General features: G+C 47.5%; 7 protein-coding genes across 16 annotated transcripts; 5 read left to right on the top strand and 2 right to left on the bottom strand.

Annotated features, from left to right (window-relative positions):
- Positions 1-731: 731 nt before the first annotated feature.
- LOC103054993 (dual specificity protein phosphatase 10-like) lies at positions 732-14,651 on the top strand. 5 transcript variants are annotated; one of them, XM_088137394.1, is made up of 5 exons: positions 732-919; positions 4,962-5,350; positions 5,523-9,082; positions 9,967-10,266; positions 11,786-14,651. In XM_088137394.1, the coding sequence occupies exons 3-5, from the start codon at positions 7,870-7,872 to the stop codon at positions 12,049-12,051; spliced, it is 1,779 nt and encodes a 592-aa protein (XP_087993520.1). In that variant the 5' UTR covers positions 732-919; positions 4,962-5,350; positions 5,523-7,869; the 3' UTR covers positions 12,052-14,651. The 5 variants fall into 5 exon arrangements, with proteins under 5 accessions (XP_087993520.1, XP_087993517.1, XP_087993518.1 ...); XM_088137391.1 differs by having other exon boundaries at positions 7,857-9,082; XM_088137392.1 differs by having other exon boundaries at positions 5,115-5,350; positions 7,857-9,082.
- A 953-nt stretch (positions 14,652-15,604) lies between these two features.
- SPINDOC (spindlin interactor and repressor of chromatin binding) lies at positions 15,605-28,961 on the bottom strand. Of its 2 annotated transcripts, none has more exons than XM_007438250.4 (9): positions 28,781-28,952; positions 27,453-27,519; positions 24,661-24,858; positions 23,204-23,488; positions 22,964-23,065; positions 22,130-22,222; positions 21,232-21,351; positions 20,345-20,395; positions 15,605-16,790 (listed from the first exon to the last, which is right to left on the bottom strand). In XM_007438250.4, exons 1-9 carry the CDS (start codon positions 28,841-28,843, stop codon positions 16,357-16,359), a joined length of 1,413 nt encoding a protein of 470 aa, XP_007438312.1. In that variant the 5' UTR covers positions 28,844-28,952; the 3' UTR covers positions 15,605-16,356. The 2 variants fall into 2 exon arrangements, with proteins under 2 accessions (XP_007438312.1, XP_087993523.1); XM_088137397.1 differs by lacking the exon at positions 15,605-16,790 and adding an exon at positions 16,797-17,522 and having other exon boundaries at positions 28,781-28,961.
- Positions 28,962-30,647: 1,686 nt separating this feature from the next.
- Positions 30,648-40,964, top strand: ZFTA (zinc finger translocation associated). Its single transcript, XM_088137390.1, has 5 exons — positions 30,648-30,830; positions 33,010-33,501; positions 34,706-35,098; positions 35,646-36,068; positions 37,510-40,964. The coding sequence occupies exons 1-5, from the start codon at positions 30,785-30,787 to the stop codon at positions 38,025-38,027; spliced, it is 1,872 nt and encodes a 623-aa protein (XP_087993516.1). The 5' UTR covers positions 30,648-30,784; the 3' UTR covers positions 38,028-40,964.
- Positions 40,965-41,929: 965 nt separating this feature from the next.
- Positions 41,930-76,567, bottom strand: RTN3 (reticulon 3). Of its 3 annotated transcripts, XM_025175867.2 has the most exons (9): positions 76,329-76,567; positions 65,296-65,346; positions 56,567-58,546; positions 49,541-49,748; positions 47,821-47,959; positions 46,351-46,420; positions 45,296-45,342; positions 44,678-44,736; positions 41,930-43,890 (listed from the first exon to the last, which is right to left on the bottom strand). In XM_025175867.2, the coding sequence occupies exons 1-9, from the start codon at positions 76,438-76,440 to the stop codon at positions 43,845-43,847; spliced, it is 2,712 nt and encodes a 903-aa protein (XP_025031635.2). In that variant the 5' UTR covers positions 76,441-76,567; the 3' UTR covers positions 41,930-43,844. The 3 variants fall into 3 exon arrangements, with proteins under 3 accessions (XP_025031635.2, XP_007442593.2, XP_007442594.2); XM_007442531.4 differs by lacking the exon at positions 56,567-58,546 and having other exon boundaries at positions 76,329-76,550; XM_007442532.4 differs by lacking the exons at positions 56,567-58,546; positions 65,296-65,346 and having other exon boundaries at positions 76,329-76,549.
- A 4,504-nt stretch (positions 76,568-81,071) lies between these two features.
- On the top strand, positions 81,072-103,740 carry ATL3 (atlastin GTPase 3). 2 transcript variants are annotated; one of them, XM_007442493.4, is made up of 13 exons: positions 81,072-81,177; positions 88,229-88,446; positions 89,735-89,875; positions 90,791-90,895; positions 92,012-92,062; positions 92,141-92,197; positions 93,133-93,225; positions 95,346-95,484; positions 97,140-97,267; positions 98,175-98,231; positions 99,225-99,296; positions 100,020-100,469; positions 101,272-103,740. In XM_007442493.4, the coding sequence occupies exons 2-13, from the start codon at positions 88,240-88,242 to the stop codon at positions 101,356-101,358; spliced, it is 1,587 nt and encodes a 528-aa protein (XP_007442555.1). In that variant the 5' UTR covers positions 81,072-81,177; positions 88,229-88,239; the 3' UTR covers positions 101,359-103,740. The 2 variants fall into 2 exon arrangements, with proteins under 2 accessions (XP_007442555.1, XP_087993524.1); XM_088137398.1 differs by lacking the exon at positions 81,072-81,177 and having other exon boundaries at positions 88,180-88,446.
- A 1,266-nt stretch (positions 103,741-105,006) lies between these two features.
- LOC103056998 (phospholipase A and acyltransferase 3-like) lies at positions 105,007-111,466 on the top strand. Its single transcript, XM_007442490.4, has 4 exons — positions 105,007-105,204; positions 108,286-108,388; positions 108,987-109,255; positions 110,292-111,466. Exons 1-4 carry the CDS (start codon positions 105,175-105,177, stop codon positions 110,358-110,360), a joined length of 471 nt encoding a protein of 156 aa, XP_007442552.2. The 5' UTR covers positions 105,007-105,174; the 3' UTR covers positions 110,361-111,466.
- A 725-nt stretch (positions 111,467-112,191) lies between these two features.
- LOC103057232 (phospholipase A and acyltransferase 3-like) lies at positions 112,192-126,794 on the top strand. Of its 2 annotated transcripts, XM_007442491.3 has the most exons (5): positions 112,192-112,323; positions 116,999-117,084; positions 120,794-120,896; positions 123,427-123,695; positions 125,135-126,794. In XM_007442491.3, the coding sequence occupies exons 2-5, from the start codon at positions 117,028-117,030 to the stop codon at positions 125,234-125,236; spliced, it is 531 nt and encodes a 176-aa protein (XP_007442553.1). In that variant the 5' UTR covers positions 112,192-112,323; positions 116,999-117,027; the 3' UTR covers positions 125,237-126,794. The 2 variants fall into 2 exon arrangements, with proteins under 2 accessions (XP_007442553.1, XP_007442554.1); XM_007442492.4 differs by lacking the exons at positions 112,192-112,323; positions 116,999-117,084 and adding an exon at positions 118,621-118,808.
- The last annotated feature ends 7,308 nt before the right edge of the window (positions 126,795-134,102 follow it).

Here is a 134,102-nt window from a genome sequence, read left to right on the forward strand (position 1 = left end):
TAAAGAGAATAAAATATTAATACCAAAATAGACAACTGTTGTTAAAAAAAAAAAAAAAGGACAAGTATGTGTCTGCTCGTCTGTCCCCCCTTTTGCACCATCGCGGTTGTTTATAATGATTATCTCTGATTATTATTATTCATTAATAATAATAATGAATAATAATAATCGCCGCCGAGCGGTATATGAAAAGACAGGGTTTATTTATTTATTTATTTATTTGTCGATCAAATTCATACGGCCGTCCATCTCGCACAAGGTGGCTCTGGGCGGCGTACAATCAAACACGATCAAATCTAAAAAAAAAAAATTAATGAGAACGAAATAGGATAAAAATAATAGGATAAAAACAAAAATAAAAATAAAAAGAACAACATTAATAGGGGGAAAAAAGCATTCGGTGAGCAAAGAGGCCGGGATAACGATCGTCCACAGCAGTTCACACTTTTATTCTGGAAAACACGCACGGCGCCCCCCCCCGCGCGCGGCCGCCCCCCACTCTTTCAAGGGGTCTCCCCGCTCCGCCCGCTTCGCCATGAATGGAACCACCTGCCGGGTCACGTGCCGCCCTCCTACGTCACCTTCCCCGGGAGAGCCGGGCCGGCTTTTGATTGGCGGCCGATGAGGTCACCCTGCAAGCCTCCCTCTGCTCCCCCCCCGCCCCGCTCTCCCCAGCCCGAGCCTCGCTCCCGCCCCGAGCAGGAAAAAAAAATCAAAACACAACCTCTAACAACAAGGAGGGGACGCCGGGGGGTGGCGGTGGAGGGGAGACGGGGGACCCTGGAGCCCCGCGGGGGAAAGAGCAAAGGGAGCGGCGCCCGGGTCTGGCCAGGGGTCCGGAGCCCCGGATTCAGGGACCGACCCTCCCGCCGTCCTCGCTCGCCTCCTTCACGGATTTCGGCTTGAGGATGTGATGAAGGTGAGTGCAAACACCTTCCGGGGGGGGGGAGGTTGTCGGAGGCAGGAAGATGCTGGCTTGCCCCCCACTTTGCCCATTGCAAGGGGGGCGACTCTGGAGGAGAAGCAAGCAAAGCTCTGGATTTGTATGTGGGGGGGTGTCTGTGTGCATGAGAGAAGCTGGAGGGGGGAGGCGCGACCGGGCGTCTAAGGGTGGAAAGTCCCCCCCTCCCACCGTGCACCCCTCGCAGGGACTGGTTTGGGGCTGAAAGAGAGCAGAAGAGGAACTGCATTTTAGCACGTTTTTCCCCCAAGGGTGGGGGGTGGAAGAGAAGCAAGGGGGCCTCTTGGCCCCATGGGGGGACGCGGAGGGGCTCTTTCAGGCTTGGAGAGCGCTGCCCCCCCCCCGCAGCCACAAAGGTACCTGGGCAGGGAAAGGTGGAGGGGGGGGACAGGAATTGTAGGGGGGACAGAGACCAGAGCTTGCATTCCCTAAGGTGGCAGCACAAGAGTGGGTGATTTGTGGTGGCTGGCGGTCGGGTGTTGTGACAGATCCGGGTGCGTGGGAGGCGCAGGGGGGAAAGGCTCCTGGTGATGCTCTGAGGAGGGGGGGATCTGTTTTGCCTTCTAGGTACCAGCCCGAGTTTAAAAAAAGGAGCCTTATGACTGCTGGTCATGACACGGGGAGTTATTTTTAAGCCAATGATGCTGGGGCGCTGAAAACCGGGCCTGGCGGGTTTGTGGCAAAGATGGGTGCCGAGAGGGCATACAAGGTGGGGTGTGTGTGCGTGTCAATTCACACGCAGCAGCAGCAGGGGTTTGGCGTACAAGAAAGACACCTGTCTGGGAGAGGGCGGTGGGCCACAGAAAGGGACGGAGTAGCTGGCTTCTTAAGTGTTTTCGGCAGAGGAATTTTAACCAGGTCTAGGGTGAGCCGTCTGCCCCCCGCCCCGAGTGCATGGTCTTTGATGAAAGGGCGAGATAGAAATCGGATAAATGAATGCAAGCATCTCTGTGAAAGGGGGATCCCCTTCCGGTGTTTTTTTTTTTTTAAAGGATGAAAGAAAATTACATAGTTGCCCAATATCTGTGGATTAGATTATGCGAGAGAGAGAGAGAGGTGTCTTGGGTGCGCGTAGGCACACTTGGGGCGTCGAATCCGTGCAAGCGGTGTTTTGGAACGGGAGAGACCAGCGGGGTCCGAGCGTAGCGAACAACGCGGGGGCGACAGGCAGCGTGTCCTTGTTTTCAGATTTATATGCCGCTTTTGCAGAACAAAACCTCCCTTAGTCTGGGTGAAGGAACTGAATTGAGAAAATTAAAAACAGCAGCAAAAAGTCACTCGCCGGGCACTCGTCTGTGGCACCCCCTGGCAAGCGGCGTTCTCTCCGCTTCCGTTTTTCCACCTGCAATATGGGCAGCCCGTTGTTGATGCCGACTTGCAGCGAAGTCTCCGGGGGTTTAGATCAGAGATTTTCAAAGCTCTGCCTGGAGATCCTGGGAGTTGAACTCGGGGCAAAGCGGGACCTCCTTCTCGTCTGCCAAGCCAGAGTGCTTCTCCAGACGTTTACTCCACCGCTGCTGGGTTGTGTTTCTCACATTTAGACGTGGGGCTATCCAAGCCCCTTTAGGTTAGATTCTAGCGTGCTTCGGCTAGAGGAACCTTGTTGATCGCTCTGCTCCTCGTGCAGCTTTTTAAAAAGAACGTGCAGCCCGTCATCGTGGCCCCTTCCAAAATGCCACATTTCCCCCAATGTCTTAAATCTGCCTCTTATACAATTCAAGGGGGCTAATATGGTATATCTTAACCTTTGGCTTAATATGGCTTTTTCTTAACCTTTTTAAGGCGCTTCTGAATGACACGTGCGCGATGACCTCATTGTACGCAGCTTCCTGAATCGAGTGTGCAATCCTGGCCTGCGTGTGATGACGTCATTGCAATGAGGGTCCTCGCTTTCGCACCATCGTGGTTTGTTACGGGGGCCGCTGCTCACTGAGTTGCAAAAGAGATGCAATCCGTTTGGCCTACCTTATAGAGTTGTTTTTGCTGGTTGGTGGGTTTAAATTTATTTAGCGCCCCCCCCCAATGTCCTATATATGACTTTGGGCGGCTTCCAAACCGTTCAAACAAATATAAAAACAACAGAACAGAACAAACAAAAGCAGGAAATGATTTCTCACCGCCAGGGATGAAATAGGAGTGGGAACGTTGTCTTCGGAGCCGGAATAATTCTCTGGTACTTCTCCACCCTGACTTGGATGACCGCGGATGGGCAATAGGAAGGTGGATCTCGCTCCGCGGGAACCGGTATTGAAGACTAATTCAAACAAATCATCTTCTCAAAGTTGATGGGGTAGGAGGAGTCGGGGTGCTTGTCTTCACACGTGGCTCTTTGGGCCCAGCGGAAGGGGCAAACCCCGCCCCGGGTGTGCCAGTGGTGGAAATCCAGCCCCTGCAGCTTAGTGGCCAACTACTGTACTGTACAACAGGGTTCCTCAACCTCGGCAACTTTAAGATGGGTGGACTTCAACTCCCAGAATTCCCCAGCCAGCCAGCCATGGCTGGCTGGGGAATTCTGGGAGTTGAAGTCCACCCATCTTAAAGTTGCTGAGGTTGAGGAACCCTGCTGTACAACGCCTGGTGTTTCCCAATCCGATCTGAGTCTCTGGAGTTTGCTCCTTAGAAATCAGCCCGGCGTTGCACTCGAGGGAAGGGGAATCCAGCAAGCAAACCTCTTCGAGTTCAAGCCAGGGACTTCACAAGGCGTACTGAGATGCAAGGAAGTTTGGCTGTCTTAAGCTATTTGGCTACTAGCTTAGGGCGGTAACTTGGCCCATCCGGGGTCCCTTACATCAGAGGAAACTGGGGAGGGGGCATCGACTTGGGACCCCCTTGGCAAATGGCAGGAAACACTGGGAATGTTAGTTCAGCAAACGTCTGGAGGGAGACGGGTCCCCGGATTCCATTTTTAAGTCTGGGGGGGCCCTTCAGATCTTTCTTCACCTTGGCCGGTCCCGCTGCCCGTCCCCTGCTCCTCGTCCACCCTGCTCCCGGCCGGAAAGCCGCCCAGTGTGTCTAGGGCCAAATGGTGAGCTCATGCTGGGGTGAAACTTAAGAAGGCAGATGCCCTCGTTGTGGTGCCAGGCTCTGAGCTCAGGTTGGTATTTTTAGAGGCTTTCTCCAACTTCTCTCGCTGAAAGGAACAGCAGCGCCTTGAGGGGACCCGGTAGGCTGCAGGCAGGTCAGAAAAGTGAGTGCCGGAGAGGGAAAGTGCCTGTAAATGTGCGCGTGTGAGAAGTAAAGCATTTCTTTAAAACTGTGTCATTTGGCAAGTCTGCGCTGATGTGGGCCTGAAAGCTTGTGCAGAGAAGGAGGACCTGTCTTGCTGTGGGGTGTGATTGCTAAGGTGGGGGCTGTGAACTGAGCCTGGAGCAAGAGTGGCTGTTTTTAGAATGCCCCACAACCCCCCTGCAAGGTAGGCTGTACAGAGTCAGGGCCGAGCTGGGGAGTGGGGTGGGATCAAAATCCCAGCTGAACTCGGGCGTTGATGGTGCAGAAGCAAAACATACGCGTGCAGGTCCTTGCAGGGATCCCCCACGAGAATTTGCACACCTGTGGCTATGTTAATAGCCAAGAGGTACGTGTCGGTTGTGTGCGTGTGAAAGAGAGACTTGGTGGGCCTTGGTCCCTAGTGCAAATGGGGGGGGGACACATAAATGCAGCGTGCCAAGGAATTTTATTGTGTATCTGAGTGTGCAACTGCTTCAGAGATGGTCGTGGATTACTTTCTTTTAACTGTGAATAATAATTGGGAAGTTGGTAGCCTTTCAGTTTGTTTCTCAAGCGAGGGAGATCTCTGCCCCCAAATCTGAATTACGATCTGAATTAGTGCGCGTCCGTGTGTTGCGGGGGAGACCGAATTGGAAGATCAGATGCTTGATTTCTTCACGGGAGGTCTGGAAGGGACGCTGACTGCCCCACCTCTCTGTAGAGCTCATCAGAGACGGGGAGCCAAGGGTGACAGATGGTTCAAATCTCAAGAAAGTTTTTTTTTTTTTTTAAGGACTGGTTTGAATTCTGCAAGGCGGACGTTTCCAGGATTTCTTGGAAATTTATGCTAGGAATAGACAAGGAATTTGGGAAAGCAGTTGGCACCTTAGGAAATGCAACATTCAGCTGCCCCCCAGCAGTTGTAAAGAACTCTCCTCTCTCCCAGCCTCAGCCTCCCTGTCACTGAAATGGACGTAACACTCTCCCAGCTTGATTGTAAACATGGGATCCTCGACCCAGGCATCCGGGACGTTGCTAGGAGTACCTGCGACACGTAATCCGATCCAAGGAAGCTAAACAGCTGGAAACTTTACAGGAAACCTTGCCAGAAAGCTGGGCCATAAAAAGAAGTGAACTTAAATGCATCAAAATGTTATTGGATGACAACTGCGTTGCTTTTGGGTGAGGGCATTTCGGATGGAAGCCAGCAGGGAGGCATAAGTGAATAAAAGGGCTGCAAGACTTCAGGGCTTGGGGGTTTTAAATAACAGGCAGGGGGTGTTTAACCAGGGATGTGGAGGGTGTGGATGACCCCCCCCCCCGCTCCTTTGTTTTTTCCCTCTTCTCTCTGCAGGGAAATGCAGATCCGGGGCTGCCCTTTTTCCTGAGGATGAACGGGCGCAGGGGTGCAGAGAAACGGTGGTGGAAAATAAGCACCGCGAGAGAGCTAAAATTGGGGACGGAGACAAAATCAGAAAGACCTTTGCTCGGAATCTGCCTGTATTTCTTTGTGCTGCGCAGAGTTAGGGGTGCAGGGGAGGGAGCCCCTTTGCCCCCCACCATCAAGCGCTTTTGCTCAGTTTGACCCAATTTCTAGCTAAGACGTGTCCGCTTCCCTTCAAATGTGCTTTCGGAAAGGTGGGGTTGGAGGAGGAAAAGGATGGGAATAAATCGTTCCTTTGCGCTGCGTGATCTGATGTCGCTCTTTAGAAAATATTATTCCCGCACCTGGCATGATCCGTTTGTTCCAGCAATGAAAGTTTAAAAGGGGAGTAGAGATATAAACGTGTGAAGGAGATTGAACAAAGGAAAAAAAAAAAAAAAGAGGATTCAGCTACAATCTACTTCTGTTGGTCTTAATTTTCCCCTCTGTAAAACAGGAACTAAAAAAACCTTTGTGGCTTTTTTAATGCAAGAGAGGGCAGAAAAGCGTTATTGTTAATTTTACTTGTTACCTCCCATTCTGCTTTCCTGCCAAACTTTTCTGCCCTCCCTGGAGCAAGAAAAAAAAAAATGACACGGTTAAAATTCTGGGCCCAAACAATTGTCCAAAGTAAGGAATGTAGTAACACGTTCAAGAGGGCGGGAGTCATTCTGCAATCCCACGTTAGCGCAGGCGAGGCACAGGGTTGGACCGATGGAGAGCCCGTCTGCTTAATTTTTTAAAAGCAAACTTCTAACCCTAAGAGCAGCAGAGAGCAAAGAATACAGCCTTCCCTGTTGCCGTCTCTGAAACTTGAGAAGTTCCTTATTGCTCCTAGAATCCAGAGATTCACTCATTTAAGGACAAAATGAATCGCGGGAGCCGGGATGGAGATAAGGAGAGAAGACGGTTAGCCGTATTAGATTCCTGCCTTTCCCACTGCAGAGGAAACCCGCGTCTTCCCTGCGGTTTAACGAGAAGGGCAAATCTATCAGGACTGAGGCCAGAAGTGGCCCCGTAAGTGGATCCAGAGCCAGAAGCTCGGTTTCCCGGGGAGACGGAGGGCTGTTTGGAGCAACGTGGAAAGGGAAGTCTCCGAAAAGGGAATGTAAACAGCTGCCTTTGACGATGGGTGTTGTAAACTCTCGGTGGCGATGGGGATGCGCTGATAAATAAATAAAGACCTGCCGCTGCGTCAGATGCCTTCTGGTATCTAGAAGTTTATATTGTTAGGATCAACAGCCTCCTTTCCCAGTTCTGTCTGGAATTGAAATAATGCCCAGTACGTAGGAATCTTCCGCCAAGACGGCGTTTTGTGCTAGCTGTGGTGACGCTTCGGCCTGGGTTTTCACAAGCCAATTGTTGTGTTATGCTTGTGAGGTTCCTGTGCTGCTTCAGGGCAGTGTACACGGCACCCCTTCTTCCGTTTTTTTTCCTACAGCAACAACAACCCTGCGAGGGCCCCAAGTCACCTGGGGAGCTTCAGTGGCGGAGGGGGGACGAGAACCCGGGTCTTTCTGCTCCTAATACAGAACCTTGCCCCCATTAGACCACCCTAGCTCTCGCTTAACCAATTCAGTTAGAAACTGGCTGCATTGGTGCAACAAGCCTGGTTACTTTTGACCTCAGTTCACTTTTCTGGGAACCCAGTTTGTTGATAATGAAGTCTGCTGTGTAAGCCCAGTTCCATAACCTGGTTAAACAAATGCAATTGAGGATGCTCCAGCCAGGAATTGAGGCTGCACTGGAGCAGTGTTTCTCAATTTCAGCAATACAGGTAGTCCTCACTTAACGACCATTTGTTTAGTGACTGGTACTGAAAAAAGTGGCTTATGACTGGTCCTTCCACTTACAACGGTTGCAGCATCCCAGGGTCACATGTTCGCCTTTAGTGACCTTCCCAGCCGCCTTCTGGCGAGCAAAATCATCAAGGGACCGCATGATTAGCTTAATGACCACCGCAAAAAATGTCATAAAATTGGGTGCAATCACGTGATGCCTTGCTTAATGACTGCACCACTTAATGATGAATTTTCTGGTCCCTATTGTGGTCATTAAGTGAGGATTGCCTGTATTAAGATCTGTGGACTTCAACTCATAGAATTCTAGGAGCATGCTGGCTTGGGAATTCTGGGAGTTGAAGTTCACAGATCTTGAAGTTGCTGAGTTTGAGAAACACTGCATCAGAGTACGCTAGCCATCTGGGCTGGGGTTGGGGAAGACCAGGTATTGTGGCACCCGTCTGACTTCTTCCCTTCTCCACAGCTCACCTTTCCCAATGCCACCCTCGCCACTGGAAGAGCGGATCGGCGTGCTGCAGAGACCCAAGACTTTGGCTCTCCGTTTCAGCCACAGCTTTGTCACCCACAGCAGTGGCGGGGAGAAGCCACTGTCCCCATCCGCGACCTGCCGAGTCGCCAGCCAGGGCCCCTGTGACGCGGCCCGCCGAAGCAGCGTCCTTCTCCCCGGCCACCCGCACGCCCTCGACCTCAAGCTGCGAGTGGGTGGGGGGCCACCAGGTCGAGGGTCGGAGCGCAGCTTTGCCTCACTGCCGGACCTCAAGCAGGCTGAGAAGAAAGGGGTGCTGACCCCCCAGCTGAAGGCACTCCTGCCCCAGGCCAAGCTCAAGAAGCGGTGTTTCAAGGAGAACTCCAAGCCGACGGGGGACGCTTCCCCCAGCTCCTCCTCGCTCTCCAGCCCCGCCCGCGCCATGCACCCCTTGAAGTGCGGCTGCTGGGGCTGCTGGCGGCTGATGCGCTGCGAGGAGGCCGGGGCCAAGTCCAGCCTGCGCTCCCTGGGCTGCTTCTCCAGCCGTTCCAGTTTGCGCTCCCTGGGCTGCCCCGGCTGCAGCCCGCAGTCCATGAAGAAGCCGGGCTGCTTCTCCTGCGCCCCGGTGGCCCTGCGCTCCCTGGCGTGCCTGACTTGCAACCTCTCGGTCAAGTCCGCCAGCTCCTCCTGCAGCTTCTGCAGCAGCGACCCCATCGTCGCCTACGACCCCCGGGTGGGCCCCTCGCCAGCTCCCAGCTGCTACGGCGGGGAAGACGAAGAGGAGGAGGACGATGACGACTACACTGTCCGCACCATCTGGCCTGACGAGCTGGCCAAGAAGATGAGCAAGGCCCACATGCAGCCGCCGCAGCAGGGCCAGCAGCAAACGTCCCCCTTGATCCTGGACTGCCGCAACCTGGTGGAATTCACCAAGACTCAGCTGCAGGGCGCCATGCGCTTTGGGGCACCCGATGCGCCAGGACGGCGGCGGTTCCAGCAAGGGAAACTGGCCGTGCTGGATTTCCTCTCCTCCCGGGGGACCTGCGACGGCCGGGACTCCTCGCTGCAGTGCCTCTGGTCCAAGGAGGGGAACGGCTGCGGGGGGGTCCTGGAAACTCCGCCGGCCAGTCCCCCCAAGCCCCCCAAAACCCAGCCTATGCAGAACCTGCACCTTGTCCTGGATCTGGTCCACAAAGATGAGCAAGAAGGGCCTGGTAAGAGAGGTAAGGAGGGATTTGCACTTCCCCAAGGAGGAGCCTAATTTAAACCAAGGTCCGGCCTAGGACGTGATAGTGGCCGTTGGCTTTGAGGAAGGCGGGCGGGAGGAAGACTTCCTGCAACAGGACACCGGGGCCGACAGACATGAATGCTAAATAGAGCATCTCCGTTCACGAGCAGTATACCTTAAAATGTAAGACACAGAGACTAAACAGCACGCTCCTTTTAAGATACCTCTCCCTGGCTACTGACAACAGAGAAGGGGTGTGCAGAAGGAGTCGCCTGAGGAAAAGCAGGCTACTCTTGTTTTCATGGGAGTGGAGTTGAGCCTCTTGCTCGCCCGCTAAAGCAGGGAGAAACAACGGAGTTCTTTCCAGATGTTGATGGGACACTCAGCCGTCACAGCCACATGCAAGGAATGCTGGGAGTTGTAGTTCAGCAAACATTCCCAGCCCCATTGCTTACCCCAAGCCTATTATGAAAAAACGTAAAACCTGGGGGTTGAGATTCCCTTCTCTTGGCTAGCTGAAGGAGTGGAGTGGCGAAGAAGAAGGGGCAGGCAAGGCAGCCAAGCTTTGTACCTCTCCTTCCCCCCAAACTACAGCTCCCAGCATTCCTTGCCCCCCCAGTCCCGACTGAGCCAGAATGAGCCTTGCCCGGCTCGTAGCATGACGTAATTGCCAGAGCTTCCTTTAGGCTGGTCTCCCATCCCCAGTCTGGAGGATCATTTCACCTAACAGATGTTGGAAAGCCGGGAGGGAAAAAGCAACTTCGGCGCCCGCCACGCTCCCTGTTTGCCCGTGCAGTGCTTTCTAGCTCCAAAGTCCCAAAGCTCCAACGAGCTGAATGCTCAAGGATGCAACTATCTTGGTTTGTGTTTCGGCCGCAGGCAGTCCGACTGGGTCAGACGTCCCGGAGATCTCGGACGACTTGGGCTCCCCGCTCACCCCCGACTTGGAGAACGCCGAGCTGAGCCCCATCCTCCCCTTCCTCTTTCTGGGCAACGAGAAGGATGCCCAGAATTTGGAAAAGATGCTTCACCTCAACGTGGGCCACGTCCTGAACGTCACCACCCACCTGCCGCTCTACCACGCCGACAGCGGGCGTCTCCGTTACAAGCGCCTGCCTGCCACCGACAGCAACCGCCAGGATCTGCGGCAATACTTCGAGGAGGCTTTTGAATTCATCGGTAGGAGCCTAATTTTCACTGGGGTTGGGGAGCAAACCAGGGCCGACAACAGACTGAAAATCCTCATGCCTGGGCAGACCCTCCCCACCCCTGTCTTTGCAAGAAAAATGCCAGGTCTCAGTGGGGCAGGGGTACAAAAGTTTGGGCACAAGAACAAAAATTGGGGGGAGTAATCCTTCCTTTTTAAGGCAGCCTGGGGCACAGGCTTTAGGAAATTCGGATTATTGGCTAAAGCAGTGTTTCCCAACCTCAGCGACTTTAAGATGGGTGGACTTCAACTCCCAGAATTCCCCCAGCCAGTATGCTGGCTGGGGGAATTCTGAGAGTTGAAGTCTACCCATCTTAAAGTCGCTGAGGTTGAGAAATAGCGGGCTAAAGGCTCAAATAATCTTTTGTTTGACTAGCAGCCCCTCTCTGGGGTTTCAGACAGAGCTTGGGTTCTTGCATGGTGCTAAACCATACTTTGTTTTAATTATGGTTTGTGGGACAAGCCACAATGGCTAGGATTGCACCATGCTAAGGCACAAGCCATAGTTTATAAATGGCTGAGTTCGCACAACACACTAGCCCAAACCAGACAATTTTAAGCCTGGTGGGATTCTGCTAGGCTGCCATCAAATTAAGCCACGAAGTCTCGACTATGTTACTATTGAGTGAATTTGCCCAGCGTGCTAAGCCATAAACCATGGTTTGCAAACCCCAAATGAGAAAATTGTCCACCCTAGCAAGTTCTGTGAGCAATTGATATGCTCGGCCGCTGAGCTAAGGTGGTTTCATCTTGAAGCCGGTTTGCAACGACACCGAGAACCACACAGGGCAACGGGAAAGCAATAATTTATGGGCCTAATCCAGCCTGGTTGAACAAAATGGCATTCCCGGTGCCTCCATCCTAGGACCACCAAAAAAACTCTAGAATAACTTTTCATTTCCTAAAATGTTGGAAGCAGAGACAGTGTACAACTTTGGGTTATGAAACATCAGTTCTCTTTCACCTTAGATCAGTGTTTCTCAACCTCTGCAACTTTAAGATGGGTGGACTTCAAATCCCAGAATGCTGGGCATGCTGGCTGGGGAATTCTGGGAGTTGAAGTCCACCCGTCTTAAAGCTGCAGGGGTTGAGAAACCCTGCCTTAGATGGACGAGAACACCCACGCACCCCGGGCTGGATTTATCTGGACGCCGAATAACCCAGCCTTGAAAATCCTCATCAGTTGATCACCTGCAGGTTTAAAAAAACCTGTCCCTGATTTCTTGAGGGCTCTGCCCGACTCGCCCTGCAGCCAGCCCTGAATTCATCCAAGCCGAACAGACAAGGAGCTGCTTACAAAACACTACTCCGAAAACCAGGAGGTGGATATTGAAGGCTTGCACAATACACTAAACTGAGCTAGAATAAGATAATCCAGAATGCTCTTGACCCTCAGCAATGGTCTTTGGCTAACCCTGGTTCTGTGGCAAGTTAGCCGGGATGTATCTCAGCCAGGGCCTCTGACGCTGCTGTTTCTCTCCCCAACCGCAGAGGAGGCTCACCAGAGTGGCAAGGGGGTGCTCATCCACTGCCAGGCTGGCGTCTCGCGCTCGGCCACCATCGTGATCGCCTACCTGATGAAACACACCCTGATGACCATGGGCGACGCCTACAAGTACGTCAAGGGCCGCCGGTCCGTCATTTCGCCCAACCTTAACTTCATGGGGCAGCTCTTGCAGTTTGAAACGGACCTCAACGCCGGCGTCACACCCCGCATCCTCACCCCCAAGCTGGCCGGCGTGGAGACCGAGGTGTGAACTGGATGGAGCGCCGGGGGATCTCCGTCAACTCTCAGGGCTGGGAAAGGGGGGTGTGTGCAATAAGGGGCTGGGGGGCGGGCAGCAGGAGGGCAGACCCCCCAGATGGCCAAAGCAGCAAGCTGACTAATGAATCCCGAACCTCACGGAAACCAACCCCGGGCAGATCCCGTGTCGGGCTGCCTTTGGTGTGGAAGCGCTTGACGCTACGTCTCCACACACAAACTGCCAAAGGCTGCCAACACTTGGTTTTGTGAATCTGGGTGGCACTGCCAACATTTAGCGGGTGCCGCGGTTTCAACTCCCACCTTGACTTTTCCAGGCGAGTCTACCTTGGCATCAGGGTGGGATGGGAATGGGGAGTGATTGGGGGGGAGGCTGTGGTGTGCCAGGTTAATTTATTGGGTGTGTGTGTGCACGTGTGTGTGTGTATAAATTGGGGGGGGTGCTGTCCCTTGCCACTGCCTTTTTTAAAGAAAAGCTCCGGTTTACTTCCTTTTTACTGTGGAGAGCAGTATATTGGAATCCCTCGTGCACTTGCCAACTGTCTGTGTTTGTGTGTCTGCAAGAGGCAGAAAGTGTTTGATGGGGAGGTGAAATGGGGTGGCTGGGGGTGGAACGCATTCCCAAAGCTGGGGACTGCAGACTTTCCTTCAGGGTAAAAAAAAAAAAAATCTTGCTGCAAACGGAAAGGTGGGGAGTGAGATTCATCCTCCTTCTCCCCCCACTTAATGGGGGCAACCAGGTCTCTCTCTCTCCCCTCCCCAGTTTTTCTGCTTGGGCTGTCTCTTTGAGGTGGGTTACTTCGTTTGCGTAGCGTCAGAACCGGTTGCAAAATGGTGATCCCGATTGAGCCGTAGCTGCAACCCACAACTTTTTAAAGTAGCTTTTCCTGGGCCGCTAGTGAAGGAACAGATGCAGCCTCTTTCAAGAGTTGCCCCCAGATTAGTTACGTTGCCCCCAGACGCAGACCCCAAACGGCCCCCACTGACTACATGGACTGAATCTTCAAAGGGTAAATAATGTGGGGGCTGGGAACAGGAGCCCCCCTCTCAGCCCAGATAAGGCAACCCACCTCCCCATCGTTGGCCAGGGATGTTTAACTTAGGGATGCTGGAAGCTTCCAGCTGGGTTGAGACTCCCATTCCCATCATCCACGACAGCCAAGGTTAACAGAGGCCCTATCTTATAGAGGCCTCTGCCTTCCCTGATTTATTTGGGGAAGGTGAAGCCGAGATGGTTTCTCCCTCCCCTCTGACTTGAGATGCAATATATACACACAGGCACATTTTTGCCGGAGGGTGCCTTTTCTGAAAAGCACCCGTGCCCCCCTGCCACAAGAGGGGGGAGTGCAAAGAGTTTGCCGTATGCCCTGTGGATTTCAATGGTCTTCCATGTCTCATTTCTCCCCCTTTGTTGACTGAAGCCCATCACCAGCAAGGACCTGCAAAGCGGGCGTAAAGAGGGAAAAAACATGGCTTTAAGAAATGGGTGGGTGGGGGGAACGCAGTGAGAAGTGGGCAGCAGGCAGGCCCTCCTTTTCCTCCAGTCATTGACCATGCCAAAAAAAAAACAAACCCAAGCCACACAACTGTGACAAAAATCTTCGTAGTTTCTGTGTTTGTCTCTCCCTGAAAAAGTTTCTTAGGTGATCAATATTTGCACCATTCCTCTGTTCCCTTTTGACTCTGAATACTGCCAGCAGCAAGATTTTACAGAATCAAGACCCTCTGAAATTCCTAGGGTGGGGTTATGGGGCAGAGGTTGGATTAGGAACAGGGAGACCCAGGTCAAATCCATCTTTGCTATGGAACCTTCCAGGAAGGATGGAGCCCAAAATATTTTTCAGCACATTGCAGGGTTGTTTGTTTAAAACAAATTTAAGGGGTTTGGCAAAGAAAGGGACATAAACTTAATACATTTGGCCAGGGGGATTGGCAATTTGGGGGGGTAAGCCCCAGTATTTCCCTCCAACGTTAACGGCAATGATGCGGTTCCAAGAAGCCGTGAATGTGCCCCAATGAAGCCGGGGCTGCGTTTCAAAAGCCTGGCCCTCCAGAACGCCATCCAAAACGACTGTCTCGAAGCCTCTTTTGCAAGCCAATTTATATCGTTTTGCTTTCCCTAAATATTTGGGGGTACCCAGAAGCCTTGTCGGGGTTTTAAAGGGGAGGACGTGGGAAACGGCGGCTAAATTTGGAAACGCAAATTCCGTTTCCGAAACTCAGAAAACAAACAAAAAACCCTTGAATGCACAGAATGCCCAATTCAAAATGACTGAAGCTTCTGGCTGATTTGTACACGCATGTGTGTATACACACCTGCCTCCGTAAACCTGCGCTCCCGGCTTTGCTTAAATTATCCCCGGACTGAGCAACTGTGCATCCTCGGCGCCCTTCCCACGTGGCAGCTGTGCTGGTGGCGAGTGCAAATTTCTCCTCCATTCTCTCTTTTTAGACTTTTGTACTTTCAATACTGCCTCCTGCCATTAGATTCCTCCTCCTGCCTGCTGTTTCTCTTTGGACCTTGCCTTTGTTATTTATTAGGCCCGGCTATAAAGGCCTCACTTAATTTATTAAATGTGATTTCTGCTTTTGTAATGAGACTCTCTTTGGAAGGGGGAGGGCTGGGGGGGGGTCTTTCCCTGAAAGGATCAGTTCAACTCTATTACCTCTATTAAAGCAGCTTTGGATAGGAAACTCCAGTGGGTCTGTTTCACAATGAATTCACCACCATTTAGAAATCCATCCCTGGCTTCCGTCACTTGCTTCAAGTAGGGAAGAGACGTCCAGCATTGGATAATGCTTTGGGGGGGGGGTCTCAGTTTGCCCTAGGGGAGGTGCCATCTCCAGCTCTAGAAAGAACGCATGGCAACGCAGACAGGAAAAAGTGCCTTGCAACATGCGTGCCGCATATGTGCTTCTGGGAACTGGTTGAGCTTTTCCACTAAAACATTTGCCGCTGTTCCTCTTTTGCCGGGGTCGGACCGGAGAAGCAAACGTCCTGCTGAATTCAAATCACGCGGAAGCATTTTTGATCCTCCACGATTGTCCTCCATCCCTAACTGGCCCCTTTTACCAGCGAGAGGCGCCAAGCGAAATTGCACGGCAATCCAAAACGAAAAAGTTTTCAGTGGTTTTATTGTAATTAGCAGCAGCATTAAGGATCCTTTCCCTGGAACAGAAAGGGAATAAATGCTTCTTTCTAAAACAGGGGCTACAGAGACTTGCTGCCCTCCTGCAAGGGGAGGCCTGCACCTGCTGAACTGCTGCCTGTCACCTGGATAATAAAGGCACACACAGAGGACACGGCTTCTTCGCACGCTGTTATCAAGCCAGGGTTTGCTTAGCTGAACATGCCATCGGGCAGACGCTAAACCACAACGCGAACGACAGGATAGCTCAGCGCAATGCGCGGATCCGGCCGCCCCTTCTCTGCTCAAGAACTCTAACGAAATGAAAGAGAAAAGCCTTTTCCTCCCGGCAGGAGTACGAACAAAGCAGTGATCAAACACAGAACGTACATAGACAGAAGGAGACCTAAAAAGCCACAGTGGATCGTAAAAATAATTTACTGCTCCCTTCGGGGCATGAATCCGCGTGAAGGCCCAGGCGGACGTTTCTATCCGCCGGTCGAACCAGGAAGCCAAAGCCCGGCGTCCCTTTAATTACAGCCGATGGACGCAGCAACTGCTACGAAGTGTCCTCCCCGTGGCAAAGGCAGTTCCAGCAATGAGGTGGCCAGTGTCTTCCTGCAACCTTTGTGGGGACAGAAGTAAAAAAAGGGGGGGGGGCAGGAAAAGGGCCGTCTGCAACTCAAAAAAGATTTTCCCCTGAGTTTTCTCTTTTTTTCTTAAGTCGTCCCTGATTAAGGGGAGGCGGCGGCAAACGCTCCCATCTCTCCTTGCAGATTTGGGTGCTTTCGCTCTCTGTTCTCATCATCGGCTGCGGGGTGGAGCTACACTGGTGAGAAAGGAGGCAGGGAATGGGATGGGCCAGAGAGAAGGCAGAGCTGTTTCTGCTTAGGACTGAAAATTAGCGAAACTGAAAAAACGAAACAAAAAATAAGCACGGTTAAGAGTCCTGCGGTTGAAGAACTGCGGCAGAGTGAGCCCAGGATCTGCTTATTTTCTCCAGCGAGGGAGGTCTGAGTGATGGCGTTGGGGCGGGGCTTCTGAGGAGGGGCGGAGCCTCCTTCCCTCAAGCTCCGCCCCTAGGCCTGGTCCAGAGTTCTGTCATCTTTTAACCCTTTCTCTGGGCTTCCTGCGACGGACGGAGTGGGGTTGGATGGAGAACCACCCACCCTTCACTTCCTCGAGACCTGGGTGGGCGGCTGGCCCCGGCTCTCCCAGACTTCGCGGATGGTGCGGCGGACTTCGCGAGGCATCTGGAGGGTCTCGGCGTGGCACTGGAGAATGTGCTGCTTGACGGTGGCCAGGCAGATGCGTCTCAGCGGGTACTCGCAAACCATGCACACCAGGTGGCCGGTGGCGGCATCGAAGTCCACCAGGAAGCGAGCGCGCCAGGTGGGGTTGAAGGCCTTGCCTAAGAGTGGGGCGGCCTCCTTGCCTGTGCGAGCTCCCCGTTTGCCCGCCCCCTGAGCTGCCCCACAGTCTTTGGGGCTGCTGCCGGTGGAGCTGCCCAGGGGGCAAGGGGGGGTGAGGGCGTCCTGGCTTGGGTGGAGGTGACCGGCAGCATCCCTGGAGTGAAGCCGCAGCAGAGACACGGAGCAGTCGCGATCTGGGAAAAGAGGCAGGCCGTGCGTAATCTTTCGGAATGGTTTATACAGTCCACCTTAAGCTCTCTGGGCAGAGAGACATGGATGCTACACTACATCACGTCTGCCGGGATGAGGTTTTACATGACTCCCACCCCCCACTTGGAAATGACTTTGTAGGTAGCCCTTGATTAATGTCCACTTGTTCAGTGACCGATTGAAGTTACTATGGCACTGAACAAGGAGACTTACGACGGGTCCTTGAAGTTGTGGCCATCGCAGCATCCCCAGAGCCATGTTGATCGCGATTCAGGTGCTCGGCAATCAGCACACATTTACAACGGTTGCAGCATCCCACGGTCATATGATTGCCATTTGCGACCTTCACAGCCGGCTTCCAGCAAGCAAAGTCAATGGGGAAGCCAGCAGGAAGTTGCAAGTCACGGTTGCATGACGTCGCGCTTAACAACCTGTGTTGATTCACTTAATGATTGCAGCCGGAACTGACGAACCGTGGTTGCAAGTTGGGTGCAGTCACATGATTTTTCACTTTATGACCGTGTCGCTTAGTGATGGAGTTGCTGGTCCCAATTGTAGTTGGTAAGCGAGGACTTCTATTGACCACCAGGAGATGGTATGTGACCAGTTTTGTCCCAGATAGTCCCACACTGCCTCCTGGTGGTCAGTGTAAGTAAGAACGTGCATAAGGAAGGGCAGCAGTCTCCAAGCCACGGATCTCAGCATTCCTAGCCAGCCTGGGTCATGGGTAAAGGGCAGATGAGTTCCTGGGGACTTGAAAACCACAGTGCTGGGACTCAAGAAACGCAGCCCCCAGAGTGGCACCAAAGTTACGGCCCCCCAAACGACTGGCCCTTCTTGTCTCTGCCATTCCCACCCTCTGCCCCCATTGACATCTCAACCAATCCAACCTTAGCTGGCCAAGCCATGAAAAGCAATGTTGTTTTCTCCACCTGCCTCTTCTGAACGTACTCTCCCCTCCCTGGATGTGAATGACTTAAACCCTTAATTAATTTAAAGTACTGACACACCTCTTGGTATGTTTAAAACTCCACGGGGGACAGAAAATCGTTCCCACAAATGTAGGCCATAATATGGTCTGCCTCATTTAAGACATGGCATGTGAAATCAGCCAACTGCTGCTAATTCAACAGGCTGGTTTTAAAGCAAACCTGGTTTGCTGTGGCATGCAAACCCAGTCTAGACCAGTGTTTCTCAACCTTAGCAACTTTAAGATGTGTGGACTTCAACTCCCAGAATTCCCTGAGAAACACTGGTCTAGATGAACACAGCATTTAGCAAAGAAAAGGCGTGCAATGGCCAATTTATCTAAAATGCTGGCAGCCCAAAACAGGGTTGTGGTTTGTTTGCTGGTGAGTAGAACCTCACCCGGGTTCATACCCCTGATATTAACCCTCCACCAGTCTCATTCTGAGCCTGGCCTACCTCGCAGGGAGTTTATGTGCATGCAGTGTATGCGAAGCAATCATAACCCTGTGCAACAAAGAATGGATGAAAAACGGAATAAAAAAATGAATTACGAGTAAAAGCATGTTAAGGCATTATGTTGGCCAAGTGTCTAGATGTCTCTGGCCTGCAACTCTCCACAGCTCAAGAACAGCCAAGGGAGAAAGGTGTTTTCATAACAGCTGGAAGGCTGCAGGTTTCTCAGGTCTCCTACAGAAAACGGCCTGCAATTTGTGATGCTTGCAAAGCTTCATTCTTGATTAAGGTATAGATTGCTGGATAAGCATGTGGCAGAGGAAAAATAAAAGTCAGCCACATCTTCTTGTACTGGGGGCAGGGGAAGGGGACCCCCCCCACATTTTCTAACAGTTTTCACTGCCAGTAGAACAAGCCTTTTGTAAGGCTAATAGCTCTTAATTGCCAATTCAAGGCTGAGCATCCCCAATATTTTGCATTTCAACAGAGAGCTAGCTCACAATTTTTTTTTCTTCCTAGTGGTTTTCCTGCAGGTGCAGGGTTCACTTTTTTGGGGGGGTTCAACTGAATGTTTGCTTCTTGGCTGCAACAGGAATTGACTGACCCTGAGAGGCTGAGCAAGAGGGATCGGCCCAAAGTCACCCAGCTGGCCTTCATGCCTAAGACAGGACTCGAACTCACCGTCTCCTGCTTTCTAGCCTCGTGCCTTCACCGCTAGACCAAACTGGCTAGCTCACAATATTGTTGGGAAAACAGCTCTCTCAACTCCTTATTCTAAAGATTGCTATTAAGATCAGAAGGGGAGAGGGAAAACAAGGGACCTTGTGAATAATAATTTAAGAATCCCCCATTCCCAGGAATTTGGCTTCACCTGGTTTCCTCCCTGTAGCAATTCTAAATCTCTGCAGGTGAACAAGCCAAATCCAGACCCATTTTAAAACTCAGTAACCCAGGCCAGATGGGCACCCATTTCATCTGTATTTTAGCTTTCTATTATTAATTTATTTGCCTTTCATTCTCCACTGAAGGAGCAAAAAAACAGTGGATCCACACCCCAACCGCCAAAAACCCGATTCAGCAACCTTTGGGCTGAAAGCATGATAGGGTGGTACATACAATGAATGCAGGGCGACCGTTTTTTTCTCACACACACAACTTAAGATCACCCACTGCAACGAAAGCCAAGGAGATTCAGGAGACAAAGGGATGTTTTTCTTCACCCAACCCAGAATTAAACTGGGGAGTCCCCCCCCATTAGATATGCACCACAGGCTGAAAGTTGGGGCCGGCCTATTTTTTTAATCTACTCATTTCGCACATTTCTGTACTGCTACACTCAAAGACTCTGACCAACGGCTGCTGTTCTTTACAGCCACAGACAGCCTCTGAAATCACACACGGTCTGCCTTGAAGAACAACAACAGGAGAGCAAAACACTTGACTTCTTTCCCATGTCTGCGAACTTCCCAACTTCCCAGATGGCCAAGGTTGGCCTCCATGAGACAGCGGGCTAGACTGGATGGGGAGTTCTGGCCGGATCCAGCTGCAGTGCTTTTTATGTTGGGCGCCTACAACTTTATTAGGCGCTGCTCGCATTTCCAAAATGACTTTCCTGCCCATAAAGACTGAACAAGCACAACAAGGTGCCAAGCAAAGTGGAGTCAAATGGTGATTCACCTCTCTTCCCAGTTGTGTACAATTATTACACTTATGCTAATTTTTGCTCACTAAACCAGAATTCTCTGCAAACTCTTCCAGTTCCTCTGCAATTCATTCTTCTAAAACAATGAGGACTAGCAACTTTTGTTTTTTCAAAGAAAGAGGAACAGCCACAAGTTCTTAATTAGTTTCAGGGCTAACCTTCAAGACCCACATGGACCGAGGCACAAAACAGGGATCGTCTTTCCTTGTAATGGAGAGGAACTTTATCCTATCTGGATTTTTTACTGGACTAAGTGACTGCTGGCATGGGGAACCCATTGCTGATGCCTTGCTGCCCAATGAAATGCAGCTTGAGCTGAAATATGGGACAGACAATCCCCCGCGCCCCATTTTGTGGCCGTCCTAACATCGAACCAATACCCACTATCTCAGAGGAACAAAAATCCATGCTTACCCACTGTTCGCTTCCTTGTATTTGGCTTAGCTCCAGAGCCCTGGGACGGTTCTACAACAGAAAGATATCGCGGCTGTTGCTGTAGGAGAGGCACAACCCAAATGCTCGGCTTCCTGTCCCCCCAAGAAGTTTTCTGCAGTTTTGGGGAACAAATATCAAGCCAAATGCCAAAAGGGTGCAGGCTCTTTGGGGACAGAGGATTATGCCAGGGCACAAACGGTACGTGTTTCTTTAAAGACTTGTGACAGAAGCGCAGCGGAACTAATGCTGCGGAAAGAATTCAGGAGGAGGGATGGAGGGGCAGCGAACCACAGCATGCACAAGAGTGAGAAATGAAGTAAGTGAAAGTGTGGCGGCCAGGAAGAAGCTCAGATTATATTTTGAGTTAGGGCAGCTTAAATGTGCCAACGGGGATGCGTTCCATGGCTAGGTTTACATGAACCTGGACTATGGATTCAACTGGGGCTTTGAATGAGGCCTTTACCTACAATAAATAGATTTATTTAATGAGTAACTAAGGAGGAAGAGGAAGATGATTTACTTTAATTCCACCATGGCTCTGACTGTTGATTGCTCCCAGAGGGCAGAGAGTATATGACTTAAAAAAAAAAACTTCTGCTCTCTGGCACAGAAACGGGAGGCGGGAACATTTCTTTTTTTTAACTTTTTTTAAAATATGGGATAGAAGAGGTTTGCCAGCCAGGGACTGCCAAGATACCGGCCCACCTGGAGGGGAACTGGCTGATTGAGTTTGGTTCTGTTAGAGCAGTCATAGTTAAAGGCCTCATTTGGGATTCGTGCCAAAGCTCACGCAGGGAGTTGTGTGAATATATTCAGAGCCTTAAGAAGCAGGATTTGTACCATTTTGCCCCAAAGTTTCTACCCACCTGGCTGAGAACGGCAGTACAGCTTTAAGGTGAATCCAGCTGGGAAGGAACCATCAGTGAAAATCCGGATTTCAGCAGGTGCCGAACCGGGGAGTCCACATTCTGAGAGCCATTCCTTTCCTAGAGAGCAAATCAATGGTGAAAAAGTAAACACTGTGACGGCTGATTCTCACAAACCCAGAACCAACCAAGTCTTAATATTGGAAGGGGCACTAATGGTGTCTAGCTCCTCTGGCGAAGGAGGAATCTAATCTGAGAAGACAGGATACAAATCTAATACATAAAATAAGCCTAATGACCTTTCCTGCTGCTCTTTCCCTGCAGAATACAATAAAAATTGTGATTTTATTCAAGTACTGATTACGTTTCCAAGCCATATATAAATCAACGAAGAACATTTTCACTGTTTCATCCAGAACCTTGATGACTAGACACATCAACAGGCAGGGAGTTCAAAAGGTGCAGAAAAATGGCTGTGATGCATACAAAGAGAGGAAGGGTACGTTCAGCGTGAAGTGCAACCAAGTTGTGCGATGGGCATACATTTTGTAAAGATCGCCAAAGCCTCTATTTTGCACAAGCTATTTTACAAAACATCTTTTGCTGAAAGTTAGAGAGAGATGCGAACCTCCATTTTTTGATCAAGTCAAACTTTTATCATCTCTATAGAATCAAACCCCCCAAGTTGGTCAGCTTTCAAGCTCCCATTTGGGCTAGGACCTTTAGAGTTTTGAAGGCTGGAGGAAGACCTTCTGAGTTTATTGAATGAATCAGCTTTTGCTTTAGCATTAACAGTGGCGCTCGGCACATTAAAGGGATGACAGACTGGAAGACAGGATTCAGAAGGGCAGATACCCCATGCGCCTAGAAAGCAAACGGTCAGGCAACCCTGTGCTACCTGCAGCCTCCATGGGCTCTCGGCTCCTCGAATCTTTGGCAGGCAGCCTCTGTCGAACTTGAGTTCGCTGTTCGGGTTCTAAGTGCAACCCTTCTGCCAAAAGAGAAAAGATCAGAAGACAGGGTGAGTTCAATTGTGGGTCTCGGACAGTGGTGCAGCTTTGTGGGGGCAGGGCCCCAATTTTGTTTCCTTTTACAACAAAGGAGAACAAAAGCTAAGGCATGGTTAGGAAGCAGCAGCATTTGCACAAAACGTTTATCGAGGTATTTCAGAGATTTTTGCATCTATGTCCGTGCCTCTTGCTAAGTCTGGTAAAGATCACAGTCACCCGAGTAAGTGTCTTGCACGAACCCAGCCAAAGCAGAGCACTGGGGAACTTGGCGCTCTCCAGTTGGTGAACTACAGCTCCCAGAAGCCCGCTGAGAGCGCGGCCTACAGCACAGGATGCTGGGAGATGTCACTGAGCAGCATTAGGAAGGCCCCATTGTTAATAGCTGCATAGAAAGGGGGCTTTCTTTACCTGCCTCCAGGGGCTAAGGCTACTCTTCCTCTCTCAGGGAGAGGAAACCTTTGGCAGCCAGTAGGCAGGGAGGAATTTTGAGAGCCTGTCATAAGCGTACTCACAAAATGGATTCCTGGGGCAGGGATCATGACCGCTGATGACAAGGCTGGGTGCAGCTGGTCTGAACACTTCCCCGGGGGCAGATGGGACAGTTTTGGGTGGCAAAGAACATCAGCAACGAGGAACTGGGTTTCCCACTGGGTTCAGCGAGGTTCTGGGTCTGAAAAGGACACTCTAGGCGGTGACTGCCGTCTCCGTGACCCAGCACTCACCGCAGCGCACTTTGACAGGCCCGCGCTTCCGGCTCACCGGCTGCTCCTCCGAATCAAGGAGGACTTCGATCTCCGCAGGCCGCTTGTTCTCGCTGGGACCGCCTGGGGTGGGAAGGGCCAGAAAGGGAATCAGAAGCTGCAACTGCAGGACCAGGTCACCCGTTTCAAAAACACACCTTTCGGGCAGTTCCGATCGGCCCAGGTAACGCGAGAATAGCAACGCAGCAGGGAGCCATTTACCTGCAGAGGAAGGGGGGGACTCCGCTTCGGGAAGGACTGCCCCTTCGCTCCAGCCCTCCAGGATGTTGCGCTTCTCTTCCAGGCTGAAGTCCAGTGAGTGAGCGTGTTGCTGCAAAATGTGCTCACGGGCTGCCACGGGGCCGGAGGCGGTCAAGATGCCACCGCACACCATACACACCAGCCGCCCGTGATCCGAACTCTCAGCTATCAAGTATTCTTGCTTCCAGGAGATTCCGGGCTCTTCCTGGCCAGCTGGGGTAGCAGACTCTGAAAGTGGGTGTTCCTCTGGGAGAAAATGGGGTTTTCGTGAAAAAGAAGTCTGATTCCATACCCAGAGAGAGTTTTACAACCCACATTCCTTCTCTAAGCATTAGAACAGTGTTTCTCAACCTTGGCAGGTTTCAGATAGGTGGACTTCAACTCCCAGAATTCCCTAGCCAGCTTTGCTGGCTGGGGAATTCTGGGAGTTGAAGTCCACCCACCTGAAACCTGGCAAGGCTGAGAAACACCGCATTAGAAGATACTCAGCTGTTTTAGAGATGGGACAGAGAATGTCTTATTCAACTCAGTTTTAATGCTTCAGGTGGCATGAAAGGTTAAGCTGGCAATGGGCAGCCTAGCATCCCAGAAATACTTGCCTTGTTTTTGAACCCTCTGGAGCGCTCTCTAAAAATGAAACTGGCGGCCTGGGTTTCAATTCTCAGACACAAACCCACTTAAAGTGTGGCGAAAGCTCTGAAGTAGTTATATCGCAACTTTGAAGCAAACCCAAAGAACCCCATACCCTATAAAACAGCACCCCCACCTGAGCCATCTGGGCAATGCCGCCTGCAGGCTGCCCATCTCAGGCTAAGTGTTTCAGGCTGCCCATTTCATATCCTGAATTTCCAGCCACCTTGCTTGCAGTATTGCTTTAGGATGTTGGTATCCTGTCCCAGGATCTGTTGTGATGTCAGGAACAGCCTGCTTGGAAGAACAAACCTGAGGTAGAATCTGGCTACTCCCAGCTTGGGATCCAACTTGGATCTGGTGAATCAACGTGGAAAAGCCAGCACACTTTCATCAAGGTTTGGGAGGGTGGGGGGAATGGAAAGATAGCGGTTGGGGCTGGGAGGCAAGCAAATTAGGTCTTCTTGCTGGAGCACACAAAACGGGAGCTGCTGATACACCTGTTCATTGAATTTAGTAGGCTTAATAAGAACATTTGATCCAACCCCTGTAAAAGTTTCTTCTTTCTAAAGATGGACAACACATCCTAGTGCTTTACAGCCTTGCTCTAATCCTAAACTTGTCTCTCATTCTGGATCACACAGCTCACTTCCAGGCTTAAAATCTTTGGTGCTTGTAAAATTATTTCCCATCACCTTGTCATGCCCAGGGCCCTGGGCACCCTTCTCCGTTGGGTTGTTCCCACTGCCTTTCCAAAGCCACCAATGCTTGTGGGAAACGTTTCCCACCTTTGTCCACAGGGTTTACGGGTGCTCCATCCTGCTTCACCGAGGGACAGACGAGGAGCCGAGAATCAGCAGCAGTTTTCTCCTTCTCCTTGAAGCGTGAGATGGCCGAAGAGACCTCGGTGTAGTCTGCCAGGGGGGTCTCTGCCTTCAGCGCCATGAGAGATTTGGAGGTAGCAGAGTGAACACCCCAAATCCCAGCTGTAGAAGAATCAGAAATATCACTCACCAAAGGAGAAAGGAAGTACTCCACAACTGCCAATTATTCTTTCCCTTACCGGGAAAATGGATAACACCATACAAACATCACAGCAGGGGCTGCATCTGGCTGATCCTAGCCAATCCAGGGAAGCTAATCAGAGCTGGACTTGGTTAATACTTGGATGGGAGACTGTTAAGAAGTTGAAAAAACTTCCCAGAAGGAAAAATCACTTCCGTGTCATTTCCAAGAAAATCGCATGGACATATGATGTAGTCAATGAGAGATATGCTTGAGGAAGTTTATCTTTACACACATGCTAAGGTGCCTTTACACCAAGGTGGATATTGCTTCATCATCCAATATTTTAATTTTAATTATTAAAATTAAGGTATCGCAATTGAACTAAAGTCTTGTTGCTGACATCGACATCTCTTTTTAGAGCTCTTTCACACACACACCCCAGTAAGCCATAGTTTGTTGAAACCTAGCTGATAATAGGCCACAAGTTGCTGGGCTCACACCCTGTGCCAAGCCATAAACCACATTAAACAAACCACAAGAGGCAAATTCTCAGAGACACTAAATCAACAGCAAAATAACACAATAGCTTAGCATGAATTTTTTTCCCCACCTCTCTACAGCTTTCTCCAATCTGATGCCCTCCGGATGTTCAACAAACCAACTGCATAATACACCAATTCATCTGGCTTAATGTGTCTCTAGCTAAGAAAGGTCTTTCTTTGTCTGGCATCTAATCTCTGGGATCTTTTGCAAAACAGAGGGAACGTACAGGAGGGGTTGCAGGGAGGTTAGACAGAGAAACAGACGACTGGCTGATTTCCTTTACAGGTTTTACTGCAAACATACCAGCAGCCAACAATGAAAGAGATGCCACTTGGCTCACTCTGCCTTTATGAGGATCCATGCTGTTGTTAAAATAAGCATGCGATTATCAAACAACAAGCGTGCATCATCAAACAACGGAAGTTCTTCTCAACAAACATTGCCGGTTTAATGCATTCATATTCCAGCCTGCTGCCAAGGCGCTTTAACACACAAAAGTAAAAAAATGTTCCACAAAATACCACGCAGGTTTCAGGCTGGCTCAAGGCCTCTTCTGTTGTGGATAGAAGTCAAGGACCCCAGAGTCTGTTAGCATAACATTTGTGCATCTAGTTTGGTATACCGGCCATCTACCAGCATGTACTCAAGAAAGCGTCCAGTCATTAAACAGATCTGCTTTTCCCCAACCCAGTGTTCTTCAGAGATGCTGGACTACTGCACCCATGATCACCAATTATGCCAGTAGAGCATGATGGGACTCAGTGCCCAAACTGTCCAGAGGACTCCAGGTTGAGAAAGGTTCTCTGATGCTAAGAACGGTAATCATCAGCTATGGATTTTAGGATTTCCTCCAAATACACATATCTCACAGATGAAGCAGCCATATTTATTTATTTAAATGTAGAATCTAAGAGGGGATCAACAAGGGAAGAGTGAAATAAGCAGAACCAAGGTCTGCAAAAAACAGTCTAGCTGTATTGCCTTGAAACTAACCACCAATTTTTGCTTTTCTTCCTCCCTTTTACATTCCTCAACCTCAAAGGTATGCGCTTATCTTGAAGACACAAAGAAGGCTTTGTATTTTGAGCACGGGAACTAAAGTGAACAAAAATCCTAGGAATAAATGGAGTGAAACTGAACCTGTACTATACAAGATTGGAGAGGGGGGAGAGAGAGCCCAGCTGTGTATTTATTTATTCAATTTATATAGCTGCCATCTCAACAACTACTTCCCATGCTGGGCAGTTTTTCAGAAGAGGATCTGAAGGAATGCGAGGGCAGTGCTGTTAACTAACTGAAGTGGAAGCTGGAGAGAGAGCGCGCACTCAAAGAAACCCATCAACTGTGTTTAAACAACACACTAAAACCAAACCACAGTCGCTGCGTTCCTCAGACATCTAGTGCTCCAGACAAAGAAACCATTTTACAGCTTCATCTGACAGCAGGATTCACCCAATCTGCAAAGACCACGGCTAGGTTCACCAAACTCACCAGACCACAAACCACCCCACCCCGTTTTAGCCTGCTTTAATGTACTGTGTGAATCCAATTATCCCTGCTCTTCTTGGGGAGCATTTTTTTTTTTTTAATCAAGTAAAAGAGCCCCATTTCTAATCATTGTTTTCTCATGCAGGAATTTTTTTTAGAAAACATCAAAGGAGCATTCTCCACTCAAAGGTTAACAATGCAAGGTTAAAAATAATTGAAATGCAAAATATTTTAATTGTGTCTATCATACAGATCCCAGCTGGAGGGCAACAAGCGGATCACGCTTTGGCATAAGTAAAGTCTCTCACTGATTCAATCTGCGATGGAAGGGAACCTCATGGAATTTGCCCTTCTGCCCTTGTTTTCTTCCAAGGAGTTTCTACTTCCTAGTCTAACCAACAATCCTTGGATTTCCAAGAGGTCTCCCATCCAAGCACTAACTACCTTAACCCCACTTAGCTTCTGAACTGAGACCTGGTCAGCCAGGTGCCACCATTTGCTGAGACTTTTAACAGCAACATGTGAATTCAGACATTCTTACCTACTGCAGAGGCCTCCTTGGATTGGATGAGCAGAAGGACTTGGTACCAGAAACCACTCAGTGCTGACTAAACAAAGGAAATTAAGCAAAATCAGAGAGAAAAAAAGACAATTTAATTAGTTGCCTACCCCTTGAGGACAAAAAATCCTTTATTTCGTCAGTAAAGATGGAAGAATTTCACTTATTGCCTCTGGAAAAATAAACCTTTTACTCAAAACACATTCACAGCATAGCAACCTAATCTTCCAAGATTCCTCTTCTTTCAACAAGTTTTTAGATTCAGAGTCTCAGCGGACAAAACTCTCCTTTCTGCCCCTGTTTTCTACTTTCCCCTGGATTCCAAATCACTGAATCACAAATACACTGCCCCCCTTCCCAAAAAACACCCACCCACGCACCAGCAGATAGTGGTTTTTCCAGCCAACTCTCCCTCGCTCTGGGCTCCATTTGGTTACTTTCTGGAGCTCTTCAGCAGTCAGGCCAGTTTTACTTTTCAGCTTAGATTCTCACTAAGCCTCCTGAACATATGACCCCCCCCCCCAGGTGAATATTCTTCAGGCTTTTTTCCCACCCATTTGCCTCCCTGCAAACTTCCACTCCTGCCCCCCACCTTTCCCTTTTGGAAGTCCTTTCTCAGATTCCAGCATCTCCCCCTGCCCACCTCCTCCAGATCCACCTGAGGGCAGAGGAAATGAGCCAGCCCCCTCCCCCAAAGCCAGGGAGACTGTTTTATGTGGGCTCCCGGGGTTGCCATGCCTTTTCCTCTTGGTTGCATTTGGACGGGGAAAAGACCAGACCCCCAAGGAACCTGTGAGGGGTATCCTTGCCTCCTCGCCCCCGCTAAACCAGACGATTTTGCACCTGCATGGAATTGCCCCCCCACCCAACTTTGCCCGGCCAAAGGAGGAGAAGCACCAGTTTTTCGCTGGGGGGTTGAATTTAGAGGGGTGGAGGGAAACATTTGAGGTGGGGGTGTAGAGGGATGCAACAAGCAGTTCCCCACCTGTAAACTGGAGTGGAGGGAGACACCCGCCCCTTCCTCAACTCTGGGGGGGTCGCTCTTCAGGGGGGAGGAGATAAAAAGCCCCTTCCTCCCCCCAAAGGCCTGTGTGAACCCACTCCTGGGTGTGTTGGGGGGGCTACCTCAGTCCCTCCCTTTCTCAGATGAGCAATGGGGGGGTTAATACGAGCCCCCACCCCCAGGGGGAGCAGCAGCCCCTCCCCCACTCAGGGGGCTTCTGGAGGGCTCCCCCAGGCTTTCCCCCGATCCCTAGGCGGTGGGGGGGCAAGAGGCTGGAGACCCCCCCCCCCATCCCGAGAGCTCCCACCTGGCCGCGCAGCTGCTGGGCCTCCTCGACGCTTCTGCGGCTGCGGCCCCCGCCGCGCATCATAGAGCATGGCGGCTCCCAGCCACGTAGAGCGTCCGCAGTCGGCCAGACCACTCCCGCTCCCTGGCTGCTCTATGGTCCCATTGTCCGAAGGGCCTTCCCCTCCCCAAGAGGTAGCCGAAACTTCCGGCGAGAGCGGTGAGGGTCATGGACCGATCTACCCTTCCGCATCTCTATGGTAGCAGCCAAGGGAGTTAGACGGCTCAGGGGAAAGAAAGGAGCGCACATTTCCGGTTTAAGGCACGGAGAACTGCATAGGAGGGGCTGGTCTACTTTTCTCTTGGCTCTATGTTCTCTGCCTGGTCCGTCAACCAATCGCCAGCCGCGCGGTGGCTCCCTTCTCCGCCCCCTCGCCTGCCGCGAGGCCAATCGGCGTCAGGGAACCCGTTGGGGGCGTGGACGAGAGCGGCTGGAGAGGCTGGAACGGCCGCCATCTGTTGGGAAAGAGTTGGAACTGCAGGGTAAAAGAGCGCCCTGGTGGGAAAAGGAAGCAAATCGGCAAAGCGGGTGAAAAGTGCTGGAGTCTCACCCCGAGCCCTCTTTTGCATAGAGCAGGCCCTCAGTCGGGGGGGCGGGGGGGGGGAGAAACAATGCAATGACATATAGAGCGGAAAGAGCCCTTCCCAGTTTCTACCTGCCTCCTAGTGGCTGCTCCTTGCAGGTAGGCTGCCTCTGAACAGGGAGGTTCTGACTCGACCGTCCAAAGGGGAAGGTACGACTGGTCTTGAGCCCGGAGCCCCCGGAAGCCAGCGATCCCACGAATGAGCCAGCTGTTTCAACTTCGGGTCTGTCGGCCATCCCGAAGTTAATTCTGGGAAGGGGCTCCCGGGGTTGCCATGCCTCTTTCGTGCCTGAGCTCCCCTGCCTTGGACAGCTGCAGAGCAGGCACGCGCGCCTCGAGGGAGCCGCTCCCAGCATTGCAGCCCCGTGAGCTTCACCGGTCGAGCTTCGGCCCCCCAGCCGAGCCCTCCAAGAGGAAAGCAAAAACCCACCCTTGCAGCAGCGGGGAGACCCCCGGGCCGGGGCGCTGGTCGCGGGGGGGGGCAGCAGCCTCACCCCCGCCACGTCCATCCACCCCCCACCCGTCCTGGACTTGCAAATCGGGTGGCGCCCCGAATGCGCCCAGACCCAGCCTCCCCGGTGGCTGTGCTGCCTGGGGAGGATGGGCATTGTAGTCCCGGGCTCTGGGCTGTCCCGTTGGAGATCGCACTTGATCCGGGCGCCTCCCTCATTTTCTCCCCCGCCGTGAGAGCTGCTGCCTTTAGGAACTGGGCGCGTGTGCACGTCTGAGCGTGTGCACGCGTCTAAATCTCCTCTCCGGCGAGGCGATGAGTGGGTGGGCACGCGGGGGGGGGGCGGCAGGGGCCACATCCTCACCTTTCCTCCCCTCCTCTAGGAAAAGGCGATTAGCACAACCGTGCATGAAAAATAGAGGTATATATACACGCCGACCAGTTTAGGAGAAGGAAGAGGAGGAGGATTTCATGGCCGTGCAAACAATTTTTTTTTCATTTGATTCCCCCCCGGTTCCTCTTCCCCCCTTCTTCCTCCCTCTCCCCACCCCCGCTGCAGAAATAGGCTACGTCCCCTTTAAATTTACCCAGGAGCCTTTAAAGGAGCCCCAGGGGCCCCGGGGGGAAAGGTTTCCCCACCCTGGCTAGCCGGAGTCTGCTCGCTTGCTCGCTCGCTCCCTCGGCCGCGGGCGGGGAGGGGGCCCTTTTTGCAAAGCGCGGGGTCTGTTATTGCAATTATTGGGAGTATCGATCGGAGATACGGGATTATTATTATTATTATTATTTATTTTGGGGGGGGATTGTGAATTGCATTCATTTGCAACAGACCGAGGAAGAGAAAGAAGCAAGGGAGGGATCGATCGGTGCAAAGTGGGGGGGGGGGAATGCATGCCTAAAAAGAGAGGCGGACGGACACACCGAAGGAGCAGGCATGGAGTCCCCCCACCTCTCCATCAAACAGGAACCCCTGGATTCAGGTGAGAACAAAAGGCCCTGTAAACGGAGCCCTCCCCCCGCCCCAGTTTCTCCATCCACGCCACCTGCTGGTCCTGGCTGCAGAGAAAGTGCCCCCCCTCTGCCCCCTAACCCCCCCCTGTCATCCCCCCTTGAAAGAAGGGTGCCCCATTCAAAGGCGGGCGCGTGGCGACTGTGAAAGGGAGCAGCTCGCGTGCCTAAAGCCTTTGGGGCAGGATGGAGTGGCCTGTTGCAGAATGGGGAGGGGGGTGGCCCGGGGGCCCCCTTCCCGGGAAAGGGATGAGAGAGAGGGAAGGAGGGAGGCAGGAAGCCACAAATAAAATTAAATTAAATTAAAATAAAGTTGCTTCCCCTCCCCGGGGCTTCTTAACCTGGCCGACCGGTCTCCAGGCTGGCGGTGGGTCTGGGGCGTCCCCCCCTTTCCTCCTCCTGGGACCCTCTTGAAGGAGAGGAAGCCCCATCTGCTTTCCCCCTCCCGCTTCCAGCTCCGGATTCTCAACTTGCTGAAACTTCTGCCTTTCCCAGCCGAGTTATGCCAGCGTTTCGGTTTCTGCAGTCTTCCTTGCTGTCAAAATTCAGGCTTGGGGGGCTTTTGTTGACTTGGGGCCAGGATTGTTTGGGCGGCCATGGTATTCCCCCTCTTGCTTTCAAGGTGGAACATTTGCTCTCCCGTAGGCATGGCGGGAGGGTGGTACTCTCGGGTTTGATGGTTGCCTCTTAGAAGAAGCAACTCTCCTTTCCTTCCTCCTCTTCCAGGGCCTGGCTCCTGATCTTACAGGGTTTCTCAACCTCAGCAATGTTAAGATGCGTGGACTTCAACTCCCAGAATTCCCCAGCCAGCACAGCTGGCTGGGGAATTCTGGGAGTTGAAGTCCACGCATCTAAAGTTGCTGAGGTTGAGAAACCCTGCCTTAGAGGAACATGTAAACCAAGACACTCTGCAGGCTGCAGCTTAGCTTTTTAAATAATCTGTGCAAAGCAGCGTTGCTAGAGTGGGGTGGCTCAGGGTGGCCTTGTAATCCTGGCAAATGCCCGTCCTTTGGCATCGTCCAACTGAAGGTTCTCCAGTTCCAACCTTTGCCCAGTTTCTCTAAGGAGTGCCTTTCCTGTTGAGCTCTTTTCTGTGCCAGATGGTTTCTGCTGTAAAGAACTGACTTCTTTTTCTTCATCTTCTCTTCCTTCTCCTTCCTCCTCCCTCATCAGCTCCTTCCTCCTCTCTCCTCTTCCATCATTATCATTACCATCATCACCATCTACCCCATCATCATCTTTATAATCTTCTTCTCTTCCTTCTCTTTCCTCTCCCTCCTCCTCCAACATCACATTCTCGCTCCTCTTTCATCATCATTACCTCCTCTCATCATCATTTTTCCTCCTCCTCCTCCTCTCTCTTCATCATGTCTTCCTCCTGCATCATCCTCTCCTCCTCCTCTGCCTTCTCCTTCCTCTCCCTCCTCCTCCTCCTCCTCCTCCCCATGAAGAAGTCCTTTGCTCTGTCAGTCTAAATTTCCATCTCACCTTGTTGGCGCTGATGGATTGCTAGCTCTTCCAGAGATCTAAAATGTAGAGATTGACAGCCTCTCTCTTCAGAAGCCCCCTTTTGCTACTTCAGGGCCCACTTTCTCCACCACCCTGGCATTGCCCCATTTGGGTATCTTTTTTGCTATTCCAGGGTTGTTACCTAGTCAGAAGGGTGCCACCATGCACAAGAGAGAGCCTGGGCACCCAAGGTATCATAGAACTATGAATAATAGTTAAGGGTGCCACAGAAAACTGGGAGAAATGCTTTGCATATGAAGGGTGTGGGGAGAATGAGGAATGGAATAGCATCTCGTATAGGGCCTCTGTGGTAGAGGACTTGTAGAGAAGCTCATAGACCACTCTTCAGTATCTCATGTTAAGAACTGAGGAACGTAAGCTGTGCCCTGCTGGATCGGAGCCGTGGCCCATCTGGTCCAGCAGTCTGTTCTCCCAGTGGCCAACCAACTGCCCAAGGAAGCCCACCAGTCTCCTAGCCGATGGCCTTCAGAGGTCACCCCATGACCATCAAGACTAACAGCCCTCGATCCCCAGGACTTCCATGAATCAGTCCAACCTTTTTTGAAGCCAGCAAGCTGGTAGCCAGCTCCACTTCTTATCCCATAGCCGAATGAGTAAAGCTGAGCCTTTGTGTCTCGCCAGGAGACTCCATGTTCCCGGAAGTGGCCTCCGATTCCCAGAACGGTGGTGAGCCAAGCTCCGGACGTCTCCTCCGCCCCGCCGGGAACGGCTTGTTACGAGGGATTACCAAAAAGGACTCTGTGGCATTCTTGGCCGGAGGGCGCAAATACTCGGATCATTGCGAAGCGCGAGCGTCGAGACCGGGCAAGAGCCGGATTCCCGGGCGGGACCACCGGCGGTATTACCACGAGCACTGGCGGGCCGAATACCTGATGGACTTCAACGCGGCGCGGCACGGCATGATCTGCATGGTGTGTGGGAGCTCCCTGGCCACACTCAAGCTGAGCACCATCAAGAGGCATATTCGGCAGAAGCACCCTTATTCCCTCACTTGGAGCGCCCACGAGAAAGAGGTCATCATGAACAGCTGGGATGCTCATTTGGGCCTCGAAGTGGAGACCGATGGACCCCGTGACTCCGCCAAAGAATCTGGCGCTCCACCGGCGGATCACGGTAGGCTGGCCACCCTGTTGCCGACAGTTTAAGGGTAAATCCCAAAGTAGCTTCTGACTACGCCATTTCCTTAGTCTTCCCCAAACAGGATTGCTGGCTAACGTTAAGCACTGCGGTTTCAGGCCATAAGCATTTTAAGAGGGGGAGGATTGAGAAAAGGCAGCAGAGCCCCAAACAGATATTGTGCCTGTCTTAATGGGAAGCCGTTGACAGAACTGGCCAAGGGCATGACGTAGGAGGGATGAAGTGGGTTTATTTCTGAAAGGGAGTACAGGGGACACGCCTGGGGGAGTGGGTTTTCTTGGGGGTTGGCTCACTTTTTCGGCCTGATGTACGTTAAGGTGGAAATAACACGTCACAACAAATCACAGACGTCCAGGATGGACTGTTGTATAACTGAACAGTAAGTTGTAGGGAGGGATGTGCCTTTTCAGAGTAGCTCCAGATGTCCAGCCGCAGGTGAGATAGCAAAATATTTCCTTTCTGTTCTTAGAGAGCAGCAACGACAGCAGCTGTTAAATATTGAAGTTACAGATTTTTTTTTTTTTAATGAAAAAGCAGTGTGTCCCTGTAGGGTTCAAGATGGGTCCTAGGTTAGGAAAAATTGAAGGCAATTGTTGTAACCTGTCTGACTGGTTCTGATCTAACTGTGTCCTCCTAGGCAGTCAACAGGGGGTCTTCAGCACATCCCATTTCAGTCCCAGTTGCTTCATCTCAGTGCCAAGACGGGTTTCTTTTCTTAAAATAACCACCACCTTGAACTCTGATTTTTAGAATAAAACAAATGTTCTTAAAGACAGAAACCTTAGGTTGGGGACGTTTCTACCTCTGTGCTGTGCAAGCATCAAAGTTAACTCCCTGTGTCCAAGAACATGTAAGGAGTAGAAATCTAACATAAAGATGGGGTGAAAACAGCATTCTCCAGATGCTGAATTCTATGCTAGATAATGGGAATTGATTTTTTGAAACGAAAAGTAAGTTAAACAAGATTAAAATTAAGTTTCATGGTAGTATGGAGGGGTTCCTCTCTAAGTTTATTCCCATAAAATGTGGTGTGATCAGCTGGACTGAGAGAGTCTCCGCAGGAGGTGTTGGGTCAAGTGGGGACCTGAATGTTTTCCATCCAAGTCAAACCATTGTTACCCCGGACTGTTGGAGAATGAAAAAGATTTACCTGGGTTTGCCCCCTCTTGCTTCCACGCAGGAGAGCTCTCCCTTGACGGAGGTCGCCGGAGACGCCGTGGCCCAGGTCTTCTTCCCTCTCGTGGGGGACGTCGGCCATCCAGCCTGGCCTTGAAATCGTCCTCGGAGGGGGAGTCTCAGAGCTTGGAGCAGTATTTGAAACAATCATTGCAAAGCTGGTTCCAGTCCGAGTTCCTGATGGACTACGACCCCCAGGGCAACCGTCTCTTCTGTATGATGTGTGGTTCCTCCTTGCCCAGCCTCAATCTGGATGATATTAAGCGTCATGTGATGGATGCCCACCCTACCTCCCTTGGCTTCAGTCCTGCCGAGAAGGGGGCAATCCTGGAGGCGTGGAACTCCCGGGCATTGGTGCTGGCAGCCGAGGGGAGAAATGCAGAGGACGCGGCAGTGGGTGAGACAAGTGGGGATGGGGTCAAACCAGCGTACCCAGGGCTGGCACAATGCTCCTGCAAAGCCCGTAAGATCTATTTTAAAATCAAGTGGAGCAATTGGTTGGCTTGGGCCTATGTCCCTGAGTTCACATTTCATACTAAATTACCCATAAAGGAATATAGACCTTGATAGGGAAGGAATTTATTTATTTATTACATTTTTATGTCCCCCATCTCCCCCAGAGGGTGACTGGAATGCGCAAGGGATCAAGGCAGGACCTGTAGAAAAGATTCCACAGTCCCGGGAAAGAGGGAAGGGTGAGAAAGAAACTGAAGATAACCCCGCCTTGATTTTGTTTAGCATAAGAGGGAACAGAAAGAAACTTGGACAGACATGCAAGATTGATCTCAGCCCTTTGAGGTAGGCCAGGTTAAGAGACAGGCATGGCAGAGCTGGTAGGAATGCCCTTTATTATAGAAAATGCCAGAACCTTGAAAGGGAAGGAAAATCTTGGCAGATTCCAGGAATTAAATTTGTTCTTTTTCTTCCTCCCATAACCCATCCAGAAACTGGCATGTCTGCCCAACAGGATCTGAACGTGAAAGAGCTGGACTCGTCTGCTTCCCCCGATCACCCCACTGGAGAGGATGGGATCGATGAGGCTGGTCCTTGGGATTCAGAAGAGAGCAGCCCTCGCACTCCAGCCCGTGGCAGGGACCACCGCCGGTACTTCCAGGAACATTGGAGAGTGGAGTATCTGATGGATTATAACGGGGTGCGCCACGGACTGGTGTGCATGGTCTGTGGGAGCACCTTGGCCACCCTCAAGATGAGCACCATCAAGAGGCACATCCAGCAGAAGCACCCAGACTCCACGCAACTTAGCCACCAGGTCAAGGCCCTGATTGTGCAGGAGTGGAACCAGAAAGTCGCTCGCCTGGCAGATGCTGAAGACTCCCAGCCGGAGACAGACGCTGAGGTGGACCAAGGTGAGGGACATGCGTGTGGGTGTGGTGTGGGTGAGATGACTAGGCTGGAACTCCACCGACTGGGTTCTAAGAAGGGCAGAAGAGGAACTGCCCATAAGAGGCAGGAGTTATGGTAGCTGGAGGTCCAGGGGGCATCAGGTTTGACTGTGGCCAGGGATGGACACTTGTGGGTGAGATCGGTGCTTGCAAACACCATGCGCGCCGGTGATTTATCTTTGAACGTTAGATGTTGGGAAATGAAATGAGAAGGGAAGTGCCTTCAGGGACTGCTTTATGGACTTAGGGGAGCATTTAACGTGGTGCAGAATAGGCCTGAGCATTTTATTAAGGGGTTGTTTTCTGCAGAAGAGAACATGCCTCCCAAATATAAAAAGACAGGGTGAGAAGGTCTGGCAAATAGTGGCCCCCGCTCTTGGAATACCCTTCCCCCAGAGGTGAGGCAGGCCCCAACTCTCTTGTCCTTCAGGAAAGCAGTGAAGACCTGGCTCTGCCAACTGGCATGGGGCGAGAAAAGGGGCAACCAACCCTGGGGGTGTCTAACACCTTGAAGATGCTCCTGTATGTTAATATCTTTTCAATCACCAGCATCTTGGAAGATATTATTATTTATGTAGGTGTTTGGTTTTATTATATTTTTATACTATGTTTATTGTATTTTAACTAATGTTTGTTTGTTTTTATTGTAAACCGCCCAGAGTCGCTTCCTCGTGAGATGGGTGGTGTCCAAATCTGAAATACAAATAAATAAATAAATATAACATTACCTTATTTAAGAGAAGGCCCTTCTGAATGGCGATTTGCCTTTAAAGCAAGTAAACACAGTGCAAAGTTTCAGATGGGGAACCCCTTCAGAGAGAAGGCAGCCCTGTTGTAAGAGAGCGGTTTTGTTCTGTCCAGTGGGAAAGACGACTAACGTAATGGTGGGGTGGATAAACCATAAGCGAAGTAGCGGAAGGGTTGCCCAGGGTCAAGACTGAGGGAGAAGGAATTATGCCGACTTTAATCTGTAATGCTGGTCTGGGGAGAAATCTTGGGAATTGTAAGAAGAATTTTTCATCCTTTGTTATACCCAGTTCGTTAAGGCTGAGTCTATTTGGATGATTTGAAAGGCTTCTTCCAGGGTTTCTTGCCACCTGGGCTGAGTTGCTGTTTTTAAGAGGAGCTGCCAACAGACTCACCTTCTGTCTCTTCACTGTTTGTGTCTGCTTCCTCTTCTGTTCTTTTCCCAGCCTCCCCACCATCTCTCACACGCAGGCCTCTGTCTCCTTTTAGTTGGCTTGTAGTCTCTTTTCTGAAACTGGGGATTGTTCTTTGAAAAGTGGGGCACATGACTGAGCTGAAAAGGGGATAAGCAGTAAGGTAGCCCAGTGTCAGCTGCTTGGCATAAAAATGCAATTTCCCATATCAAGCTCACCATCCCCCCTTCTTTCTTGCTTTCCAGCGGAATCACAGCCTGTTTACAAGCCACCTGCATCTCTCGAGGAACCTCCAGAGGATTTGGCAACTCCTAAGAGGGAGGAAGACGCCCCCGTAGCAGACAGGCTGGCCCTGCCGCAGCCGTCTCCAGGGGCCATATCCCCGCCAGCCGGCACCCTGTCTCGGCGGAGTCAGCGTCGAAACTACCAGCCCCGCTGGCGGGTGCAGTACCTGATGGACTACGATGAGCAGAAGCACGGTTTGATCTGCATGGTCTGCGGAGGCACGCTGGCAACCCTTAAAGTCAGCACGATCAAACGGCATATTCTCCAAGTGCATCGGTTCTCCCTGGAGTACACGGAGCTGGAGAAACAGACGATCCTCGAGGCTTACGGTGAAAACGACCGAGTTTCAAATCACAGGGAGCCAGGGCCAAAGGCGCCCGCTGTAGGCGTCGACTCTGAAACCCAGGATGTTAAGCCAAACGTTGAAGAGGCAGGGAAAATGGCGTTGGGTTACAAGCTGTCTGTGTGTGCGGTTTAGCCATGGATCTGAGCAGCTCTGGAGTTGGGAAAACGGTGAATGAGACAGTTTCTCTTTTCCTTACTTCTGCTGTGGACAGCAGAGATGCTTGGAAACGCTCAGTTTTTCGGAGATCTGCAACTGGAACAAAGAATGCAGAGGCCAAAAAAGTATTCTTTTCCTTCTTTTTCCAGAGCATCCATTCAATCTGCATGTTGTGTTTCAGCAGCAACAAGTTTTTAAGTTTCTTTTTCATCTTTCTGGGGCTCTGGGCTCCAAAGATTTTGACTCGGAAAAGTTTGGGGGGCTTACGGTACATTAAGGCGCCATAGAGCTGGAAAAAACAAAACTAAACTAAACAAAAAATAGACCACACCCCTTCAAGCAAGGATGTCAGGAATGGAAAAGGGAGGTAGACTTGTCCATCATCAGAAAAACTGCATCAGAACTTCATCAGAAAAGTAGCAGGCTTCTGAGCTGCTAAACCTTCACGCATGGAATTCCCGTATCCTGCTATTTTGCTTCAGGAAAGCACTTAATAGGCTTGTAGATGTGATTTATTTTTTAACTCTTGAGTTGCTGTATTAAGAGGTATACCCCTAGCTTATGGCAGATCTGCACGCCAGCAGCTTCTGCTGTCAACTAGCAGTTTCCGCAAACATCCTTGCCTTACAAGGGTCGTTGCTCAGGGTCAGAGCCTCCGGTCAGATATCAGCTCCAAACGAGGCTGGGAATAATCCCTACCTGAAACCCAGTTGGTGTGGACCAGGGAAGGCACACTAGTGCCCCTGCAGATGGGCCTGCCTTCAGGCGTTTCATTTTTTAAAAATGGGAAGTTGCATGCCACGAACCCACAGGGACTCCCTCTGGTATCTGTTTTTTTCTGCCCCTGGGAATGCCTTCAGGCAGGCGTTAGAAAATAAAGATAACAGGTGTCTGCCGCTGGGAGAGGGCTTTGCGTAAAAGTTGGCTGCTTGCTGAGGAACGGGACGGTGGGAAGCTGAAAGTGGCAGAGCATCCTGAGATTCGGAGGGGAGGCTGTTGCAATGGCGTCTAGCACAAGGCATTGAGGGTTGGAGGCACTTACTCTAAGAGGCAAGCTTTCGGTCTTGCAGCAGTGCTGTGCGGTATGCAGGCCCGTCGATTCTAAAGCACCTCCGTTGACCCTACGAGAGAAATTCTCCAAGAGAATAAATTCTGTTTCTCCTGTGCCCCAAAGCTGAATAATAGTGACCTTGCCCAGAACAAAGGGCCCTTGGCCTAGGTGGCATCACTTAAGGAAGTCCCCAGGAGAGTTTTGGCTTTATTCACTGTTTTCTCTTGGAGTTGCACTTAAATCATGTGTAGAAAAGCTTATATCACAAGATGAATCAAGGAACTCTGTATTTGTGGGGCTGAGAGGGGGCATCGGCCACACGGTTCTTCCATGAAGAATTGATCATTTTTTTAAAAAAACAACAGCAGCATAGCACGGAAGGAAAAATGAATGACAGTTTAGCTGTGATGTTGCTTTGTTGCAGAAAAGCAACAGACCCCCCCCCCCCCTTCAAATATACCAACTTGCGCAGTCCAGGAAAAAAAATAGCTAGAACTGCTGGTAATAATTCCTCGTGCCCCATTCCGATCTGCTAGATAGTTTTTGGAGTTTTGCTCTTCTGGTATAAATTTTTAGCACTTCCATCATCCTACGCTCCAAGCCTGTTCCTCTGCAGTAAATGGTTAGAAGAACATGGAGGACTTCATTCGAGCGCTTCGCTTTGCCTTCTGTAGCGAGTGGGTAGGTGCTGACCACTCCAAGGAAGACGGGACAATTTGGAACGGTAGGCACAAATTCAGGGTAAGCAATGGGAGATGAACTTCTGCTGGTCAAGAAGGAACGAGAGGGGTGGGGTTTCTCAGGACCCTCTGCGCTGCACCCAAATTGTTGTCTGATGCTTAGAATTACAGTACGCAAGTGTGGGGCTCTCACAAAACCGATTGAGAAAGAAGCGAGCAGGGATCCAACTGGCAGGAGATGGGGGGAAATCAAGATTTGGCACGCTCGGGCGGCTGGTCTGGGAACATCTTTGGCTTTGATGGGATTGCTGAGAGTAGACAAGCTAAATCAGGAATTGTCAGAGACCTTCCAGATTTTCCTGAATTACACCTCCTGGTATCTCTCACCCTCAATCCTGAGGCCTGGGGGTGCTGGGGGTCATGAGTGAAAGGCACGCGCTCTCTCAATCTCCACCCAGCCTTTTAGAGAGCTTCAGGCTGCATTCTGGGTGGAGCGCAGCCAAAATGCACGTTAGCTGTTCTGCCCAAGCCATTGCCCACTTCCAAAATCCAGAGCTGAATTGCTTCAGCCTGTGTTGCTTCAAGACAGCAAAAGCTATCCTAACTGGCTTTGCAGCTGTTGCCTGGAAAGGCCCCCTTTTATTCCTCAGCCGAGTATTATGCAGACCAATCTCTGCCACCCTCTTGCAGGCCTACTGCTGGTAGACCTCACAGCTTAGAAACTGCAGTGGGCTAGACCTGTTTTTAACAGTAGCCTGAAGGTGTGTTTTGAGGATAGCATGAAGAAAGATCCATCTATAATCTAACACGCCCATATTCGTGGCAAACTCACTTCAGGGGTCGCCTGTACTTTTCCCTCTCCAAAATGACGACTCCTGGGTTCTTCCTTCTACCATTCCAGTTTCCTAAATGGCTGGGATGGTCCGTTTTTTGTAGCTGGCCGTGTTCTCATCACCTCCAAGTTTTGCTACCAGGAACATTGATTATGACGACCTTGTGACTGTGTTGGAACTTTGTCTCCGTCGCTTGTGAAAAAGGTGTTTTGCATCAATATGAAATGTGGTTTTTATATTATATATATATTATATATATATAAGCACTAAGTTTTGTAAAACAGGTTATGGAAAAAAATCCTTTTAAAAGTTCTGCTATTTTAAAACGCAACTCCAAACGTTCCTTTCTTTCCTCTTTAAAAGCTTTCGGGGCTCTAGTTTTCAATTTCGTAGGCCTGAAAAAGCTGGAGCGGGTGGATCCGATTTTGCAGTGGGAGGCTGAGCGCTAGGACCGGGAGATCCTCCGGTGACCATTTTCAAGGGGAACGAGGATGCTCCTCATTCAGGGAAGCCAGAGTTGGAACCCCAGCCATCTCCAGTGAGGAGAGTGGGAATCCACCTATGGGAGACTAATTGCCCAGTTATGGCGGACAAATGCTTTGGATTAAAAATTATAAGGCTTTTGCAGCTTTGCAGCCCAGCCTTTCTCCCTGGTGCTCCAGCCAAGGTGATCTCTTATCAACCAAGGTGATCTCTTATCTTTGCAGCGTTCTTCTGTTACAGCAACTTCTCCCAATATTGAGCGGATTTCTAGCCAGTGGATGGAGCCCTCTGGCTCACCCACGGGCCATCTTTGGCATCTGCAACGAAGGCCTCGTTTCCCTTGCCTTAGACAAACACAGCATTAAGGAAGAACAGTAAACGGGCTGGTCCTTGCTTAGCACCAGCCATCCCCCAAACAGGGAATTTTTTTTTTTTTGGCAATTCCCCAAAGTGTATCTTGGAATTAACCGTTCCTCATTCAATTGCTCTTGAGCTGACACTGCTGTGCAATTAAAAATAAAGGAGGCAATTATGCCTTGAATGCACAACAGCAGATTTGGGGTGGGGGTGGTGGAAGGACAGGACCCTAAATCTAGATAGTTTCACTCTGACAGGGGAGTGCAGAGTTGCCTTGAAGATACCTTCCTGGGTTTTTTTTGGGGGGGGGGACCAAAGATTCTGGATCACCGAGTGCTCCTTTATTAAATGCCACATCAAAGAACAATTTAGATCCTTCCCCTCTGTAAGCCTCAAGCCCCAGATCTTCCAGGGCCTGGAGGCACCCATATTTCCCAGCACCACGATCCCATAAAGCACATCGAATGCAAGAACTTTGTTGGTAATTCTTGTTTTTGCCATCTACGTACATTCTTTTTTTTTAAAAAAAAAGAAAAGTCTGCCGGGCGCAAAGAAGTCAGTTCACGGTAGTCAAACACAGCAGTGACAGGACAGATGTAAGCACGGAGCTGAAGGCTTCCGGTGCAGGAAAAGGCTTTTTAAAAAGGGTATTTTGGGGGAGGGAGGGGGTGCATGGGTGTTTGTGAAGAGGAGGGAGAAGCCAAATGCTTAGCCATCTCCTTGGGAGCGGATGGTGGCATAAAAGCACATTGGGAACGCATGCAGCTCTCGACGAGTGGGGGTTCCTAGTGCCTGAGTGGCACCCGCCCAAGAGCCAGCCTGCCTTCTGCCCGCTGGTGCTGTTCTCTGTGGAAAACATGTGGCATGGCCACCCCCGAAGGGATGCTCTTCCCCAAGCGAGATTTTGAAAAAAGCCAGAGTGCTTCTTGGGTTGACAGGCTGAGGTTCTCCCCTTGCAGAGTCTGTGCCCTCCCAATTCTAAACAGCAACCCGAGAAGCAGTTTGCAGAACGTGGGTTGGAAAAGATGGTTGTGGGAAGCAACCAGGATGGGAGGGGGGAGAAACTCTGGGGCAGCCTCTAGCAGGGAAGGCAACCCCTTCCTGTTCAGCTGCCAATTTCTTTCTGGGCTCTTCCCCCCCCACCTCAACAGGAGGGGAGCTGGTCAGTTCCAGATCAACCCCCCTACTTCCCTACCTATAAGCACAATCCCCACTTTTCACCAGAATGGAAGGCAGCAATGCAATTGCAACAGATCTGTGGGAACAAATGTTTGCTTCTCTCTCCCCCCCCCAGCCACGTCTATGATGACAAGCATCTTTGCTCCAACTCGCTCTTCCCACTTTCCTGAATCTAAATTTAGCCCGTGCTTCTGAATCTGAAGCCAGAATCCCTGCTAAGGCTACTGCCCGACGAGACGGCGACTCTCTTGGATTTAGGAAGGAAAAAGGACTAGGCCAGGACTCTGAAGGGAGAAGGAGTCGGGCCCCTTGCCATCTGCGAGGGCTAGGATGATGGTGTGATGAGAAGGGAGGGTTCTGGATTATTATTATTTTTTTTTGTAGAACAGCCATTCATACAGCAGTTGCAGACATTTTCATTTCAGGACCGCACAGAAAAAAATACAACTTTCGGGTGTGTGATTGGGAGGGAAGGAGGAAAACAGAAGATGAGCTAGAACAGAGAGGGGGGTGAAGTCAGGATGAGATGGAGAATTCCCCATCCATTTCTACTGGTGGGGTAGGGGGTGGCGGGAAGGAAAAAAAAATGCTGACCAGAGCTTTTCGAAGCTCCCTGAATTGACAGCATCTCATCGGGGGGGGGGGGGGAGCAGATGACCCTGGTGCAGCTGATTTTTTTCCTGAGCAGAATGAGAAAATGCAGCACCAAGTGGAAACCCCACCGTTTTATTGGGGAAGGAGAGCGGAGAAGGGAGAAATACTCAGGTGGCTTGGGAACCCTTTCTACGTATGGGCTAACTCACCTTTCAAGTAAACAGAAGACACCTCTCTCGACAAAACAGCCCTTGCTTTCGATGGCCCAGAGGACTTCCTATCCAAGCAGGACCCTACTTGAGGGAATGGCTCTTTTCATAGTTCCCATCCTTCTCCCCAGTTTTTAAAACTACCAATACCAGTTCATGATTAATCCAGTGCATTCTGAGCTCAGTGTTTAGGCTTTTTGGGGGGGGGGGAGGGGGAAGGAATAATAACAATAATAACAATAATAATAATAATAAAACACAATCAGTAAGCTTGGAACGCAGACATCAAGCTGACTTGGCAAGTTCCTTCATAGGTACGAGTAACAGTGATTATAGCCATGACACAAGGGGGGTATTTTTGTTGGTGTGGATTTCGTTAATGGCTGGGTCCTAGTTCCTGGCGAAGGTTATTCGGCCTTTTTCTTCACGGTGCCGGGCAGCTTTGCTTGGATCCTGGGAAAAGAAAGAAAGGCGCTAAGAATGGAGGGTCTGACTGCAGACTACTCCCTTGGTGGGCATCAGGGTTCTTGCTCAAGCTGATTCTCAATTATTTTTAAGAACAAAGATTGAACAAGTGGCCTCCTCTTCACCTCTAGGATGAACAAGGCTCAACCGGCCTTCTTGGAAACAAAAAACTGACTAGCTGCAGCCCAGAACTTTCTTCTGAAATGCATACACCAGCCTGGGGGGCGGGGGGGAGACAGAGGTAAAACCAAAGGGGTGGAAGCTTAATACCCCTTTGAACCCACCCCATGATACCCCATAATCCCCGAATTATTTTTTTAGAAGCCCCATATTTAGGATTCCTTCTTTCCTTTCTTCCTTCCTCTTTCCCTTTTTCTCTTTCTTTCCTCCCTCTCTCCCTGTTTTTCCTCCTTCCTTTCCCCTCCCTTCCTTTCCTTTCCTGTCCTATCCATTGTATTATGTCTGTTTCTTTTCCTTTCCCATTCTCTCTTCCTTCCCTCCCTCCCTTCCACAGTATTAAGCCCAGCTACCTCCTAGCATATCAGCTCTGGCCAATGGGCTTGTTTCATTGCCAAGGAAGTCCTGGGGCTGCCAGGCCTTGCTGGGTAATGCCCCTTAGCACTCCTGAACCGCTTCCACCATCTTTGGGACTGGAAGCGGGGAGGAATGTCTTGCAGCTACGTGGCCAAGCCTTATTATTTCTGCGCTTGGGAGTAAAGCAGGCTGTTTGCCAAGCTCACCAGAGGCACCGTTTGATAACTTTGATGCAACTCACTTTGTAACGGCGGACTTGACTTGATCCCGGATGATCCCAACATAATGGTCGATCTGAGTCTGAGAACGAAAGCAACAGGATGAGAGAAACAGAATGACTGCCAAGGATAAAAGATGTCAAATTCTCCATCCATGGCTCTGGTCCCCCACCCCCTGCTGTCAGACCTTGTACAACACATCCCACATGTCCCCAGCCTCTAATTTTGTGCTCCCCATGAGGGTGGTGACAAAAAAGGGGGAACAAAATTGGTTTTGATTCTTATTTACTATTTCAGTCCTAACAAGCTACCCATCACCAGCCAAATGTCCAAAAGATGGGATCAAAAGCTCTGCTCCCTTTGGTGAACACACTGCCATGTTCCCCTGAGAGTTTCAGAGCCTGGGGAGGAGTTTGTGACTCCGTGCTGTCTGTTTTATACCAGAAAAAATGTTGGAAAGTGCCTGAGGTTCCCCAATATTGTCAAGCCACCCACTTTTCAAAAAACCCCATTACTCTGGCATTGCTGGAACAATCCTGATCCAGCCAAGGAAGACACACCACCTACTATTATTTCGGAACAGCTTGGACCCTCCAACCTCCTTACGCCTGCCCAAAACTCTGGCGACTGAAGCTACCCACCTTGTATTTCTCATAAACGACCGGGACGCTGAAAACCAGCAATTCCCCTAGAAAGAAAAAAGACATTGTCGGTCAAAGTGGCGAAGCCTGATTCTGGAGAGGCGGTGGGGCGAACCAAGTGGACTGCGAACCCAAGAGTGGGTTGAAAAACTGAGGGTAAGCCTGAGGATCCAAAGCAGGCCTTTCTGAGGTGGCTGTTCTTCACCCTAGAAGGGGAGAACCGAGCGGAGGCTGTGGAATTCCTGCAACAAATTTGGCAAGAGCCATCATCTCTAGCCACCTGGAAAGAGGAATGTTTAGGGTTCCGGGCTTGGAGGAAACGTACCCCAGCAGAAGAGGAGTGGGTACTTTTACTCCTTGTCTCTGGGTGTTTCATCAAGCTGCCCAGGAAACGGAGACACTCCGTTTTGGGCACTCCTGATGCCCCTTTTCCTACATGCCACCTGCACCATTTTCACCCTGGCTGAGTATAAGAAGAACTGCAATTTTTCAAACTGGTACCTGAGATTTTTTTTTTTTAAACCTCCTCCCTCCCAATGCCTCTTCCTTGCAGGCTGCATGTTTTTGATTGCAAACTTGAGCAGCAGGGGGCTGTAGAGGGGAAGGTGATAGACTGGCACTGGGGAGACCTAGGTTCAAGTCTCCTCTCAGCCACAGAAGCTCTCTGGAAGACTGGAGCAGTCCATCTCTTTCAGGCCAGCCTACGTCACAGGGTTGTTGTTTTGGGGGAAAATAGATGGAGTGCTATGCATGCCATTTTAAGGTCCTGAATGAAGGGTGGGATATAAATCTAATACATACATGAAGAGTAAAGAGTAGGGTAACTATGCTTCACACAAATGAGGGAAGCCACAGGGCTCAGACACCTGCCGGCCTGGTCACTGGGGAACAATCAATGCTCTGGTCCAGCGTTTCCCAACCTTGGCGACTTTAAGATGCGTGGACTTCAACGCCCAGAATTCCCCAGCCAGAATTCTGGGCGTTGAAGTCCACGCATCTTAAAGTCGCCAAGGTTGAGAAACACCGCTCTGTCCGTATCACCCTTTGCAACTTACCAAGGATGAGGAGGGTGATCCCATTAAAAATGGCCCCGACATACGTCATCAGCCACATGACGACTGCGAGCTGCAGGCAAAACAGGACAGGGCACTGTTAGCAAGAACCGAAGGGCAGGATTCTGTGCACGGGGACATCATAAGCGAAACCAGAGCAGCCAAACTGGTTTGATAGACAGAGGAGGCACCCAACTCGCCCCAGTACCCCCTTCTCCTCTGGGAAGGAAAAAGAGGAACCGGCCACTTCCCTCGGGGTCACCTGCTGCTTGCTAGAGCCCCTCCACAGAGGCTGTTTAACTCAAATTCTTAGCACAGATTATTTTGCACACTGGGCATCATCAGAGGTGCACGGCAATGTGTGCAACCCTCAGCCTGAAAAACGGGAGGTGTGTTTGGGACAGAGGCTCAGCCCTGAAAGGGTCACAAGATCGGGGCAGGCAACCTCCGGGTTAGGGGGCTTGCTATGAGCTTTCCTGATTAGCTATGGGCTCATCAGAAGCTGATTTTGGGGGGCTCTCGGTTAGCCCATCCAAAACTGTGCTACAAAATGGCAGAACTCAGTGCTGTGATTTCAGGTCGTGGGGGAGGGAGTTTTTAAGGAGGGAAACTGGAGCATTTTCCCACTTCGGTTCCCACCTGTACTTTTGAGAAAGGGGAATGAAACGTGACATCGGGAAAAAGCAAACCATGTTTCCACTGATGCTGTCCGTGGGAACGATTCAGGCTGCTGTCCAGCTGCCCACTGGAAAGGCAAGCTAGATCCCCACTATTTCCTACCTCCCCACATCTAACTGAATGAAATCTTGGGGGAAGGGGGGGTTAAATCTATGAACTGCCTGCCCCAAGGGGGTGGCCAACTGAAATGGCTGCTGAAGACCATCTCTGTACTCCTCTACCCAGGGGGACCGGACGGCATGCCCCCACCCTGGGTTCTCTGCAAGTTTGTGGGCAAATCCTAGAATCACAGAATACAAGGGCTGGTGTGGAGTGGAGACCATCTGGCCCAGCCCCCTGTTCTTGTTATTTTAAACTATATTAAGCCCTATTTTAGGGCTTAGCCAAGAGTTCCTGTGTGTTTCCTGTTTGGATTTTGCATCCGGGCATGTTCAGCACAAAGAGCAATCCTGGAGGGGCAGTTTCACCCAACGTCTGTCCTGAACTAGAAGCCAGGTTTCCCAAACTATCAGGGCTGGGTTCACACATTAACATTAAGCCCAAACTGAACAAGCCACATGATTGTTTAGGAAGTGGTGTGCAAAGCCAGCCAATATCTGCCCCAGAGAGTGGGAAATCTAAGTGCCTTGTCTTGCTTCGTATTGAGTTATCCCCTGGACAAAGCTTTGCATTATAGCGGCGTTTCTCAACCTTGGGAACTTGGGAAACTTCAACTCCCAGAATTCCCCAGCCAGGTTGAGAAACATTGCATAGACCATCCTTGACCCAGATTGCTGGAGCACGCCTTGCTCTGACCTTCAGCGAGTCCACCAAATCCTCCACGAGGAAGAGGCGCAGGATGACTTTCAGGATGTGATTGATGTGCACCATGGCAGAGCTGACATAGCTATGGAAGGTCTCGGAGGAGAGTGTAATGTCCATGTCTAGGTAGGCTCTGAGGAGGGAAAGGATATAGCATCACAGCCAAGGAAATACAGAGACATCCACAATCTTTTGGGGCAACCGGGACACTGTTTCTCCTTGGGGCAGGGGGAATATTTCAAATTCAACATGTTCACACTCTGAAACACTGTAGTGCTGTTCCACCATTCTGAAAGTGTTTCGAATGCAAAACACTTCCAGTAAAGCTGGAACAGCTGTTCTGAATATGGGACAGGGCATTTTGAATTCAGGACGGAGGACTTCAAGCTCCGCTTGTTTCTCTCCCATCCCTTTTGCGCTACGAAAGACAGGAAAGCAATAGCTGAATCACTGGAAGGAGTGTGTGGTGTCCTGAGGAGCAGGGAGGTGGGCTGTCTGGAAAATGTTTAAAAGCAAAATATTCCTACACAAATGAATCTGATTCCTGTAAGTATACTCATCTCAATATTCATAATCTCCATAAATACTGTGCCGCGTCCTTTGATGTGAAAATAATGAAATTTACACCATTTTTGAGGCTTTAACAGTGCATTCAAAGAAACTAAAAGTTTTCACATACTGTATGGAAAAAAACACACTGTTGGAAACAATGTTGGTCAAAAGGTAATAAAACATCCCGCAGGTGTGGAACTGCCCAACCTGACCAAAGTGGGAAAATTTCTAGAAAAAAACTGCCTTCTAGAGAAAACCTTCCAGCCCACCTCTCTGCTGGGAGTATGATGGTGGCTCAGACTGAAAACTACAGGCCTACGGTTCCTCACAGTTTACACAGGTTGCTTCCCTCTGAAAGTAAGCCTTTATATATCAACTCTCTGGTTTGTGGGCTTTCTGTTAACTTCTCTTCCCAACAAGATGAACAATGACTAAGTGACTGTTCTTTCAGCATCCCCACCTCCCCTCTTGTGGTCGATACATCTAGCCCTACTTCCTTTCCTTTTTCTCATTTTCCGCATTTAATCTGTTTGGCCATTTCTTACTCTTTTTCTGGACTCAGCATAACATTGCAGAGGGGTGTGTGCATGTCTGTATCTATTCCTGTAAGGATATGCGCAGGTTTGTTTACCTACTTTGAAACACCTGTGAGTAGGGTTAGGGAAGAACTCTTCAGCGTCTGAGTCTCTGAAACACTCTTGTCTGGGCAGAAGACTTTCAGACACAGTGGACTTCAATCCCCATAAAATATAAATGCATATATAAATGCCAACCAGATGTTGGTCACCCTGAGTGGGTTTTATGGATACTGAAGCCTGATGCATCTAGAAGGCACTAGACCAGTGTTTCTCAATCTTGGGAACTTTAAGATGTGTGGACTTCAACTCCCAGAATTCCTCAGCCAGCACACTGGCTGGGGAATTCTGGGAGTTGAAGTCCACGCATCTTAAAATTGCAGAGGTTGAGAAACACTGCACTGGACTGAGCAAGGCTGCTCTACAGTGCCTCCTCTTGCCCCGTAAATACACTTTAATACACTCTTGTCTGGCACTCAGAGGCCCCCTTGGATCCTGACAATTTGGTGGAGATCTGCCCATTTCACAGGAGGAGAACTGAGGGGAGAAGACCCCCGTGGGCCCAAAGCCAACCCAAGCCCACTCACTTGAAAGGATGGCCTTCTTCAGATTTTTGTACAGCTTGGATGACAGACTTGTAGACCCGGAAGCAGATGGTGACGGAGAGGAGGGCCAGGATGAGGTATGAGACGACGCTGATGACGCTGAAAGCAGCCAGGGAGAGCAGCAGGATCAGGGTTGTGCCGAAGACGGCTCCCGTCTTCTTCACATCCCGCCAGAAGACCAGATCTCGCACTGTGGAGAAAATGAGAAGAGGAGGCACGAGCCATGAGTGGAGGTGACCAGAGACGCTGCGAGGAAAAGATGGCGGCTCCGCTGTAAAACTGAGAGCTCTGCAGGGAAAATAAAAACTATTTGTAATCTGGCTGTTCTGCAGACTTCTAATGATGCTTTTGGATTCTCGTTTTAAAATAAAGCTAAGCCCTAAGGGAAAGCCTCCTTAGGAATCTTGTTTCAAAATACAAAGATGGAAGAGAAAGTTTCCACGTGTTAAAAAAAGGTGATTGACACAGGCTTGTGAAATCTGTAGATTCATAAAACCAGCCTTTCCCAATCTGTAGTTGCAACAGTTGGGAATTGCAATCCCCAACACATTAAGATGGACGGGAAGCAACACAGGAGCTCTTAAAAATGCAAACCATTTTTGTGACTGAGTAAGCCTGTCTTAAATCTTTACTTCCATTCTCCTCAGAATGGAGTCTCTGGAAAGTTAAAGTGATAAAGTAAATACATAAATAATACATATTCTGTTTCCAGACTCAGAAATACTTTTCGTGGAGACCAGGAAAAGCCATTTTTAGTGACCAGATTTTTAAAAAAATTCTGAAGCTTATGTAGATTTCAATCTAATTATTGACATGTTTAATGTATTTCATATAGTCTGCATTTATGCATACCAACCATTTACGTTTGAACTAAAATGCTGCACTTCTGCTCCTTTTGAGGAGCAGAAAGGTAGGATACAAATAACTGTTTCTTATTTTTTGGATAATGCTGTAGAGAGGGGTTGGTTTCAAATGCCAACTATAAAAACTTCATTTTGTCTAGCGCTGATGCTGATTCTCCCTTTTTCCTCTGCTTTTCCAAAGGAATACAACACAGAAGTATTAATGTGGTCATTTAGGGCTCAGCAGCTTGTTATTGCATGCCTGGCAATTTAAATATTCTTACTTAAGATAGCAAGTTGTACTGTTTGATGTGGAGAATAAATCAGATACAATTCATATTCCCCAAACAGCAGAGTTAATTAAGATCCAGGACTACTGTCTACGTGGATGTGTCTTTCAACATTTTTATGTATTTAGCCACCAACCCCCTCTCCCCCATATTTCAAAATTCTCCCATTTTACAATATTTCTAGAGTGGTATAAATGCATGTATTGTACAATATATTACAATATTTCTAAAAAAAAAACTGTAACATTCCATCAGAACTCCAATTCACTTATCGCTTCTAGAAAGTTAGAGGGTCCCCCCCCCCCGCCAGATCCCCAGGACTTTTAAGAATATTTCTAACCTTCTCCTGGGGAACTCATCCCAAGATTTAGGACTGACTAGGGCAGGATTGCTGAGTTTAGGGCTAAGACGGGTGATCACAGAGCTTCTACTACTTAGGGGTGCTGTCTGGCAAGATATAGGGCCACAGTTTCCCCACCTTGGGTGGGGACAGATAGACCCCCAACTCTGAAATATTCCCACTCCAATTGGGACCATTTAAAGCGTTCCTTCAACCACCTGTTTAGTTTCTGGCTCCCAGTTAGCACCGGCCACCCCTTTTCAAGTGTGGCATTCCCAAAAGAGGGTCTGAAATGTCTACCTGCTCCCCCATCAAACGTCCCGAGTAGTTGCTAAGCCAGCTTTCACCAGCTGAGCGCCCTGCAGATAGGCAGAATCAACTCCTGAGGAGCAGGGGTTTCTGGAAATGGAAGTCCAGGGCATCTCAATGCTGCGGACTTCAATTCCCAGAATCCCCGAGGTATCCGGAGGGCACTCAGTGGGAGGAACCCTGTTATAAGTTAAATTGGCTTTTGGAAGGAGACATCAGCCCTGGGAGTTGTTGGAATAAGGCAGAGACTGGTAAATTATTTAGGTCATGGGGGACCTACTGCTAAATCAAGGAAAGTCTGCGAACTCTGTCTTGCGCCATTTCCCCAGCCTAAAAACATGGAAAAGATTTGGGGGTTCTCATGCAAGGCACTCAAAGCTTGTGAAATGTAGACCACTGGAAAACAACAACAGTGAAGCAAACCAAAACCAAACCAAACCAACTGAAACTTTAATTGGGGGGGGGTCGGTCCATGTATGGTTTTTGGTGGCAATGGACGCACTGACGTCGGCAAATTCTCTGCGGCTGACGACAAATTAAAAACAAGGCTTTAAGGGATCAGAAAACAGTCCCTCCTGGGTTGTGCCAAGTTGGAAAACATACAGCGACCCAGATTAATGCCTGGAAGGAGGGTTGGGAGTAGTTTTATACTCGCCTTTTCTACCTTTCGGTGCCATTTTTGGCCTGCAATATCCAGCAAGCTCTAGGAAGAGGGCACTGTTGGCCCAACCTGATGGAAGGAGCAGACCAGCCCAAGACTGCTGGGTCGAGCTCTTGCTGTATATCCTGGATGCTTATTTTAATACATCAGAAAAGAAATATGGAGCTAGCCTGCTTGGAATCTCAAGAGGAAGCTGAAATCCAGGATGGAGACCCAGGGAGGAGAGCAAGAAGGGGCACGCCGAGAGCATAACTGGGGAGGAAAAGGGGAGGCTAAGGACCCTCCAAAAGCACAAGCCCACGTTTTCACTTGTTTCACACTGCTCTCCCGCAGAATGGAGGAACGATTTGCTGAACAAGACCCTCTGCTCCGGAGATGGGTGAGGGTGGTCTGCCATCATTCCTCGCCAAAGCCCTTCTGGCGCCAACGGTTTGTTCTCCCGCACCTGCCAAAGCCGTTAAGAACGGGAAGATGCCTAGCGGGGAAGAAACAAAGAGCCCGATTGCAGGAGGCTACTCAAAGAAACGGCGATAAATGGAGGAAGGGCAGAAAAACGGGAAAGCAACAAGCGAGCCTCTTGGCAAACGTACAAGGCGTCAGCATGTTCAGCTTAACACGCACGACGGCACAACCCATCTCTCCAACAGGCATTGCTTCTGTAATGCCACCTCCTCGGTTGCAGTTACTGGTTGGCCAGCACCAGGAAGGCCACAGATGCCTCTCTGACCCGCTCAGGCGAAACGGCCTTTGGTTTTCACGAGCCTGTGGAGAATTCAGGGACAGGGCTGTGGGCCTATCACTGTCCTTCGAACTGAGTCATCCCTTGCAAAAAAAAATAAGAGGCTGGCTGACCCAGCCGAGCAGCAAAGGCAGAAATGCTGGTGGGAGCTTAAAATTCAGTAACAGCCTGAGAAAGAACCGTAAAATGTTAGGCTTGAGATCCACAGCACTCATCTTAGCTCCTCATACGCCTCCTGCTTCATGACTTGGGGCACCAAAGGAACAAAGAACTAAGTTCCTGCGGATCACGGGGAAAAAAAGACAGAAACCCCACAGCTCGGCCCATTATTTTGGGGTTGGGTATATTAGAATACCCAGGGAAGGGTTGCACCAAGTTAAGCAAATACATTCGGCACTCGACACTTGGGTCGGGGAGAACGACTATGTTTGGGCAAGAGACTGGGGGGGCTTGGCAACTGTCACAGTCCTCGGGTCAAAGGGAGCAAGACGGAGGAAAAGCCGAGTGAGCATTACAAGACCTGGAATGGCAGGCAGCGGATGTCGGGTGCGGACCTCGCTGACCCAGGCCTTCTTTACAGACTTGCCATTTTAATTGCGGCTTCCGCACCGATGTTACCTTCGTGAAAAAGGGCCAATACAGTCGTGCTCATTGCCTGGGTTCCCTCACACACCAAAAAAGCAAACTAAACCGCACAGCGCGAGACACTTTTTCCAGCATGGCGACGTGCTGGAGCAGCAACCCCTAGAAGTTTCCGCGACTGCAGGTAAAGGGGATTCTGGGAGTTGCAGTCCTAGCACAGGTGGGCTGGAGCATTCTGGGACTTCTGAAGGCCAACAATTTGGAAAGGCTGCCACACAAGTTCCCTCTGAAAACGAGCCCTTTATTAACCGCGTGGGCATACTGCACCTTACGCCAAGAGTAGGTCCATGCAATGCTAGGCCCTCCGAAGTCCTTCTCTGCCCCCACTACCCAAATCCTCTCCCTCCTGGAAACAGATAACTTGGAAATGGCAATTCCCTCTCCCCTCTCCAAAAACTATGCCGTGTTACTGAACGGTGGGGCTGCCCTCTAAGCGACAGATCTGGGGAACAAAACCTCAGGCTCCGCACACAAAAAGCATGTGGGGCCAGTCCCAGCCAATGCCTCCCTCCCCCAAAGAACCCAGTCCCCTCGGAGCAGCACAGAAGAGGCATTTAAAACTCAACACAACGCTTCCTCTGTTTGGACGGGGGGAAGCTGCTCCTCCTTGGGGGGGAGATGGGCCACGGGCGGCTTGCCAAGAATAAAAGTTTATAAAAAGCACACCCTTTGGGGGCTCCCTGACCCAGAAAGGGGACGAAATGGAAGCCAGCCCCCTCGATCTCCAGCTCGAGTTGCAGTCTGGTTTTAAGACAAGCCCTAAAGATACACATTCCCAGAACTGAACCCACAATCCAAGTTCTTTCTGGACAGAATGGAAGCCAAAAATCTCTGCTGTCTTTGTGTTTTATGCCCCCCATGCCCAAACCCCATCCTCTACTGAACCACAAAAGTACAGCAGACTCTCTGGATAGTTGGTGTGAATACAAAACAATATTCCAGTTTTGCCAGATTACGTTACGTACTGTTTAGCTCCAGGCTCTCAAGAAGTGATACCTCCCTCCAATAAACTAGAACTCTCTCTCTCTCTCTCACTTTGACAATGATGCAAAATCCCACAATGGTTCTCCCCCCAATAGCTGATTTCATTAAACACTGGGTACCCTCAGAACCAACTGCACCATTAGAATTTCCCAGATTGGAAATATTCACTGGATATTTATTGGCCAACTTTTACTTTTAGAAATGGGACGAAACGTCAAAATAAAATGGAATTTTGCCTGAGCATCTTGGAGGAAGGAGGAGATATGCACGAAATAAAAAATTAGCTGCAAGGTCACTGGCCACTTGCAGTAAAATAGCAATAGTTTCTAGGGTGTGGGAACTAATTATCCCATCATATGTTATTTCTTGTCTAGAAAGCTGCACCTAACTAAATTGGTGACAGATTTGGGCTTCTGGGTGAGGATCTATCGCAGGTTAGATGTCCCTGTGAGAGTCTCTGCGAGCGGGGACGGCACCACAGCTCAGTCAGCAGCCAGGCAGCAGATTCTGGGTGACGAAATTTTCCCCGGAGAAGGAGAGATTGGGGGATCGTCCACTTGCACTCTGGATAGCTGCTCCTCAAGAGGAGACCACAGGAATTTTTTGTGGTCGATCGTGAGTTGAGTGGCTTGGGAGCCAAGGGAATATCAACATGCCTTTATGGACATATGACCGGCAAAAAACTCACTTTCTTAAGCACTTTTGGATACAGTTAATTTACAACTTAAGAGAGATATTCCAAACAGCAGGAAAGAACAAAGACACTCTGGGAGTCGCCTTCTTTTTGGAATTAAGAGAGAAAAAAAATATTTATTAAGCTTTTTGCTTCAACTGAAAAGCAAAAAACGTAATAAGATAGTGATTCAAGAATGTTTTAAATGGATAAAGGGGACAGTATTTTTAGAAAACAAGAATATTTTTTTTCCTGACCAAAGTGCTTTGAAAATAGTAAATTTAATCAGACAAATAGACCAGACCTTTGTGGGAGTGCTGTTTATTATTAAGGAAAGTAGATAATTGGCGGCTTTTACAAAATAAGAAGATAAGAGTAATATGAGCCAGATTGTGTGACTGTAACTACAGAGTGCTAATTGGGACTAAAGTTTAAAAACAGAGAAAAGCAAGACAGGAAAAAAAAGGAGAAGCCTGGCTTTTACTTTCACCTTAATAATGTACATACTTTCACTTTCTCATAATGGCAACCACAAGAAAAGCAGCAAAAATAGGAGAAGGAAGGAGAGGTTCACTAGAACAACTTACAGATAAGGGCATTACACCAGATTTATTGCAGAAAATGTTTGAGGAATTTGGCAGGAAAATGATTGCAACGGTTGCCAATAGTTTGGACATTCTTTTAAAAGGAAATGGAGGAAGGATTTGCAGGGATAAAAAAGGATATGAAGGAAGAAGTGAAGAAGATTGAAGATTGAAGATTGAAGAATCTGTAGGACAATTGGCTCGAGATGTAAAACAAATTAATGACAAAGTGGAAGTTTTAGAAAGTAAGACAGAAGTTATAAATAAGGAGATGGAGAAAGATTTGGACAACTTGGCATTACTGGAACTGAGAGAAAAAGAGTTTTGTTTAAGATTTAGAACAATTCCAGAAGGCCATGGAGAAGATATCAGAGAAAAGATTGTTAAGTCTCTAACTTCTTGGATTTTCTTTCATGCTGTCTTTTTATTTGCTTTTTCTTTTTTCTATCTTCTTTTCTGCTTTTTCCTTTTTCACACTTATCTTGCTATATTTTCTTTCTCTTTTTTCTTCCTCTGAATGTATTTGTTAGTTATGTAAAATCCATTAATAAAAATTATTAAAAAAATAAATAAATTGGCGACAGATTTTAACTGAAGTCTCCCCAGGGCAAAAAAGAAGGGAATGCCTCTTGACACATCTGCATTACCCCAAATGCAGAAAACCTGCTTCTCTTTTGGAATTAGGAGTTTCTCTCAGATGCAAATCCATGCAGATTTATCAACTGCTGAACTCTCATCTATTACTACCTGCAACACAAAGCAAGCCCCTCTGCCATCCATGGCAGGAAAGAGAGCCTAGCCTGTTTTTGCAATTCTGCATCTTGGGTTCAATACTAAGCCTATCAAAGTGTCCATTGCCACCCCAGTGGAATTAAATAATATAATTTCCATGGTTATGCAGGGAGCCACATGCAAGCCACATCACAACCTCCCAGTGGGATTACCTGAGAATTGAGCCAGTAATTTTGTAATGGCATGTGGTACAGAAGGGAGGGTCTGGGAAGTTTTCCCAAGACTGACACTGGCAGGAACCAGCTTCACATCGATTGCCCGCTCAAGACAGAGGGGCCTCTTCTCCAAGGCAGACTTTGGAACAGATGCTGGAGCATCAGGCAGGATCTCACAGTGCTGTCCGGAATGTCTTCCTTTGGGGGGAGAGAATAGGGTGGGCGCCAGTCTTTCCATCTCAGCTTTCCTGCCCACCTCCTTGAGTGCTGTGATAGTGAGGTGTTCATGCTCAAAATCTTGCTTTGCCTGGGGTGGCTGGTGAAAATAGGGTGCCATCCCTTGGGAACGAGCAGCCTTCAGCTCTGCCTCTGAGAACATCTCAACAGGGTCTTCAGGAGATTCACCCCCCTTGGATTTTAAGCACTCCTTCATGAAGTCCATAAAACTCTCACTGCTCAGCCCATCCGGGCATACTGCCTCTTTGACGCTGTCCAAAGTGATACTTCTTGGGGAATCTTCTGTCCTGGGAGTCTTCCTTAGCAACTCCAGTTCACAAGCATCTAATACCTGCCTGGCTTTAGAAGGTGGGTCTGGACTGGGTTCTTTGGAGGGCTGGGGTGCAGCAAATGGTCGCTTCCTAACAGCATCAGTCTCAGCCTGGATTGCTTTGAAGTCATCAGTGGATCCCCAATGGCATTCCAGTGCCTGGGAAGCCATTTGGTCTTTTATGCTGGACTTCTGGGGCTCATCAGATGTCTCTTCATCATCTATATATACAATTTCTGTTTCAGAAGAACCAGTGGGTTTGGGCAATGCCTGGCAATTCTTAACAGCATTCTTATTCAGGAATGCAAGATCTGCTGGAGCATCCTCTATGACTGTGTCATCAGACTCCCCAGAGCTATCAGCATCGGTTGTTTCAGGCAAGCCTGGCTTTGGCCAAGAGATGTCGGTTTTCATCTGTATGGCTACTGGAGGAGGACTTTTCACTATAGCTACTCCTTGGCCAACAATGGCTTGATTCTCTTCTACTTTTGGAGATGGGTTGCCTTTTTGATGGAGGCTGATTGTCAGAAGCTGATGAGGAGCAGAAGCCTTGCTGGTTTCCATATTGCTAGGGCTAACCATTGGTTCTGGAACAACGCCACTATTTTTGGTGGGCGAGGCCTTAAAGCCTGAGTTGATCAAGTCGTCAGTCTTGTCATCAAGATCCTTGGGAATCAAATCCCAGTTAAGCAGTTCATTTGTGAAGCTATGCATTTCACGGACACATTTGGAGACTTCCTCCAGGGCTGCAGTCGTGCCTGAAGACTGGCGGGAGAGCCCTGGTCCTGAGGGGATTCTGCCACTGCTACGAGGCTTTGCCTGGAACTCACAGATGCTATCCTCTGGAATGTCTGTCAACAGCTCCCTTTCATTGTGTATCACCCAGTTGCTACTGATGTCCTTGGAATTGCTTGTGAGGACATCTTTGAATTCCTTATCAAATTCCAGTTTGTCAGCAATGACCTCAAACGGAGACTCAGGAGAATCTTTTTCCACTGGTGCCTCACCAGCTACCCCAGAAGATGCTATGGAATGTGAATTTAAGATCTCAGAGGGAGCCTGCTCAAGTTCACCTTCTGGGTTGGTTAATAGTGCAAATTTGAACTCTCCATTTGAAGCTTGTTCTTTTTCTTGGTTGCATCCATTCAGATCACTCTTACCATCCAGAGGACCAACTCCCTTGAACTCACTCTCCCCCAGAGAAGTAGCTTCCATCACAGGGCCATAGGTATGAACTTTGGATCCAATAGAAAAGGGCGATTCCATGAGGTGAGAAGATCCTATAGAAATGGTCTCTATTCTTGAACCTTCATTGGTCCCTTGGACATTGCCTTGTCTTTGTCCTTCTAAGACTTCCTGTTGCTCTTTTGAGAGGGCTGATTTGCTGGTGGTTTCCCTCTGATTTCCAGAATGTGTTAAATAAACTCCAGCTGATGGAAGAGAAGACAGGAGAGGAGGGGGGGACTGCATCCCTGCAAGCTGAATCAATGGCCATGGAAGGCTCCCAGATTTAAATGGAGAGACGCACACAGGATCGGTTACAGATTTCACAAACAAGCAGGCAACATGCTCTTAATGAAACAAAAGCCACAATTCCAACCTACCAAACTCTGCGGGCATGCATAAGACCATCACCCGGAGGACAAGAACTTTGTAGGGAAGCTGTGATCTACGTAAACATAAAAGTCACCAACATTCAATTTCACAGAAGAAAGACGGCTTAGGCCAGCCATATATCTATCTATCTATATATCTATCTATATATAGATATATATCTCACACACACATACACGTGTGCAAAAGAACAGGTCATGCTGGGCAGGTGAACAGAAGCAATCTAAAAGAATGCAAATAAATGCCTAAACAGATTGTAGAAGGTTGTTGGGTGCTTGCAGATCAGAAGTTGTAGGATGATACAACCTGGGTGCACCAATGGGTTTTATCTTGCACTACTGTATATTATATTTCTATTACTATTTAGGGTCATGCTTATTCTACCTCATCCAATGGCCTACGCTGTGCTGCTCCTAAGGCACAGAATATTATTCTTTCTTCCAGCTACAATCCTGTAAAATAATGGACCAGGTGAATGGCGGGGTGGGGTGGGGCGGGAACTAGAGGTAGACCACCTGCCTTACTTGTAGAAAGTCTCAGGGTTCATGTCTGACATCTCCAAGATAAGGCCAGGAAAGAACTGGGAATCCATACTGAGCTAGACAGAAATGGATTTCAACCATATCTTTTCTCATGAATGTCATGAACGTCCATTTCATTAAAGTTCCCAAGCTGGTGACACTTTTCCAGATATGGTCCAATTAAACCTTCAAAAGTCCCAGCTAATTAGTTTTAATCCCAAGATATGTAGAAGGCACTAGGCTAGAATAATACCCAGAATCAAGACAACAAAAGATTCCAGCAAAAGGTTCCAAGAAAGAAAGTTACCTGGACTGAAATCAGAAAGCCAATCTTCACAGGCGGGGGCAATAATTATAAAAGAGGTAATGTGTGCCAGTGCCTGAAGGCATCAGCCCACACATTGAAAGAGAACAGAACTTCGGTTACGCAGGAGATTTTTCTTCCAAAATCACCCACAATGTGGCAAATTCTGATGGAAAGCAACACAGAATTGGCAGACTATTTTCTTGGATGAGGGCATGAACAGACCCGGGGATATTATTCTTAAGGAATCTTTGGTAAGAATTATGTTCTCCATGAATTGTGGGAAGACCATGGTAAGATTTTTTTCCTTTAGATCTAAAGGTAAGGGCAATTTGTACGGCCTTACTTCAGACTTCACCACAAGCTATGTTTGATTGCCCCACTGCACCACTGATCAACAGCAAGCTGGCTTTGAACATGCTCCAGTTTGATAAATGGTGTTGCAGGCACTTAAAGTGTGATCTTCCCAATGCAGTAACCCTTTAACAGTTGAACATGAACTCTTAGAGAAGGGTTGGAGTCTGAAAACTGGAAACACACCTGTGAATTGGACTCAGAACAAGCCTGGGCAAAGAACAAATATGAGGCAACATCACGTTGCCCAACGCAGCTCAGCCTAAACATAAATTTGGTTATCTGTAGAAGCACCTTGCTTCCAACGCTTCAATCTATCAAAAACATCTGGGCTAAAAGATTCACTGTTTACCCCAAAAAAAGGCTTTAATATGTGAGAGAAGCACAGCAAAAATTTGTAAGGGGAAACGTTGAAGGAAACCTTCCAGGAATCTCCCCACTCCACTCTGAGCGGCAAGGGAAAAGAAAAATGCCATACAATCTCATCAGCCAAAGCTTTCTGTACCAGCTTCTTTGCTTTAGAAATTGTGCTTTCTGCAGTGATAATGAAAGGGGTTTATCCCAGAAGTACAGAACATTTTGCATGGAGAAAGAGAGAGAGAATGAATGTTCCTAAGTTAAAACTCTACCACCTCCCCACTTAAGCAGTCTTGCAAGATTTCAGCTCTCTCACAGAATTTCAAAAATCTCAGGGAAGAATGCTCAAATCTTACAAACAATCTCATGAAATTTGGCAATTCTCAAACCAGAGTTTTGAAGCCTTGTGAGACACTGGATGTCCTGGAGGGAGGAGAAGGTGAGCGGGTTACTGCACAATGACATCAAGGATCTGCAAATGTGGTTTAATCCCTAAGAAGGTAGATAAACTTTCTTAGTTTCGTATGAAACCTTCATCAGCAGTGACACATTCCTTTGCATGCAGGTAGTCCAATGTCTAGTTCCTGATGCCTCCAATTTAGATAAAGTTTATATAGGCCAAAGTCTGATCTTGCCAGGGAATGATCTTCAGGAGAATTAACTGATCTGTAGGCACCAAGGACTCTCACTCAGAAAGGTGCTTTTGCATTAGTATCCTAGCTTAGTCAGAGGCCTTACAAGAAATGGAAATTGGCTTCTAGCACCAGAGAAATGTCCTCTGCAAACTGTTTTGATTGGTCGCTGAATTAAATTCCCAGTCAAGCCCTAAGTGCCTGCAAGGTTAGAGGAAGGTGACTTAGGGGTCACCCTCTCCCACCCAGAAGTAGGGTGCTTCTTCCTAAGAGAAAAGCATATGAGGTGTGCACCAATTTTTAATGGATGATTCATTTATGGAATTCATGACCATCGCTTTCACTTACAAACCAATGACTCAAGTGAAGAAATCTACTGATGGTTATTAGTCATAGATAGCTGGATACTTGATAATGGCAGAGAAGCTGCTCTGGAAAGAGGTCTGTTAACTGGGACCCAGCCTGTAGCTCCACCTGTTCCAGACCAAACAACTTTCTTTTGTGAACTGAAAAATCTTAGAAATTCCTGGGATGGACCTCACTGGAGAGATTAGAGATGGAAAGAAATGTTGGAAGACCACAGTCCTGAAAACTCTTGGATTAAAGCTTTCAAAACAGAACTGATCTGTGAGGTGCTCTGAACAATGAAACTCCAACACTAGCTTCACCACTGCCCTCCACCTACATAGGACTACAGCTCCCAGAATTCCTAGCCAGCACAACTTTGGAGTCATAAACTTGGACATGTTGTCCTGATTCACAAACAGTGACTAATGAGAGTGTGTGGAGCACCTAAAACTGGGTTCACATTGCATCTCAAGTCATGGCTTGCTTAACCAAGGCTATTAAGTAAACCACAATAACACCAGCTAGATTCATAAAACACATTAAACCCAAACCAAACCCAATCCAATCACATCTAGTGGAAACCCTAGTGCTACTGCTACAGACTGAGGCTCAGTCTACAAAGTCCTACCCATTCTTCTCAGCTTCTTCTCAACATTTTGTCCTGTGACAATCATTCACCTGCACATTTCCTATCCTCTGCTGTTGCTACAACCACCCTCAACCTCCATGGTCCTTCCAAAATAAACCTTTTTTGCATTCAGTACTTTGAAAAAAAAAAAGCAAGCTTAAAGAGACAAGGGGGGAGGTGGAAGAAATTAATAACGCAAGAAACACAGCGTGGAAAAGCAGCCATAGTAAGAGCACGTGATAATCACAGCACAATGAGAGGAACATTTCAGCACTTTGCAGCCAAGCTGGGTCTCAAGTGGACGTGGAAAGAGAAGGGAGGAAAAGCAAGAAGAAAAATGTTTACAATTTCCAAAAAAAGGCTGTAACTGCTTGCCCGCTCCTGGTCCCCAATAATCCCCTTTTGTTGCAGCTTCCTATTCCTAGCACAGTTCAAAAGGCACAGACTAGAATTATGAAAATAAAAACCTCTCTTATATAAACACTCTACCTCTGAGAATGCAAGGGTCAAGGATGGGACCCAAAGCCATGAGGCTACGCTGGTAAGCTTCAGCCAAGGGGGGCAACCGTGGCCCTCCAGAATCCCTGAGGTGGGCCAGACTGCCTAGGCTCCTGAAAGTTGTAGTTCATAAATATCTGGAGGGCCACAGCCCCCCCCCCCTTACAGAGCATCAGGTAGTTTTCTGTTAAAAAATGGTAGTTTCCTTATGGCCAGACCAATCCAGGTCCTTATATGGCATTGTGATCAACTGGAAACGTTCTCCAGGGAAGGACCCACACCAGAAGGTGAAATCTTTTGAGGCAGGACTGCACAAACACACACGCAAACACATACTAGCCGAGGAACCCACCACAAAGCATTTTTTAAACTAAAGGGTCTAAAACTATGGCTAGCTTATTAACTTTGGACACCCCTGCAGTCAAAGTGAAATGAACCCAAAGTGGATGGGCGCCACTTTCTGCTCTAAGAACTATAGTGGGGGAATCAAGTCTAAATTACAGTGAATTTCTATAGCCTCCCCTCAATGTTCTGTGTAGATGCTGCAGATCCTAGTGTATTAATTACACAGTGATTTTGATTTGATAAAAGCAGCTTAACCGTTCTAAAAGGAGAAAAGATTGGTGACGATCTTCTTGCACTGCACAAGAAACCAGCTGATTTTGCAGCAACTTCTTGCTCAACTTCTCTTTAAACTGGGCATCCTCTGGACATAGTGGACTTCAACTCCTGGAATCCACTTTAGCTGTGTTGTTGGGAATTCTGGGGATTGCTCTCCAGACAGGATGCATTGGTTCCCAGAACCCACTTCAGCCAAGTTAGTTGGGAATTCCAGAAGATCCATTCCTACTATATCTAGTGGGCAGCCCTGTAAGAGGCTGATTTAATGGACCACTGCATGGAGGATTATACATCTCACCTTGTTGCTTGTGACACCTGCAAGGAACATTACAGCACCCCAGAATTTGGTGCTATTAGAATCTCATATCAATTTTCTTTCTGATGGAGTGAGCATTCGTCAGCTCGTTTATGGATGCCATTCTCCTCTGGTTTCAATCAGAAAGGTACCTTGATGTGAGTCAAACACAGGTCTATGGTGATGGGCAACAACTTGCCCAGAACCTTGGAGGAATGGGACCTTCTGCATGAATTCAAATGCTAAGCCAGAGATTTTTTCTCTCTCATATATGATAGTGGAAGCTTATCTTTCTTGACTGCCAAAGACAGAGTATGCCATTCCTTCCAACTCCCCTTGTCACATAAGAGCCTTGATTTGTATATGAGAATGCCTTTCTTATCTGGTGCAGGAGACAGCTGTCCCGAAACAGCCCACAATAAAGGCTTTCCAACTCTATGGTGCTACTGCTGATGGCCTTTTTTGCACTCCCAAATATTCTGAGGGAGCCTCTGACTATCTTAGAGGTTGGAAAACCCAGTGATTGTCATTTGCCATGCCAGGGCATCTGAGACAACTCTAGGAGGCTTCCTTGGCCTTTCAAAATTATTTAAAAAAATTAAACTAGCACAAAAGTTGAGAGATCACTAGATCTCACAGGATTTCAGTGTTCTTGGGTAATATCTTATGAGAAGGCTGAAAGCTGGTGAGATTTCAGGCACTTAAAAAATTGTTTGAGGAGCAAGCAATTGTCCATTATTGGGAGATGTCAGAAAAAGTTGCCTACTTTGGACTACCTGTTAAGGATCCTTAGTGCACAACATGGTTCTAGGGTATAGCATCAAGAAATGTTTGCCCTCACCACTGAAGAAATGCACAACCTAGAACACAACTCAGCTGTTTTGGAATATGCAGGTTGCTCAGGGCAATGAATCTGGGTTGTATATGAGATACTAAATGACTGTTTATACCTCTTCTTGATGACGGGGCTGACATATCCTGCTACGTCATGGGTTGCTTTAAAAAACAGTTTATAAACTACAATGGCTAGGTTCACACAACATGCTAATCTAAAACCAAACACATTATGACTTACCATGATGAGTGAACCTGGTCTCCAAGAAACATGGAGTTCTTCAGAGCAAGGTCAGAAAATCAGTCGATGAAGACTAGCGAGCAAATCCTACTAGGATAAGGGCAACACTATCCTGTAGATCAGTGTTTCTCAACCTCAGCAACTTTAAGATGTGTGGACTTCAACTCCCAGAATTCCTCAGCCAGCATGGCGGGCTGGGGAATTCTGAGAGTTGAAATCCACACATCTTAAAGTTGCAAAAGTTGAGAAACACAGCTATAGATCATCCTTCCTCAATCTATCATTCTTCTCATTTGTTGGGACTACTGGAAAGATAGTCAAGCAGGAAAAAAACTTTGGCAAGGGAGATTTGCTTGGAAAAGCACATGCCAAACATTGGGATCAGTTTGGAAGCCTACAAAAGCCAAACTGAAACCTTAATTCTTCTCTAAGTTTCAACTGCTAAAACTTCATTGTACTGGCTTTACATTTTCCTCCAGTTTTACAGATACGCAACTGAGCTCTGCCATTGTCATGACTACCCTATCTCTTTTCCCTTGATATAGAATCATGTGGATGAGAAATTACCCTCTTTTGAATTCATGGAAAAGGCCTTGCTTACTGATGGAGCATGATTTTCTCTCTTTCCTTCTTTCTTTCTTTTAAAGGTCATTGCCAGCTCTGGTCCATCAGACTGTAGGCTCAGCAAAGTGGCAAGTTTCAAAAGTGGGGTCTTTTCTACCTCCACCAATTTCAGTGCCTAGCGTTTTGCTAGACATGATTTGGGGGAAGGCCATGGATGAACAGCCACAGGAAGGAAGCCTCACCCAGCAAGGCTGGAGGTCATGAAAGGGTTTGCGGGATGACCGAAAAGGAGTTTGTCCTTGTCCCCAGTTACAGCCTCTTTCAACATTTTTCTTTCAGAAGGGGGTACAAGAAAATGACAGACTTGCCTTGTGAGGTCGAAAAGAGAGAGACAGGCTGAGAGGAAGAAACAAAGGAATCTGAAAGGGAAATACATAGGATGAGACTTGGTAACTCTAAAGAGGAGGCAAGCAAGTATATTGTTAATAAGGAAGGTGCTAAGGCACCTCTTCTCAGATGCCCGTGGAAAGCGGCAGGGGGGATCGGAGGCTGCTCACTCACCTTGATGCAAAGTACCTATGAAAGACAAGTCAACTGCCGAGCTTTACCCATCTGCTTAGAAGGAAAAAGGACAGTCGTGTAACATGAGAATTAACTTAGTGATTCAGGTTAAAAAAAAAAAAAAAGCCAGAAGAAAAACTGGCAATTGCATGCTAACTGCATTTAAGAGTGTCTGGAAGGCACTTGAAGATTTGTTTTATTGCATTTAAATACTACCTTCCCCATGGGAGTGGAAAGCAATGCAGATGAAGGAAAACCCTTGTTTTATTCATACAACAATAACAACCCCTGTGAGATTGCGTAACTTTCCAGGGATATCACCCATTGGCCATTTGCAGCGATCTGGAAGACCAGGAGGCAGAGTTGTGATCCTCAAATAGCCACCTATCAGGGTGTGTGACTCTGAGATGATAAGACAGACCACTCCCACTTGGTTTCTCCTAAGAGGTTGTACAACAAATCCTACTGTAAACTAGGCTGGCTAGAGATCTTGAGAATTTCCTTTTTTGAAATCATCCTATAAACAACTTGGCATTCTACACCTACTTTCCATCAGGATGTAAGTATTTTAATCTTGTTACTCACCAGGACGCATCAACAAAGTATCCGAGAGCACGACTGCCCTTCCTCTTCATCACAACATTCCTACGTGGCACTAAGCTATAATTTTGTCCTCACAATGACTTGTTGACTAAGCCATAGTGGCTTGGTTTGCCTGACATGCCAAGTGAAACCAAAGAAACCATAGTACGATCTCTGGATCTTATCACTGATTGGCTTCTTTCCAACCTGTTTTGTTCAATAAGCCATAATCAGCTAGGATCATACAACATTTCAAACCTCAAACTAGGGATTACAAAGGGCAATGGTTAGGATCATATATCACATTCAGCTGAATCCAAATATATGTCCAAAGGAGCACACCCAAGGTAATAAGGGGCCTGGAAGGAAAAAATGTACAAGGAATAGCTGGAGGTGTTGAATATGTTTAACCTGGAGAAGAGACTGACCATGATAGCTGTCTTCATATCAGTCTGAAGGGCTGTCATATAACAGATGGGGCAGGATAGTCCATGGTTGTTCCAGAAGACCAAAAAAAAATGCCCCAAGGGGTTTAAAATGACAAAGAAGTGAATTTTGTTTGGACATCATGAAAAATCACAGCAAAAGTAATTCAACTGTGCAATGGGCTCCTTTGGAAGGTGGTAGACTCTGGGGAAGTTTAAACAGAGGCTGGATGACCATCTGGGGAGGATGCTCTATTAATGGACACCTGCCCTGGCAAGGGGTGGGTTAAATGAATCTCCAAGGTCCCTCCCAACCCTGACATTCCAAAATTCTTAGTGTAATGCACAATCCTAACCAATCCCCACCACCAACCCTCCAGATCAATCTTAGGTTCATTGTGGAACACACTGAAAGAACCTTATACCCAAAACCGGCTTCTACCTCTCAAACAACGGTGCACTTCGCGACTGGTTCAACATGGCAAATATCTTCCTGATGATAAATCGTTTTTGGTGAAAAAACAATTTATCCAACCTTTCTCCGACCTCGGCTCAAGCAGTACGGAAAGAAAGGAGCGGAGTAATAAGTGCCCAAACTCGAGATGTACCAAGTTGGGAATGGCTTTGGCGCAGTGCCCAGCAGAGAGGACAGTACGAAAGGCATTCTTGTGCCTCCCCCTCCATCCTTTCCCCTCCTCGTCACCCAAAAATTTCAACACCCAACCTATTTAATCAGCCACGAAAAGTGACTCTGTCTTAGCCAAAGGATAGATGACAAGTCATTTTTGGCACCTGGGGGCCCTGCAGGGGGTCTCCGCTTTCCACAAAAAGCACATTGTACGTCTCTGGCAACGTGATCCAACCCACCCCTCTGGCTCCAGCATGCAATGCTACAGGACAGCGAGTGCACACACACACTGCATTTATAGAAAAGATGCATCGACAGAATAAATGAATAATGGGAAAGCTTTTTAGTGCTGGGTCTGGAGCTCCCACTGCCAATATATCTCCAGCCCCAGCTGCCCTCCAAATGAGTGATTCAGTGTCTTTTGGTCACAGGCTTAGAGGAATGTTTATTTAGATTTATCGGCCCTTGCAAAGACTTGCAACCAGCCGGTGAGTAATGCAGGGGTTCTGGATGGTTCTTTTGGTGGTTCCCCAGCTGGGATTTGTATTCAAGTAAAGCCACTACGCTGAAGCTTTAAAAGCACTGGGAAAATGTTTGTTCAAAGAAAGAATAGTGGAACTGTTCTCTATCTCCAACAGCCATTGCTGCAGACAGTGGGAGGTAAAGCTGTTCAAACCACGGGCAAATTTGGCATTGTTTCTCGCATTTTAATCTGAAGTCAGTGGCCTAGGAGGACAGATTGCAATGAAGAAACCAGAACATTTATAATAATAGAGCAAAATAACAAATGTATAAATGAATAACGAGATGAGCAGAGGTCGATGAAAAGCTACTAATAGCACTCCTGAATAACCAGTGCTGAGATACTAAAACACGCCAATAAGCAGTTACAATTTTCTTGATTCATCAAGAGCGAAATGAGTAACCTACTCAAATGTTTAGCCTGCTCTTTAATTTACAAATTAAGCGCTAACAAGGAGCAATTTACAAGTATTGCTACATCATGCACGGCAATGTCAGCACCCCATTTTGCAGAAAGGGAAGCTAAGGCTGAGGGAAAAGCTTGCCAAATGCTATTGAACCGATTCCTAATGGAGGTGAGACTGGAACTGGGGCCTCTTTGTCCCGCTCACACTCCTGGTTACTACTTGGTGAAAACAAGCAAGAATTTTGTCTGCTTTTCGAGTGGGATTGGTTGGGAAGAAGCCAACAAGCCTGGCAAATTTAAAAATCTGAAAAATGAGGTCAAGTATGATCAGCACCTTTACTTTCTACCTATGCATTTATTTCCTTAAGACTGCTCCTCATTTTCTAACGCAGTTTTTCAGGCTCAACCAACGCTGAGTATGGCAAACAGAAAATGTCAACCGTTCAGCCGTAGGACAAGCTTTGGGCTACGCCATCTGTTCCTTGCAGCAAGTCAGTGAATGAGACCCAGCTTGCTGCTTGAAATGCCAGCTTCATTATACCCCATAGCAGGGACATCCCTCACTCCTATCACTTTGATTAGATCAGGTTTAACTCTCCACCCCGTGGCCACTTCCTTCACAGATACCACCCGGTGGTACAGCTTTTCAGAATGCAGAGCCCCATCCTCCCCTGCCAATGGAACTGGCTGCCCATATCCTGCCTGTTGAGGAGCTTCCATGAACTGGGGAGAAATAGTCTTTTTAAAAAAACAAACCACAAAAGCAAGCATTAATGGACATTTTTGCTGAGGCAACTGTGGCACGCTCATTCCTTCTGGATCAAAGCAGAAGGCTACATGTGACGATGGTTGAGGAGGGTGTGTTGTTGAGATAGAATTGGAAGGTTGCCCTAGTGTGCCTCTGTATAAAAGTGCAGTGTAGCCTCAGGGCAAATGAGACACAGAGATGGGAAAAGCATAGTGAGGGTATCTGGCCTAAGACAAAATTTATCTGAATAAGCATGTTGTAATTATTTGGGGAGGGGGGAGATGGTGGGATCTGATCCTGCACTTCCTAGATCATCCTTCAGCATCCTAGTCATGACGCATTTATGGCATCACCTTTGAAGCCACACTCGTCCAGATCACCTCACAATTCAAGGATGACTTGGCTAACACTCATAGCTCTTCCCCGTCCTGAGAGGCATTTTTTCCCCCTGCATTTCACTGCTGCATTTATATCTGGCCTTTCCCCAAGGACCAGTAAGCAACGTACATAATACTCACTGTCTGTCTGTCTCTCAACTGCAACAATTCTGAGAGGTAGGATAGGGGGAGATGGTGGGATCTGATCCTGCACTTCCCAGATCATCCTTCAGCATCCTAGTTCCTAGGCCACAGTGATTCATGGCATCATCTAAGACGCAGACTAATAAAAGCAAGGCTTGATTTGTAATTGTTATTCCCACTGTATAACTTCTTTAATGGCTGAAAAAGGACCTATGGGCAAACTTAGTTTTCTGATAAAAGATTATTTATTGCCGCTTGTTTCTCAGGAAGTGAGGTTTTTTTTTAAGTAGCAAGATAAGACAATAGAACTGGATGGAAACACTCATGGTTTTCTTCTTAAAAGTTCCTCACCTCAAAAAAGGGTGTGAGAAACACCCCACTTAAGAGAGAGGAACACCCCAATTTTAAGAAGTATAATGTCTTTCTCCAAAAAGTTTATGAACATTACAATAATTATGAATAGTTTTTAAATGGCACAGTTCATTTTAGCACTTCATTGTGGATTCAGCACCAATTCTTGTTTGAGGCAGATCACTATGGTTTCCTTTAACCATGCTTTATTGAAGAAACCACAACTGGCTGACTTTACTCACTGCATTGAACCCTAAACTGTAGTTTTCTAACCACAATATGTGAACCCAGCCACACAGATCAGGTTGAATACAGTAGGTAACCCAGTTGTGACTTGGTCTTCATGGAAGGCTTCTGGGCCTCCATGCTCCCTTCTACCTCTCACAAAGTTGGTCATTGTGATACCCATCTAGGCAAATTTAACCTCCAAATTAACTTGAAGCATCACTCAAATTGTAGTCTGAAAGAACTGGACTGGAGCCAAGCTAGGGCAAAGCAAACAACTAGCATTCAAGGAAAGAAAATGTACCTAGTCAAAACTCATTCATGTTGGCCAAGGCATGATTCGGTGATTCCATTTCAATCTGGCCAGAGAAACATGTTGTTTCTTGCCCCAAACCGCCTATTCAAGAATATTACATTTCTAGAACTAAAATGGTTTTGAGTGAATTAACTTTCCAAGTCCTATGCTTTTTTTTAAACAGAAGCAAGTCAATATTAAAATTACAACTTCAAAAATATCTGAACACGTTATAATGTTGCATAACTCACATTTATCTGGCTGTGGCAGCCTGATGCAGCATTTCAGAACCTCTGTTAGGTTGAATGCACTTTGAACAGTTAGGCAAGACAATTCTTATTCCTTAAAGACCAGCAGAAACTAGTTGAGCCCTTTCAGGATCAAAATATCATTGAAGGTGCAACTAAAACAGGTTCTGTGTAGGTTTAACAAGGGAGCATCAGAAAGCCTACATTAATCATGTTTAATAATGGCCATGCTGACTGGAGATAATGGGACCTGTTATTCAGAAAGTTTGCCATGAGATACAGAAAGGAACAACATGGAAAGAGTGTCTAGGTCTGTACAGGACTATAGTTCAACCATCTAATTCTGGAATATTCATGAGCTCCTACCCAACAGCCAAATCTTCAGAAGCCAAAGGCACCCCAACATAGTCAAGAAACTGAAGATTGAGGGAATCTCCAACAAACCCAAGATTTCTGAACGAGTTCTACAACTCATGCAGAACTATGTTAATTATTATAGCTCCTTAATTTGCCCATTTCTTACCTTTTAGTCATGATTTACTAATTGGGCAAATGGCACTCCACCCTTATGGCAGGTAACCCACATTACTCTCTCCTTAGGGAGAAAGATGTTACCTCCCATCATATTGAGTCAATAAATGAATTCCTAAACCATCCAAATCTTGAGGAACTCTAGATTTTTAGGCCTCTCCACATTATAATCCTAATGGGTTTAACCTCAAATTGCTTGAGGACATCCCAACACATCTCCCACTTGGCATCTCTGTGGCCAATGGGCCAAAGGAAAGACTTGTCCAGAGATGCAAATTCATTGGATTAAGTAGGATTAGGCCCAGCAATTCCTAGCAGGTTGGATTTTAAAACTGTGATTAAAAAACATCCTTCTAATATTTCTACTTGTACTTAACCAACAGACATTTTGCATCCTTCCCTTGAAAAGGGCCCTAGTCTTTATGGCTAAGTAAAGACTGCTTTTAAAATTGTTTGACACTGTATTTTTCCTGGGTGGGCCAAGGCAGAGCACAGAGGGGAAAAGCAATATTAGAAACAGATTTATCCAGATTTATCCAGTGTACAGATTCCTACTAGCGCCATATATAACTCATATGAGTTGTCATGGGTGAAAGACAACCCAGTCATAGAACATTCTGAAAGACATTACCTGTTTAGGTGTTGTTTGTTTTTCTTTTTTAAAGGAAAATGGACAAATCGAAGGAGGGGCAAATTCACCCTGCTTGCTGGATCTGAATAACTGTGTGGATCAGGGGTGCAGGTAATTTTTGTAAATCAACAAGGGTTAGCAGTGAAGTTAGACATTCTACAAAAAAGCATTAAGGCAAATGTTTGATTCAAAGAGCAAACTTAAGTCAACCTTTCTCTCTTATGGATTTATACCCTGGTTTAAATCAAAACAAGCCACCTGTTGTGGGAAGGAATGAAGAAAAAGAACCCAGCCCTGCACATAGCCTGTTGCTTCTACAATTTCACACAGCATTGCTGACACAGCTTTCATGCTCAACCCAGCACCCTGAAGGGCTAGAAACTTGATCTCTTCACATAATCCTAACGGTGCATTCCCCGCCTGGTGCCAATTTCTGGCTCTGTCTGGTATTTTTGCAGAGCAGATGCTGTGACACCATTCAAGATGCCCAAATTATGTCATCTTTTGAAGTTAAGACATTTGGCCGGCTGTTCAGCAAAGTGGGAACAGGCACTCCAGAGCCATCACCCTACGTATACAGCCCTTAGTATGTGCTCGGAGCAATTGTGAGACATAATAAACCCCTCTGTTTGTCTTAGCGACAAGGGATAAGCGCACACCTGGTTCTGTGCATCACACTAAGCATTAAAACATGGTGGTTTATGGGTGAATCCAGCCAATTGCATTTTGCAAACCAAAACATATGGTGTCACAAGAAACTACAGTGAACAAAAATGATGGTGGTGTAATGTATAAACACAGCCACAAAATTCCATGAACATTATATTTCACATTTAAATCATCTTGGAGGAGCATTTCTTCCTGTGGTTACCAACCAGAGCCTTAGCTCTTGGGGTCCCTAAAGTGAGGTGATCTCAAATGGATAAGTCTCTTTGGTGATGGCATTTCATCCATGGAAAACCCTCCCCTGAAAAACCTGCCTGGCACCAACACTATTACTCTCTTGGTGCCAAAGACTTCCTTTTTACCACCCCAGGCCTTCTGAAAACCAAGCTAGCTTTTGGAGATCTTCAGGATTCTGCTGTTACTTCACTGAGAAGTTATGTTGCATTTATTGCTGCTTTTGATACTGCAGCCCCCCACCCCAAACTGCTATGGTAGAAAAGCATAATAAATAGATTCAAAAGATGAAACTGGCAATGTTACAAGGCTTCTCTGGGAATTTAAGGAGGGGCACAGTGGGCAAAATTCACTAAATTAACCGACTCTGAAGCTTAAGCATCACCTAAAGAGCCTTGCTTCTTGCATCCAGGAAAGATCTGCTTTTTGTAGTGGGAATCTGAAGATCAGACTAATCCAGTGGATAGGTGGGGAGGGGAGGGGTTCCAGTTCAAGAGAGCTGGTTTGGATTTGTAAGGCAAGGAAAATCCAGGGGTGGATAATCTGTTTCACCCAGCAGGGCAAGATGATCAAGCTACAGACCGAGATCCCACTTCTGGTGGAACAGAAGAGCAACCTTTCTTTATCTGGCATAAAGCCTGTTAGCAGACCTTTCTGGGTAGTAGATAAGACAATGGACCGTATTAACTACTTCTGAACTGCAGTTTGACCTTGACTCCATGCGCTGTAGACAAACCACACAGGAGAAGCCAGCTTGCTCTCAAGCCAGCATCCATAGCTGGAATACCAAGAGCAGCTGACAGGTGGAAGATACATTAAAAGCTTCCAACCCCAAGAAAGTCGGTATCTTGACCCAGGCGGAACAGTCTGCCGCATGTCAGATTGCACTAATATGCCTTTGCAAGTGAAGGAACATGATCAAGAATCTAAAAACAAAAGCCAGGGTGAACTCCCAATGCAGGATTTAGCATCAGATGGCGAAGGTTTGGCAGACTCGGCCCCTTTAAAGCAGCGTCACCTGCCCCGTGGCTTTCGCCCTGAGAGACATCTGCAGTGCAGATTTCTGATGAAGAGGAGGGCTCTCCCCCCCAGCTCCTGGAGAAGAAAAGCTGTCCGTTTTCCAACCCACCCCAGACTATTGAGGGGAGGGGGCCTTCAAGGGAGGGAGAAGGGGCCCATACTTTAGATAATCAGGGCTTTGTCTTGTGTTCATTCCTGCCCCTTCGGCAGTCTCCAAAAGGCATTAAAAAAAAAGCAAACATCAGAGCCACAGGCGATGCTTCCCCAGAAGCAATTTTGGATGTATTCTTCCTCCCCCATCCCAAAAAAGAAGCAGGAAGGAGAATATTTTTTAAGGAAGGTTTAAATGACAATAGATTGCCTTCTAGTTTCATGGGGGAATGAGCAGCACATTACAAAACCACCCAGGCAGAGAGAAAAATTATTTGCCTTGGAAAAGCCAATGCCCTCTTCTCCCCAATGGATCACCTGCCTGGGGTGGGAATATTTAGGACGCCATCATATATCCCGGACCTTTCGGCAAAAGAAAGGAAGGACGGACAGAGGGAGGGAAGGAAGGGGCAACAGGCCATTTTCCAGAAAGGAAGCTAAGTGGCACCTTTGGGTCCTCAACCAATCCAAACCACACTGGCAGCACTTTTCAACTGCGATGAGGCTCCCTTTCCCAACTTCCAACCCATCTGGTATTTTTCATGCACCCAGCAAAGGAGACTGTGCCAAGGAGGTGCAAAACCCACGTTCAGCCACCCAGCACGCTCCATCCTTGGATCCTATGCCTCGGAAAAAAAATCTAGGATTTACTCCCTACCCACCCACGCTCCCTCATCTCAGGAAGAATCCCTTCACTTCGGTAGCAGAGAAAGGCATGTCTTGAGAGCTTAATAGGCCACTCCCCCCCCCCCCGCAGTATTAGGTCAGACAGACTGGAAGACACCTGAAATGGAGGACTGGGAAGCATTTACAGCTAGAAAGATCCCATGGTCATGCACTGAAGAATCAAGATGTAGCCATGCCTATCAGCTTTTCCATGCGTTCCCAGGAGGATCGACCTGCCAGTATCTGCAATACAATGCTAAGCCACCCCAAGATTGCTTCATTTCCCTGCTCTGGAGCATTACCTAAGAATTTTCCACCGTACTGACATGCCACACCCATGGCATCTGCCTAGACTCCCTGCCCGCCCCTGGTAGTGTTGGCAACTTAGCATCCACCACCCCCTTTCCCAGCTATTCCAACCTTCATTTGTCCTCTGCATTTGCCTGAGCGAGGCGTGTGCTTTGGTGCACCTTTCTACATTCTGTCTTTCAAATGGAGACAGCTGATCTGAATGCTAAATCCCCATTTTCTCCCAGGCAATCTCCAAGCCAAGAGAACTGCCACACCCTTCTCCCTGAGCTCAATCCTTGGAGGCCTCTTCCTAGCTCTCAGACCCAGCACCCTCCCTGTTCACCCCCTACCCCATACCTTTCCAGAAAAAAAAAAAATCCTTAGGGGCAAGGTCTCCCAGTGTACCTTGGCATGTTTTGACTTTCATAGCAGCTCTCAAAATTATAAAGGGAGCAGAAATATTTCTCACAAAGAGGCTACAAGTCCTGCCTATAAAAGGATCTCCAAGAAATCCCAATCCTTTTTTTTTAAAATGGTATTTTACATTTCAAGCCTGAGCAACTTCCAAGGGTGCTATTCCACTGAAAATTCTGGCCATATTAAATGTATTAACCTGATTTCTCATTAATGTCCCTATTATAATGGTTGCAATAAAAACTTGCTTATTTTGAGCAATCTCTCCTCAAATCCCACCAACTTCTATCTCTTGCCATATGGTTATTCTTGCCCCTTTCCCACTATCTTCCTTTGGGGGGAGGGAAGCAGCCAATCTGAGGAAAGGTTTCAAAAGCCCAGAATCTGTATTCAGATTTCAGATTAGTCCTGATAAAAACTAACCTTTCATCTCAATAAAAGAGCTCCTGGGTTTGCCCCCAAGCTATCGAACAGGCTAATTTTTAAATTTCCCTTAGAAAAATTATGTCTTTTACCTTGGTTTATTTCCAAGCTTATGAACTGCACTGCAAAGCTAAAAAGAGGCTTTGGTCTTCATCCAACTGTCACTTTAATCTCACCCGGGCACATCTGGGTACACCGAGAGATCCTTCTGATGGGAGTGGCAATCCCCAGTCACAAGGAGGGCGCCAGGTTGGAGAAAACAGCTGTAATCAGCCATCACATCAACAACCAGCTTGACTTTCTCCACGGGCAGGGAGCGCATAATGGAACCAACTGCCATGGGAATTGAAGCCAGCCCCCTCTTTCCTTAGGAAGGAACTGGAACAGTGTTTATTTTCCCAGGCTTTTTAGTGTCACCACTTTGGTGTTTTTATGTTGCGTGTTTTAACACTGCTTTCCAGGGTGCTTTTGCTGAACCTTGCAAGCCACCTGCAGCTGTTTAAAGAACTGCAAGGCAGAGACATTTACCAGATAAATGTAAGAACGTATTTCAATTTATCTTGCATCCTACTAGGGAGAAAGGGTGCCTTCCCCCCCAAGCTGGTTTTAATGGGGGGGAGCAAATAAGATATTTGGTCTCGATAAAATAAATATAATAGGTAAATTTAGTGGCAAATTAACAGACCGTATTGTTTTTTGCATTAAAGGCAAGTGTTCTAGGAAATGCTTATTTCTGATTGGCTCCCACCATTTTTCTTCCTCGTGCCTGACAACCTTACGGCTCTTCCCTTCACCGTGCACTCCCCGTCCCGCGCCGCCGGCCGTTCCTTCCACTGCCCATCTCGCCCCCACCCCGTCCTTACCAGAGGAAGATTGGGGGGAACCTGCCCCCTTCAGGTCTCGTCCTCCCGGCTCGGAGGAGCCACCCCCGGCAGAAGAAGAAATATACGGGGACTGGGTGGCGGGATCAGCCATTTTCGCCTACGACGGGAGCGAGGGGAATAAAAAACGCACGCAGCGTCGACGCAAACTCTCCACCGAACGACCGCCCCGCTCAACGGACGAGCACCGACTGACCAACCTGAGGCGAAGAGGCCGCAGTGCGCAGGCGCAAAAAGAGGGCGGTGAGCAAACGTATTGCGAAGGGGCGTGCCGGGTTGGGCGCTTCTCGGCGCAGGCGCAGTGAGAAAGAAGGTCGGGAGGAGGCGTGTCTTTTCGGGCTGTCAAAATTTCTCCTAATTTGTTTTTTTTTTTAAAGAAAATCGTATATTCACAGGCTGATTTAACTTAAATAAATATGGAAATTGCTAAAAATATCAGTGTAGCTTTGTTGTTGTTAGAGAGAACTAAACTTGAGTTTTTAGCTGCCAAATAGTTCAGGAAAGATTATGTCAATGTTTTGAAAGAATTAATGCCACCTAACATTTTAGTGATGTTTCAGGTTGGAGTATATTTTAATTGTAACATTCTTCTGCTTGATCGCTAGTCATCTCAAACATCATTGTTTGAATAGAAAAAGTGGATATACCTTTTAATAGGAATGGTAATATTATAATGTCATTTGTTGTTGAAGATGTTTGAGAGTTAAAGGCCTTTGTGGATGACTAGTTTATTCTCGGTGGCTAATTTTTCTTTTGGGGTTTTCTTTAATGTGGTTTTTTTTTAATGGCATCCTGTTATTGTACTGATGTTTTTAATTGTGTTAGCCATTCCAGACTTGCTGATGTCAGAGGGGCAGTCCTATGCATGTAGTCAATAAAATAAATATAATAATAATAATAATAATAATAATAATAATGTAAAATCTCCATGCCTATCCAACTTTGGTTGACCTGGAAAAGCCATGCAGGGTCCGACTTGGGTGGGAGACTATCCAAAATCCCAGGCTGGACATAGAAGTAGAAAGGCTTCTTGAAAGGAGGCCATGGCAAACCATTTTTATATGACATGTGTTGTTTTCTCTCCTGAACTCATCAGCAGTCCAGACTGCTTTTTTTAAAAAAAATCTATGAAAAATTCAAAATTCAAATGCAGGAAAATGTAAACTTACATCTAAGCCAGCTTTTTCATACGTAATCACCAAAGGTGATGAAACTTTCTTTCCAAATGGTTGGGACTACAACTCCCATTACTCCTGACCATGATGGCTGTGACTGATGAGAGTTATAGTACAACCCGGCAGATGAAAATGCATAACGTTGGTTCCCCTTTTCTCCCTTGCTGCTACATCTGGCAGGCCTCTGAAGTGTAAGCAACATGAGGTCCTTGGGATGTGGGATCACAACTCCCATCATCCCCCACAGTTGGCTTTGGAAGGACCCTCTTTGCCGATCTTTTCTGAGAAGCTCTTGGAGGAACCCCATAGTCCTGGTCCTGGGGTTGCAAGACTGGGAAGCCCATGGGCCACGGCCATTTTGTAATCCCTCCCCTGTACTCTCTAATAATAGCTCTGAAATTGGGCACTTCCCTGCTTCGAAGCTGGGGGGGGGGCACCGTTCTCCACCCCTTATCTTGCAGCAGGAAACAGAATAAAAACAGAATAAAAACAGAATAAAAACAGCTGCTTAAGACTTCAAAGACGTTGCAGGCCTTTGAATGAATGACCAACGCAAATATCCGTTCTGCAAATCGACCCAGCCTGCCTGTACTCCGTGGGCCTGCAAAACGTGGCTTGCTCTGCTTTGCTATAAGTATGTCAAAACAGGGGTTTGGGGATTCCCAGGTCAGTCCCTGCCTGCATTTTGTCCCCTCCTTTAAAATGAATGACAAAGGCGCTGTTAGTGGTTACTGGACCCAGGGAGACAATTCCCAGTGGCAGAAAACCGACCAACCTACCTAAAAACCACGTGCCCACTAGAGGGCAGCAAAGAGGCACAGAAAACCTAGCTTTTGCTGCCTCTTGGGGAATACCGAGATTTTTGCAGCCCAATAACCCTACTACAGTAAACTCATTTTCTGTACCATATTCCAGGGTTCCTCAACCTCAGCAACTTTAAGATGGGTGGACTTCAACTCCCAGAAGCCAGCTGGGGGATTCTGGGAGTTGAATTCCACCCATCTTAAAGTTGCTGAGGTTGAGGAACCCTGCCGTACTCTATTTCACCCACGGCATCAACTGGAAACTAAGCAGAAGGGCTATGTTTGCACACACCCATGAACCCCACCACCAAAAGGAAGCACTTGATCAAAACCCAGCCGGAAAGTGGCTATTAAAACGCTCTTCAAGCAGCCCAAGGAAGGCATTGCATTTCTGAATGGCTTTGGGAAAGGTCTGAAGCTAGACCACCGGGTGGTTTTCACCCAGGAGTATACAGCAAAGTCCAACTGTTTTTTGTGTTTTTTTTAAAGACCGGGTGCCTTTGAAAGCTGCCAAACCGGTTCCTTGCAAAGCGCTGTGAAAGGCAAGAAACATGAGAAAGAATGGCAGTCAGCGCCAAAGTCTTACAGCTGGGATGGCGTACAATGTCAGAAACAAAAATCACTGCTTGCTATGGGTCAGGGAAAAAGAAAACACTTTTTGCACATGTCTTCCCTTTCCTGCATTTCAGCTGCACATCCATGGGTCTCAAAGCCACATCTGCAAAACGAATCTAAGTGCAAATGTAAGGGATTTGATGATACTCGGTGTCTCAAAGGCAAACTCTCTTGTAATCTTGATAAGGTGGGGAGGAAAGTAGACAGTACTGTAATTGGTTTCTCACTGCTGGTTGTCTCTCTCTCTCTCTCTCTTTTTCTTTAATTGCTTTGATTACGTGCCATCAAGTTCCTAACCCCAACCTGGTCCTTCAGGTCTTCCAATGGTGCCCCCATCGCCCCTAACTGAGTCCATCCCCCTTCCTGTTGGTCCTCCTCTTCTCTTTCTGTCCACCTTTTCCAGCATCAGAGTCTTCTCCAGAGATCTGGGTCTTCGCATCATGTGTCCAAAGTAGGATCATTCGGGCCTGGCCATTTCTCAAGTGTTTCTCAACCTTGGCAGCTTGAAGATGTGTGGACTTCAACTCCCAGAATTCCCCAGAGTTCTGGCTGCCGGTCCTCCTCTTCTTCTCTTTCCGTCCACCTTTCCCAGCATCAGAGTCTTCTCCCCAGAGCTGGGTCTTCTCATCATGCGTCCGAAGTAGGATCATTCGGGCCTGGCCATTTCTCAAGTGTTTCTCAACCTTGGCAGCTTGAAGATGCGTGGACTTCAACTCCCAGAATTCCCCAGAGTTCTGGCTGCCGGTCCTCCTCTTCTTCTCTTTCCGTCCACCTTTCCCAGCATCAGAGCCTTCTCCCCAGAGCTGGGTCTTCTCATCATGCGTCCGAAGTAGGATCATTCGGGCCTGGCCATTTCTCAAGTGTTTCTCAACCTTGGCAGCTTGAAGATGCGTGGACTTCAACTCCCAGAATTCCCCAGAGTTCTGGCTGCCGGTCCTCCTCTTCTTCTCTTTCCGTCCACCTTTCCCAGCATCAGAGCCTTCTCCCCAGAGCTGGGTCTTCGCATCATGCATCTGAAGTAGGATCATTTGCGCCTGGTCATCTGTGCCTTGAGTGAGAACTCTGGGTTGATTTGTCCAATGGTCCATGTGTTCGTTTTCTTGGCGGTCCGCGGTCTTCTCAGGAGTCTTCTCCAACACCCAGTTCAAAAGTGTCAATACTTTTCCTATCCTGCTTCTTCCAAGTTCAACTTTCGCTTCTGCATTCGCCCCAACATGGGGAATACCACGACTTGCACAATTCTGATCTTTGCAGGTACAGACACATCACGGCATCTTAATCTCTTTCCCAGGGCCTTCATGGCTGCTCTACGGCGTATTTCTCGATGGCCTGTTGTTTTACGGTTGATGCTCGATCCTAAAAGGCAGAAGCTGTCCGCCACTTTCCTATCTCCGTTGCCAATTCTAAGGCTGGTCGTTCTCCCTGTTGTCCTTATATTTAATCTTTATATTTCATCTCAGTCCCATTTTTTTCAACCTGCTCTTTGACTTTTCGTACTAGAGCTAGTAGATCTTTTGCATTTTGGGCCACTGGGGTAATGTCATCAGCAATTGCCAACTCGCCGACTCTCCCTCCCGTTTCTGAACCAAGCAGGCAGAAATTAAACAGGTCAATCCCCCCCCACACACCCCCTCCATCATTTGCTTTCTCTCCGTGTTGGGGGAAAACCTTCCCCTCCTTGCATTTCTCTTTGCTCCCATCTGGCACCGTGCAGAAGTGCCAGACTACAAAACCCATAATCCCCGGCCACAAGGCTGGGAGTGATGGGGGCCGTGCCGCCACCCCTCTGCAGACTGGGAAAGGCCTACAAGCGCGCGGCTGCCCTCCCCCGCACGCGGCGGCAGCGAAGGCTTTCCCTTCTCCCGGCTTGCCCACTGCGGCATTTGGACTCCATCTCCCGAAATGCCTTGCGCCAAGGCCGCCCTTCGCCGCCTTCCCTCGTTCTCTCGGGAGTTGTAGTTCGCCTGAGCCTCTCCGCCGCGCGCCTTCCAGCGGAAGCGCCCTCCACGCGGACTACACTTCCCGGCGGGCTCCTCCAAGGGGCCTCTTCTGCCCCCTTCGCCGCGCCTTCTTCTCCCCGCGTGGCGCCGGCGCAGGGCTCCGCCTTTTGCTTGCTCGGCGATGGGGCGGGAAGAAGGGCGGGCGGGAGGCGGCTGCTGCTGGGGCTGCGTGTCATTCCTTCGGCAGCAGCGGCCGCGAAGTTAGCATCTCTGGGGCGCATCAGGCTGGACGCGGCCGGTAGGGACCCTCCTCTGGTTGCAATATTCAACCTCCTCGTTGCACCTTCCTCTTTGGGGGGCGGGTGGGGAAAATGCACGGAGCGCCCCTCTTCCCCTAGGAGTGGGGGGCGCCTGTGCGGGGCGGGGGCGATGCCCCCCATTATGGCAGGTGCTGAACTACGCCTCCCCGTGTCTCCAGCCAGAGATAGCGGTGGGAGGTGCCCAGCGAGCACAGAGACCCCCCTTTCCAATGCAGTAGGCCAACCAAATGCTGCAGGCTCCGGTTAGCCGAATGGCTGGCCCTTAGCCAAGTCGGTGGGGGCTGATGGGCGTTGTGGCCCCAAACATCTGGAGGGCACCCCCTTGCTTCTGGGGTGCTGGAAGAGTTTGCTTGCAGCTCAGCGGACTAGAAGCAGCTTTAGGGGCGAGGGGGGAGCTGTGTAGAAGATTATGCCTGCCCCCCGTCTCTCGTTGCACCGTCTGAGCGCTTCAGGGCTTTGGCCGACTCTGTGGTTCGTTCTGGTTGAGGTTTGCAAGATCGTTCACACGCTACACAGATCCACAAATCGCCTGATCCTCATGGGGGGGGGGGGGAAGCGGGCTGTTGTGGAAACTCAGCCATCTTGTAGTTTAAGAGTGCCTCCCCATGCGTGCAAACCATAAACAACCCATGTTTGTCCCGGCTGAGATTCTGATGGGAATGTCTGCCTAACATTTCAGGCTAAGAAATCCAAACTGAGCCCAGGGGAGGCGGTGGAATTCCTCTCCCCCAGAGGTCTGTTTCTGTGTCTTCTGTAGCCTCTTCCTTTGATGTAGGCCTTGTGGACTTTTTTTCTTTCTTTTTTTAATGAATGGCTTATTGCATTGGGACAAGCCTCTGTTCTAACGTCAGGAATACGTGCAGACAAAGATCTCAACCGGTATTTCAACATATTTCTTCATCGCCGTCTGGTTTAAGTTGTGGATTTGGGTCCGATTGCAGTCCCTTGGCAAGGGGTGCAGTTCTGAAGTCAACCTGGCCCTCTCCAACCTGGTGCCCTCCAGATGCTTGGCGTCCACTGTCTTGACCACTCGATGTGGTGGCTGGGATTGATGGGAGGGGTATTGATTGATTAATCCGAATCTGGTAGACCTCACTCCCATCATCCTAGCCCACTCAGGTGATTGGGCATTGATGGGGCACGCAGTCGACCTGGTGCCTAAAATCGGGTTTATTTCAATGCTGTATTTGAATTGCATTTTATCTAGATCGATTGAGTTATCACTTGACCTCTGTAAGAAAGAAGTACTAAGGATTATGAGTTACAATGCTTGGATGTTCCCTCCGAGATCAGAAACAGGAGGACTCTCTTGTTGTTTGGGGAACTACAAATGTGTCCACGCAAGGAGGTCCAGTCGCCTCTGCCCAACCTTCTTGAGAAATCAGCAAGACTTTTCATACACGATCCTGTCAGCTTGACCGCTGCTGGGTCACAGAAAAGCAAAGAATTTGCATGCTTCCCCCGTCCTAAAAGGAAAGCCGATGTGTGGCTTTAAAGAAGGCTTAGAGTATAAAAATTAGCTGGCTGTTAGGGAAAAGAGAGAACCGCTGCACGTGGTTTTCAGCTTCCTGGATTCTGGGATTTTCAGGGTGGAGCCTCCATGTTTAGAGACACTGTACCTCAAAGGCCCAGTTGTTGGAAGGGATGGCAAGCCACGGGCACAGAAATCACCTTCCTACTTTGCTTACAGGCTCTGTTAGAAAGCGCTACTCATCCCAAGATGCTTGGTTTGGGGGAGCAAACGAGGAGGACCTAGAGGCCTTGCTTGGAGGAAAAGGGCCAGGAGTGATCTCTCCATGCTCCTAAATGCAAAACAGGCAGGGAGTGGTCTTGGTTTCTGACTCACTGCATCCAGAAGCTGGCTGGCAGAGTTGATGGTATGTGAGTGGATTCTGCTCTGTGGCTCTGTGGGTGTGAGTGTGTGTGTATACAAGCACGCAGAGCAGCCTTCTTCCTTTCACGGAAGTTGGTGTTCCAAAGGAGTGTGAAAAGACCCATCCCAAACCTCTTGCTTGCCAAAACAAGCTTTGGAACAATAAGGGCTCTGGAGGGGAATCTGAGGATCTGGATTTTCAACAATTTACTTCCAGAAAGGAAAAAAAAAATAAATTGGACAGAAACAGCCAAGAGGGTGAACCTCACCCGTTGTCACAAAAAGGGTCGAAAGGTAGGATTGGGGGGAAAGGATTGGAGGCGAACCCAAGCGTGCTGTGTTTGCTTTCATTTAAATGTAGTGGTTTTTTTAGGAGGAAAAGGAGCTTTCTAAAAGTTTGGCGTCTGTCCCAGCTCTTCGTTTTCTGGAAAACTAAATGGAGAGCCTTTTTAATTATTGAGAAGCGACTCGGAGAGCCTCTCGCCCCTGAGCCCTCTGGGTTGAGATCCCCCCATCCCCTTTGCTTAGTCAGATTTGCCCCATCCAATTCCTTCTTCTCCCTTTTCAGTTGCTGCTGGAACAGGCCCTTTTGGGTTCCCCTTATTTTATTGTTTTTATTACTTCTCTTAAATTCCTTGAAGGAACTGTAGCCAGTACATTTCAGTTAGATAAGATGATTCTGAACTTTAGCAGCCTGGCTGATGGGTAGTGATGCTAGGAAGTGATTTATTTGGAGGGCCACCGCTGCCCCGTTGAGTTTTGCAAGAATTTGCCAACCCAGATGGTTTTAGGTTTGGGGCTAGAGCAGGAACTTGAGGTTCTCCAGAAGTTTTGGACTACTCCTCCCATGATCCCTTGCCACCTGTGATGGTGATAGGAGATGAAATCTCATTCTTCTGGAGGACACCAATGAAAGGAAGAGGTGTAGCGTAGAGGTAATGCACCACTTTTCTCTGGAGAAAGTCCTTGGCGTCCCAAAGAATTATATGGTCCAGCACTTCCTGAACAACAGCTAGTGTAACACCCTCTTTACGAAACACTATTTTAGGTGGGATTCGTTGTAAGTGTTGGAGCTTGGCTGTAGACTGTGCACACTGACAACAAAGTAGGATGGCTCTGAGCACGGGCAGAGTATTTTTCTTAGCATGCCATCCTGCTTCTTGCCACCAAACCTCTAGGTCGGTGTTTTTCAACCTTGGCAACTTGAAGATGTGTGGATTTCAGCTCCCAGAATTCCCCAGCCAGCATGGCTGGCTGGGGAATTCTGGGAGTTGAAACCCACACATCTTCAAGTTGCTAAGGTTGAGAAACACTGCTCTAGGTCTTCAAGAGAAGGATTTGATATTTTGCAAACATTTCTGCCTTGTTTTCAGCCTGAAATGCCCCAGGTCGTCTGAAAGAACGATGAAAAGAATAATGTCCTTGCCTTCTTGCTTAAGGCCCAGTTAGCTGATCAACAGATGAGTTTCCATGGGATTGATTTTCTCATGACTCGCGCTCTTCCTGCCCCAAAACTGGTGGTTTATTGAATTACCCCAGCAGGAAAACAAAGATGATGTATGTTCAACTGCTTTTTTGGGGGGGGCTAGGAAGATAAGTAGATGAGAATTAAGAAGGTGTGCTATGCAGCTGGTATATCGCTGAGCTCACCAGAGGGGGAAAAAAAGTGCAAGGAGATTGTTTTTGATGGATGACGTGCCATCCGCTCAGTGGTGACTATTAACAACCCCGTAGATCAATTTTCTCCAGGAGGATCTGTCCTTTCAGGTCTCCTCATGGTGCACCCATCATCACTGCTGTCATCAAGTCCATCCACCAGGCTGTGGCCATCCTCTTCTCTTTCCTTCCACCTTTCCCAGAATGAGGGACTTCTCGACAGAGCTGGGTCTTGGCATCATCTGTCCAAAATAGGATCATTTGAGCTTAGTACCTTGAGTGAGAACTCTTGTCATGGTTCATAAAATCATATGTGAAGAAAACACGACCAGAAGTAGGAACGTCCTCCTTAAAATGCTAGAACAGTGTTTCTCAACCTTGGCGACTGTAAGATGGGTGGACTTCAACTCCCAGAATTCCCCAGACAGCCATGCTGTCTGGGGAATTCTGGGAGTTGAAGTCCACCCATCTTACAGTCGCCAAGGTTGAGAAACACTGTGCTAGAACGTCGAGTTATTCAATGAACCCGGTGGCTAGCTGGTCCCCGAATGAATGGATGAAAATACTTCGTGTATAACCTACGTTTTGAATGATGCAACCCGCTGCTGCTGGTTGAGTTGTCCCTTTGAAGGGGATTGTACAACCTCAAGAAGAGATTTTATCACAAATGTCTAGTTAGAGCAGGTGTTGGTGCAATCGACAAACAGTACATAGGAAAGAGCTTCTGTGGGATTGTTTGAATTAGCCACCCCATAAAGTTGCCATGTTTCAGCTTCTCAGCGCTGTAGGTGCGAGATTCTGGTTACAGACTGGGCTTCCATTATGCAGAATGGATTCTTTTCTGTTTCTGCTTATAACATTACAGCCAGTGCAGATGACTTGAACTCATTAAACCGTGAGAATGAAATATTCATGTTACACAAAGTGGTTTCTTGGTACATTTTTTTTTAACCCAGGCCAGGGATCAATACGACAGATTTCATTTTGAACGTTGGATGAAACATCTTTTCAGTGCCATCAGGGACAACAGAAACACTGCTCTTTTGCACTGGGTTACACCTCTGCTTCGACAGAACCTCAACATAGGACCTTATGCTTTTATTTTCTTTACCGCAATTGGAAATCCACCCAGAAAAGTCTTCGTTTTCATGGCGCCCTGATGCTAGGAGAAAACGGCTGGTTGGATTTGCTCCTGTTCCGTGCACGGAAGAGGAACTTGGTGAAATAAAGACGGCTGGAAGGATGCAAAACATCACAGCAATTGTGCGTTTCTGGAGTTGGCTGACAGAGCTGGCTCTCGTTGCCCTGGAGACAGGATTGCTTGGAACACTTTGGACCATCTAGGATGGGTTTGGCCTTCAAATGGATGCTCTCCTTGGCTTCCTGCCCTCCTCAGCATGAATTCCCATGAGTGCTCAGCAGTGGGGGGGGGGGTTGGAAGCCCCTGCCCTTGAGTCCTGGCACCACATTTACAAGCAACCTGTACCATCTCCCCCCCCCCAACCTTGCATGGACCATCCAGCCCGACTGTAGAGGGTGGGAGTGGTCCCTCGTGGTGAAGCACGGAGATTTGCCCCCTGTTTGAGAGAAGACGACTTGGCTCCCTGGAGAGAGGCTCCTGTTTATCCCACTTTGGGGCCGGTGGATCTGCAGAGCAAGAATCGCGTCTGCTTTTGTGTGCAAAGGATCGCTTAAGATTTCACGGGGTTCAGACAGTTTGCCAAGAAGAGTGCCAGACTCGGGGAAAAAAGGGTGCTCTTTTTCCAAACGCTCCTGTCCTTATGTTGTATGTCGTTCAACGCTGCTGCATCTCAGAGAAAAAGCACTCTGTTTACGAGCGCAAAGTGTCTGCGTCTCCATTTAAAACAACAAAGCACGTCATTGAGCTATAGAGTGGGAAGGGACCCTGAGGAGCAACTCGTCCTGGGTTTTTCAACCTTGGCAGCTTTAAGACATGTGGACTTCTGCTCCCAGAAGCCCCCAGGCAGCAGGTGGGCTGGGGAATTCTGGGAGCTGTAGTCCACACATCTTAAAGCATGCTGGCAGGGGAATTCTGGGAGGGGAAGTCCACATGTCTTAAAGTTGCCAAGGTTGAAAAACACTGATCAAGCAACTTTCTGCAGTATGCAGGAAAACGAATTCAACCACCCATGAGAAGTGACTGTCTAGCCCCTTCTTAAAAACTCCCAGAGTTGGAAAACCTACAACCTCTACAGGTAGACTGCAGATCTTGCTATCAGAAAGTTTTTCCTTATATTTAAACCAGTGTTTCTCAACACTGAGAAACGTTAAGATGTGTGGACTTCAACTCCCAGAATTCCCCAGCCAGCATGGCTGGCTGGGGAATTCTGGGAGTTGAAGTCCACACATCTTAACGTTTCTCAATGTTGAGAAACACTGATTTAAACAAAATCTAGGAACCTGCAACTCCTACCCCTTATATCCCCTTCTATCTGTTGTGCGTGTGTATGTGTGTGTATGTATGTGTGTGTGTGTGTATATATATATAGAGAGAGAGAATTCCTCAGCTCCATCCTTTTTGGCCAGACACTTCCCATCATTGCCAGACAGTGTGGCCTTGCTGTATAAATATCTCTTAATTGGTTTTTCAGGAACCCAGAAGATAGAACTGAAATAATATATTATGAAAAGAGAATCAATAAAGTACACTTAACGTGGTACGTTCGGCTGCCTCCATGATTCACTTCAACATTGTTTTGATCAAAACGTTTGTAAATATTTTGAGCCTGGCCAGTTCACAACAATGTCGATTTCAACATTGTTTAAATTTGAAGAAGTTAGCGGAGACCCAAAAGCGCTAACGTAATTTCAGCAAGCCCAAAAAACTGCGGGCGGATTATGCAAGCGTGCGTCTTGCTCGGACTGTGGTATGGAGAAAAAAAAATTACGCTGTTGAAACGTCTTTTGTTTGGCAGGCAAGCATTCGTGTTTAGGAATGGAAAATGTTTAGACGTGGAAATAATATAGCAGCGGAAGAATTTCTCAGGACAAAGCATTTTTGTCCCGTGTTATGTTTGATTTATTTGGGGATTGTAGTTTGCCTCAATGACAAGAGGAAGACCAATGTCCCTTCTCTTCTGCCTCTGGAAAGTTCATTATATTCTCCAGATTCTGGAATAAACATCCTGCTTCCTTAATGAAGCCTGCACCAACCCTGCACGCTAAATATTATTTATTTTGGCCTTGAATGGTTCGTGATGGTGGTCCTTACAGACCCTGATTTGGGGGCTGGGGGGAAGGAATTGCTTGAAATATTATAGGTTTTAATGTAGCCCTAAAGCACCCATTTCGTTGCTGACGGTCACGGGTGATCTTGGAGGGGAAACTGAGCGGTGTAAAAATGGGTCTGTCTTCCATGGTGTAAGATGGAGGGCGCAGGGGCTGTGTTTCAGCTTCTGGATTCTGCCCTGGGGAGGAACTTGGCGGGCTTAATTATTGATGGACGATGTCCTTCCATGTTCCTTTCTTGATTCGGACAGGAGGAGATGCCATGTCGGGCACCAAGCCGGCTCCAGTACAGATCGTTCTGGTCCACAAAGAAGAACATTCCTTTGAGTTGGACGAGAAGGCGCTGAGCCAGGTCCTTCTGCAGGATGCCATCCGTGACCTTGACGTGGTGGTGGTCTCCGTGGCTGGGGCCTTCCGCAAGGGCAAGTCTTTCCTCTTGGACTTCCTTTTGCGTTACCTGTACACCCAGGTAAGGTTGGCTGCCAATTGCACAGCAGCAATATATATATTTATAACTTTAGAAGTAACTCAAGGTGGCAGATGTACCTAATACTCCTTCCTCCTCTTGTTTTCCCCACAACCACCACCCTGTGAGGTGGGTTGGGCTGAGAGAGGGGGACTGGCCCAAAGTGACCCAGCTGGCTTTTGTGCCTAAGGCAGGACTCGAACTCACCGTCTCCTGGGTTCTAGGCCAGTCATCTTGACAGAGTATCATTCAAGGGGCCTCTGTGTTTTGATGATGTGGCCACTTCTAGGGGCAATGACTTCCAAATTGCCCTTCGTGTGTCTCTGCCCCAAAGAGTTTACAGTCTCTCTTTTTTTCTGGATTTCCTCCCCTTTGACTTTAGATGTATTCAGTAAACCTAGGTTTTTGCGTGAGATGCTCATCCCCAGTTTGTTCTTGGTTGTAACTCCCGGACCAAGGTTTCTCAACCTTGTCAACTTTAAGATGTGTGGACTTCAACTCCCAGAATTCCCCAGCCAGCGAGGAATTCTGGGAGTTGAAGTCCACCCAACTTCAAGTTGACACGGTTGAGAAGCACTGTTCTAGACAAAGAATAAACTGTGTTTGAATCTGGGTGTAGTTGCATATTTACTTCCATAGAGAAAAGGAGAGCTTCCTTCTCGTTGGAACATGGGAGTTAGCAAGCTGAGGCTTGTTGTAGTTGATCTGCAATCATTTTATACCATGGTGTAGAGGTTACACAACAGCTTTTCTCTTCGTACAAAGCTTCTATTCTGCTCTCGTGACTAACAGTTTGAACTCAGGGATCGGAGACCAGGATAAAAATCCTATATTTTTGCCCCTGGGTCTTGCAGTGGTGCGTTCCCAAAGGTGCACCAAACATATTCATTGTTCCCAGTCTTCTGCCAAGTGACTTGGTCTGTCGATGGAGAGTTCTAGTGAGCCTAAAAAAATCTTATTTTTGTCAGACTGGGTCCAGCAAACAGTTTAAACTACTTTTTTAAAAAAGAGGTCTCTCTCTCTCTCCATCTCCAAGAGAAACATCTGTATGGAGAAGAGAAAAATCTTCCCTTGACCCAACAGGCCTTGGAATACCTCGGATGGCAGGGGTATGCTGGCCTGGCATGATGGGAATTGTAGTCCGTCTGGTCTGTGGAGTCCTACTTGAGAAAACTCTGGCTTGAGGCTGTCCAGGCACAATATCCAGCGGGCATTTTTTTGTCTTATGATCCTCCAAAACTTTTTGAGGGGGGGAATCCTCTTTCTGACACAGTGGCGGCTTTTTCCGCAGAAAGAAGACGAATCCAACTGGCTGGGGGTGGACGACGAGCCGTTGACGGGTTTTTCGTGGCGGGGGGGCTCCGACCCCGAGACCACCGGCATTCAGATCTGGAGCGAAGTCTTCATCGTGAAGAAACCGAGCGGGAAGAAGGTAAGCGCAGCGTGTGAAAATGGGTGTCCGTTTCAGGAGAGTGTGGATAAAACAGCTGTTGCTTTTTCCTTGCAACATCCCTGAGCTAAGAACCAGCTCTAGAACTTTAGATATTAGTTGGAGTAAAAGCATAAAAAATAATTATTCACCTACAGCAAACTGACCAGGAAGCTCAATGACCTTGGGGAGGGGGCAGCTTTTCAAAGACTAACCCTTTGCTGGAAAGTATAATTGATATTACAGTATATCATTATGGCTCTATCTGTGGAGTCCTCCAAGACCCTCTCAGGGGTCTGCGAAATCAAAATGACTTGTCAGGCATTGAAGATTTTTGCAAAAATGGAAAACAGTGTCACTCTTCTCGTGACTTTTTATTTGTTAAAAAATGCAAGGTTTTTTCATGAAAAATATTTATGTTAATATCTAAGGGCATCTTGTTATTTTTACACGATTCCATCAATATTCTGTGAATGTGTTGGTTTTAATTTTTAATATGGTAGATATTGATAACCTGTCCAAACCAAAGCTCTTTTGGGATCCTCTACCTTATTTAAAGTGGGAAGGGATCCTGAGAGCAAATCATTTAAAAAACAGTCCTCTGTTCATCTGTTTCATTGGCTTGCTACAAAAATCATTTTCTCTTGTTGACGAGGGATATGGAAAGGTCTGGTTTTTGACCTGCTTGGCCTCAAGAAAGCCTTCTGCCCTATTTTGCTTTTTTCCTCCGTTGGAAAATCAGGGAATTGTCTGTTTAATTTCTGTAGATCGACCGATTGGGCCAAGCCTATTGAGGGCGCTGGGTGGCCAAGCGGAATTTGAGCCTTCGTCTTGGAGACCCAAATGCAAGGCTTTAACTCCCAACGCTAGAACGGGCTCCAAAACGTCAGATGTTGGATCATTTGTCTCCTCTTGCAGGTCGCTGTCGTGCTGATGGACACCCAGGGAGCCTTTGACAGCCAGTCCACCGTCAAAGACTGCGCCACCATTTTTGCCCTCAGCACCATGACGAGCTCCGTTCAGGTGAGCGGCCGTCCGTTCGCTTGTTCAAAGTTCCCGCGGTTTGCAGCTGGCCGGCACTGCCATGTTAGGAAAACTAGCCCGGAGTCCGGGAAGAGGGAGTGCCGGAAGCCAACTGCGCCAGACTGAAAGGAGTTTGGAAATGGTGATTAAAGGACGGGCGTGCAGCGGTTTGATTGATCTTAGAGGTGAACTGATTGCTTCTGAATTAAAGGGGGGCAGATTCCCGGAAGAGGCTATTCAGAGTGGGTTATACTGAGAAATGATGACGGTGCTGGATTTGGAGTGGGGAGATCCAGGTACGAGTCCCCTCCTCGGCTCCAGAGGCGCCCTGGGGGATTTTGAGCCTATCGCTCTCTCTCTCTTTGCTTACCTCACAGGGTTGTTGTGGGGGAGAATGGGAGGAGAGAGTGTTTATTAGTAGTAATATTTATTCCATCTGTATGGCTGATCATCTCATCTAAGCGACGCTGGGTGCTCATGACAATGATGCACGCCATCTTGAGCTCCTGAATGAAAGGTGGGGTATAAATCTAATCTTAATTGGAAAGCGAGCCTGTTTGGAAGCCAGATTATTTGTAGATGATCCAGAACAGCCTGTTTCAAGATCTTGATGCTCCTGGAGATCGTGTTTATCTACCTACCTACCTACTTACCTACCTGATACCTCTGTCTGTCTGTCTGTCCATCCATCCACCCAATTTATATAACTGCTCATCTCACATATGTGATTCTGGGCAGCTTACAAAATTAAAACATGATACCCAAACCCCCAAACGTAAAATAACCCTACAAGCATTAAAGCAATTTAAAAAGCATACAATACAGATTCATAAAAGGGAAACACTTCTTTATTTAGTTTTCAGTCTCTTCAGGTTCTGAAAACCTACCCATGGAATAATATGTAAAAATTGGGGGGGGCGAATGGGGGGCCTTTCTTCAGTGCAGTCACGGATTCAAAGCTGCCGTGAGCCCCCAAAGAAATCTTAGCTACAAAAGAAGGTTTCTGCCCTAATCGGTCATTCAGGGTTTAAAGGGGAGACGGAAACCTTCGTTGCAAAAGTTCTGCACAGCTGATGCTCCAGAATTTAACTTTGTACATGATTCTTTCCTTTTCAGATTTACAACTTGTCCCAAAACATCCAAGAAGATGATCTCCAGCAACTGCAGGTAGGCATGAATTCCAGGAAAACGTGTGATCCATCGACGCAACCAGCTTTCAATGTCCCTTTTTATCTCTTTGTGTAGCTGTTTACGGAATATGGGCGTCTGGCCATGGATGAAATCTTTCTCAAGCCATTCCAGGTACGTGTTGGGTCAGGGAGAGCCCACATGGACACCCATCGGCTCCATTTGTAATTAACCTGTGGAACTCACAGCCACAGGACAGGGCGAAAGGTCGAGGTGGACGAACATTTTGACTCTGAAAGTTTTGAGTCCGCTGTACTCTGATTCAGATTAGAAACCGTAGTTCCCATTCAGGGAAGGGTCTTGAGTCCGAAACAATTGTTTTGAGATCAAAGCAGAGCCATCATGATTTTGCTTCTCCAGGGGTCGGGACAACCTGGATCAAATTAAATAATTCTGCATTCAGACTTTTTGCACCTTTCTAAAGAAAAGGGGCATTGTCTGAAGGTGACTTGAAATAAGAGGACAAGCCTTGTGGCTGGTTTAAATGCCACTGCCAAAGTATTGGTTTATTTGCTAGATTTATCTTCCACCTTACTTTCAAGGTAGCTTACATTAGCAATCTCACCTCCCCCCCAAAACAATTCTGTGAAGTAGGCTGGGCTGAGAGAGAATGACCTGCCCAAAGTCCCCCAGGGACCTCTGTGGCTGAGGGGGGACTCAAACCTGGATCTCCCCATTCCTAATCTAGTACCTTCACCTCTGGAACATCTTGGCTTTTGGGCTGAGAGGGAGGGACTGGCCCCAAGTCTCCTGGGGAGCCCTTGTCACTGAGATGGGACTCAAACCTGGGTCTCCCCACTCCTAGTCCAGTGCCTTCACCACTGAACCACCCTATTTCTTGAGCTGAGAGGGAGGGACTGGCTCAAAATCCTCCAGGGAGCTTCGATGGTTGAGGTAGGACTCGAACCTGGATCTCTACACTCCTAGTCCAGCGCCTTCCCTACCACACCACACCGACGCTTAATCTGTCTCCTCTAGCAGAAGAGGGAGATTTCTGACGCAAGTCATGGGGTGGGGAGGCTTAATCTGAGCCTTTTCTCTTAATGTAGACACTGATGTTCCTGGTGCGAGACTGGAGCTTCCCGTACGAGTATGGCTATGGCTTGGCCGGAGGCATGTCCTTCCTTGAGAAACGTCTGGAGGTAAAACCAAAGCAAAAAAACCCAGCCACCGTGACCATGGTGCATTTGTACGAGAAATAGTGGATGTGGCCGGGTGGCGGAGAACGTGGCCCGGTTTCGCCCCAGCATGGATTCTGTATAAATGGGAATGTTTTTGGTTTGCTTTCTGCGAGCATAACTTGGGGCAGGGAAGGACTAGACCCCCTTTGTGTTTGAAGATTGCAAATGGCTGGATTTGGTTTGACGGATAGATGGGTTGATCCAGTTGTTTATATACTGTTGTTTTGGGGAGTTGAGGGGGTTTACATTCAATATAAAAACAGCTATGTTAAAACAACCCCCTGGGAACATACAGAAGCCCCAGCCTGGATGAACCAAATCAAATCAAAACCAATTCAGGTTGTCCTTATTTAGCAACTGCCTTGTTTAGTGACCGTTTGCAGTTACGACAGTGATGTAAAAGTAACTTTGCAACCAGTCCTCACATTGACGACCGTTGCAGGTCTGTAAAGCAAAGAAAAACGGCAGTAAACTCATAAATACAGTCACGGTTTCACTTAGTGACCATTTCGCTTAACAGCTGAGTTGCTGGTCCTAATTATGGTAGCTAAAAGCGGACTACCCCAGTGTCACCCATCATCCCTCAAGTCCACACATCTTAAAATTGTCAAGGTTGAAAAACATTGCATTAGAGGGTCTGCGAAAAAGAGAATCTAACAGCTCCAAGAAATCCTCATTAATAAAAAACAGCTGGACTACAGTTATCTAATTTCCAAAATTCTGTAAGCTAGAAACCATTTTTCTGGCTTTAAACCTGGTTCATGAGGCTGCGTGAATCTAGCTTCCTTGGTTTTGTGCTTGGTAGCGGCCCCGTAGCAACCAGCTTTCCTCTGCCTTTGAAAGTGGTGGGGAAGACTATTTTCCCCGGGTTCCTGCAGTTGTCGGTGGGGATAGACCAAGTTGGGCTGACTTGGTGTGAAAGAGTGTAGACCTGGCCTTGGGAAGGGAGCCCTGAAGTGTCGGGGAGGAGACAAGATGACTCCGTCCCGAGAAAGAGGAAAGTGTGAGAAAGGAACTCAAAGGAAGCCCGTCTTGATTTCGTTCAGTATTAAGACGCGGCAGAGAAAAGCTACCGAGTGTTCCTGAAAGCTTTGCTCTTCTGACATGTGGTAGGAAGGCTGTTTCTTCTGTTCCTAAATGAAGGAATGGGAAATTTAATGAATCAAAGGGAATTCCCCGGGAAGGGGCTTTCTTACTAAAACTGTAAGAGTGCAGTGGCATAGAGAAAGGGCTGTCCTGTTCTTGTATCCAGTTGCCTGCCCGGAGCACCGTGGAGATTCCCACGCATAGAGAGCTGGGTGCAATGTAACACAAGTATAATTTGCTTTGGAGTGGGGAAACAGCTTTTGGGTGTGGTCCCTCAGGTTCTTTCCAACGCTGAAATGGTGAAATGCAAAACTGCCTTGCAAAGATCATGCTCTGATCCTGCCTATTTCTTTATCTTGACCTGTCCTGCATTTGGACGTTGGCGTCTTTGGTGCACAGGGCTAAGATTGAGCGTCGCCTTGGGCCAAAAAAATCGCCTGTATGACCTCTGGAGGCTGAAGGAAGGGAGTTGTCTAGAGCAGTGTTTCTCAACCTTGGCAACCTGAAGATGGGTTGGACTTCAACTCCCAGAATTCTGGGAGTTGAAGTCCACCCATCTTCAAGTTGCCAAGGTTGAGAAACACTGCTCTAGCGTGTTGTCCTTGGCACAGTTCTGCCTTCACAATGATTGGTTCAAACAAAGGTGCCGATCTGCTAAGATCTCCGATTGCATTGCTTTCGTGCTTCCAAACTTACCTTTCAATCCTAAAGGACCAGAAATTTTATTTGCGGTGAAACAGCCCTGCGTTAAAATACTGAATTTTGTGCCCGATATTGCAAACGCACCTGTTGTTTTTATTTTTCATCCCTTCGCACTGGTATGGAATTGTGCAAAACAAGCGCGTGAGCACTTCGCTCATTCCTTGGATATTTTCTAGAGGACGGTTTCATTCTCCAATTCTGCGGATCCTTATACTTTTTTATTGTTACGAATATTAAGGACCGCGTTGGGTTTTGTTGACCTATTTGGAATTCTCCCGTCTTTCTCCCACGAGGTCAAATCTCATCAACACGAGGAGATCCAGAACGTCCGCAAACACATTCATTCCTGCTTCACCAACGTCAACTGCTTCCTTTTGCCCCATCCGGGCCTCAAAGTGGCTACCAGCCCGAATTTCGATGGCCGTCTGAGCGGTAAGGGCTAGAACCTCTGAAGGACCCGCGGCTCGATATAAAGAAGGTCCCACGTTCCAAAACGTAGCTTTGTCCTTCAGATCCCCAGTTGGTAAAATTCTCTTTGGAAAAGCATCTCTCAATTTTATTAAAGCGTTCCAGGGTTTGGCTCTTCGTCCGGCTTCTGTTTTACATTGGGCTGTTCTTGCAGTAAGCAGGATTTTATTCTCTGTGGTACACTTGGTTAGCTGAGTTGGGTATTGGAGATAAAAAGGCCAGTATATTTTTATGAGTATTTCTCACAAACAGGGAACTGTTAGGCTCGCGTGAAGCACTTCCTGGGGGTTTGGATTGAGGCCCTGGGCTGGCTCACCGTTGATATATAAACATAAGGACTAGAAACTTTTTAAATCAAAGTGGATATCCTGGAAGAGCTGCCATTTGTGAATGGTACTTGACCCTGCGTGATTTTAGGTGGAATTGTGAAGCATGTCCTAATCTTAAAACTCCTGTTTTGGCTTTGGGTTCCTGGCCCGAGGATGAACAATTTCCTCCTATCCCCTTTGGAAACGATGGTACCAGATTGGGAAACCAACATTGGAGAATATGCAGTAGTGACACAATTGATAATATATATCGATAATAGAAGTCTAACCATATTTAAGCAAGAATGGGTCCCATATTTTCTACCCATCATATAGCAGGGCAGATTTAGACATTTGGAATAGATTTTTTTAGGGAGAAAGTTATGAGACTAATCAAAAATAATAGATTCCAATAGATACTAGCAATAACCTTTAACTTAAAGCATATTTATCTAGGTTGTAGTCGGTGGTTGGGGAAATAAATGGAAGGAAAGGGAAAAATGTATTACGAAAAGTTTTCCTGTAATGTTTTTATTTATGTTTTATTTACACTTAGTTGTTTCTTTTCATCTTATTCAACTGTTTCTATTCTGTATAGACTTTTTTCCCTTTGCATTTCATTACTCTAATAATAAAAAAGTTAATGTATTTTGCAACATTTTATCAGTCATACTTAGCATTAATTGCACAACTTAAGCAACCTTTTGTTCAGTCACATCTTAGAAACCTATTTAACATTGATATAAACATTTTCTCATCTTTAAAGGTTTAATTTATCTAAACCTATGTTTTTCAAACTTGACAATGTTAAGATGTGTGGACTTCATCTCCCAGAATTCCCCAGCCGGATAGGGAATTCTGGGAGTTGAAGTCCTCGCACCTTAATGTTGTCACATTTGAAAAACACTGCTCTAAACCATCAGTTTTTTCCTTTCAGCAAGAGGTAAATACAGAAAAAAATAGTGAGAGCTGCTGTGGACTGGCGGTTAAGGTGCTAGACTGGGGTTTCTCAACCTTGGGAACTTTAAGATACGTGGACTTCAACTGCCAGAATTCCCAGTTGAATAAGATGAAAAGAAACAACTAAGTGTAAATAAAACATAAATAAAAACATTACAGGAAAACTTTACAGGAAACTAACAATTTCCACTTTCTATTGTATAAATGCACTCAGTTATTACCTGTATTCCACAATGTCTGATTTATATTTTATAATGCAATAAAACAGTTAACTTGGGAGGGGGGGAATCCTTCTATTCCCATTGAATTCTTCCTCTTTATCTTTTTCACCCTTCTTTTGTTTTTGCGCAGACATCGCAGAGGAATTCAAAGATCAGCTGAAGCAGTTGATCCCCTTTGTCCTGGATCCCAGTCAGCTCTTAGAAAAGGAGATCAACGGTTCAAAAGTGACCTGTCGAGGCTTGTTGGAATATTTCAAGGTATGTTTCCTCTCATTGGTTTTTTTTTCCTTTCAGCAAGAGGGAGGTAAATACAGAAAAAAATAGTGAGAGCTGCTGTGGACTGGCGGTTAAGGTGCTAGACCGGGGTTTCTCAACCTTGGGAACTTTAAGATACGTGGACTTCAACTCCCAGAATTCCCCAGCCAGCCATGCTGGCTGGGGAATTCTGGAAGTTGAAGTCCACCCATCTTAAAGTTCCCAAGGTTGAGAAACCCTGTGCTAGACTAAGGGATGGGATTCTTAAGGTGCTAGACTAAGAGAATTCATGTTCTTGGCCATTGAAGTTTCTCATAGATTGGGGGGGGTGTCTCTCCCTCTGAGCCCAAGAGACAGGGTGGGGTAATGCTGAAGGTGCTGCACCAGGTGTGGGGAGACCCAGGTACTAGCCCCTGTCAGCCACAGAAGCTCCCTCACAACCCCTCTCTTTCAGCCCAACCTGCTTCACAGGATTATTGTTGTGGGGGGGGGGGGAATAGGGAAGAGGAGCACTATATATGTCATCTTCAGTTCCTGTACAAAAGAAATGAGATGTAAATCGAGTAAATAAATAAATAAAATATTCAAGGGTGGATGAACGATCAGGACAGGCAATGCTCAGCGCATGTTGAGCTGGTGGTAGAACATCTCAGAAATAGCGTGGCTGGCGGGAACTGTGGAAGAACCCCCTCGCGCTGCTCCGTTTTGTGTTGCAAATCCTATTGAGGGATCTCCTCCTTCTGCCTGCCTCTAGTGCAGAGGGTGCTGTGTTTTTTAAGTTGATTCAGAATGCATAGCTATTTTTGGACTGAACGGAAAGCAGTATAAATGAATGAAGCAAATCATGCTTTAATAACAATGTGCAGTGTTATAATTGTGGCCAGTGACCTCTTCCTTCACTTCACCCCAGGCTTATATCAAGATCTATCAAGGGGAAGACCTGCCACACCCTAAGTCCATGTTGCTGGTGAGTTTAGCCTGGAAATGGAAGAGCTGAAATCTCTGGGTACAATTTAAGGTGCTGGTTATTGCCTGCAAAGCCTGCAGAACATCTCCAGTTGCCTTTGTTCACCCCATGGGATCTGAAGCACATCCTCCCTGCCAGATCCCAGAGATCCAGCAGAGCGGACGTGCTTTGGATCCCTCCTAGGAAAAACAACCCAGGAGGCACACCTCTGTTGTAGTGCCTGACTTATGGAAGAATAATCCTTGCGAGACATGGATGGCTCTGACCCTGGTGGCTTCCATAAGGCCCCGAAAACCTGGTTCTTCCCCCACGCCTGGGGCCAGAGCCTGACCCAGAATGAAGGCTCTTGAATTGAATCCTCAACAGTTGGCCTCACTTCCTTGGTTGTGTTGCTGGGTTTTTTTTTAAGTTCCTTTGCTTTTATGCTCCTAACCCAGAGTCACTGCTGCAAGTTGGGAGAAAGTATAAATCAATACAAAACAATACCCTTTTGAGGAAGGAGAGCATGGAACGGTAAATGAACTGGACTTTTTATTTATTCTGTTTATTCATTTACTGGGGCTTATATGAACCTTGAGAGGCTCTGAGCAGTATACGTTCCCTTCTTAGAGTACAGAGATAGTAAGACAGTGTAACAGAAAACGACTAGCAATAGCAAATACAATTATAGAACTGTATAGAACGGTTTCTCAACTGTGGCAACTTTAAGATATGTGGACTTCAACTCCCAGAATTCCCCAGCCAGCCATGGGAATTCTGGGAGCTGAAGTCCACATATCTTACAGTTGCCAAAGTTGAGAAACACTGGTATAGAAAACCCACAGCAATAAACCTCCAACCACAACCCAGGATGGGGCTCCCAACTTACACCCAATCCTTTTCCAAGATTCCACTAATGCGCCGGTTTTTTAACAGTTCTCCTGAAACTCAGCAGAAGGTGGGAGAGCTCGTCTCGTGGCTTCTGTTTCTGACGTTGCTTCTTCTCCCTTGCAGGCCACTGCTGAAGCCAACAATCTGGCTGCTGTCGCTTCAGCCAAAGACCTGTATTACAGCAGCATGGAAAAGGTGAGGGGGCTGGGGCTGGCCTGGGAGAATTTACCCCATGGTTGCAATCAGCATGGGCTGCCTTTGAGTCACTCCTGACTCTGTAGGCACGTCCCTGCAGTTTCCTTGGCCACATTTTCAGAAGGGGTTTCCTGTTGCTTCCTTCTTCCTAGGGTGGAGAGAGGGGGACTGGTTCAGAGTCACCCTGAAGGCACCCTAAGGCAAGACTAGAACTCATGGTCTCCAGGTTTCTAGTGTGGTGCCTTTAACCACAACTCCAAACTGACTCCCTTCCCTTCCCTTCCCTTCCCTTCCCTTCCCTTCCCTTCCCTTCCCTTCCCTTCCCTTCCCTTCCCTTCCCTTCCCTTCCCTTCCCTTCCCTTCCCTTCCCTTCCCTTCCCTTCCCTTCCCTTCCCTTCCCTCCCCTCCCCTCCCCTCCCCTCCCCTCCCCTCCCCTCCCCTCATCCATCTTGACTCCTGACGACTGCTTGGACAAGTCCCTGCAGTTTTCTTGCCACCATTTTTGGAAGGGGTTTCCTGTTGCCTCCTTCTTCCGAGTGCTGAGAGAGAGGGACTGGCCCAAAGTTACCCAGTTGGCTTTTGTTTCTAAGGTGGCACTAGAACGCGCCTTCTCCCAGTTTCTAGCCCGGTGCCTTTAACCACTCCACCAAGCTGGCTCTCACAGGCTGCTTTGCTGTGCCCAAAATCTTAACCAGCCATGCCCTCCCTCCCTCCCCCCTCCAGATCTGTGGCGGAGACAAGCCCTATGTCGCACCTGAGTTGCTGGAGCAGAAGCATCGGGAGCAGAGCACCCTGGCTTTGGAGCACTTCCGGCGCATCAAGAAGATGGGAGGCCGGGAGTTCAGCCAACGCTACGAGGACGAGCTGGCGCAGGAGCTGAATGATCTCTTCGAAGACCTCGCCAAGCACAACCAGAGCAAGAACATCTTCAACACGTTCCGGACCCCCGCTGTCCTCTTCAGCCTCATTGTGATGCTCTATCTGAGCTCGGGGATCACTGACTACATCGGACTGAGCATTGCCGCCCAGTTCTGCAACTTCATAGTGGGGCTGTTGCTTCTGTCCCTCCTAGCGTGGGGCTACATCCGATATTCGGGCGAATACCGCGAACTGGGGATGGTCATTGACACTACAGCGGAGTTCGTGCTGCAGAAGATAAGATCGGGCCACGGGGTATGTATCTGGCAATGGGGTGGCTTAGCCATGCGGGTGGGGGGACACATTATGATCCTCTTCACTGGATAATCTCGTGTTAGCACATGGTTCAGGATGCCAAAATGCAGTTGGCAGGAGTTGGACCCCTTAAACCTTTAAGGGCCCCCCCAGTACCCTGAAATCCCCAAATGCAAAATGCTAGAAATTAAGAAACATGGTGCCTCTAATGACAGGTGCTGCCCTGGAATCAATCAATCAATCAATCAGTCAATCAATCAATACTTTATTACGGTCATGGACCAGGATTTGCCCTGGAATCTGTGATCGTGGATGGAACCAAACACAAGAATCCTTCTGCGCAAAGAAATCCTTTCTGGGTTTTCCTCCAACTTTTTTTCTGGCAACCTAATTTACGGGGCGGGGGGGGGAACCCACCATAATTTACAGTTTGACAATCGGGAGTCAGCAACTCCTTTAAAGAAGTTGTATCTTTTCCTGCATTTGGGAATGTGTCTGAATTAAGAAGGTGTTGATGGAAGGGGAAGGAGAGAAATGGTAAAGAAATGGGGTTCTGCTGGAAGACTTGAGTGTGGTTTAAGCTGTTAGGTCTCAGAGCAGTGTTTCTCAACCGTGGCAACTTGAAGATGGGTGGACTTCAACTCCCAGAATTCCCCAGCCAGCTATGCTGGCTGGGGAATTCTGGGAGTTGAAGTCTACCCATCTTCAAGCCGCCAAGGTTGAAATATACAGTCTTAGAGGTTTGTTAAGTTTGAGAGTTTCCCTGACCTGAGCATTTTCCACCTGTTCTTACCTTCTCCAGGTCACCCGTTTAGATGCACCCCTCCAGAGAACAGGAGCCTCGGGCCCCTTGTCCCAGGGAGCGTCAGTGGACAAGAAGGCCAAGTGAGGCCCGACTCCCAAAACGTGGGTGGAAACATTTCCAATCCAGGCATCGCTTTGCAGAGCTTCATAGACAGCAACTCCGAGCCTCTGAGTCGGGATCTGTTCCCCTCCCTTCCCACTCACCTTTCTTTTACAGGCCCCTTCCCCACCTTTTTATTTCCCTTCCCTCACTTAAAGAAGAATCTTTTGCACTTTAACCAGGAAACACAACAGCTGCTTTAAAGCCATTTCCGTACCAGTTAGTGCCTTCGGTGACGAAAAGGAAACCAACTTGACGGCTCCCTCGTTTCAGCGACCGGCTCTTGTTTTTTGATGCGTGTCGGTCATACCAGGAAGGAGATGCCAGCTCCCCCCCCCAAAAAAACAGCTCCCCTGGGCATCCAACTCAGAGCGCCTAACTCTTCAAGCCCTTCCTTTGGCGAGAGTTTGGCCCTGCGTGAAAAACATCAGAGGGGTCTGTTGAGGTCTGCCAGGCCTAGCCCAAAAAATAAAATAAGGAAAGCTATTTTTTGGTGTGCCTTTTCCAAGCTGGGCAGTGCCCGTGTGCCTGCAGCAGCCAAGAGAATCGCGCCCAGCTAGCCCCAGTGACTTAGAAACCCATCTCAGGAAGTTCAGGTTGGGGAGGACAGAGGTGCCAGTATGTTAAACGTCTTGGCCGGCCGGCCCTGCCCGTGTCTTTTGCTCTCTCCCTGTCCCAACTGGGATTTGCTTCAGCTTGGGTCTTGCATTCGCTTAGCCTGGCGCATTGCAAACACCGTGGGATCCCCTTAAGTGCTTGGGCAGGACCACATTGGCATCTCAGTCTGGATCAGGGGTGAGTAGTGCGGGCCACGTCAGCCCAAATGCTCCGTCCTGTCTTTCAGGAGCTGGAGCTTTCCGGGGGCGGTCGAAGCACTGATCCGGGAATGTGGCGTGCATGTGTGTCTGTATACGTCCCACTTGGCAGCCATAGACACGTTGGGTTGAAGCACAGCCAGTCATGCTGCCTTAAATAGTAGCTTTCGGGTTTTTGCTGGTATGGAGAACTTTTTCCCCAAGCTGTGGAGGGCAAATCAGCCTCTTGGTCTCATTTCTGCAGGTGCGTTTTCCCATTCTGAGCCACGCTGTTTAAATGCCTCCTGCTTTCCTTCCTTTGCTTCGCAGCCCACCGAATCAACTCCGGGATGGTTGAAAACTCTGTAGCAGGGTGTGCTGGATGGCTGGTAAACTTGCCCAAAGTTCAGGGTGTCTCCTAGACCCACTCTCTGCCCCTTCCCCTGCTTGGGAACCTGACTTGGCTAGGCGTTGCACCAAAAATTCTTTTTCTGCTCCAAGCTCTGGGTCATACTAGCCTCACTCGATCACCAGGGGCTTCTCCAAAATGTATAATACAGTGTTTCTCAACCTCGGCAACTTGAAGACGTGTGGACTTCAACTCCCAGAATTCCCCAGCCAGCCTGGCTGGCTGGGGAATTCTGGGAGTTGAAGTCTACACGTCTTCAAGCTGCTGAGGTTGAGAAACACTGGTGTAATAGCTTTATGCATTCTGCAAGGTGCCTTCTCTGGCCTTTTTGCCTTATTCTCGCTGCTGCATGAGTCTGACTCATTTGATCTCAAAGCACAAATGTTGGTTTTCTGGCCCATTGGATGGAAAAGAGGGAGCAAAAATCCTGGGGAATCTGCAGAGTTCTCGCTATGCTTATTCTCATGACCGCCCTCTGCTGGCGTTTCCTTTTCACGGCAAGCCTGTTTTCACAAGAGAGTGTTTGCACTCTTTTTCATTGATGTGAACAGTCGCCACGTTTCTCAAAACCACAAGCCTCTAAGCTCAGAGTGCAGCTTCTTGTCTCGGGGGAAAGAAAAGTCTTTGATCTCTCAAATTCCTCCATTTTTGTTGGGGTTTTGTGTCTATGGAGTCCCAAGGTGTTGGATGAGCGGATTTATCTCGTTCTGTATTGTGTAGACACGGCTGAATTTAAAATCTAATTTGCGGTAGAAGGACAGAGATCTCTCTCCTGGGCTGCTGTGGAAAACGTAGGCCGTACCAGTTTCTTTTCTTTTAAACGTTGGGTGGAAAGCGGAGAGCCAGGTTTGTGTTTGGGCTCTGGGTGTGCTGAGAGGACAATTCCCAGAATTCCTTTGGCTGTGCCTCCTGGGAATTCTGGGAGTGGCAGTCCAAGACATCGAGGGGTTTCCCGATGGGGAAGGTTGATGCCATTTTCCCTCTGCGGTTTCCGCCTTTGCCCTCGCCGTTCTCAGAACTCTTCCAACAACTTTGTCAGTCATACGTGAAAACTTTGCGCTGGGGACCAACGTTGTCAGGATGTCGATGCTGAATTATATTTATAAAGCACAAAACAGAGCATTCCACTTTGCAACTGCAAAAATAAAGATGGATCTACCGAAATGGTGGCATTGGAAGTGTGCGTGTGTATTTATTGTGTGTGTGTCTTTTTCTGAAAAGCTTGTGCCTATAGAACAGACCTCTTTCCTCCTCTGGAATAGGACCCAAGGGATTTGTTATGGACATTACATATGACCCTTACCTTACTTCAGAGGAAACCTGCAGCCATGATCATGTTTACGATAGTCTTCTCCTCTGTGAAATGGTCTAATCAGCTTTTAAACCCATCCAAGTGGCAGTGAATTCCAGGGGTTAATTTTGCAATTTTGAACTAGGCACCAGGGCCTTTAAAGCCTCTGTTTCAGCTGTTTGGCTTCCTCTCTTGCTTTGCATCTTGAGAACTGCCTGAAGTTGTTAAGGGGGTTTGGTTTATATTAAATGTATTTTGATTCCATTTAGTATTTAACCCATGATACAACATATTTGCCATCTATTTCCTTTTCCACTGATTTACTGATATCCCTTTATACCAGGGTTTCTCAACCTTGGGAACTTGAAGATGTGTGGACTTCAACACCCAGAATTCCCCAGCCAGCATGGCTGGCTGGGGGAATTCTGGGTGTTGAAGTCCACACATCTTCAAGTTCCCAAGGTTGAGAAACACTGCCCTATACCTACCAAGGTCAGAATCGTGCAGCCAATGGTTGTCTCTGTGACAGTCTGTGGAAGTGAAAGTTGGACTTTGAAGAGTAGAAGATAGATGTTGATGCTTTTGAACTTTGGTGTTGGAGAAAACTCCTAATGTGGACGTCTAACCAAGGATCAAACCAAACCAAACCAAGGATCATTGAACGATCCAACCCAGAGTTCTCACCTGAAGCACCATGACTCCCTCATTGCAACGACTGGCTCTTGTTTTCGATGGGTGTCGGTCACGTCAAGAAGAAGATGCCACTTTCCCCCCAAAAAGCAGTTCCCCCAGGTGTCCAGCTCAGGGTGCTTCGGCAAGGGTTTGGCCCTGCGTGAGAAACATCAAAGGGGCCTGTTGAGGTCTGCCAGGCCTAGCCCTGAAAAAATAAAATAAGGAAAGAACATGAAAGTAGGGTCTGGTTCCCCCATTGGCCTCCTCCAAGGTTCATTCATTTCGGTGCTTCTCACAGAAGGTTACCGAGAAGAGGAGAGAGTCCTGAGCGAGGCACGAAAGGCAAACTCTTCTGCATTTCTGGCTTCTTGCTCTTTTCAGCGAGACAAATAGCAAGAAGTGGGACGTCTCCCGTCACTTAGGAATTTAAAGGAAACACATGCTGCCGTTGGTGTCCTTTGAGCAAAGTCTGATCAAGCTTTTGCTTTCACTTCCCATCCGTGCCGTTAGTTGCCTTCAGGCAGGATCCCCCAAAACACGTCCTGCTCGGGCCTCATCGGAGCTCCCGCCGTCTCCCATGCTCAGGGCTGCGGCCCCAAATTGCTGGAGACGACGAAGTTGCATCAAACACAGATATGAGCGACCGACTGTCCTGGCTGAACGAGGTAGGTGGGTGGGGGAGAAGCATAAGATGGGCGCATAAAGCAAAAATCATTTGAGAGAACCGTGTGTGTTGCCTTCTGGGGTAGACGCGGGTGTTGGGTGGGTGGGAAAAGATGAAGCGTTTTTTTTAAAATAGTCTTTATGAAAAGATTTTACATAGATAATAAGACATACATTCAAAGAAAGAAAGAAAAAAGGTAAAATAGATGTGAAATGAAAGAAGGAAAACAAAGACAAAAAGTAGAAAAAACCCAGAAAACATTAAAGAAAGAGAAAGAAAGAAAGAGAAAGAAAGAAAAAAAGAAAAAGAAAGAAAGAAAGAAAGAGAAAGAAAGAAAGAAAGAAAGAAAAAGAAAGAAAAAGAAAGAAAGAGGGGCTTCTGATCTTCCTCTTGGCAGTTACACGTCCAGTCCTAATCCAACCTCTCCAAGATTTCATCCTAATTCCCTTCTTTCTATAACCTATTCTTTCTCATCATCAAAACTGTAAGTTGCAAAATCATTTTCTTTTTGATGCAAAAAGTCCGTAAGGGGCGAAAGATGAAGAATCCCGTCGAGATTAAGCAACTTGAGAAAGACAGGCGTCTGTCAGTCTGTTGCACTGAACTGGAGAGACGAAGGAAGATTTGATGAGACGTTTCGTCCCATCTCACTGTTTGGGGAGGAAAGAGTGAACGGCTGTGTCCCCACAACATGTAACTGGGGAGGGCAAGACCTTGCGGAAGCATTTGTGCAACATGCAAAGTGTGTTTCGGGGTCCTGTTAGTATGTTGTACACACCGGGGGCCTGATGGGGGCCTGATTGTCAGAATTGGCTGGTGGGATCATTGATATTCCTCCCCTCCATCATCTTGAACTGTAGAGACTCCTTTTATATAGAAGTGTCATTAGCTAAATTTAATACGGATATTTATATTTTCATTGGGTTTTTTTACTGTTCTGGATTTTCATGGTGAGCCGCCCAGAGTCACCCTCTGGGGGAGATGGGCGGCATATACATTTAATAAATAAATACCTAAATAAATAAACTTTGCTTAATTGACCGTTTAGCATTTTGTGTAAAGCCGGAGAAGGGCTGATCTCAGACACCAGGCGAAGGATGTGGTAACTCTTAGGGTTTTCTCAACAACAGCAGCACACCTGGGGAGGACTGGATTCCAAATCTAACCGTGTTACACGTGTGTGTGTGTGGGTGTGGGTGTATAGCTCTTTTGATTCTACAGGAGGCTGCTTCACAACTTCGGGTGTTTTTCCGAATTCCTGCCTTGTTGCATCGTGGCTTGCCAACTTTGGCTCTGCTTTAATGGCCTCCTGGAGATAATTTGGGCTGGGCAGGAAGGATGGATCTTAGAGAAAGTCTAAGGTCTAATTGCTTCCTCTCCGTTCAGGGCTGCAGCCTAACCCTTTAATATTCAAACGGGGCAAAGGGACAGCCCCATTAAGAATCAGTGCAGAATCCGGCACAGGTTCAGTGGGGTAAAATGGACTGTGACCCCCCCCCAGAAGCTCCCATCTGAACAAACATATTCAACTTTAAAGCACCATAAGGCTACTGTAGACCTGCTTTCTTTAGGAGATATGCTTTTTTTTTTTTTTTTTAAACAATTTAGGAGGAATGGATAGGAATTGTTTGTACATAACCAGAGAACAGAGCTAATAAATTGTAATTTTGGCACTCTTGTCATGATGACTGTGATAAGATGTCAGGGCATCTGAGATGATCCCCTGGGTGTTTTCTGCCAAGCCCCCATCTCAATTCATTATTGTATTTTTTTTAAAACCTGAGCTCTCTCAAGGGAGGCCAACATCATGTGAAGCTGACCATTTTTTTTCAAATTTGACCACTTGCAAGGGTCTAACCTATGCAGAATTCTACTAAGAAACAGTGGTAGCCTGACCACACCCGTTCTTTGCTTCTACTATAAAAATGATAATTTTGCAAAGGAAGAAAAAGGAGAGGAACACCCCAAATCAGGCCACATTTCCACCTCACTGTGTGCACGGCCTTTAACTCCAGAGATAGCACAGTGGTTGGCAGGGCCAGTAGGATGATGCTAGGAATTGTCATCCCATGCGTTGGGCAAGTGCCAGCTTGGGAAATGCCACAAAAGAGAGAGACCGTTTTCAAAAACTGCACACTGGAACAATCGAGGTTGCCCAGTTACCAGAGAAGTGGGTTTCAGGGACTCTCTAATAGTTTCCAAAGAAAAACGGGCCTTTCCTTATGCTAGGCTATCCTGTGGCTCTGAATTTACTATCCAGCACAACTTGATGCTTTCTTTCCTTTTTGAATTCCTTTTTTTTTCCCCTGTAGGATACTTATTTTTCAGACTTTCCCCCTGACAGACAGGAAAGAATCTAAAAGAGAAACGTCAAGGGGCTCTAATTAGATGGATTTATCTGAAAGAAAAGTTCCAGCACATGGATTCCAAGAGGACTTGACTTTCTAATGCAGTGTTTCTGAACCTCGCGAACTTTAAGACGTGTGAACTTCAATTCCCAGAATTGAAGTCCACACATCTTAAAGTTGGGTTAGAAACACATCTGGTTAGAAGCTCTGGGAGTTGACGTCCACACGTCTTAAAGTTGGGTTAGAAACACATCTGGTTAGAAGCTCTGGGAGTTGACGTCCACACGTCTTAAAGTTGGGTTAGAAACACATCTGGTTAGAAGCTCTGGGAGTTGACGTCCACACGTCTTAAAGTTGGGTTAGAAACACATCTGGTTAGAAGCTCTGGGAGTTGACGTCCACACGTCTTAAAGTTGGGTTAGAAACACATCTGGTTAGAAGCTCTGGGAGTTGACATCCACACGTCTTAAAGTTGGGTTAGAAACACATCTGGTTAGAAGCTCTGGGAGTTGACGTCCACACGTCTTAAAGTTGGGTTAGAAACACATCTGGTTAGAAGTTCTGGGAGTTAAAGTCCACACATCTTAAACAGGGTTAGAATTTGTGGGGAGGGGGGCTTGTAGTGTTTTTGTGAGGGCCGGGCCAAATGCATCTGTGTGTAGTATGGATAAATGCCCCTTCTTGGATTACCCTGGGAACTAATTCTTGCACATCTGGTCTTCCTTTCCTCGCAGGTGGATCTGGAGCCTGGGGACTTGATTGAGATCTTCCGGCCAGTCTACCAGCACTGGGCGGTCTATGTGGGCTTGGGCTACGTGGTCCATCTGGCTCCACCAAGTAAGGAACGGCCTCTGGACTGGGTTTGCCAAATGACCAGGCAAAACCCCATCTTGGTGTGTGCATTTTTAATATGGGGCAAGGACTTGTGATGGGCCTGATCTTCTGGGCCAGCTAAGCTGCTAGGTATGGCCAAAGAGCAGGAGCGAGCCAGAAAGTTGGCCACCTTGATTGAGCATTTTAAGCAGCCCTAGGGATATTTTGAGGATGGGGAAAAAGGTTTTTCTCAAGGTAGAACAGAACTAGTTTAGCTCTGTTTCTTGTTTTATTTTAAATTTGAATGGGAGAAATTCAGAATGACTGCCCCACAAGAAGAGGCTGATTTGTCGTTGTTGGAGGCCAGCCTAGGACTCAAATTGAACGGAGAGGTATTTGTGATGTTGGGGGTCTTTAAGAGATGCCCTGCTTCCTGGGGTCAAAGATAGACTGCCTTGTCATAGGGAGGTTTCGGTGAACTCACAGCACTGAGGGCCCGTGGTCTGCAAGAATCCAGCTGGTTTTGGCTGGTCTTCCATTCTCAGGGTTGCAACATGGATGAATTTCTGGGCAGCTGACCCTTCTCTCCCCGGCCATCACACACTCTCTTTCCTTCCTGAAGGTGAAGTTGCTGGAGCAGGAGCAGCCAGCTCCATGTCCGTTTTTTCTGACCGAGCAGTGGTGAAGAAGGAACTGCTGTCAGATGTGGTCGGGACAGATAACTTCAAAATCAGCAACAAGCATGACGCCAAGTACCCTGTCCGGCCCACGAACCAGATTATTTCTCTGGCACAGGAGATGGTGGGCAAAGTTGTGAGATACAAAATCACCAGCAAGAATTGTGAGCATTTTTCCAACAACCTGCGCTATGACGTGGCCAGAAGTGATCAAGTAAGTGTGGTCACTGAACGCCGAAACAAATTACTTGCCCTTCTAGTCCCAAGTGATGATCAAACTAGCAATAACCATACCTACACACTCCGAACTTCGGAATGATGAGAAAAGTTTTTCAGATAGTTTACCCAGCTTGGTGCTCTGTGGTTGTGTTGGGACTACAACTCCCAGGATTCCATTGGCTCTGGGAGCTGGGAATTCTGGGAATTGCAGTCCAACTAGCCCCAAAACCAATGAAGGGTATATTTTGACACACGACTGCAAACTATGTTTAAGACCTACTGCCTTGTTAATGGGATTCTGAGAACTGTCCAAAACTAGTAAGGATGGGTGGATCACAGTCTCCATAATCCCTATCCAGGCTGTATAAAGGATTTGCCATAATTTTATGCCTGTGATTTATAGCATCTTTGTAGGGTTTCCGTTTCCTTTAAAGAAAAATGCACTGGGAAGGTGTGTGGTCTCTTTTGGACAAGTGGGCCTGAATTAAATCTTTCAGTTTGCCTAATACCAACTAACAGTAATCCTGATCTAGGTTCCTTCTAGCCAGTGTTGGCTGTTTACGTTTATTGGCACTCCCCATTTGAATTCACCATTGGAGGGAAAAATGTCCACAGGTAGTCCTCATTTAGCAACAATTCACAGTTACAACAGTGATGAAAAAGTAACTTTTATGTCCAATCCTTGCACTTACAACCTTCACAGGTCCGTAAAGCAAAGGGAAGTTGAAGTCAAATCATAAGCACAGTTGCAATTTCACTTAGCAAATGCTTCGCTTAATGACCAAGTGGCCAGTTCCTATTGTGGTCGCTAAACAAGGACTACCAGTATTATACTTACAAGCACAAAGCAATAAAGCAAGAAGGAGATCCTGTTTCAGGGAGCTGTCATATTAGCACATCTGGAACGTGGCAGGTTAGGGAATCTAATGAAACTGTAGAGAATACAGGACGTTTTTCAGGGTTATATAACAGGATCTTTCCTTGCACTGAAGAAAAATCTTTGCTGATAATCTTTCTTTTTGATTCTGCAGGTCCGAAACTTGGCCTGGATGGTAGGAATTGCAGGAAGTATGGCCCTGTTTGGCCTTTCTACCATCTGAAGATTTAGCAAGGAAAGCTTTAGCCTGTCTGAAAAGTCACATTCTCAAATATTTTATTGTCTGCTGTCTGTCTCTTTTCCTCTCTCTCTGCCTTCTTTTCTTTTGCATTAATCCACATGAGAAATGAGTTTCTTAAAAGAAAACACAGATGCTTGGTGCTCTCCTCCCCAACTCCCAGTTTCAGTCACAGCTTCCAAATAAAAGTTCACAGTCCGATGAGGATAACATCTGATCTGATTTCCCCCATGCTTGCTTGGACCATGTTTTGACTTGGCCTACATTGGGGCTTGGAGAGTCCATCTTCTCCATCTCAGATGGTCCATCCCCATCTTCTCACCAAGGGGTTTGTAGATGCTTGGCCTGGATGGTCGGTGTGCAACCAGTAAAGGGCCTTGAGATCTCTTGATATAACATTCCATATTGGAATTGAGTAGTTTCCAATTTGATGTTGATCTGATGTTCCCAGGGAGGTCTCATCTCCACATCCAAACCACATCACCCGGGTGAGGGACACCCCTCTCCATTGGATGCAGCTCTCTACAGGGGACCAGAAATCTGGGTCTCCCCTTGTGAGACTAGGCTGAAGCTGCCATAACCTAAAGATGGAGCAAGCACGTAAGCAGAGAGGACAAAAAGCAGGAATCTTGTCTATGAGATCCCTTCGGGAAGGTAGATGAGAAGGAAGCAAGTTGTTAAGGAAACAAAGGAAAAATGTGACCTGAACCAGGCAAAAGAAGTTGGGCCTGAGCACATGGAAAACCCCGCCCCAATCCCATCAACAGTTGCCAGACTTGTGAATCAACAAAGCAAGGAGTTTTGGGGATAAAAGGGGTCCCAAAGCCCACCCACTCTGAGTCCTCTGAGTCTTTGAGTCATCTTTGGATCTAGACTTGGTGGCTTCTGTCCCTCTAGCTAGTGCCTGGCAGCCTAGTTGGGAAGGACGTGGGTAAGTGTGGATGAGTGTCTGCGTGTGTGTGTGTGCATGTGCATGCGTGTGTGTGAGAAAGAGCAAATGTACCTTGCAACCAGTAAAGTTTTGCTGTTACTTTAAATTCACTGGGTCTCCGTGTATTACAAAGAACCTCTTGTGCCTCAGTGTTTGGTTGGAAGTGATTTGTGTGTATCCCTAATTATTTCCCGGCTGTTGCCCAGGGCTGCGTGTCTCGTCTGCTCCAGACGCACCTATCTGGAGAACCCAGGTAGAAAGCAAGGGGGGCTGACAAGATCCGCGTGCCTCAACAGGCTGTGTGTGAGGGAGTGACCACAAGCCGAACCTGGGAGCAGCATGTGTAACACCCTCCTAATTCAGCACCTTCACCACTACACCACGCCGTCTTTCTCTCACAGGTATTTGGACTTATGCTGTAGCCCAACGTTTCTCAACCTGGGCAACTTTAAGATGGGTGGACTTCAACTCCGAGAATTCTGGGAGTTGACGTCCACCCATCTTAAAATTGTCAAGGTTGAGAAACACTGCTCTAGCCAGTGAGTTGGGAACTTCAGGGGTTGGAAATCTCCCCACTTGGGGGAGGCCTCCAGAGCTCATTTGCACCCTCAATCTATGCATGCACCCCAAAGCATCGTGCATGCATAGATTGAAGGTGCAAATGAGCTCAGGAGGCCTCCCCCAAGTGCTTCACTAGCATGCTCGACCATATCAAGGCAAAATTATGTTTTGAGAAGATCATTCTCCTTCGTCCAGAGGATACAGATTCTCAGGCGGATGTTAACCAGATGTGGAGAAACGTTTCTCCAGCAGGGGGCAGCAAGGCCGTCCCCTTCACTCCCCGTTGCTCTTGGAAGCCGCAAAACATGGCCTTTTCTGAGACAGGGAGGAGTAAAACCGGGTTAAGGAAGGCTATTTATGGCCTTCCACGGTTGCACGTGACGTGTCTCCTCCCTTCAGCGTCTGATCAGCTGCTCTGGCGAATTCCCAGCCTGCTGGTTCGCTTCCCGGCAAAAGGTTTGCTTCGTTTTTCTTTAATGGGGACCCGGTGCTGAATGAAACGGCGAATCCAGGGGAGCTCCCCGTTTTCCGCCCCTTTCCCAGTTCCTCTGGACGGGAGATGCCGTGGACCAGGCCTGGGATTTTGGGGTGCAGAGCAGGTCCCCCGCTGCTGAAATCTGACTCTCTCCACCAGCCGAGAAAGCCCTAAAATAGGATCGTGGGATTTTTTTCCCCAAGTGGAAACAAACGGGACTCGGCGGCCGAATTTTCGCTTCCTTGGGGCCCTTTGCAATCAGAATTTGACGTCCTTTTCCCGGGCGGGGGTGGAGGGAGCCCGGTCTACTTTTTCCGCGGCTTCCTGGGAGTTGATTTATTCGATGGTTTCGGGGTGAAGTTGGTTCTTGGGTTTCCAGAAAGGGTTTCCAGGAGTTTTAAAGAGAGGTTTCAGGGGATGTGTGTAGGGCCGGCGGCTTTGCAGAAACGGGAGGGAGGCTGATCGATCAAGGTTTGGTTTTGTGAAAGATTCTGACTATTGCCCGAGGCGGTCAGCTTGGGGCGATGGTCCTGGCAGGACGGAGCAAAATTGCTTATGTCTGAAGTCGCTGTGTTAAGTAAGCCACAGCATCAAGGGAAGAAAGCAGCGAAGTTTGTCCCGCAGAACAGATTTGGAACAAAACCTGTCTTTTATACGATCGTTAATAAACGGGTCACCCAAAGGAAACCAACCTCGCCCAGATGTTTCTAGCCCTTTTTTCTCATGAAAACAACTTGGATTGGATCTTTCCGTAAGAGTTCTGAGCTGGTCTTAGGAAAGAAACTACTTTCTGCCCATTGTGGTATTTCCATCAATTGCTTTGTTTTGTAGCCACGGTGTATCTAAAACCCTCTGTCGATTAAGGGGAGCCTGGCAAAGAACAGAGAAACAAATGGGGGGGGGGCAGAAGGAGGCTTAGAATCAGGATTGTAGAGCTGGAAGCGGTCAGCCCCACCAGGTAGACCAGACCAGGAAATCCATTGCACAAGGAGGCTAAAACTACTTTTATTAGATGGGTTATAATACCAAAATCTTGCAAGTCTGATTGTGTAGGGCCTCTTCCCCCTTCTTATACTCCTGTGAATCAGGGAGGGGTCTGCCTGAGCCGGGTCCGAATATCGTCAGCCCTCCAAGGTAGACCAAACTTGGGAACCAAAGTCATACAAGCTCATATTATTTTTATTAGTTAGAGTAACAGAATCTTGCAAGTCTGAATGTGCTTCCCCCTTCCCTCTCTTCATGAGAACAAGGGAGAGTCTTAGCTGAGATGTTTTCTCAAGTTACAGTTCTGCCCTGGATCCCTCTTCCTCCTATTCCTCAAGGTTATTCCTTCTGGCCATTTTTTTTTTTAAACTAACAGGTTCTGCATCCTGAAAAAGTTTGAAATCCCTTGATCTGGAGCTCTGAGGCCCCAAAGTTCTGGAGCAACCCCAAAAGATTCATGATGCTTTAAGCAAGATTTTTCAGTTGCAAGGAAGAAGGGAAGCAAAGAGCAAGCTTGCCCCGATCTGCCAGGCTGGGCCACTTCTCCTGAGTGTTGCAGAATTAATCACAATAAGCGGTCACGGTGTCTTCATGCTTACAACTTCAGAAGAGTTGTTCTTCCTGCCTCCTGAAGAGTCTTGGCCCTGAAGAGCCCCCATGTCCCCTTCTGTGGAAACAGGTCTGACAGAGCTGTAAGGGCAGAGAATGAGAGTCAGAGGGACTCTGGGGATCATTTAATCCATCCCTGGCTAATGCAGGAAGCCCCAAGAAGTGCCCTCTGCCTACAGGTGTACTGTTCTAACCTGAATTGTTCATTTAGAACCGTGTTTCTCAACCTTGGGAACTTTAAGATGTGGGGACTTCAACTCTCATGGCTGGCTGGGGAATTCTGAGAGTTGAAGTCCCCACATCTTAAAGTTCCCAAGATTGAGAAACACTGATTTAGAGTCAATCCCTTCAAAGAATTGGATTTGATGACTAGCCCTTGAGAGTTAAGCAGGCAGCTATCCTCTCTGCCCTCATCTAACTTGGTTTTAACCAGGTGAAATGTACCAATCCATCCACATTCTCTTCAGCCATTCCTGGAAGGCCAATCCCATGTGGATCAGGTGTGACTGAATCCACCTCATGTTTTTCTAGGTCATGCTTTTTAGTCTGGTTTAAGATGTTGGCTACTCCGGTTAGTTTTAGAAAAATCTTCCTGGATGTGCTGAAGAATCGTTGATGGGTTATATTAAAGCTGAACCAAAGTGGTTTTCACTTTCTCTTTCAAAGCGATTTTGCAACACAGATGCATCTCATCTGGAGACAGAGCGACCATCTGTGGTGGTAACCTTGCTTGCAAATGAAAATTGTGGAAGGTTTGACTGTGAATCAGGTTTTATTTTGCCATGGTGGATTGTGTGGGATTTCTAGTGAATGAGTGTGAGAAAGTGTTGATCTGATTTATGCATCTATCTAACAAGACTTTGGTGCTGCTCTGCTCTGGTGTCTCACACAATTTCCTTAGGTCAAAACTGCTGAAATCACAACACACAGTTCCTTATGACTTTGAGCAAGGGGGGGGGGGGAAACAGCCATAATGTAAGCATGGAGCTAAACTCCCTCCCATCCAACTCAATCCCACTTGCATATTTCTTCTATTTCCTCTATGGAAATAAAAGTTAACCTTTGAAGAAACAAGATAGAAAGAATATTGACGTTTTTGAACTGTAGTGTTGGAGAAGACTCCTGAGAATGTTGTGGACTGCCAAGAAAACAAACAAATGGATCATTGAAGAGATCAATCCTGAATTCTCACTCAAGGCACAAATGACTAGGGTCAAATTATCGTATGCTGGACACATTATGCGAAGACCCAGCTCTCTGGAGAAATCCACAGTGCTGGAAGGGTGGAAGGAAAGAGAAGAAGAGGACAACCAGAAGCAAAGTGGATATACTTGATTATAGCAGTGCACTGTTGGAAGATCCGAAGGACCAGGTTGGGAATAGATCATCTGGAGAAGGTCTATCTATGGGGTGTCTAAGAGTCGACCCCAACTTGTTGGCACATAATCAGTCAACCAATCAACCAACCAACCAACCAATCAACCAATCAATCAATCACAGATCCAGTCTTGATCCCACCTCAAAGCTCAGGGTGACCTCCCCCAACTGTCTTATGACTGCTAATGCAGGAGCTGGTGACTTCACTGGTTTAATTTCTGTCCGCCACACAGCAGCTAAGGATGCAGGGTCAAGACTGGCCACCCCTGTCTTTATAAGGCCAGAGTACCACCATGGTCCAATCCAAGGATGCCAAGCTAAAGGGAGGGGCAGGGTCATAAGGCCCCGTTGCTAGGAGATAACGTTGGTCATAATCCGCTGGGGACCCTCAGCAGGGAGGTCCAGCTGCTGGGCAATGGGAAGGGGGGACAGGAAATCCAAGCTGGCTAGTGCTATGTCTGACTTCTTTGTCTGGTTCTGTGACTGGGGTCCTTGCCAGAAGGCTGCTCAACCACCCAAGACTCTGCCTGCCGAGGGGGGCACAATGAAGACTTCAGCTTCCGTCCCCCTCAGGCTGCCGACATGCAAGAATCCCGCTGTAAAAAAGCCGCCGGTCCTGGACGGCCCAGATCATCCCAAGCGAGCCACCAAAGGCCACCAAGGGACTCTGACCTCCGCTCGCAAGGCCCCACTGAATAAGGAAGCTGCCGTGTCCAGAGAGCATCAAAATGTAGTCTGGAAGAGGTTGTGCTGGGCAGAGGAAAACGAAATGGGACCGGTTGCCTGTCAGCAAGGCAGTGCCACCGGGAAGGGCAGCAGTTCCTTGGCGGGAGCGGCCCAAGTCTCAGGGGGCCGTGGCCCGCAAACTTTGAGCATTACCGATAAACAGCCGTCAAGGGCCCCAAATGCCACGATGAGAGGCGTGCGAAGTAGCCTCCACGCGCCTCACGTGAACGCCAAGGGAGACCAGCCTGGGATGCCCACCAAAGCCACCGCTGGGGCCTCCAAGTTGGGCATGGCGGTGGGGCCGAAAAAAAGCAAGACATCGCAGCATCATGCTGTCCTTTCCAAAGGTATGGGCCTCTTGATTGCTCAAGCAACCGAGCCCACCTGCAGGCAAACAGAAGCTGCTCTTGTTGGGTTTGATTTAAAAATAATAACCTGAAACAAAAGGGAGAAAATGCTGCTGAATTTGGGACCTTTTTCATATTCCCTGCATCTTTGGCTGCCGAAGTGGGTTTTTCAATCTCTCTCCCTGTCCGTGGATTTGAAAATGTTTGAAAAAGCTCCTGTTACAAAAGGCAGCATAAGGTTTTGTTAATAGGTGAACATAGTGATGGCTCTTGGAAGTTCCTCTTACTTGGCTGAGGGAAATCATTATAATTTATTGAATTTGTATGCTGCCCAACTCTCAATAAACTCCCAACAATCAAACCATGGATTGGTTTGTTGGCTTTGACCTTAGAAAGCCCAGTCTTCAAAGATGTTTATTTTCCTTTAACCTTCATACCTTTCAAATTGTGTCTTCTGAAGTTGTAATAATTGTCTTTTTTTTTTTTTTTTATGATTCTGTAAACTATTCTGAGAAAGCTTCAGGCTGAGAGGCTTGAAAGGAAATACAGGTTCAAACTAGTGTGGCTCTTCCTGGCTTGCCAGAAGCATTAACATGTTGGTTTGATGTCTCAGGTCGTGGCTGGACAGTGGCACATGGAGATATGGATCACAAGAAGAAAACTATCCCTAAATCCATCAGACCAAAGTTTCCCAATCTGGTAAGTCACCAACTGAATAAATGACTCCAGGAAGAGTGAGTAGACTACAGGAAGTTGGCTATGGAGTATGAAGGTCAAACAGGGATTTGAATCCACAAGGCTAGTCTGGTCCCATAGGCATGATTCAAAATAAGTAGAGTTTGTAAGCTGGTTTTGAACCTATTTGGGAGTGGGACACAGGGGTCTATGCAGGAGGGAGTTAAAAAGGTCAGGATGGTGGCCCCCGCCCTGCAGTCAAAGCCCTGTCTCTTTTCAGTGTGCGTTGTGGCACATATAAAAAGGGTGGGATTCTGCAGCACGTCCACCATCTTGACTTTGTTCACCTCCAACCTTCAGACACCACTGGTGGAACCAGTTCTGAGAGCCAAATCTTGTGCCTCCATCATCTCTTCCTTGCTAAAGTGTGATGAGATCTTGGACGAAACATTATTAAGAAGATCCCAAGGAGAGGGGCTCCGTAGCCAATATTAAGGTGGAGTTCATTTTTCCAGAGATCTGATACAGAAACAGCAGATCTTGGCTGTTTGTGGGGCGTTTCAGCTGACCCTTCATCCCTGCAGAGTGTATATATTTGTAAATAAATGCAAATACAGTGAAGCACCAAACCATCAGGGAGCCAAATGTGCCTCTGTGGGGTACAGCAGGGGTGAGGATTGTAGGGCAAAAAGTCAATTTGATTTAATTTCCAAACATTTAATCAATGCTATAGCTTACTCACCATTGATTTACTTCATTCGTTATGATTTAGTTATCTCCCATCTCTGTCACCTTAATATTTACAATTTGGGGGCAACTTTTAGAAGAACTCTGGAAATTCGATCCACATTCTCTGGATTTGTACCCCGTTCTAAAAGAAATCCAATTTGGGTTCATGTTGTATCTCCAGAACTTCTTATTGCTTGGGGAAACACTGGTGTAACAAAAGAGAAATTGGCCTGTTAGTTGCTAAGATTTTATTATGTTGGTCTATGACATAATAAAGATTTGATTTGAGACTAAGATTGGGAAAGCATCAAATATTGGCACGTACGTGTTTTATTTTATTTATTTATTTGCATTTATCACAGCTGCCCGATGGACTCTGGGTGGCGTACAAAAGGAAACGAAATCCATAAAAACAGATCGAACCTAAAAAACAGAGCGTGGGAACAATGGCTGGTTCCCAAAAACGGGAGTTTGGTTTCTAGCATCACCTGTTTGCTTCTGGGCAGACTAATTCACAAGAGGTGCTAATCAGCAAAGTAGAAACTGTCTGGCTTTTGGTTTTCTACAGATCCAGCTATTAATCAAGGTGCTAGCAGAAGACTTTGGATTTGATGGTGTTCCTGGTCAGTTTTAGTAAATGGCTGAGCATGGCTGGTGACATTTGACACAGGGCAAAACCCACACACCCACACACAAGCATTTTTCTTGAAGTCCAGGCATGCAATTGGAAGGGGCCAAGAAAGACATTTGCCAGCTCTTCTTTCTGGACAGCGTTAAGTATTTCCGTGTGACGCCTTCAGAGCAAAGTCAGCTCTTTTCACTCTTTCACTTTCCATTCTGGCTGCTGCAAATTGTTAGTTCTGTTCAGGCAGGATTTGAAAGAGCACACCCTGCTTTGTGCCTAGGATAAACCGCCCGTTTCTTTCATGCCACGTTTGTGTGGATTTCTCTGGGTTACACATCGGTGAGAAGGACAAAGCTGCAGTGAACACAGATACAAGCAGTCAGGGATGGACGGGGTAAGTGAGCAGAGGGGATGGTGAGACAGAACTGGAAATAATTTGAAAACGGTACCTGTGGCTTGGTCTTCTGTGTGCATCTGCGTGCAGTGGGTTTTGATGGGGGCGTCTGTATGTTGGCTTCAAAAGACGAAGTGTTTTGGGATACCATCAAGATGAACCAACTGTATAATCTCATAAACTTCCATGTTCTGCTTCATTGGAAGTATGGAAGACGAAGCTTGTTAATTCTGTTACGTTGTAGGGGAAGGAAAGAAGGAACAGTTGTGTTTATACAACACGGGTCAGGTCGAGACAACGTTCGCCCAACGTGGGGGACTTGGTTTGTAGCCACCTTGGTTAGAAGCGTTCAAGTCAAGCTACTTGGGTTAACTTACTACTGTTCAGAATAATGCAGAAACCCGGAAAACGGGGGATTTCAGAAACGAAGAGAAAGGCGTTGTGTGAATGTAGCCATTTACTTCCCACGTCTTTGGGGCCTTTTGTGGGCAACGATGCTGCAGCTGGGGAGAACTGGATGCTGGATATAAACAGTGGAGTGTCTGTGTCTCTCTGTGTGTGGGAAAATTAGAATAGAGGGGGGTTAAAAGGAGAGCTGTGGCCGGGGAGGGTCGGTCTCAGCAACTTATGGAATGCGGTATGTTACTTCTCAATAAAGAAATCTTTACTGGAAACAAATAGGCTCCAGAGGATTTATTGGACTTGGGAATTGAGTGTGCAGACACTGACATTCTCCATGTGCAACTCTTTGCCATGCCCGTTCATGGAAAACTCTGGAGGCTGCATTAGGTACTGGGTACACGAAACTTTGGGCCTCTCCAAACTCCTGCCTTGTGGGCATCTGTGCATGGGGAGTTTGGCTGTAATTTATTGATGTTTTGTGTGTGTGTGTGTGTGTGTTCATTGGATAGTTTATTTTCCTCAATCCCAGTGTGGCCACTGTCAGACTTGGCTGGCTGAGATCAAAGTTCTTCCTTGTTCTTTCGGTTTCACTATTTAATCTGTTGAAAGGGCAGCCTGCCCAACAAAGAAACACGTCAGCATCTGGTCAACCCTGATCCATGACAGATGACCCCTTCATGGGTTTGCCCAACAAGGCTTGTTTTCTTTTGGAGAGTATGATCTTCAATGTGGCAAGTGGATACAGACTGTGCAATATTTTAGGGGGCCGGGAAGAATATTTGTATGCATTTGTGTGCATGTATCTCCTAGGCTTAGTTTTGACATCATTCTCCTTCATTAAAAAAGAAAAAAGTCCCAGGAAAATTGGCCATCAAGCCAAGCGTTGAGTCTACAGTTGATTGCTTGTACATTTTGAAACACTAAGCCTTTGGCTGCAAGTGGGGAATCTGAGTCCATATTCCTAATATGATGTGCTCCTTTGGATTAGCTGGTTGTAAATAATGAATTGCTGGAAAAACTAATCGATCAGGAGAAATATTCCTCCAGGACATGAGAGAAGCCTTGGAATTGATTGAGCCTCTAATAACAGCTGCAACAAGAGCCACAACAAGTGTTGGTACATAACTGGGGTGTGGGGCAGGGGACAGGCACTCCTTATGCATAAGGCCTTCTCTGTCTGCATCACCTGCCCCAAACCCCTTCAAGAATATTTAGGATTATTCAAGCGAATGTTAAAAAAATTGCTGACAGGAACCCATTCACCTTTTTATGGGGAAAAAACTGCAAAGCATACAAAGAGTAAAAAAAGAAAAATGCAAACAATGGAACAATAATTGGCAATGCTGAGGAACAATGGGTTTCCACTGAATCTCTCTCAGCTCCCAAAGCAGCAGGCCTCTTTTCATAAAAGGGGCATTTGTTACTGTTCTGGAATGCCTCTTCTTTATCCTGGGTTATCCCATGACTCTGAGTTTTGTTTTCCAGCTCTTATAGATGTTCCTTTCGTTCTCAGTTTTTTTTAAAGCTTTGGTTTCCTATCTGTTTGCTGTAGCATGTTTTCTTTGGTCTTCTTTTATTCACAGGTTGATCTGGAACTTGGGGACTTGATTGAAATCTTCCGCTTGGCGTACCAGCACTGGGTGATCTACGTGGGAAACGGTTATGTCGTCCATCTGGCTCCACCAAGTAAGAAACTATCTCCTGGCTGGGTGGCCAAATGACCAGGCAAAACCTCCAGCTTGGGTTGCACTTCTACATTTTAGCCACACCTTTAACCCTGGGAAATTAGCAATGTTGGGCAGGATAATTTATTGGCCTGTTATGTTGTTAGAGTTCTCCGGGCTAGGTTTTTGGGTTGTAGATGTTTCCTTCCTATCCGGGGATCAGAGTTAGCAGTGACTGATGGGGAAAGAGATTTTGGAGTAAACAGTTCAATGAAGGGGTCAACATAGTCTGCACCTGCTGTAAAATAAAAGGTCAGTGGCATGTTAAGGATGAAAAGAAACAGTTTGGAAAATAGAGAAGACACTAACAATGGTGCAGCCACACCTGGAATATTGTGGACAGTTTTGTTGCTGCACCTCAACAAAGACATAGTGGAGCGAGACGAAGGTTCAGAAGAGGACAACTAAGATGATCAAGGGGGTGGAACAGCTTCCCTAGGAGGAAAGGTTGCAACATCTGGGATGTTTTAATCTATAAAAGAGGTGAACAAAAGGAGACATGGTTGAGGTGTACAAAATTATGCATGGCGTGGATAAGATGGGCAAGGAGAAGCTATTTTCCCCTTCCTAGAATACTAGAACCAGAGGTGACCCAATGAAATTGAATCCTAGAAGAATCAAGACAGACAAAAGGGAATATTTTTTTACACAACATGTAATTCAACTTTGGAATTCACTATCCCAAGATGTGGTGTTGGCTACCAGCTTAGCTGGCTTCAAAAAGGGGTTAGACCACATTATGGGGATCCATGGCTGTTAGTCTTGATGGTGGTGGGACTGCCTCTGAAGACCATCTGCTGGGAGTCCAAGTGGGCTTCCTTGGACAGTTGGTTGGCCCCTGGGAGAACACTGCTGGACTGGATGGTCCAGGAGTCTGATCCAGCAGGCACAGCTGATGTTCTTAATCAGTGCAAGAGTTGTGGGAAGTTGGGCAAGACTCGGTCTGCCGATCCAGCTGGTATGAAAGGCACAAGAGCCAAGCCAAGTGTTGTCCCAGGAAACTTTTGGTTTTGTAGACCTGGTGTGCCACGCCCAGTGAAACACGCAAAGTGGAAATCTCTTTAATAACTTTATTCTGCAGAGTAAAGGTCACTTGGGAAAGTGTTCCAGATCAAGCGCCCCGTTCCGTGCAAATCACTGGGTTTTTAAACAGCTACAGTCAGAAAATCATGACATCATAGCTTAGGAGCTTAGGAAATATGAGCGGAGCTAGCCAGAATCTTATCTATTGAAGTTACAAGTGCTTCTCACTGCATTCCATTCTGCAAGGGGGGGATTTTATTTCTCTCTCTAGCTCAGGGTTTCTCAACCTTGGCAACTTTCAGATGGGTGGACTTCAACTCCCAGAATCCCCCAGCCAGCCTTGAGTTGAAGTCCACCCATCTGAAAGTCGCCAAGGTTGAGAAACCCTGAGCTAGCGGATATGGGGCACGATACACAAAGGGAAGGCGATTTGAACACAGTTTGCAACTTAATTATCTGCTCAGCAACTAGTGAAGGACAATTCCGGGACCATCTGCTGCCTTCTTCAAATTAACCCGAAAATCACCCTTCCATCGCAGGGATGACATTGATCCCCTGAACAGCTCTTAATGTCTGGAGGGCCGAATTTTTATGTGGAAAGCATTCTGTGTTTTACGACAGCCCGGTGAGACTTTAATGCCCCCAAAGGAATTATGCTGCACCTTGGACAGTTTTAATTTGAGGAAGGTGAAGACAATTTCTTTGGGGAGGAAACAGAAATGAGCAGTGGGCCATTTAGCCCTGTCTGTGGAATGGGGACGTTTGGGAAAGACCATCACCCTAAAACTAGCTGATCCATTTGCCCCAGGTCTATAGTGGGAAGCAATTCCTGGAATTCTGTGGATCAATAGTAGGACTAAAACTGAACCGACAGACAACTGTAGGTTAGGCAGCCTTTAGGAGCTATCCTGCTAGATGGCATTAATATATTCTCCTTCCAGAGAACAGTGTCTATGTATTTGTATGTTCCTGTTCTCTGGAAGGACACTGAGAAGCCATACCCCTTGCAAGACTCATCTGAGCAGCACTGAGTGAAAGCAGGGTCCATGTTCTGCAAGGACCCACCTACTTTTTACTGGTCCCCCAAGCTCTAGGTTGCAAGGGGAGTGGTGGTGAAATTTTTGCACCTCAACCCTTTCTCACCAGGTTTCCTCCAACCCTCATGCTTACTTACTTGATCATGTACTTGTTTTGATAAGCAACTCCTTTTTTTTTTTTTTTTGCTTCAAAACTGGATTTCCAACAACGTTCTAGAAATAAGTTGCTCCCCACATATTCTTGGACAGAATAGCCATAGAGAGAGAGGTCCATCAAGGATGCATCTTGGCACCTCCTCTTTAATTTATACATTAATTTGATGGCATTAACTCTCAAGAACCCTGATTTCCACCCTCCCCAGTTGGCAGGCCGCAGGATACCCTTCTTTTGATACACAGATGACCCTCATGCACTTTCTTTCCATCCTGAAGGTGAAACTGCTGGAGCAGGCTGTGCCAGCCTCATGTCCACCCTCACCAACAAGGCCTTGGTGAAGAAGGAACTGCTCTTGGATGTGGTGGGGAATGATCGCTACCGGGTCAACAACAAGCATGATTCCAAGTATGCCCCACTGCCCACTAACAAGATTATCCAGTTGGCAGAAGAGAAGGTAGGCCAGGAGCTTGAGTATAAAGTCACCAGCGAGAATTGTGAACACTTTGTCACTGAACTGCGCTATGGAGTGGCCAGGAGCGATCAAGTAAGTGGTTCCCTTGGAGCGTTTCTTTACAAAATGTTTTTTGTACAGGTAGTCCTCACTTAATGACCATTAGTTTAGTGACTGTTCAAAGTTACAACGGTGCTGAACAAAGGGACTTACAACCGGTCCTCGCATTTACAACTGTTGCAGCACCCCCATGGTCACGTGATTGTGATCCAGGCACTTGGCAACCAGCTTGCACTTATGACGGTTGCAGTGTCTTGGGGTCACATGATCACCATTTGCAACCTTCCCAGCTGGCTTCCAGCAAGCAAAATCAATGGGGAATCACGTGATTCGCTTAACAGCCGTGGTGATCTGCTTAATGATTGTTGCAAAAAAGGTGGTAAAATCAGGCACGACTCGCTTAACAACCGCTCCACTTAACAATGAATTTTCCGGTCCCTCTTGTAGTTGTTAAGTGAGGACTACCTGTACATTTGTAAGCCTTGAGAGGGTTCTGTCCAAACACCTCCTTTTAATTTTACTGGCACTCTGCATCTGAGTTTGCTGTATGAGGGAAGAGCATCTATTATATTTACAAGCGCGAAGCCATGGAAGTAAGAAGGTGATTGGGTGGAAAGGTGTGACATTACCTAGGGTGGAAGAATGGATGGTGAAATTGACGGACCTGGCTGAGATGGCAAAACTGACAGCTTTGATTAGAAAAAAGACACTGATAAATTTTAATGCTGATTGAAAACCCCTTTTGGAGATTTTGCCTGAAACAGAAAAAAATGAAATAATGATATATGGATTTGACTATTAGAAATGATAGTAGACAATAGAAAAAATGAAACTGACGTTGTAAACTTAGAGTCAGAGTTTAAAGCAACTTTATACGTATATCTGTTGTAAAAGAAAGTTGGAAGTTGTTTTTCTTTTGTATTTCTTTTTCTTTCTGCACTTTTGGTCTTGTTTTCTTTTTCATTCTTTACCTTTCTCTCTTTTTGACTTTCTATTTTAATTATTGGTTCTTGTTAGTTTTTAATCTCTTTGTTTTAAAAATCTAATGAAGTTATTTCAAAGAAAAGAAAGTTAGAAGATGATCCTGTTTGGGCAGTGTTGTCCAAACTTGGCCACTTTAAGATGAGTGGACTTCAACTCCTAGAATTCCCCAGCCAGCTGGCTGGGGAATTCTGGGAGTTGAAGTCCACTCATCTTAAAGTGGCCAAGTTTGGACAACACTATGTTTGGGGGAGCAGGGCAATGTCTGCAGCACCCCAGATCAGGACAAAGCAGCCCCCCCCCAAATTCCAGGTCTTTTCTCTCTCTCTCTGACTGGCAAATTGCCAATCCCTCCCCAAGTCTGGGAGTTGCCCTATTAGCACATCTGGAACATGGCAGGCTGGGGAATCTGCTGAACCTGTAGAGAACACAGGACGTTTCTTGCATTGAAGAAAACTCTTTGCTGATCCTCTTTCCCTTCAACCCGGCAGGTCCGAGACTTCTTTGTGGGGGCCACCATTGCGGGCCTGGCAGGCTTGTTCGTTGGCATCGGCACTGCCATGGTCAGGAGGAAAAAGCAGCAGAACCAATAATGAAGAAAAAGCAGAGTCTCTGAGATTCTCTGTCTTGCTGGCTTTTTTTGCTCCATGTCCCTCTGATCTCTCTCTCTCTCTCTCTGTTAAGTTTCTAAAAACGTGAGCTACGACCACCTTAAAAAAAAAAAAGTTATTTGCAGCCGCCTCCCAAAATCCCACCTTCTCCTTAACTCCCAGGCTGGAGGCTAATGCCCATATTTTTGTTTTCCAAGTAAAAACAAGGGGTCAAGGATGGGTTGAGTGACCCTTCACTTAATCCAGGGAGGAGCTTCTGCTTGGGGGATGAATGGATTTTGCTCTCCTCCAGAAAAGGCCAACATTAAGTAACTTTGATCAGATTAAGGCTTGTCTCTGGCCTTCAAAAAGGTGGTGGTGATGGGTGTTGAAGGGCAAGGAATAAGGCAGAGCCAAGACTACAGCTAAATCTGATTTAATTTCCAAGTGTACAGTACATATTGTAATTTATTCTCACCCAGTTAATGCATCTGATCTCCACATATCCATACTTTTTGCTTCATCTTTTAAAAACGCAGTTTAGCATCACCTTCTGGAGAATCTCAGGAGACCACAGCAAGGCGCTGGGTCGGCTAGAAGTGGCCCTCAGACTTCAGGTTGTGGGTCCCTGGCCAAGAGGGCTGTAGATACGAAATGTGTAGAGACCCACATCTAAGAAATGCTCTTAGATGTGGGTCCAGATCCAATGGCTGGGTGTCCTCCAGGTTCATTACAAATACATTTGAACAGAGGTTTTCAAACTTTTTCGGGCTGCAGAAGCTGTTGGTTAAAAAAAAATTAAAAGTCCTCAAACTTCTGATCGAGAGGCAAAGCTCTAGTGATGCAAAATGGGCTGTTTGAACTTTTTTTCCCTCCTTAATCTTTCACTGAAACCTATCGAATTCTCATGGACCTCTGGGGCTCCACAGAACACAGTTTGAAAAACCTTGCATTGGGTTGCAATTTCCCTGTTGGAAATGGTTTTTTCCTGACAAAGGACTTGAAAAGGGGTCACCTCTATCCCCAATGTAAGCTCCGTCTATAACTGCAAATACCACTGTTTGTGCATAACTTTCAGTAGCGTACTTTTCTTTTCAGGCATGTATTTTTGTGAATTATTGACTGAGAAAAGGCAACAAAGTCTGGTGGGTGTTGCTTCTAGTGAAATTAGTGGCTAAATTATTTTCCATCCTTATTAGTTATTTGGCCCAGGAGGACTGTAGGGAGCAGTTGAGTTGCTAACTTGAGTTGTTCCACCCCAGCGTGGCTGAAGTGAGAATCCTTATGCTATATTTATCCGTCTCTGCTTTGTATTTCAGACATTTCAGCCATGCAAGGCAATGCCATGGAGGCTTAAATCTTAAAAAGTAACATTTCAGAGTTATTAGCTTTTTATTTGATAGCTATAAAATACAGGATGGAGACAAGTGATTAAAAAAATACATACTGCCCTCTAATAACATGTCAACAGCATAACGAGACATCCAGTTTCTGTGCAAAAACAGTGATTAAAAATAAATCTGCTTCTTTTATTGTAAAGGGAAGTTTTTTTTTTTTTTTTTTAAAAGAAACAAGCCACTCTTTTAACAGATGTTTTATACTTGGCGTGAAGAAACACATGAATAAAAGCTTTGAGTTTTGAGCCTGGTTGCTTTTTGAAGGAGCTGTGAATTATTATGGGGGGTTTATGGTGGACGTTCAGGGATTTGTCTCAGTTCTTAGTCACGGGGCTTAACTCTGAAATGTCTGAAGGGGCCACTGTCTACCATTCTGCAGAGGAAAATAAAGAGCTGCGTCTAAGAACCGGGGTTTAATCTGGAGCACAGCAGGGCTGCCATTTTCATCATAACTTTCATTTGCTTTGCAAGAGCAGAACTAGGGAAGAAGCCGGGTCGGGCCAAGGTGAGGAATCTGTTCACGGGGTCTCCAAGAGGATCTCAGCCAGCACCACTGTGTCCATATCCAGCTATCCTGGCATCTGGCAGACTCTTTCAGACCGGACTTTCATTTTCCTTTTATAAAAAGTTGACACATTAACGGGATTAAATTTGAAACCGAGAGCCCTTGAAGAAAAGCACCAGCCTCTAAGCATCTTCGTTGCGTCTGAGGCCACGTGTGGTCTTTCACCTCAAAAGGGCTGGAGGCTCTTCAACCTGGAGCTATTAGTGGCCATGGGAGGAGGGTAGAGTGCTCAAATGGTGCAAGGGGTATCCTACTGGTTTGCCACACCACACCTTAAGGGGGTTGACTATGCTGCTGTGAAGATTCAACGCTATGGCTTATCTCCATAAAGTAGAGTTCTAGTCTTCCTGAGGAGTCAGTTTCCTGATCTGGTCTCCCTTGTAAGGCTGAATTTTCTCGGAGCACCTACAGCAGCTTTATTTATTCACTGAAAGGGGCCAGAGAACAAAGGTTCATCATGACTTGGGGAAACCCAGCTAGAACCCCAACGATGCACAGGCCAACACCATCCCTGCTATGTGTTTGGTCCCCTAGGCTGCCACGGCTACCTGTGACGAGCCTGAAATAGCTGGCTTGTTTATATACACAGCTCAGATCTTGGTCCCAGTGACCGACAAGGGAGGCTGGCCCAATGGGATTTTGCTCTATTTTTAGCTGATTTTAATTGGGAATGTGTCCTACTTGTAAGAAAGAAACACGTCTTGGTCACTGTCAGTGTCATCAAGAGATGGATGGAAGCATGGCCAAAGCTCAAGAGAGATAAAAGCCGGCCTGTTAAACTACTGATTTCTTTGGGTGAGAAGATGACAATGGATTAACTCTGTGGCATGAACCAGGCTCACTGAGCAGCTAGCGCTCTGTGACTGATGCTCCTTTCCGCTGATGTGTCTTCCAAGGTAGCTTAACCAGAATAGCATTTCCAGCATTATCTTCTCTTGCCTGAAAAAGCCGTGGTGAGAAATGAGCTCTTGAAAGACCTTGTTGGGAAAAATGGTTTTGGAGACCAACAACAAAGATGACCAGAAATACAGGCCATTTCCCCCAACAATGTCTCCAGTGCCCTAGAAGAAATGCCCTATACATTTGGTCCTAGCCAGGTGTAAATATTTTAGTTCCCAAGCTGTACTATGGTGCAGTGACTGGAGGCATGGAGATAAATAACCCAGAGTTATGGACGGATATCCCAGGTGAGGAGAGGTCTTTTTTTTTAATTGCTAAAGAACATAAGGAAACCCATGCTGGATCGGAGCAAAGGCTTGCTTTTTGATGTCTTAAAGTAGCCAACTCAGTGCATCTGGAAAACTCAAGAGTATGGGTAAGAGGACAAGCACACTGATATCCCCCAACAGCAGGTATTTAAGGTATCCTGATGCCCTTTCACTGGTAAGCCCAGAAATTTATTTTCAGAAACTGAACCTTTTGTGCAATAATCATGGTGGTTGGGGAAGGGACTGTAGAGAGAAGAGGGAATGGCCTTGAGGGACAGGAGGAAGAGGCACTGCCAAGACAACAGTCAGATAACAGAGGCCTGAGTCTGGGGCAGCAATGTAATGTGAATAAATGTCTCAGACCAGCCGTTCCCTAGTTCTGACTGGGATAAAGGGAAGGAGGGAGGGGGAAAACACACCCAGACTTACAGGATTCCGTTACTATATCTTTACAATAAAAGTAGTCCTGATCTACATGACATTGGATTCCTAGTCTGATCTACCTTGAAGGACTGGCAGAGACATAGTGTACTGTTCATAAGGCCGTGCCATGCTTTAGATTCAGTGCAAATGCAGCCCCTGTCTGCAACTTTTGAAAGTAGCCGCGTCTGTTTCTGTGCTCATGCAGCTGCCTGAAATCCTGGGAAAAAGGTGTAGATGCTTGAATGAGGCCCAGAAGGTACTGCCTTCACGCTCCTGAAGCATTTCTGCAGACCCAAATCCAAAGCCACACTTTTGTATCTATTTTGGGGGGCCTGCTGCCCCAAACCAACCACTCAAGTTGGTCATCTCCTAGTGTTACTAACTCACAACTCCTGGTCCTCTACAATCTACTTCAGTGTTTCTCAACCTGGTCAGCTTTCAGAGGTGTGGACTTCAACTCCCAGAATTCATGCTGGCTGGGGAATTCTGGGAGTCGAAGTCCAGACATCTGAAAGCTGACAAGGTTGAGAACCATTGACCTAGTGCAGTGTTCCTCAATCCTGGCAATTTTAAGCTGTGTGGACTTTGACTCCCAGAATTCATGCTGGCTGGGGAATTCTGGGAGTCGAAGTCCACACAGCTTAATGTTGCCAAGGCTGAGAAACACTGATCTATTTGGTAAGATTATGCAACACCTTAGATTTGATTCCATTAATATGCTAGATCTGTAGGGCTCTCTTCTCCAGATGTTGATCTCTCTTCTCTTCCACAGATGGCTTTCTTCATCAGCAGCCCCTTGTCAAATAACAAGCAGGACAAGGATTTGGAAACCTTTTCTTTTTGTGATGGAATTGGCTGGGTTGCTCTTTCATCCTGCCTCTCGGCCTCTGAGACAAGAATAGCGGATCGCAGGATGCGAGAATTAAAAGCCGAATGCCAGGCGGGGCAGTTTGGACTCTAATTTCTCCGTCAGGCTGTTCCAGCATCCCCCAATCTAATATTCTCCAGGAATCTTGCAAAAGGTCAGGGTGTTGTATTGGGAACACATGTGAGCATTATAATAGTTTCTTCTTTCCATGCCAGCTGCAAGGGTTTGTGGAAGGGGGGAAAAAACCAGCCTCACTGTGTGCAAAGTCTGCTCTGGTTTCTCAGAAACGAGGGTTATCAAGGAAGAACAGCAGGAGAACCCCCAGCTCCCCTCCCCTGGGGTGCCCCGACTTGCAAAAAACCCACCCTCTTTCTTTAAAACATCATCTTATACACACGGAGAGCCCTTTGTAACTAGTTGATTTCACATTTTAATGACTCTAAGACACGATCCAAACTGTGCTTCGAAATGCCCATTTTCCCTGGAGGCAGAATAAAGAAGCCAGTTATTCTTTTCCAGTCCGGATTTGTAAAATCTGAGCCCATCTCCTTTTTTGAAGGAAGGTTTGGTAAGCCCCTGAAGTTTTCTTCATTTGTAATCTGAACCCAGCTCAGGTGTCCTTAGCAAGTGTCTCCGTTATTTCTCTGGCTTAAATGGAGCTTTTTCCAACGACGGTTCATTTCTGGTGCAGTTTCTCCACTGTTTTCACTCTCTATAATGATATTTTAAAAGGTGTCTGAAGCTGAAATCTCAGCACAACTGGGTTTCTGAATTAGAAGATGAGAAAGGGCAGATGACATTCCCAAGAAATGGTTTTAGTTCACACCATATTTTATTTTCCAAGCTAACCATGGGAAGTTTTAATATTGCTAACAGTTGGCGTATAGGTAGGCGAGAGAGAAAAATGACTTGGTTCCTTTTGAACTTGTCCTCAAAAAGGTGATTGCAAATGGTGGGCTGAGGGGTAGGATCTTCTCAGTGGTGGTCCCCAAACTGGAATTCCTTGATGAGTAAGGCAGTGTTTCTCAACCTTAACAACTTTAAGATGAGTGGACTTCAACTCCCAGAATTCCCCAGCCAGCCATGCTGGCTGGGGAATTCTGGGAGTTGAAGTCCACTCCTCTTAAAGTCACTAAGGTTGAAAAACACTGGAGTTTACAGGTTGTTACTCTGTCCGTCCGTCCGTCCATCCATCCATCCATCCATCCATCCATCCATCCATCCATCCATCCATCCATCTATCTATCTATCTATCTATCTATCTATCTATCTATCTATCTATCTATCTATCTATCTATCTTGTTTAGATATATGATTTTATAGTCTGCTCCAAGTTATAATAGTGTTTGGGTGTTCATTATCCCTCTTTGTAGCTCCTCTCCATTTTTAAAAAATAAAGTTTGTGAAATGCCTTGAGGGTTTCATCCAAGAACCAGAAATGACTAGGTTGTTTTTAACCGTCCGGCTGCATAGATAAATTCATAAATAGGGCCGTCTCTGCGAGGTTTTATGGCTAGCACAGATAAATGTTCTTCCCATTTCACTGTTTGTTCTGGGGGATTGTGCACAATTCCCCGCCTCTGCAGAAGTCTGTCCAGAGGGCGCACACGTCGTGAGCCCCAAGTGTGGTGCAAATCCATGCAAACAGATTTTTTTTTGTATGTGGATCAGAAATTTCCCCCCTTAACTCTCTAGGGCAGCGTTAGAAACCCAGACAAAAAGGGTTTGTCTGTGGCTTCATACCAGTCCTTGAACCCCACCCTCCCCCACTCCAAAATTTTTGCCCTATTTTGGAAAATCAGTGCTCGTTAGTCATAATCACACGGTGCATTAGTTGGGGAAGGGGTGGGTGGGAAGGGAAACAGGAGGGTTTTGCATTGCTAAAGGCCATTTGCTATTTTGTCCCTGTGTAAAGAGACACCCCCCCACCCCAAATAGGCTGTAAAATAATAAAATACGGGAAGGAAGGAAGGAAGGAAGGAAGGAAGGAAGGAAGGAAGGAAGGAAGGAAGGAAGGAAGGGGGGAAGGGGGGAAGGGGGGAAGGGAAGGGAAGGGAAGGGAAGGGAAGGAAGGGAAGGGAAGGGAAGGAAAGGAAAGGAAAGGAAAGGAAAGGAAAGGAAAGGAAAGGAAAGGAAAGGAAAGGAAAGGAAAGGAATCACTTGATTTTTTTTTTAAGAGCCCCCCGCTATGTAAAGTTTGGGAAACTCTGCTGTGGAGGAGCGTCTGAGAAAAAGCCATCCTGCTCCATTATCACCCTGTCTTACCTAGCCCATTCACTTGCATGGACACCAGAGTCTTTAATGGTTACTTGGTAACAGGTGAGGTGGCGCCTGTCCTATTGTGTCACTCTAAGCACCAGGTAGAAAATGGGAGGTTAATTCATTTGCCACTGGGAAAAAAGTGAGCGCCCAATGCAGGTACATGGAGTGGGAGGGAGTGAACGTGGCTGGATGGGCAGTTTCACTTTTCCTTCCCCTCGGCTTGATCCACGCCGGGTGCTTACGTGGATTGGACCTGGCCCAGTCAGGAGAGCAAGGCGGGATGGACTCGGTGGTCAGAATATCTTCTTCCTTGCTTAGGGGCCTCCCAGTTTCCAGTCCCTCTAAAAAACAAAAAAAAGGCAGAAAACCCTCACCCCCAATTTGCAGCTTTGGAGATTCAGTGATATAATGGCCAAATTTCAGTGGCCCCTTCCCTTCCCTTCCCTTCCCTTCCCTTCCCTTCCTTCCCTTCCCTGCCCTCCTTCCTTTTCTCCTCCCTCCCTCCCTCCCTTCCTTCTCTCTGCAAAATAAGTATGGGAAGAAGAACAGAAGTCCTTGGGAGCAAAGCTTTCCATTTCTATCCTTAATCTATCCCTAGATTGCCAAAAGATGGCCGTGGCCCCACCCTTTCTGGGGATATGACGCTCATGCCTCTTGGGATCAAGTGGGGTTTGGATTCCAACCTGAAGGACGTTGCCCTAAAAATGGGAGTGGGGGCATTCAGGCCTCAGTCTCATTCAGCTGTCTCTTGTCGGCTTCAGCCTGTCTGGACAGTGTCCATGGCCAGGATGATGGGCAGAAAGGTCCCCAGTTCCCCATCCTTCCACCCAAGCAGTTCTTTTCCCTAGATCAGTGTTGTCCAAACTTGGCCACTTTAAGATGAGTGGACTTCAACTCCCAGAATTCCCCAGCCAGCCGGCTGGGGAATTCTGGGAGTTGAAGTCCACTCATCTTAAAGTGGCCAAGTTTGGACAACACTGCCCTAGATAAAGAGGGGCAGAAAAGGAGGGAGAGAGAGCACGCCCCATCAGTATGCATAAAGTTTTATCGCTTTGCACAAATGAGAAGATCGGTCTCAGCCCCGAGGGGTTTGCTATCTAAATTTCACTGGAGGGGAAGGGTGGTGGGAAGCAACAAGAGAGAAAACGAATAAGGGGGAGAAAAATGCATATTAATTGGGGTGATTAATCATCTTGTGTCAACTGATTAAATTGAAATGCATTTGCAAATCAGGGGATCTTGACGGGAGTCTTTTCAATTTACTGGCAAAAATTGGTTTCACAAACAAATGCTGTAAGTCACTGTTCCCTTCATTTAATATTTTCCTCTTTTTTTTAAAGAAAGAAACAAACAAACAAACAAAAAACGCTTTAAAAGGTTTGGGGGAAAACATGAAAAGCCGTCCCTCGGAATGGACGTAGTCTGCCCTAATTGTAGGCAGCGCTGCTTGAGATGGGCAGCGATGGTAACGCTGGGCGTTTCTGAAAGAGCCTGCTGTGAACGGCTTTTGGTAGGCGTCCTAAAAACCACAGCCCTGTAGAGTAGGCCAGCGTTGGTCCCCTGCCCTTGCAGCTGAGGCTGAGCGAACAATGGCTTGACCACAGCCTCTTAGTGATTTCACGGCTGAGGTAAGACTGTGGGAGATAAGCTGCTGCTTGCCAGCCCTGAGCGATTGGACTGAGATTTATCGGATGCTTCCAGTCTGTGGCTGTTTGGCTCGCCCGCTTGACTTGTGAGTCCCTATTCCGGGCTCCGCTAACCTCCGGAAAACAGCAGATTGTCATCGTCTTTTCTTCATCCAGGGGAAAAGCCTCCCCGTTTCTCAAAGGTTTTCTTCCCCTGCGAAGGAGGCTTCTGGTTTTCCACTTTGGTCAGAGGTTGATTGAGAATTCCTTTCAGATTTCTCTTGGGGGTGGCAAACGGGTGGTGGCTGTCCATGGGGCTTTCGCTGGGAAGGCAGGGAGGCCTGAAGGATCTGCCTGGGAGGAATTCCTTTCTGACGACTTCCTTTGGGGTTGAGTGGTGGGAAGCCAGGGAGGCTGCAGATGGCTGGAGAGAGCTTTGTGCCAAGGAAGAGGCACCCCGTGGCCATCATTATGCCACACTGCATCCACAGGCATTTCCACCCCCATCATCATCATCATCA

This window comes from Python bivittatus, unplaced genomic scaffold (genome assembly GCF_059951505.1).
Source record: "Python bivittatus isolate LINGU-HERP-01145 unplaced genomic scaffold, Pbiv_v1 ctg000180_np1212, whole genome shotgun sequence".
Classification (NCBI taxonomy): domain Eukaryota; kingdom Metazoa; phylum Chordata; class Lepidosauria; order Squamata; family Pythonidae; genus Python; species Python bivittatus.

Excerpts from the sequence above, each read along its gene's own strand:
- LOC103054993 (XM_088137391.1), top strand. The coding sequence starts at position 5,319 with ATGTTATTGGATGACAACTGCGTTGCTTTTGG. Across the intron at positions 5,351-7,856 it reads GACAACTGCGTTGCTTTTGG|CTCACCTTTCCCAATGCCAC; the intron begins GTGAGGGCATTT and ends CCTTCTCCACAG. Across the intron at positions 9,083-9,966 it reads AGAAGGGCCTGGTAAGAGAG|GCAGTCCGACTGGGTCAGAC; the intron begins GTAAGGAGGGAT and ends TTTCGGCCGCAG.
- SPINDOC (XM_007438250.4), bottom strand. The coding sequence starts at position 28,843 with ATGATGCGCGGCGGGGGCCGCAGCCGCAGAAGCGTCGAGGAGGCCCAG. Across the intron at positions 23,066-23,203 it reads GTCCCCCCCTTCCTCTGCAG|GCGGTCCCAGCGAGAACAAG; the intron begins GTAAATGGCTCC and ends TTCCCACCCCAG. Across the intron at positions 22,223-22,963 it reads GCCTGTCAAAGTGCGCTGCG|AAGGGTTGCACTTAGAACCC; the intron begins GTGAGTGCTGGG and ends CTCTTTTGGCAG.
- ZFTA (XM_088137390.1), top strand. The coding sequence starts at position 30,785 with ATGGAGTCCCCCCACCTCTCCATCAAACAGGAACCCCTGGATTCAG. Across the intron at positions 30,831-33,009 it reads ACAGGAACCCCTGGATTCAG|GAGACTCCATGTTCCCGGAA; the intron begins GTGAGAACAAAA and ends GTGTCTCGCCAG. Across the intron at positions 35,099-35,645 it reads TGCAGAGGACGCGGCAGTGG|AAACTGGCATGTCTGCCCAA; the intron begins GTGAGACAAGTG and ends TAACCCATCCAG.
- RTN3 (XM_025175867.2), bottom strand. The coding sequence starts at position 76,440 with ATGGCTGATCCCGCCACCCAGTCCCCGTATATTTCTTCTTCTGCCGGG. Across the intron at positions 58,547-65,295 it reads TCTCTTTTCGACCTCACAAG|CTGGAGTTTATTTAACACAT; the intron begins GCAAGTCTGTCA and ends CTCTTCCATCAG. Across the intron at positions 45,343-46,350 it reads GATCACCCTCCTCATCCTTG|GGGAATTGCTGGTTTTCAGC; the intron begins GTAAGTTGCAAA and ends TTTTCTTTCTAG.
- ATL3 (XM_088137398.1), top strand. The coding sequence starts at position 88,195 with ATGTCCTTCCATGTTCCTTTCTTGATTCGGACAGGAGGAGATGCCATG. Across the intron at positions 89,876-90,790 it reads AGAAACCGAGCGGGAAGAAG|GTCGCTGTCGTGCTGATGGA; the intron begins GTAAGCGCAGCG and ends CTCCTCTTGCAG. Across the intron at positions 92,063-92,140 it reads ATGATCTCCAGCAACTGCAG|CTGTTTACGGAATATGGGCG; the intron begins GTAGGCATGAAT and ends CTCTTTGTGTAG.
- LOC103056998 (XM_007442490.4), top strand. The coding sequence starts at position 105,175 with ATGAGCGACCGACTGTCCTGGCTGAACGAG. Across the intron at positions 108,389-108,986 it reads GGTCCATCTGGCTCCACCAA|GTGAAGTTGCTGGAGCAGGA; the intron begins GTAAGGAACGGC and ends TCCTTCCTGAAG. Across the intron at positions 109,256-110,291 it reads ACGTGGCCAGAAGTGATCAA|GTCCGAAACTTGGCCTGGAT; the intron begins GTAAGTGTGGTC and ends TTGATTCTGCAG.
- LOC103057232 (XM_007442491.3), top strand. The coding sequence starts at position 117,028 with ATGGATCACAAGAAGAAAACTATCCCTAAATCCATCAGACCAAAGTTT. Across the intron at positions 120,897-123,426 it reads CGTCCATCTGGCTCCACCAA|GTGAAACTGCTGGAGCAGGC; the intron begins GTAAGAAACTAT and ends TCCATCCTGAAG. Across the intron at positions 123,696-125,134 it reads GAGTGGCCAGGAGCGATCAA|GTCCGAGACTTCTTTGTGGG; the intron begins GTAAGTGGTTCC and ends TCAACCCGGCAG.